Source organism: Aulonocara sp. 'chitande type north' Nkhata Bay, linkage group LG5, assembly GCF_057382095.1.
Source record: "Aulonocara sp. 'chitande type north' Nkhata Bay isolate Kocher_YH1m ecotype deep benthic linkage group LG5, A_spYH_male_GT1.1, whole genome shotgun sequence".
Lineage (NCBI taxonomy): Eukaryota > Metazoa > Chordata > Actinopteri > Cichliformes > Cichlidae > Aulonocara > Aulonocara sp. 'chitande type north' Nkhata Bay.
The window spans coordinates 43,695,440-43,839,618 of NC_141348.1; the positions used below are offsets into that span (position 1 = coordinate 43,695,440).

A 144,179-nucleotide genomic window follows, 5' to 3' on the forward strand; every position below is an offset into this window, starting at 1 on the left:
GAAGTGACCGAAGTTTACAGAACGTTTATGCCAGATGGAATCAGCAGGAAGGACTTTGCTCTGTGAATGTTTATTACCACAGAGCTCATAAAAGATGATCAGATTCCTGAAGGGAAATTCAGTAAAAGCACAAAATGTGGTAAAAATCCTCCTCCTTCCAGCTGCTCCCTCGTCACAAGAACCCTCTGCATGTCCTCCTTCACTGCATCCTTCTTCTCCTCTCGCCTGGCAGCTCCACTTTCATCCTCCCTTGTCCATCACATCCACCCTCCCTCCTCTGCACATGTCCAGACCCTCTCAGCCTCTCCTCTCTGTCCCTCTGATGGACTCTTTTGTGATCCATGCTGCTCAGTGAACATCTGAACATCTTCGGCCTCCCCCGTCTCCAAACCATCACAGCAGCTCTCGCCACCATCTTTAAACCTTCTCTTTCATTCTTGCTGCTCTCCTTCTGTCCCAAACCACCCCTGACACTCATCTCCACCCACTCCACCCTGCCTGCACTCTCTTCTTCTTCTGTCTGCGTTGAGCCCAGGAATTTAAACTCATCTACCTTCACTGTTTGCGTGTCTCTTTCACACACGTGTGTTTTGTCTTGCTTATATGGTAGTGATGGGACTTCCGGCTCTTTCGGCTCCAAACCAGCTCTTCAGGTTGTTTTGTTGCTTTAATAAATTTATTATTAACAATAATATAAAATTATGCACAAAAGGAATTACTAATGTAAAAAAAAGTGGTTTTATTTATATATATTTATATATAAATATATGTGGTGGATCCAAGAGACAAAGCACGTAAAAACTCTAGGGGCCACCGTAAATATACTTTTATTTATTCACTCCACATAAAATGTAATAAATAAATCATGTAATACAACAACCAACTAGTCACAGTTCAACTTTTAATTATTTAAACTTTCAGCTTTTTCCTTTTAAATAAATTAAAAATGAAACAACACAAAACACTGCAAACCACAACACAATTAAATATAAATTAAAATCTGAAAAGAATACCTGTTCTTCCCAGAGCATGCCTCCTCCTCTCCAGGTTCTCCTCCACCTGCTCCCTACTTTCACTACCAATCACAGTGTGGTCCACAGAGACTCCTGCCTGACATCACCTGTCCGTCACCATAAGAAGGAGCTCAGAGCAGATCCCTCAATTTTAACCCATCTGTCAGTCCCACCACACCGTTCACCACTGCCTCTCTGTCCTCATACCTGCACCACCCTCACATTCTTCTCTGCAGTACCACAGTTCCTCTCTTAGCAGCCAATCATCTGCTTCCTCTGATCCAAAGACACACTGAAGCTCCTTCTGACCTTCTCTAAACTTCCACCACACTCTCAAACATCTGTAGATGTGATGTTTGCTTCAACATTCTCAACATGAAGCTGCTCACTGATCATCAGCTCTCTTCTTCACCGAGCTTCAGCAGCTCTTTCTTTATCTTCAAAGTACGGCTCGTCAGATTTATCCCTCTGTGTTTACCGCAGCTGCACATCAGCCTCGCTCTTGATGTACTCTTCTCCATTCATCAGCTGTCATCTAACTCTCCAACACTGTGTTAATCTGGTTAAAAGTCCACTGCCATCTCCATACCTGCACAGGTATGTACTGTATGTCATTTGGACCAAAGCAGACATTAAACCTGCAGAAACTTGATTTTATCGGGTTTGACTGATTGAACTTAGCCTCTGTGCTAAATGTTTACTGCAATCGTGTTATTGTCTTTATGTGTTGCAGGTGTTTACTTTTGCTGATTTTAATTACAATATTTGACGCATAAAATATGATTTCACTGTTATATCTGTCATACCAATGAGGAGACTTTCCGCTGTGCATTAATCACTTGCTCATTAGCGTATGTTGAGAACATAATTTGATCACTTGTATGCTGACTTTGGTCGTAGTGTTTGGACTAAGGAAACTGTGAGCTGTAACATTCATATTTTAATTGTCTAGTATTTGTGTTCATGTGTGTATCGCTGCTATGTTGGTTAGCCTGAAGCAATTCTAACATCAGTTACAATTGAATGGGTTACCTGGAGAGGACCACACGTTTTCTGGATGTTAAATAATTGCAAATTGCAGTTATTGTTTAATTGTTGAACTTAAAATTCAGTTGTTATACAAGAAAGAATTGTATTGAGAGTGAGGTGACATCGTGTTTGTAGATACAGGTCAGGTCGAGCTAGAGCTCCGAGAAACTGCTCCAGACTTGTGACGTTGCCAACCCTGAGTTGGCTGACTCATCATTCCCTCATCTGATCTGTTCTGGGACTTACTGACCATCGACTCATAACTCTGAGAAAGAAGTTAAGGTTGAAACCTAATCAGATACCTTTTAACCCTTTACTCACCAAGTACCGTAGAGGCCGCGTGCACTAGTTTGGTCATTTTGGCTGTAAAAGTGTCAGAAATCACGCTCTGATCTGGACCGTCGTTCTACTGCATTTCAGCCATAACCCAGCTGGTCACCTTTTGCATTATGAACACAGAGTGACGAAGAAACATTTAATGCATCGTGGGAATCCTCCCAGAGTCTACTGCAGCATAACTAAGGGATGTTCCTGTAGCTGCACGGCTGTGTGACAATAACGTAATGCATTCACATTTCTGTGTTTACTGGAGTTCATTATTGGGGCAGATGAGCTCAGCGGGATCACATTTCTGTCTGTGGAGAATCGATGAGGTTGAAGTCCTGCCCCTTCCTGAAGCGCTCCTCTTTATTCTGTAAACTCGATGATTATTTCAAACCCGAGCAGCAAATCAGAGACGTGTCTCTCCGACTCATAAACACTTGTGTGTCACGCTCGTACAGTTTGCGTTCCTCTGGAGCGTTTTATCTGCCGTGGCGGTGTATTTTCTGCAGAGCGGGCCGGCTGCTGTTAAAACATCTGTATAGTTTCTCCTGGAGCTTCAGAAACTTCGCTGCTCAGTCAATTTATCTTTATTTGCTTTTTTGTTTTTACCTGGAGGTCAGTTGAGATCAAGTCTCTTACAAGACAGACCTGACCGAGGTATCAGCAGCCATCCAAACAAAGTAATGCAGTCTACACGACATGACGCACAACGACAGTAACAGCAGGAACACGGTAATCTCCAGACGCAGCGCATTGTTCAGGAAGAAGAAAAATGTGCTCCGGGGCCGGCAGGAGGAGGAAAAGCTGGAAGCAAAGACTCCTCATCCCTGGTAGCAGATTTTGAGTTTCATTACGGTGCTATGCAGTGGAGTGTGGTCAGGCTGACCGAGCCCATTAGCCTTTCTGAAACAGGAGCGTGAAGTCCTGCCAGAAGCAACAGAGCCAAGTAAGACCAGATGTAGAGAAAGTTATCTGCCAGAGCGCACTGCTGTCTACAGCAGGAGCTCCTGCAGCACGCTGCACACTTCTGCAGCTGATGTATATTAAAACACACAAACTAGGATCTGTTAATACTCTTGGGTTTGATTCCATTATGAGGCTGTCGTTTTTTTAAATTTTGATTTTATTTATGTTTTACTTTTATTTTTAGAGTTTTAATCACCGCTGTCCGGAAGTGTATTTGTTTTTGCATGTACATATTAGTGTTGGGGTGGCCGTGGGAGAGGTGGAGGTATGCACTAAGAAGAGAGGTGATGATTAGAGAACAGCAGTGTGGCTCTAAGACAGCATACATGTGTGTGAATGAGAGGTGGAAAGGCGAGCACGCGAGAAGTAGATGACTATCGATTGTGCACAAGAGAAGTTAAGGAGAGAGAGCAGGCAGGGTGGAGATGAAAGGGAAGGTTTAAAGATGGCGGTGAGAGCTGAGATGAGATGAGATAGCCTTTATTTGTCAGTTGCAGGTCTTTTGCCCACAACCGAGATGACAGACCTTGCCGACCGTACATACAATACAAACATCACATTGGGGAGACAGGTCAGGCTAGGTAGCGAGGAAAAAAACATTGAAATGTGCAACACAAAAGGATAATACAGGAATGCACAGATATCAACACACCACAGCACAATAAACACAGACAGCAACATGGGGAAGAGTTCCAGTGTGTACATCTGATCTGGGACCGCTGCAATCTTCGACTGCGCCTCCAACTGACCCGATGTCCACATCATGGGGGAGGTAAGCGTTGGAGGTGGCGTTGGATCCGGGGTAGGGAGGGTGATGCGTCAGTGAGTGCTTATCAGTATCAGTATATGTCTGTGTGTGCGTGTCCATAGTTCAGCTGAGACAGTGTCCTTCGCCCTGCCAGGCTAAGTAAACAGTCTTCCAGCCAACCCAGGTGGCCTTGCAGGGAATGGGAAGGAACAGACTCAACACAGTCGTCATCAGGGAGTTGTTGTTCGGCTCCAGCCTTGAGCTGGCGCCGAAGGGGTAGCCGGGTTATGATGGTAATTGAGAATTTTAAGCTGTTTTTTAACACTCCGACACTGGTCTCTCAGTCTCCCGTTAATAGCTGCGAGCTTCTCCGTGATGTTATTAGCCGTCGATTCTGTGGTCTTGTCACTCTTTTTGCTCACATAGCAGATTCTGAGACATCACGACCGCAGCCAACTGATCCGAGGTGTAATCCAGCTCCGCCCAGAGATGTTGTTCTGAGTTGATTCTTTCCTGATGTAATCCAACATACATACGCTCAAAGGTGTTATTCTGAGCATTCACTGCAGTCGTAAGCGCCTCCAAGCTCTTAACCATGCTGCCTTCAGTGAGCCCTTTCTGATCATGGACGTTCAGATGTTCCCCGTCAGAGGGACAGCGAGAGGGAGGGTGGATATGCTGGACAAATGATGATGAAGATGGAGCTGCCAGTCAGGAGGGGAAGAATGGATGTAGTGAAGGACATGCAGAGGGTTGGTGTGACGGAGGAGGATGCTGGGATAGGAGGAGGTGGAGGCTGATGATCTGCTGTGGCGAAGGAGCAGCTGGAAGAAGAACAATTAGTTTTTCATCTGAATTGGATAAAAAGTTTGTGGAAAATGGTGCCTGTGATTTGTTTCCTGTAACTAAGCGGCGCTACATGAATCACTGTTGTTTATTCCAAGCAGCGAGGAATCTAATCGCTGTTTGTGAACGCTGTGCAGTCTGTATTAAAGAACAGCGTCGGGGCGAGCGGTCGCTATAACAGTTAATCAGCATTTTGAGGTCTCGGCCATTTCCCCGTCTCTAAATGTATCTGCAGCTTTGGCCTTCCCCTGTTCGGCCTTTAATTCCTACCATCATTTTGCATCAATTGGCTCAGTAGATTGAGCAATTATGTGCTTGAAGATAAAAGCCTCTGCAGTACAGAGTGGTTCTTCTTTTTAACCCATCGCTGATGTAAACAAACAGAACACCTCTTTTTGTCTGAGCTGTCACGCGACGTGATTACCCAGCTCCTCTCTGTGAACTTACATGCAAAGCAGTAAGTCAAAACTAACAATCTGAGGATTTCTGAAATCCACAGGACATCAAAGAAACGCTGCAGCTGTGCAGAGATCTGTGTGGCTGTTGTTTAGCAGATGCGTTCCCGCGGCTCATAACGAGCATCAGAGCGGCGTAGTGAGGGTTAGAGTTAATGTAGCCGAGGCCTGATGCAGAATACAGAGTTTCCAGGATGATTTGAGTGGAACATGGAGGAACTGCGAGGGGATAGGGAGCGTGGGGGTGATGGTGCACAGCCTAGAGTTGACTTCAGGGGAAAGGGAGCTTGTTCCTGGTAAGCAACAGAGCACATCTAAGAAAGCGCAGCGTGTGTTTGCAGCGGTCTGTGTACATTGCCGAAATCTCTTCCTCTCCATCTCTGCCCCCGCTGGCCTCTGGACGTGCCGGCGTCTATCAAAGACGAACCGTCAAAGGCTTTGAAAGATTTTCCACTCTGTCTTTTTCTGCCCCCCTCCTTTTTGAATCAATGGGTGTCGTGTCTCAGAGACAGTCGGTCAACAAATGCAGATGATGTAAAGGGAGCGATGGGGCAGAAAAGCGAGAGAGTGCAGGTTTAAAAAGATTTGCAACATTTGGCAAGATGACTGAAACGAGGCCGTCTCATTGCCAGAAATATTAAATAAGATCAACTTTAAGTGGATTTTAATTCAGAGGATAAAGTGCAGACGTTCAACTTTGAGTCGCATGGCTTAACAGTAGTGCATGAACTTTTTTGTGTTTTTATACACTCCTTCCTTTTCAGAGGCCAAAAATGAATTCAGTTCAGTCTCCTGTAAGGTACAGTAGACCCCACAATGTTACAGAGGTTTGTTCCTCTGTTATTAGACGATACATGAAGCAGATCAAAGATGTGGAGCTGATTCCAAGAGGCGAACTTGGAAGAGCACAAGCAAAGGAGGCATAGTTAGGCTGGGAAACCACAATAAACCAACGAGTGATCAGAAACTTTGGAACGCAGCAGCTCAAAGCCCGAAAGACCGGAGAAGACAGCTGAAGTGCACGATGACAACGTTTGTACCGTGGTTCAGAAAAACAGCTTCACAAAGGAAACTGCAAACACGACTCAGCAGCTACTCGAGGCCCAGAAATGTGAGATGCAAGACAAAACTGACGGCAGACACCCAAAGCAAGCAGCAGCTGAAGGTGCTGCAGTAACGACCTGCAGAGCATCTCTGGGAGGAAACAGCATCTGTCCACGAGCTCCAGACTTCATCACGGACTGCAAAGGATTTTACTTTACTTTGTCCAATCATGTTTGAACCTCTGAAAATGGAAAAAAAGTGGAAAAATCCTCAAAGTGTGCATTTTAATCACATTTTGATTGATCTGAAATCCACTGTGTTGGTGTACAGAGGGAAAATTACCCCCAAAATGATTTTGGACCCAACTGTAGATGATTTTTTATGAAAAAAGATCGAACAACTACAAAAGCTGTGAGGTTTGAAGAGCAAAATAGAAGGTTTAGCGGGAGAAGGGGAATTTAATTGACCCAAAGGAGCCAAAGGTGCTGGACGGTGGTGAAAAGAACAGATGTGCGAGGCTGTAACATCATTTTCAGGCTCTGATTTTTAGTCCTGAGACGGCTGAGCTGAAGCTCCCCTCAGGCTTCAGCATCTTTTCATTTTAGGAATTCCCTTCCAGCAGTTGATACAATTTAACAAACATTTAACCAGGTTTTCTTTTCTAACCGCCTTCATTTCCAAATGAACCTTTAACTTTGCAGGTTAGCTGCATAAATTAATTGGACGTTAATCTCCTCTGCGTGCAGACGTCTCTGATCTGTGAGATTAAAGCAGAGATGATCTCTGAGGTTTGGGGCAGTCAATTTAACACAAACATTAAAACCACTGGCGTGAGAGCGAAATCATATCAAAATGGAAAATCTGAAGCTGATCAATGGATGTCGAGGTGTTTCTTCCTGGAAATTAGACGGGACATCAGGGAGAGTTTTTCCTGATCATTTTCCGTATTTGATCTTTAATCAGGAGAAAACGTGTGATCCTGGAAGTGTTCGAGGCCTCAAAGAAACGAGCAAAGAGCCCACGGCTCCGGATGCTTTGAATACTTTTTAAGCACCGCTTAATTATTTGTACTGGATATAGTACAGCTGTCCATTTTATACTCGGGTGTTGTAGACTAGTGGAAGTCTACAACATGTCAGAAATGGCTCTGACTGGACACTTTTGAGACAGACAACGGTTTGAAAATGTTCAGGAGAAAAAATCTGCCAGACTTTCAGAAAGGCTGAAGAGTTATTGCTCCAGAAACTGAGCAGAAAGTCATTAAATATAAAGACCTGGGGGGTGGCTCAAGACTTCTGCACACAGCAGCATAATAATTAGAAAAACAGAAACTAAATAAACTGAAATGAGCCATCCTGCTTTGGAAAGTAACATAAATAGTAATAGTAAATAGTCAACGGTGCAATAGACTCAATACTTGAAATGTGCAATTCACTTGTATTTTTATTTTTTATTCCTATTTATTCTATTTATCCCCTTGTATATTTTATTTATATTTGTCTCTGTATTTATATATATATATATATATATATATATATATATAACAATTCTGTAACTGTAACTTCTGTCGGTGCTGTGCTTTTTGGAAGTCGAATTTCCCAGAGGAACCCACCCGAGGGATTAATAAAGTTCTATCTTATCTTATCTTATCTTATCTAAATTAAACCGAGCTAAAAACAGAATCAGCAATTGTGAGTCATAACAGGAAATAAGATTTTACCTCCTCCCTGCTGGACGGTGAGCAGCCAACTGACCCGGGTTTGCATCATTTAGGACATCAAGTCTTACCCTCAGGTTCTTTTTCTGCTTCCTCTCTTACAATGGCAATAAAGTGCTATTCTATTCTATTTTATTCTATTCTATTTTATTCTATACTCCACTTGCTCCTTAGATTTTGGCACTGAAAAACTCACTCGCATCACAGCACCTTAGCTGTAAGTTAGCCACACCAGAGGGAAACACACAGTAACGTATGCATTGGGGGTGAGAATGAGCTGAAGCTGAACAGACTCCCAGGATCCGGACAATTACTGACATATAAACCAACACGGAGCAAACATCCAGTTTATTCTACTTCAGGAAAATCAGAGCAAAGAATGAAAGAAAGAAAAAACTGTGCACGCTAAGTTAACCGACATGTTAAACAGCAAACGCCGAGTTCACTTTAAAATTCTCCTGATGAATAATTCATTCGGCTCTCACCAGAAAGAGAGCTTCCTTCCTGTAAAGAGGTTGAATGCACTCAGATTCTGTATCGATATACTCTTTTGGTGCGCTTCATTGTGAATCAGCCTTTACATCAGCTTCTTATGCAACCACCTTTTGTGCTGCTCTATTAAACTCAGATGAACACATTTCCTCATCTTTTCTGCCAGTTCCTGTGTGTGTGTGTGTGTGTGTGTGTAATTAGTTTGGTATAGGGGTTATCAAACGGGCGCCTCCCAACACAGATGTTTCGTTAAATTAAACCCACGGCACCTCCACGAGAGCGGAGCAGTAAATTCTGATAAAAGCGCATCGCTGCCACTTAACTGCACTGAGACTGTGCAGCACTTGGACTCTCTGTGCGCTGTAGTGTCATTATGGTTCATTAGTCGTACTAAGGAGGAACTGCAGTGTTATGGTAAAGTAAGTGTTGTACAGCCTCGTTAACATTGCTCTGCTTTCACTAACTGTCCCCTGTATGAGCTTTATTATTATAGGATACTCATAAATATACATAGGATAGTGTCTTCCAACAAACAGATATATTCTCATAAACTTGTGTATTTTTAACGCATTAATAATAAGAGCAGGTTTGTGGTTTTTGGTAGCGACCATGTTCCCCCACCATATTTGAACAGAGTAGCATGTCCTCAGCCTCAGTATCACTGTCATCAGTCAGACGTGAGCTTCTCTGCTTCACTGACTTCTCTCAGACTCCTCCACAATAATGAAGGTGGGCACTCGTCACCCAGCTGAGGTAAACGGTGAACTGATAGCCCGAGCTGCAGCTGTTAAAGGGCCTCTAAATGTTTTTGATCTCAGTTGGCTGACTAAAACATGTTTGTCCCATAGCAGCCACCATAGGACCACACAAAGCAGCTGATTCCATTCTGCTGTAGCTGTAACATTAAAAGATGATTTGGTTCCATTTTTTCAAATTTTCTTGCTCTTCTGTGTTGATTGTCGCTTTCATGTATTATTGTTTCTATTCTTCCTCTGAGTATAATCCATGTCCCAGCTTTAATTTCAGTGCAGTACTGCGGATATTGCACACAATCGATTTGCTTTGACCTAAGAACAAACACCCAGAGACAATCCTTTAAAAATAACTGTTACCAGGTCAGAGACAGACTAGGAACCCTTAGAGGACCGGGCTCCAAATGAAACTCTAGGAAAACTACTTCATCCCCTCAGAACAGATTCAGGTGGAAGCTGTAAAGTCCCGGCAGCTGAACAGACACATCTTCAGCACAGACGCAAATTTAGCTGCCAGAAACACCCGAGAGGAGGAAACTGACGTCCACTGACGGTCGCTGCTGCTGCTGAGCAGGACCGCATTAGCACAGCTTGGCCTCCTGCAGTGATGCTGTAATGGAAACACATGTCATCGCGGCACGGCTCGGCACGGCTCAGTGTGGCGTGGCTAAATCAGACCGACCTGGGCAGGCTGGAAATCCTTTTTATGACAGCTGGTCAGCTGCTCGCTGCACGCCTAAATTTATTGTACAAGCATGAGAGTTGTTGATCTTCATATCTAACCTTTGATGAGAAAACAATTGAGTCTGTTCTCCTTTAAAACCAAAGTTTTCAGGTGTTCGAGGTCTGGTTTGTATATTTCAGTCATCAGAAATAATAGAGGAAAAAACACTTCCATCGTTCGATCTGGGATCAAGCTGATTATTTTAATAATCCAGTAATCTGATAAGAAATACCTTTGTCATATTAATCAGCAATAATAAATATTCAAAAGCAAACAAACACATCTTTCAAAACAAACTGCTCACTGGTTTCCATTTGAGAAACTGGTTCTACCTGCAAACAGCATCTGCTGAAAAAAAACGAAACTAAAACCTTTGATTGTATTTGAAAATTAGATCTTTTATATGTAACAATATATAAATAGTCTCGGGTCCAGTCAAAGGTCACAGTCAGTGTAGATTACGTATATATCTTATTTTATTTAAGGCATAAAAACTCCCTGACATTATTACGAGACCAGTTTTTGCACTGCTGAAAACATTAATTATTATTAATAATAATTTATTGTCCAAACCAACAACCCTCAGATTAGAGTGGCTCAGAGTTTATTGGCTTGTGAAAAAAACTTAATGCCGTTGAATTAAAACAATATTGATTTATTTGAAAGGATGGAATCAAATATTTAAACACGGGACGTCCAGAATTACATCCTCATGCTTTATGGACTGTGGTGTAGCTCCAAAGGCTACATTTTCCAAAATGTGACAGTGTTGAGTTTTCCCACCGTGACTGTGGAAAAACGACTGACGTGGAAGTGTTTGAGCTCCTGCATCCTCCGTCCTCATTCTTGTATTTTCAAAATAAACTGATAAACAGAAAATATGAAACCATATGTTTTTAATTTCTTGGGTCCATTTAATAACTGTAGCTGTAATGTGATTACTGAATTTAGTAACCTGACAGGTTACATTTCTGCATTTAAAAAAGGTGTGATTGCAATAATGTGTTACGTCCAACACTGATCCAGAGTTGTGCTCGAGTGGGAAAATGTGCCGACCTCAGCCGAGCAACCACGCGCCGACTGTCGTGGTGATTTTTCAGAAATGTCTCTGAAATAGGGTTGCCAACCGTCCCTTAAAATACGGAATCGTCCCGTATTTCGAAACAAAAGTACACGTCCCGTATTGAGCTAATAAGGGACGCACTTTGTCCCGTAATACAGTGAGAATCAAAAGTAGTCTATAAATGTTTATGGAATTAACACTTTGTTGGAAAACATAATTCCCAGCCCCTCTCCTGCTTTGTGACCAATGAGCTGACAGCACACTTATGACAATTCAGATTACCGCTCATCTCATTGGTCGAGGAAAGGTCGCTTACGGAGAAAATACCGGAAGACAACAGATGACCACAACAAGAAGCATGGCCAACAGGGAAACAAACGCCGACTCTCCGGTGCAAGTCTCGGACGACAGTACACCTAAAGCTGGGCAGACACTGTGCGATTTTTTCAGTCACGTTATTCAGCTCCTGCTCAAACTGCACGATTGACTCGCAGGGGTTAGAAGTTTGTAGGTCACGATGCAGGGTCTCACACTATACCGCCCGATGCTCTGATGCGACCTGAGTGCTCACACTGTGCCTCCATAACATGAAGGTTATAACAGAGAATCTGTCGCTCTCTCTCTCTGTCTTTCACTCACACAGACACACACCACCACCATCAACTTTGCTAAATTGCTAATGAAAAACATGATCAGGCAGCTGTGATTGAGCAGCAGTGTAGATCCAACTATTTTCACGGTTGTTGTGGTCGTGATAATTTTGTGAGGCCACATCGAAAAGGCTCGGATGAGCTTTCCAAAGTTCTACAAGTTGTGCCTCCATCGCTTGTGTCCAGATCACACGCTGCACAGCCGTGCTGCTCCGTCTTTTTCACAGCGTTTACGTGTTTGCAGTGTGAGCGGCTGTGGTGACACCCTCACGAGCGATTGATGATCGGGAGCTGGTCGTGAGGTGTTAATCACTTCTCGTTACCCCACGTATATTACACGACGCACGATGAAGGCCAAAATCGGTCCGATCACTCAAAAATCGTCTCAAAATGGGCCTAAAACCGCACAGTGTAAGCCCAGCATTAGAGCAGCAATGTTTGTTCCCCTCAGAGAAAGGGAAGAATGGGAAAAGGAAAACACCTGGCTGGAAAAAGTTAATATGGGCATGTGCAGTGAATATCAGCGCTATGTGGCCAGAAGTGTGATAATATAATTTATTTTGTGTAATAAACAACTGCAAGGATAGATGATTACAACAAATAGATGACTAATACATAAAAGTAATACATAGATGAATAATGATGATGAGTTATGATGCGTAATCATGGGAACAAGCGGGTTTACAAACAGGAGCAGCTGATTAGCATTAGAAAAGCTGAAATAATACCTCAACTGAAGCCAATTGTACTAAATGCACTAAATGTGCACTGTTACAAGAATATTTTTCTTTCTATTGTTTTCTATTATTTTAAGTTAAGCAGGACAGAGTTCTTTTAAAGAAAGATTTACTTATATTCTCAAAAGTTAAGCATGACAGAAGGAGACCTGTTTTATGTGTTAATGTTGTCATTTTGAGCTAAAAATAAATGGCTAAATGATCATTTGTTTCCCATGTGTTCATATCACAAAGAATACACATCTACTTAAATCAACTTCAAGTCAAATGGTTAAAAAAAATAATTTCACACACAAAAAAAGAGCTAGAAAATTCACCACACTGGGAAGGGTGAAGACAACTGGGTCGCCCGGCCCTGGCCACGAGGTGTCCCTTATTTATTTTTCAGGGAGTTGGCAACCCTACTCTGAAATGTCATTTTTCACCTCAGGTCTGCGGCGATGTCAGAAAAAAAGTTTAGAGAAATCAATGCTGCTTTTCCAGCAGCCAGCCTGCAACACGAGCATCAACTTTGGCAATTCACCTTGAAAAGCACACAGGTGTGTGTGTGTGTGTGTGTGTGTGTGTGTGTGTGTGTGTAGAAGGCTTGATGCCAAACAACAAAGCACCAGAGTGAGATTCAGGGTCAAAGAGACAGGACGGGTCCTGCTCTCCTCTGAGACTAAAGACAGAAAGCTGGACAGACAGATAGAGACGGACGGGGAGCAGGCGAGGTAACGGAGTTGGAGGCTGAACAGGCAAAAATGAGCAACCTATCTCCTCTGCAACAGCTGTCTAACATCTGCTGCGTGCCAATCAGAGCGCTGGGAACACGAGAGCTGTAGAGCAGACGAGGAGAAAGTGGGAGAGAAGAGAAGAAGAATGCTTGAATTTGTCTGATGGGAATGTGAGTGGGTTGGAGAGTCGGAGAGAGACGGGGGAGAAGCAGGATGCATGAGAGTGATGGCAGAGAAGTGAATGAGTGGAGGTGGAAGAGAAGGGATATTGTGAATGAGAAGAGAGAGGGAGAGCGAGAAATACATTATTGAGAGCGCTGCAAAGAGAGGGAGAAGACTCTGATGAGAGGATAAGTCTCCAGAGCAGTAAACTTAATTAAAGAGTTTCTTTTTTTTTCTGGCAGACTGACATTGAACACTGGTGGATGAGGCGAGAGGAGTGAAGTGAGGGGAAATGGGCAGGAGGCCTAGAAAGACTTAAAAAAGTGAAAGATACTGAGCCAAAAACAAAGTTTACCCTCACATGAAAGGTGCAGGTGAAAAATGGTCCTGGAAACATATCTGCACATCTCATGTTAGTCAGGAGGAGTTACAGAGAGGAGGGAGGGGTTACAGAGAGGAGGGAGGGGTTACAGACAGGAAGGAGGGGTTACAGACAGGAAGGAGGAGTTACAGACAGGAAGGAGGAGTTACAGAGAGGAAGGAGTCGACGTGTTGAACACGTGAACACAGCTTCACATCCTTCAGTTTCACCGCTGTGGAAAAAAGTCACATTAAATGAAATTTAATGGGGGGAAATTCAGATGTTTCCACATGCAGTGCTCGATGATGCACCTGTTCATCTGCTCCTCAGCACACATATCTAATCAGCCAATCACATGGCAGCAACAAGACACGGTCCAGACCCTCTGCTGAAATCAAATCGAGCATCAGACGGTGGAAGAAAGGCGGTTTAAGGTGACCCACCGAGCATCGTTTAAACGCCGCAGCCTCCCTGAGTATTGCTGCTGACCACTGTACTCAGATGACCTCTCAGCACATCTCAGTTCAGGATGTGGTGAAATAAGCCAATCACTTGATGTGATGTCATCATGTCAACATGAATGCTTCTTTTACTCGTGAACAAATCACATTTTTCTGAGCAGTGAAATCACTGTTTCATTCAGATCAGCGTTACGTTTTCTTGTTACGGGAACGCCGACTGTCGAACGCGGAGCTCAAGTCGATGTTTAGAGACGACAGTTTGTCTGACAGCAGATTCTGATATTTACTTCAGTTTGTTTTTCTAATTCTGAACAAACTGAAATTTAAAAACTGAATTTTATTTTATTTATGGAGCACCAAACTACAACGATAGTCCCCTGAAGGTGCTTTATATCAGAAGATGAAGATCCTACAATGGTAAATGGCCTGTATTTATATAGTGCTTTACTAGTCCCTAAGGACCCCAAAGCGCTTTACATATCCAGTCATCCACCCATTCACACACACATTCACACACTGATGATGGCAGCTACATTGTAGCCACAGCCACCCTGGGGCACACTGACAGAGGCTGCCGGACACTGGCGCCACCGGGCCCTCTGACCACCACCAGTAGGCAACGGGTGAAGTGTCTTGCCCAAGGACACAACGACCGAGACTGTCCGAGCCGGGGCTCGAACCGGCAACCTTCCGATTACAAGACGAACTCCCAACTCTTGAGCCACGATTGCCCCAATAATACAGAGAAAACCCAACAATCAAACGATCCCTATGAACAAGCCCAAAAAGGCAAAAGTGGGAAGGAAAAACTCTCTTTGAACAGTGTTGGGATTGAAATATAAACAGGAAGAAACCTCTGGCAGAACCGGACTCAGGAAGAGGTGAGGGGAGGAAGACAGGACAAAGACGCGCTGTGGACGAGAGCCAGAGATAAATAATAATTATGATTGAATGCAGAGAGGTGTATACACACATGCAGTTCAGGCAAAGCAGCTGTTTGTCTGCTAACAGCTGCCAGAAAAAACCTGTCAGATACATCAGGGTTCAACACGTCCTGTACTCGTCTGTACTGGCCGTCGTTCCTCTGACGCAACCAGGCCGCTAAAACAAAACTCTGTGTCCTTATAAGGACAGAGAGAAGTGTGGACATGTGGGAAACATAGTGTTATTTAATGTCCTGGAGTAACATGTAGTGTAAGGTAGAAAGAAATGCATTCATTTTTAAAAAGAGGACAGATTTCCTTTTTCCTCAGCACTGCCTGCTGCATCCCAGGAACGAGCTTCAGGTTGGAGGACAAGTTGTTTGATGCGCTGGAGATCAGGACGAAGCTGCCGATCACCATGAACCTACCTCTTATTTTAAAGCCCTGACGCTCTCAGAGGCGAAAGTTAAACGTGTGTACGAGGACAAACAGTATTTAAATGAGCGCTGTGATCTCTGTGGGTGATGCATAAACCAGGGGAAGAAAAATAAGCATGGCCTCCACCCTCACATACAGACGCCTCCGGTTTGCTCTTCGCTGAGCAAACACTCGGCGAAACGTAGAAACTGACGCGTGTTTTTTTGTCGTCCATATGAAAAGTGATAATCCCTTTAACTGTGACATGATCGCTATTTCCATAAAGATCACGAAACCTCTGCAAAGCAAGCAGTGCTGGAGATTTTTCCCCTTTTGGAGCATCTGGAGGCCAAAGTAAGACAAATGCAGGATGATTTTGCTGCCAGCACAGCGTCTCTCAGGGGTAACGCACCTGCCTGCTCAGTCAATATGGGCTCGGGTATTAAAGATCCAAATCTCCTGCACAATGATTTTCTTCGGCATGTCCAGAGTTTATGATTCATATTTGTGCTGGTTTTGTCATGACAGTGGAGCCTGCACGTTATGAGGCAGGATTAGTGATTTGTCGAGCAGTCTTGGGCTGCAGTCCACTCACCCTTAATAACCTCTGTTAAAGAAGCGAGCTCTGCCACGGTTACTGCTGAACTGACTGAAGACGCTGCTTTTAGTATAACACGTGAACGTTTCATCAGTTTGATAGAGTTTCTGTTGTTCCCAACACAATGTTCAACTGACGTGATGCTTTCACATCCACATCGACTCATCATAGCTCATAATAATTAAATGCAAGTCTGTTATGATAGATGACACTGCTGGGTTTATACACATAAACAAAATCCACCCAGGTTCCACTCAGCAGAAACTAAACATTCATTTTTTGCATCTTGTAGTTATCTGAATCATACAAAACATGTTCAAGATACACATTAGTCATATTAGCGCTGATCTCTAAAAGCTGTAAGCTTTCCGATGGCCAGCAGGGGGCGCCTCTGGTTGTAAAGAGGTGAGGCGTAACCATCCGTAACAAGGCGATTCTGATCCACCTTCATTTGTGACTATCGTCTTTATTAAAGTCCAGTAGAAAGTAGAAAGCTTTACCAAACTCAGCTTTCAGTTTCAATTTAATTTTATTTACATACCAACAAATCACATCAACAGCAGCTTTAAGGCGCTTTATATTGAGACCCTATATGCAGAGAAAAGCCCAACAACCGGTTGGGGTTGAGGGGAGAAAGACAGGACAAAGACGCTGCTGAAGAGAGCCAGAGATTGATAATTATTATTATAATAATTATTCATTCAAAAACAAAACTCAGATTTGTGTCACTCGGCATCAGAGCCAGGCTATGCTAAATTTATTTGGGGTCAGTGGCCGAGTTCCTCCACTAAATAAAAATCAAACTGGGAGGCAGCTCTGTCGCAGGGTGGAGGAATTCCAGCTCCATCAGGGAGGCACAAGTTTGCCACCGCTGTCTGGACCTGCTGCAGAACATGACCTGCAGGTGACTTGGGCCAAACTTAATGCAGCTCTGTTCATTGCAACGTTTGATCAGCATCATAAGCTATTTTTAGACAGATATTTCCTATTTAGTCTCTGTTTTGCTGGGTTTGTTTGTGTGTTTGTTTGTTTTCAGGTGCTTCTTCCATCTGCTTTTTTGATGAGGTCAGAGCTTTCGCAGCCTGAGGGTTGAAACGTGGGGTTTATGCAGGAAAATGAGTTTTTGAGTTACAGGCTGTAGTTTAAGTGTTCGGGGGCTTCATCCTGTCCCTGATCAGCCTTAGACTTTAGTGTCTTAGTGCTCCTGTTCAGTTTAGTAAACTGTTCTGTCCCAGATTGATGTGTTTTAGTGCTCAAACTGAAATCTATCAGAGTGACCCAACATTTTTAAACCGTGTCCTCACTGCTGCACAGCTGACACGTCTGCTGTTTGTGTGGAGCGGTACAGCTGAGAAAACTTCTCCTCCACCCTGTTGATCACTTTCTGTGAGTTTGGAAAATTAAAGAGGACCAATGGGAAGCCCGTCACTTCTCCGGTTTGAAATTACTCTCATTTAATCCACTTTTCTGAGAGATTTTACCTACATCAGCTTTTAATGAATATTTGAGAGGAAAAAGCGTTTCACTCAAAATCTAATAACCTAAATGAAGCCATAAATCTGAATAACCGTTTTGGTGACTCTGGGGGCCTCACAGTTGCTAGACTGGCACATTGTTCCTTTTAATTGGAGTAACTCCAGATTTTAATTAGCCAAAGTCTTGCTAGGTTTGCACAATGTCTCTCACCTATGAGTCTAATTACACCATGTCTCGCTCCAGGCAGTGTTCAACTTAAATACAGAACACGGTGGGGGGGTTAACAAATAGTTCCCACATCGTTTTGGCATAAAACTCTGAAAAAACTGTGTTGAAGTCATCTGTGACTGCAGGAGTGATGCAGTCTGATCGCACACAAAAAACTCCTCGGAGCAAAGGGAGCAGGAGCCGATGAGCGATGGGAAGGTTCGGCACCGGAGGTTTGCTCCTGAAATGCTTGAATGTCAAATAATTTATCATAAGAATAATAATGGTAATAACATTAACAGAATGGGCACGGAGTCACTTTAATTAAAGGTCAGAAAATAGAGCAAGTACAATCATATAAACATCTTGTCACCATAATCAATGAAAAACTGAACTTTGATCAAAATTGCAAATCAGTTTGTAAAAAGTGTCACCAGCACCTTTATCGTCTTAGGAAACTCGCTCATTTCCACATTGACCAAAAAATTGTAACTTTGTTTTCTCGTTCTTTTATTGAGTCTGTTTTATCCTTTTGTTTGGTGGCATGGTTCGGTCAGACTTCTGCCACAGAGAAAAACTAAATCAGATAGTGAGATGGTCCAGTCGTCCGATAGGTGAGCCACAGTCTTGTTTAGCCTCCCTGTACTCTGAGCAGGTACAGAGGATGGCTTTATCAATCCTTAAAAATGGTTCCCATCCTCTAAGGGGTGGATTTCAGCTTCTTCCCTCAGGACGGAGGCTTCTATTTCCGAGATGTAGGACAAAGCGTTATAGAAATAGCTTTGTCCCCGTTGCTGTCACTGAATTAAATAAGAATTGTTTTTGATTCGAAATATTAAAATTAATATATATGTGCCACAGTGAGGTTTACATCTTTACTAGGTATGTGTGTTTTTAAAGGGATGCCAAATGCTGTCATTTTTTCTGTAAAGCAAATTTACCTTGCCTTTGGGTATAAATAAAGTTACCTTGACCTTGTGTATCCATAAAATCAAGGCAACAAAAGGATAACAAATGTAGTTTAAAAGTAAAAACAAAAAAAACATTTATGTTTTGCTGCCTCAGGACGATGCCCACATGCTGCAGTCAGAAAACTGCATCTCCTGGTTATATAAAGCAGTGAGCTGTGGTAACACGGCCTGTGACACAGACAAAGATGGAGCGAGTGTGTGGTGGCAACCCCGAATCCCAGCAGAAAACCAGTCACACTGAAAACACAGCAGCTTAGCTGGGTGATGCAGTATTATGGTGTAAATGATTCTCAAATATTATCATTTGCCAAAGTTTCCTTCAGTACTTGTTAAAAGAACTTTGTGGGCACCAACAGTCGTTGATCCCGAGACCAGAATCAGAAGGTTTTGGGCAGCTCGGCTGTAACCGGCGACTGTTGAGCTGTCTGGATTCATCTGTCTCATTAGTCCGAGCCGGGGACGATGGGCTGCTTTCCAGTGTCATCACGTGACTGTCCCACATGGCGTGTCCGCACCTACAGCAGCATAAAGCCATCATACGGAGGCTTCTCTGAAACATTAGGTATAAATACACGTTTCTGGCCGTGACGTAGCGTCCTCGTCACTCATTTTAAGTTCTGCCAGTGCATATGTTCACAAAAGTATAAATTACTGTTGTTCAGCGTTTTTTAGAGCCAACATCCTCTCAACCAGCTGAGCTCCGTCAACTCTGAATACACAAGCAACACAGAGCCGAACACACAATGGCAGTCCGACCCAAAGAGTGTGTTGGTAATTACAAAGTGATACAGACTTGTAAAAAATGTCCGATAAGGTGAGTTTTATCACATCTGTTATTAATTGGATTTTATTTGAGCATAAAAGCTCTGTCTGTAACCTTGAGCACTTTCATTTCAGTCTTATTTGAGTGGAAGTGACAGAAAATGTAAACGTTATCAAATGTTTCCATAAAATAAAAGTGTGAAAAATAACTATAGATGCTATCAGTTACACTAGTCAAAAATCTGAATAAGACAAAGTAAAGAAATCGTAGTCGGTAGAGCAAGCTGCAGTCGCTCTCTCTCTGATGATGAGACTTACAGTGGCCGAGCTTATTTCCTCAGGTACATGGATCCAGCATCTCAGAGCTCTGACTGCAGATCCTTCAGTTTTCCTCTGCTACCCTGCTATGGCTGCTCTGTCGATCAAACCCACATTCTTTGCAGCCGGCTGGGTACGATCCAAAGGGAAACTGGCTGATGGAATCTGTGGCGTGGGTGTGGTCTCTGGCCGGCTGCAGAGGAGGGGTGACGCAGCGAGCTCCCGGGGCGGCGCAGGGGCGGGGCGAACAGGTGTGCTGGGATGTGAATGTGACTCTTTATATGTTCACAGTGACAGTGGGAGTGGAGGAGAGCGGACGTGACAGTCTGTGTCCCATTGTGAAACCACAGTAAAACCAGTAAAACCGAATGTCAAAATAAAGAAGTGCCGTCACCACGTCCAACTCCACAGAATCCAACAACAAGCATCTCAGTCCCTCGCTCTTTCTGTGAGACATATGATGCACAGTCTTTATTCATGACCTGCACCATTCAACAGATTTGCCTCGGATCATTTGGACACTTGAGGAGGTCCCAGTCACACGGACCCAGAGACTGGTCAGCAACCATCTGGAAACCACTGGTCGCTGTGGGAAAAGGAGTGTTATGCAGCTGCAGGCCACTGGTGGACATTGTTGGCAGTTATTAGTCGTTTCGCGGTGGAAGAGTGGGAGACCACTCACCTTCAAACTAAAAGCTGTTCCTTTTGCTTGTAGCAGTAAGAACAACTTTTACTTTGAAGGTGAATGTTTTTCATTTCCATACAGTTTTAAAGTTTTACTCAGCTCAGAGCATGTAAACTGTGGGTGACCATGGCAACCTGCTAGCAATCAAAGCAATAACAAGGTTTGTGGTGCAGCACAATCTTTGCAACTAATTTCACCCAGCAACAATTCGCCTGCTGGTCCGGGAGTACACATTTCCTTAGCGATGGGTGGTTGCCAGGGGTCATCAGCTGGTCTCCGGGCCTGTAACTGAGGCCAAAACCTTTACTGAGGGATTTTATAAAAGCAGTCAAGCTGAGAGCGCCCCACAGGTGCACGAGGAGATGACTTTGAAGTAAAGATCAGTGAAATTTATGGTTTTAGGCGAGGTTCAGGGGACTTTTTCATGTGACTCAGTTGAATCTATATCAGCCTGATGGTTTTTAAATACTTACTTATTAATGCTCAGTTAAAAAAAGTCAATGCATGAGCTGCAGTTTGTGGTCGAGTCAGCGAAAATGCGGGTAAACATGGACACGGTATTTTTGTTTTTTTCTTAGCCTCGCTGACCTTTAAATGCCATAAACATTTGGAAAGTCTTCACACTACCTGGTGATATATAACCACCCCATAAATATTGTCTTGCTGTAACCAATATCACATTCTGCCCCCCAGAGATATATCCAGTGTACGCTGCAGCAAACAGAGCTACGAAATCCTTATTTACAGCCTCGTCTTAAACTCTATTTCATTATTGCTGTCACAGATATTTAGATTGTGAAGCAGACATATTTATGGACCACAACCACAAAACTAAGCGTGGAAACAATCTGTGGAATTGCTATTCGGAGCACATTTGCAGATGTACTCGATTATCCGACCGCAGAGAACGTTGTTCTAAAAGCTGCCTCCCCTCCCTGCGATTGCCTCGTATTTGGCGTGACTGTTGAGCTGGGTAGTGATAACCTTTGCATTACTAAGTGGCTACTTCCTGAAAGTAGTTCCACGTGTATTTGAGCCTTGGGGACACATTCAGACAGCATTCATACCAATGAGCTCCTCCTCATTTCAATCAAGGTCATCGAGGCCAAAGACTAAACCGCGCTGTCCCTGAAGTTTCCTCCAACTGTTGTCGAGTTCTTGCAGGGCTGGGGGCATTCGGGGAGTTTTTCGACGACACGCCAGCCTCTCTTGATGCCGTGCCAGCATCGCTTAGACCCAGCCTGGCTGTGACATTCCTCCTGGCAGAGAGACTGTGACTCGGGCAAGATTTTCAAACATTTTTCAAAGCCCCAATGAGCAAAATTATGGCTAATTAGTCACCAGGCTGCCATGGTTTATTAGGAGTGACAATGGCACATCTATAGCTGACAGCACATGTCTCTCGCCCTCCATCTCTCTGTACATCTCTTGCTTGCGGCCGTCAGCGGTGTCGTTACAGGAATGGAAGACATTATTGAAATAAATAATTCAGCATCACATCTGTTATCTATTCACAGTAAACATTTCTGTCATCAGCACTGAGACGTGTGTGGCTCATCTGTCAGCACCTTTGACAGTCTCATAATTTTGTGCTGAGTGTACAGCGGCGCCAGCCACTGCTGTGAGTACGTTTCTCTGCATTCCCGCTCTACAGAGCTTGTTTAGCTCACTGCGTTCAGCCGCGCTTGATGGGCCAAAGCGACGATGACTCTCAGAAAGTTCTCAACAACTCAAAAAGTGAACAGGAATGAGGTCCGGTGTATCTCTGCCAGGTAAAGCTACCATCTGATAAATTAACTACGGCTATGCAGAGGCATGTGAGAGCAGTTTGGGGCTGTAGTTTAATGGCTCACCGTAAAAATCAAAGTGTATTTTTGGTTTAAACGCCCTTTTCTAGCTCTTATTTCCATCGATTTTGATGCTCGGACTTTATTTCAAAGAATTCCATGTTTTACGTGGCCCGTCAGGATGTGCACTTCCTTTGTCTCCCTCACTCCTCTGTGCCTCTCTTATCCCTCACTATCCTTCTCCAGGCCCTTATAAAAACCATATTAGCTGGATGTCAGCAGCAGCACCAGCCTTTGGCGGCACGCACGGGGCTAAGGGACCTTAATTAAGAGACCCATTTATGGCTCCTCATGCCGGAATGGCAAAGCTGCAGCTTTCAGTTTTGACACAGCTCTGCCTGTCTGTTTGAGTGGCTGCCTGTCTCTCCCCATCTGTCTTCTCTTGCCATATTGTTCTTGAGGGCCTGCCTGACCTTATGAGAGGCTGTAATGAGGAGGAGAGCGAGGCTTACACTGAATGATATACTGTGGCAGGATAAGAGTCGTACTGAGCTTTGAAAGAGAAACTCTCATGCCAGTAAAACTGTGGCAGCGTGAATAGTTATGATGTGAAAATGGCGTCGGTGACTGCAGGAAACTGTTTAGCATAAACTCGGCGTGGTGGCACGTTGACTGAAGGAAGGCTCACTAAGTCAGCGGTCCCCAACCTTTTTTGCGCCACGGACCGGTTTATGCCCGACAATATTTTCACGGACCGGCCTTTAAGGTGTCGCGGATAAATAAAACAAAATAAAACTAGTACCAAAAAAAGAAGATTTATTCATAACACACGTGAAAAGACCCAGGAAAACCAAGTTAACGATAAAAACGATAACAAAATAACGCTGAAAACCGATAAAAACCCTGAAAACCAGACATTTCACACCCGAGCCTCAACTCTCGCGGCCCGGTACCAAACGACTCACGGACTGGTACCGGTCCGAGGCCCGGGGGTTGGGGACCGCTGCACTAAGACATGACGTGTCGGTTATCACGTATCACCAGTTAAACAAATAGAGCTTACATCAGGTCACAAGGCCTCAGTCTTCGAGGCCTAAAGACGGGTCAGCAGTCATCTGGCGACTGGAGGTTGACGTGTCTGAAAACTCACTAAGTGGTAGTGAACTGGGTTTTTAGCCAAAAACAAAAAAACATAAATTATTAAAAGTATTAAAATATTTTCCATAAAATACATTTGAAGTAATATTTGATTGTTATTATAATTAGGCCTTTAGATGGACCAAAGATTGGCACCAACATTAATTTTGATACATTACTATTTTTTGCAGAAGCACACTAAATGTAATATAGTGCTATATCAGGTTTATCATGTTTTGCTTACACCAAATGCTTATTACCGTGTTTTGTTATAAAATAAAAATTAAAAAATGATCTAAATAACAAGACAAGATCACTTTGAACCAGAAAAGGATGAACATGAACGTGTCTGTGAAGGTTCTCAGTCGTCCAGGTCATCGTAGTCAAAGGAGCTTGGAAATAAAAGCGTCTGGACTTCTTTAAGTTGCTTGAAGATGTTTCACCTCTCATCCGAGAAGCTTCTTCAGTTCTGAACATGAACATTTATGTTGCTGGGAATTGGGGAAAGTTGTGTGTCCGGCCGCCGCCGCCAGCGGCTCCAACGGCCACTGCCAGTAGCTCCAGCGATGGGATAGTGTTTGGGTCCCGGTGTCAGTGTCCCCAGCACAACACGTCCGATATCGCGTGAAAACAAATATATAATTTTCAGTTGTAGCCCTTAAACTGAATGATAATGTAACGATACTAGTTTTTCACTCTTTTTTTTCTTCAGAAAACAAAGACACAACTTCGCGCATAACCCCAATCCAGTGGAAACATGTTCCATCTACTTTGGCACGACAGGTCACATAACACGATAGCACGTGTGAACAATAAGATTCAAGATTCTTTTTTTTGTCACACGCATAGTTATAGAAGTACAACACGCACTGAAATGTATCAAAAAAGGTCCGAACGCCAGCGCGTTTCACCCGGCGCATCTTGCGCCTCGAATGAGCAGCCTGTCTAGGCCTGCCTAACATCTCAGTCGGCCTGGTCAGGTTTAAAGGTGTCCAAGATTACATATGCAACCTTGTCACCGACGTTAAGAAGTGATCTGCTGTCTTAGACTATAAAACTAGAGGATTTGGGGATGTAAAACAGAGCAAAAAATAAGTAAACAACTAAAACGGCGCATAGACAGGGAGGAAGTCGTCGTGACGTCACCAGGCTATCTTAAACTTAGATGAAATATAATTTTCTGTTGTAACCCTCAAACTGAATGGTAATTAACGATACTTATTTTCCACTTTTTCACACTTTCTGGGTACTCTCCACAGCGGGAGCCGGGTGTTTATTTATGGGAGTGCGCACTTTGTCACACGGCAAGTCCTACCTTTGCGCTGCTAGTAGGCTACAATTTGCAGATAGTTTGTGTCGCTACTTTGTGTCGACTTTGGGATCTGAAGCAGAGTTTGGACCCGGAAACAGTTAATGACGTCAGCCTTAAAGGCCAGATAGGTGTTCACTATGGCAAAGTCGTTTAGGTTTCTTGATGAAATTATCTCTATTGTCTCTTAAGCTCGGAAACAGGAAATAAAACAGGAGTGTGTTCACTGCGAGCGGACCATCAAAGGGGAACTTCTCTTTCATCCCCATACGCAGAGTTTCACATATGGAGTCATAGCATTTGATCTCTACATTATTTATTCCTTTAGTTCAGGTGTAAATGATCAAAGACTGCAGCCTCGTATGTAAGGTGACAAATAATACATGAGCTACAAAAGAGGTAAGTCACATCATTTTTTCCATCATCATCATTTTATATATAAAAACACCCAGCACGCCCCTGCGGGCGGTTTATCCTTCAAGCTCGGGTCCTCTACCAGAGGCCTGGGAGCTTGAGGGTCCTGCGCAGTATCTTAGCTGTTCCCAGGACTGCGCTCTTCTGGACAGAGATCTCCGATGTTGTTCCCGGGATCTGCTGGAGCCACTCGCCTAGCTTGGGAGTCACCGCACCTAGTGCTCCGATTACCACGGGGACCACCGTTACCTTCACCCTCCACATCCTCTCGAGCTCTTCTCTGAGCCCTTGGTATTTCTCCAGCTTCTCGTGTTCCTTCTTCCTGATATTGCTGTCATTCGGAACCGCTACATCGATCACTACGGCCGTCTTCTTCTGTTTGTCTACCACCACTATGTCCGGTTGGTTAGCCACCACCATTTTGTCCGTCTGTATCTGGAAGTCCCACAGGATCTTAGCTCGGTCATTCTCCACCACCCTTGGGGGCGTCTCCCATTTTGACCTCGGGACTTCCAGGTTATACTCGGCACAGATGTTCCTGTACACTATGCCTGTACCTATGTGTATATATATAGGTGTGTATATATATATATACACATATATATATATATATATATATATATATATATATATATATATACATAGGAAGCAGAGGCACTGGGGCGTCTCGTGCTATATTGGCATTCATTTATGAATACAAATCATCACGTGTCACGTTTTGATTCATGGGGTGAAAACTGTGCACAGGCGGCAACGATGCAAACTACCCAAACATGCACACACGCCCGAGGACGTGATGTGCAGTCTATGAATTATACAAATACCATAAAGTCAGAAACATTTGAATAATCGAGCGTGCCGGATATCCTTTTGTGGACCCGTGTGAGCAGGTAACAGTGAGCAGAATCTATGATATGGATCATAAAATGTTACCATCACCGGTTTTAATAACGCACTGTCTGACATTTAATTATGATGCTGAAATGAGTTATGTGGTGTGGAGCACGCGCTGCGGAGCGTCTTCTTCGTCTTCCAGTGCTCGAGAGCCGGACCGAGCTGCACGACAACAGCAGGACGTTCAGATAACCACACTTCCAGTTTGTTTCCTGACATTATTAAATCTGCCACTATTCCATAGGAACGCGCCCAGCAGTCGGCATCGCTGCTGTCTCATATCCTTAAATGAATTCTACATCAGTGTAATTGAAACTCGGGAGCACGCGTGGCGGTAACGCTCGGCACACCCAAGGCTGGCTTGGATTTTTATCAGGGAACAAACACTGCACTTACTCACAGTCAGAAGCGGGCAGGGACAAGGTGGGCAAGTTTAGGAAAACAAATTAGCGCGGAATTACAAATGCACTTAAAGAGGAATTTCACTGAATTTCAACATCCGCATGTTTTATTCAGCATGCCTTGGGGCAGTTTAGCTTGTTTATGTGAGCATGTATTATATTAATGCACCCCATAGGAGCAGATAATGATAAGGAACAGAAGAGCTGTGGAATTACAAAGTGTGGTAAGGAAGCCCTGACTACACGATGACTAATGCTCAAGTCGAGGGAATCCGTAAAGAAAACGAGCGTAGACCTGTTACCAGGTCCCTGGTTGGTGTTTGAAGTTTCATATCAGATTATAAAAACACTTGATGTCACGTACTGTTTAGCCCTCTGTAGCGGGGAGCGTGTACCAGCACGCTTTTATACTAAAGGTACAACCCAGTTTCCTCGACTGCACCGCATCTCCTCCATCCCGCCCTCTGACAGTTCGCTCCTTATCACCTCCTCTTTCTTTGCCGCACTTTTCCAGTCTTTCATATGTGAAGCAAACTACAACTAAATTTCAGATGTGGCAAACATGCCATCACAGCGCCTTCATCTCCCTGATAATATGTAATTTGGTCTATTTTCTGTAAATACAGGCGGGCCTTGAAAGTTGGCTTCCTCGTTGGTGTGTCCACAAAACGTTTGGACATTGCTGATCTGTTTCATTTTGTTGTTTCCCACAGATTTAGTTTGTATTTGTGCCGAGGGAGGGGTGCATGTGCATGTAAATGCTTTCCAGAATGAATAATTAAGTATTAAAATATTGATTTATTGTGATTAACAACAGAGCAATAAAGAAGCTGTTTACAGGAGCTCTTGTGAAGCGATCCTCGCTCTCTCTGCAGCCTTGGTAGTTTTGGATATGCGTGTTTGTCTGTGCATAGTAGAGGTCTGTGAAGGTTTATTGTTTATGACTATACACTTCCTTTTTGCGTGGGTTCATTTCTGCACTGCTCTCATTAGAATCAGAATCAGAATCTGAATCAGAATGGGTTTATTGCCAGATGTTGAGGTTTACAACATTAGGAAATTGCTGCGGTGCTTCAGTGCAAACAATAAGAATTAAAGTGCTATGTAGAAAGAAAGATATGTGCATGAGATATACATGAGAATGAGAATTATGAGTGCTACGTAGAAAGATATATACATGAGTGCAGGTGGTGATCAGTGCCAGACATGAAATGATGCAGTGAACACAGCGTAGGGTCATGTGTCAGTGGCGGGGACAGTCATGTGGTTATTGTTCATGTGTCCAACAGCAGAGGGGAAGAAACTGTTCTTATGGCGAGAGGTTCTGGTGCGAATGGACCGGAGCCTCCTGCCTGAGGGGAGCAGGTCAAACAGACTGTGTCCAGGGTGAGAAGGGTCAGCTGAGATCCGGGCTGCACGCCGCAGTGTCCTGGAGGTGTACAGGTCCTGCAGAGATGGGAGTCTGCAGCCAATCACCTTCTCAGCAGAGCGCACAACACGCTGCAGTCTCTGTTTGTCCCTGATAGTGGCTCCAGCGTACCACACGGTGATGGAGGAGGTGAGGATGGACTCGATGATTGCAGTGTAGAACTGCATCATCGTCCGTGTTGGCAGGTTGAATTTCTTCAGCTGCCTCAGGAAGTACATCCTCTGCTGGGCTTTCTTGATGACGGAGGTGATGGTGGGCTCCCACTTCAGGTCCTGGGTGATGGTGGTACCCAGGAAGCGGAATGAGTCCACAGAGGTGATGGGGGTGTCAGTCAGGATGATGGGGGGGAGTGGGGCTGTGTGCTTCCTGAAGTCCACAATAATCTCCACTGTCTTCTGGGCATTCAGCACCAGGTTGTTGTGGCTGCACCAAGACACCAGACGTTCAACCTCCCTCCTGTAGGCAGACTCATCCCCGTCCGAGATGAGCCCAATAACGGTGGTGTCATCTGCGAACTTGATTAGCTTGACAGACTGGTGGGTGGAGGTGCAGCAGTTGGTGTACAGGGAGAAGAGCAGAGGAGAAAGAACACAGCCCTGAGGGGAGCCGGTGCTGATGGTCCGAGAGTCCGAGACATTCTTTCCCAGCCTCACGTGCTGCTTCCTGTCCGTCAGGAAGTCAGTGATCCACCGGCAGATGGGATCAGGCACATTCATCTGGGAAAGCTTGCCTCGGAGATGGTCTGGAAGGATGGTGTTGAAGGCAGAGCTGAAGTCCACAAACAGGATCCTGGCGTAGGTTCCTGGGGAGTCCAGATGCTGCAGGATGAAGTGTAGGGCCATGTTGATGGCGTCGTCTACAGACCTGTTGGCTCTGTATGCAAACTGCAGGGGGTCCAGGAGGGGGGCCGTGAGGGCCCACAACAGGTGGGCAGCTCTGCAGGATTTGGCCATTTGGTCTTTGCAAATGGAAATAATGCACAGGTTTATTAGCATATCGAGCAGTTAAGCGAGACCCAACAAGCGGTCACTCGAGACAGATGTTAATGCCAGGACATGAGACCTGATGAAGACTGCAGTATGTCTTTAAAGCAGGCAGCAGCCTGAGCGCACAGAGCAATAAAACGAGCAGCAAATTTTATCCTTAATTTCGGGCAGTGGAAATACGGGTTTGCATTAAATATTTAACATGTTGGTTTAGAATCAGATGTTTATAAATTTGTAAATGTGCTGTGTTGTTAGTGTTTAGTTTTAGGAACATTTTTGTTTTTTAGCAGATTTTATCTTTTTTGAGGGTTAAACAGGATTTATAACAGAAGATGATGTCCACAGCGGTGTGCTCTTTTTCTGCTAAAAGGTTGGGCATTATTCAATCAAAGGGGTCCAGCACAGGAAAGCTAACAAACCAGGCTCTTCTCATAAAGAAGCGCCAGCTGAGACAAGCTGAGTAAAGACCCCCGACTCCAAGAGACACCTTATGCATGATAGCATTCGGTAGTGAAAAACCACACCAGGGCCTACCCAGAGATCTCTTGCCACAGTTAAGGTCCGACAAGGACTCGCATGTCTTGCAGTGAAACCGAGCTGCAACCTGCAGGACTGAAAAGTGCAGCCGACACTGAAAACTGCAGTTCTTCTGACGTCCAGCAGAGGCTCCAGCAGTGAGTCAGTCCCCACAGACTCCCATATTAAAATGTCAGACAGCAACTCACCTTTTTAAATTAGTAGTGAGCCTTAAAGTTTGCATTTTAAGGTGTGGCCTCTTTAACTGACAGGTGGGAGGAGGTGGCTGTAGCTGCACTGAGCCCCTGAACTGCTTGTTGTGTTAGAGCCTTTTCAAAGCCATTATCTGACCCATAATGTGTTTGCTGTGAGCTTCAACTGTCAGAGACGTCTGAGTTTCTTGCATAGTGAAATTTAAGGATTTTGATTTGATGCAGCAAAAACGCTAATTAGACTAGAAAATAAGAGTTTAATAGCAGTGGGTGACATAATCCTTTATAAAGCACGAGTCTTTATTAACACAGACATGCACATACACAGTTGGTACTCACTTCTCACCTGGAGACTAACGGCTCTTTATTTTATGATTAAGACTTTTTTAAATCAAATAAATATCCTCACAAGTTCCTTGAGAGAGAGAGAGAGAGAGAGTGTGTGTGTGTGTGTGTGTGTGTGTGTGTGTGTGTGTGTGTGTGAGAGAGTGAGACAGAGACCGATAATAATGAGGAGGCCCTGTGCATGCTGCTCTCCAGTTTCAGACATTCATCAATAAGCCATTTTTCTCACCTCCAGTGTCGTTTGTCTGGACGTCAGAAACCAATAGGAATCCATTATATTGAGCACCACCCTGATTTCAGTTGGACAGTCGCCTCTGACAGTGACCAATTGAGCTCCGAGATACAGTCTCTGCGGTCCAATACAGTTCAAGGAGAACGGAGGGAGATCAGGATTCTAGATCACTAATAAACTCTTTAGCAGATCCTCTTCTGCATCCTCCCCGTGGAGTCTCTCTCAGACCTACTTTATACTTTATATCAAGATAAGTGTGACGTTTAGTCTGTCTGTAGTTCCATGCTACTGATGGTCCTGCTCGTAGGGTACCCCATAAAAACTACGGAGAGATTTTCTGGATATGTGTCGTTATGCCCGTTTCAGTCTGTCTTCCAGTGTGACTGGTTTTATTTAGAAACGTAAATAATTTGGCCTAATGTTATTTCCCCCCATAAGTGTGAATCATCCAGATCCCAAAGGTTTTTTCAGGACTGGGCTTCTCTTTACCTTTCCTGCAGAGTCACCTGTCAGAACCAGCCGTGAGGAGGGTTAGGCGACTTGCTCCATCGTCCAATCATCTGATCGTTCCCCTGTGGCATTGCCAATGACTGATGGCATCACCGCTGGGTGGCAGAGAAAGCTGACGCGCCCCCATTATGGCAGCGCTGTCCACCTTCTTTAATGCAGAATGTGGTTCCAACGCAAAAAAAATAATGGTTTTAGGTCAAAACATTCATTGGCTCTTTAGTTTGGTAAAACTTTGACCTATAATTCTACTATATTCTACTCAATTTCATAATTCTGAGTGTCAGTTTTGTGTGGAGGTGCGACATAAAAGTAGAGCAAAGAAGATTCAGTTTATTATGAACCTCAAAATAATGATGTCAAAATCTGCGTTGATTAGAGACGTGTCCTCAGTAACTTTGACATCACTGTCCATGAGCACAACCCGAGTCATGAGGAACTCGCATCTCGATTTCTCTAGTCCTGATGGACCATCGTCGCCACGACAACAAAAACTAGGAGGTCGGTTTGTGGTTCGGGTGAATCGGGTGTCAGCCTCTCTTTGGTTTGTAAAAAGGCAAAAGGCCCAACGTCCGACGTTTGTGGATACAGACTGTAGACGTTATGGTACAGCTGTGTTTAACACATAGTCCAAAAAACAAAAAGGCAAAACCAGCGTCCTCGAGAAGTAATCGTACAGAGAACTCGTGGAGGAAGATGTAAGATACACTGGAAAGCAACGTGGGACGACTCAACCAAGGACAACAGGAGACTGAGGCTATAAATATCAAACGTAATGCAGCTAGAGGAAACGGGCGGGGAACACAGAGGGAACAAATCAGAACAGGAAACAACCAAATGCCAAAATAAAACGGGAAGTAACTAAGGGATACAACAGAATCAATCAAATTCACACACCAAAGTCTGCTCCCTGTGACCTATGACCTCAGTGAACACTCTCCTGAAGCGTTTATGGTCTCAGCTGCTGATTTCAAGTCTCATTGAAGAAAGGCCGAGGTCTATTTTGCAGTAACGTCATTAAATACTTGATCTAAGTTTGTGTAGCATCCAAAGAAAGAGGTTTTAAAAAGTTAAACACACATTTATTGCACTTCCAGTAACATAATGATAATGATTTCTCCACTCAACCTCATCATCACTCCATCTGCCGCTCTGTTGCTCCTGTCCGCTCTATGAACAGAAACCAAGCAAAAGCTGTGAAGGGCCTCGGTAAAAGTAAGCAGCCAGACCGTCCATGTCCTGTTGGCAAATGTCAGACTGCACAGAGACGCATAAAATAAGGAATTGAAAATAGCGCAGCACAAACATTTTTCTCAGACTGTGTCACATTTTTCTGTTGAGTTTTTGTCGTCCCGTCTTTTTCATCATAGCTGTGTTTGGATCCTGGAATATGAACATTTTCATTATTATGCGGCTGACTTTGGAAACCTGGTTTTCCGGAGTCAGCACAACATGTTCTTCCATCAGCATTAAAATCTGAAATATTTTAATTACACTTAAAAAACAAATACTGACTAATTTTTCTTTAAAATACAACTAAACAGACGACAGCACGTTTTGTTAAACTTGTGGCTTGGTCATTAAAAACACACTGAAATATTTATAAAACTACTCCAACAGCTGCAGTTTCTCACTACAAGTAAAAATCAAAGTGTAGCTCAGCAACAAGCTTGCCACACTCATTCTGTTATTCCATTAAGCTGCACAGTTCAGCTGCCCTAAAAAACCAATATCACCACAGGAAACTGACACGAACAGAAATAAAATACCTCCAACAGGATATAATCTGCATATAATAATAATAATGGATACTTTATTGATCCCCATGGGGAAATTACTTGTTTTTCTCTGCATTTGACCCATTCACTCAGTGAAGCAGTGGGCAGCCCACTAAGCAGGCGCCCGGGGAGCAGTGTGTAGGGACGGTACCTTGCTCAGGGGTACCTCAGGGTAGCCGTTAAGTGGATTCGAACCGCCGACCTTCCGATCATGGGGCGACCACTTTACCTACTGAGCTATCCCTGCCCCCAAATATAATCGACGTAAAAGTGTTAAAACACACAAAATCTTTGATCTGAGCTTTAATTTTACTGCCCTGCGGGCGACACAGGTCACGTGATTCAGACATGACATGTGATCAGGATAAAATCATCACGTGACTGCAGGGACTTACACTCTGCAGTCACTATTTGTTTCCTGGCTACTGAAAAATGTTTCATGTATGAAGCTGAGAGACTTCACCTGGTTGCACAGATGTGTCAGATGGCTCAACAAAGCTGAAAACAGACCTCCCACAGGAGAGGTGCACCATGTGACTCCCTCCCCCAGGACAGGGTCCAGGGCAGGTATCATGGTCTGTTGGTCTGTCCAGCCTAGAGATCGTCAGAACTATGCTTAGTCTGGGTCATCACCCTTCCAGCTCTTGATATCATGATCCACTTGCACCTCCTTAAGGCAGTGATTCTTGGTGGAGCTCAGAGCTTCACAAGGAGATAACTGTGACTACAACACCTCCTGGACCTCCGCAGCATGTCCAACTAGGTGGAGGCTGTCTCTGGATACCCTGGAGAGATTACATCTTCAAGCTTGTCTGGGATCACCTCGGTGTCCCACCAGAAGCCCCCCGGGGGGAAATGTAGCTGGGGGAGTGGGGGTCTGGGCACTCTGTATAGAGTCCTTCCCCTGTGGCCTGGACCAGGATGAGCGTCTAATGATGGATGGATGAATCGTTAGATCAATCTTTTTAAAGCACCCAGGCTTCCTTTGAAGAACAGTTTGCTTTATTAGCCGTTGACAGGCTGCCGATGACTACGTGGGTCATTGCATATGGTAAACATATTTAATCTAACACTTCAAATGTCCTTTAGAAAAATTACTTTAAGGAGGAATGCCTTTGGATTGAGGTTTCTGCTTTTTACATCCAGGTACAGAAGCACCTTAAATGTGATGGTTGTTTGTGGGCAGACCAAACATTTGTTGAAAGGGAAGCTTCACGTGGCAGCTGCAGAAAGCTGGTCTGTTCCCTCTCTACCTTCAGGTTATTTCAGCCGAGGAGCTATCTGAGCACCTCTTCAGCGACGCGTCCTTTACAGCGCTCTTGATGAAAATGAATGGGGCTGCTTTATTTGTGAAGAGCTGTTGTCGGATCTGCTGAAGCCCACACAGCAGTTCTAACTAATGAGTGAAGTCAGGCCCACCGGAGCCTGTAAGCGCTCCCCAGGCTTCTGTGCTCGTATGTAATTTGCGCTGTAAACATCTCCACATTTCTGTTGACCTTTAACACTCCAGCTGGGCTAAGAAAAGTCCTGCCAAGGAAAAACCATCATCCTGCCAGCTAAATTCTGCCTTTCAAATATCTGAACGAGTTCTCTGAAACGATATTTTCAGTTGCTTGAATTGCTAAGTGAGGGAACTGCAGTGTTAAATCATAAATATGTTTTTATCTCACATATTTAACAGAGAACTTATGTATACAGAGAGGTTTTGTATAAGATTTCTAAAAACAGATTTAACTTCAGTTGATAAATGGTAGATTTATTCTTTAGCCTCTTCATTTTAATATCTTTACCAAACATGTCGAAAGGTCAACGTTGTTCTTCAGAGGGATAAACTAAACATGAGACGATGTAGATGAGTCCTTCTTTCACTCATGGACAGGATATTAACAAACCAGCAGCTGTGAAGTCACGCGAGGCCTGCAGGTTTTTCTTCATCATGTTTGTTTGGTTGTTTTGTCATCGAACCCAGTTTCTTTTCACTCAGGTCTGATAGAAACTTTACAGCGGCCACGTTTTATCGTCCGTTTTACTCAAAAATGAAACAATAATTTAAACGGTGAACATTTGATAGACTAAACAGGACTTCAGACTGGTGACTGGGAACAGAGAGTTGTTAAGAACCACGATCGTTTTTTCACAGATGTGTCAGGAATCTCGTAGCTGGATGATCATGTCCGATGGAGGACCTTTTTTTCTGCCTTTTTCTTTTGAGTCGTGTTTTTGTTTTTGAGTGCAGGCCCAGAACTGCTGCACAAACACTGGTTGCACAGATTGAATCTGAACAAACGTGATGAAACAGCGGAGGCAGACAGAGCTGAGAGCACGGCGCTGTATAAAGAGAAGAGTGCAGCGATGATGGAGTTTGGTGCTGAATGAGGTAACATGTTGACATTGTAATACATTTTTCTGATGCTGGTTTTCTCTTTTGACAGATATTGTTTCTTGACTGTGCTATTTTACACCCCCTCCCTCGGGTGCAGCCTTTTCCATTTCTTCCTCTCCACCCCTCCTTTCCTCCGCCCCTCCTCTGCCATCTCTTAACCCATGGGAGGGAAGGACGAATGAAAGACTTGGAAAGAGTAAAAAGCAGCTCAACTTTCTTTTGTTCCACAGCTGGGATCCACTGCAATTGTTGCTCCTCTAACTCTGCTTTCCAGTACATTTGGCTCTGCTCTTCCTCCCCCCCTCTTCCTCCTCCTCCTCTCATCTGCCCTGCTGCAATATGGCAAATCTTTTCCCTCTAAAATAATTTTCCTCACCTCCTATCCTTCCTCCTCTGCTCCCCTTCCTGTCTCATTTTGCCTCTTTCTGGTTCGACCCCTCTGATCCCGAACCCGCAGGGGGCTAACGCAACCTTTGATAACGGCTCCTCTCTGTTTGACACGACTCCTCGGGGGAACGAATGTACCCAGATGGAGGAAGAGCGAGCAGATGAAGAAGAAGAGGGGGGACAGTTGGATTCCACTGATACTTTAAACGCCACTGTCTTTGAAACAGATGACTTGGTCTGTATATCTCGCTGCCCCAGGCAAGAAATGCAGCAACATGAGACATAGGTCACGCTGCTGTAAGTGGCGGTATGTGCTCAGAGGACACGAACACAGAAAAGCTTGCCATATGAGAGAGAAGATGGACTGTTTTTCTTGCCTTCACAATTTACCTCACATCGGGGCCTTAATATTAAACCAGCATTTCCATGCAAAAGTCACGTACAGCTCTAAGAAGCTTTACTGAACGGGTGCATTTGTAGCTTACGCTTTGGCCTCAGCAGGACTTGTAAAGGTGATCTGGCATGTCAGATTTAAGATGTGAAGTCATAAGAGTTTCCTGGAATAATGTGATGTCCGCAGTGGAAACATTTACAGGAACACATTTCTATTTTTTTTTTGTTGTCAGACGGACACGGCGTGATCAGATTATTCTCAGAGCAGATCCATAGAAATCAAATCGTACTTAAAGAAGGTCATCTTCTCGTGCACCTCTGGATCATTTTCAACACAGGTGCTTTCTTAGAGTCTTTAAAGCTGTTGCTGGGTCACCACTTTGCACTTCAGGAGGTGCTTAGAGCCATGCAGGTGGAGCATTAAAGCTGTGATCGAAAAGGTCCTGAGTGCTCCTGTAAAAGTCTAAAATGTGGCTCCTCTCACACATATTCATCTTCTCGTGCACCTCTGGACAGTTGTCATCGCGACTTCTGTTGTTTGAGTCCCGTCCTCTCCCCTCCTCCTTGCAGGGAATCAGATCTGCTGAACATATCAGCAGCTGAAAGATTGTGTTTGCGTAGCCAGGAAACTCCTGTGTTTTCACTGCATGTTGAATATTTCAACATTAATGGTGCCCAGCTCCTAAGGCCACGTCCTGCAGGATAACAGGCTTGGCTGGAACGATGCTCTGTAAACACTCCTATAGAATAACTGAAAGAGCGCAGAGAGATGACCAACATCAAATGGGACAAAACACTAACTATCAGAAGGAAAACAAAAGTTTGACATGCTGTAGAGAAACATACACACAGCCGGAGTGAAAGGACAGACAGGAAGGAGAAACAGTACATCATGGGAATCCACCTATTGCAGCATAACTAAGGGAGGATTCAGGGTCACCTGGTCCAGCCCTAACTATATGCTTTAGCAAAAAGGAAAGTTTGAAGCCTAATCTTGAAAGTAGAGATAGTGTCTGTCTCCTGAATCCAAACTGGAAGCTGGTTCCACAGAAGAGGGGCCTGAAAACTGAAGGCTCTGCCTCCCATTCTACTTTTAAATACTCTAGGAACAACAAGTAGGCCTGCAGAGCGAGAGCGAAGAGCTCTAATAGGGTGATATGGTACTACAAGGTCATTAAGATAAGATGGGGCCTGATTATTTAAGACCTTGTATGTGAGGAGCAGGATTTTGAATTCTGGATTTAACAGGAAGCCAAAACAGGAGAAATATGCTCTCTCTTTCTAGTCCCTGTCAGGACTCTTGCTGCAGCATTTTGGATCAGCTGAAGGCTTTTCAGGGAGTTTTTAGGACTTCCTGATAATAATGAATTACAGTCGTCCAGCCTGGAAGTAATAAATGCATGAACTAGTTCTTCAGCGTCACTCTGAGACAGGATATTTCTAACTTTAGAGATGTTGATCAGATGACCTGTCCTGATCATTTCCTGTTAAAAAATAACTGCAAGGTTCTTCGCAGTTTAAAAAGTCTACATCTTAAAGGCTAACTGCAAACTGCTTCCTTTCTGCTTTCCGCTTATGTTCCGTTTGCGAATCCCACACAGATGTGACATCATGAAGGGTAAAAATAAACACCAGAGCTACAGGAACACTGGATCGTCTCTTAGCTCATTGCTATTCTGCCACTAAAATCCTCAACAGCCTCTTATCCTTTCGAGCATCTATAGGCTGCCACGGATGCCAAAGTGAATCCAGCTTTAAGCAGAGACACAATAATACTGAGTGTTTGATGGATGTCTGAAATATCGCAGCACTTTAACTCAAGAGTGCTGTTGCATGACAGACCATCAGTCAGTGCTTTTAGCATGAACACGTGAAGAAACTCTGAGAAGCCAGTGCGATGCATTTTACTCTGCTGGACGAGAAGTTAGAGGCTTCAGATGAATTACAAACAGGACACGTTTCTAAAGGTCAGCATTGCCAGATAACACAATTACTTTCATGACGCCAGCCAGCAAACTGACCTCAGGTCAGTGTTGGACTAGCACTCCTGTCCTGTCCTTGAAACATAACTTTTTTATCTCATGCAGTGTTGCTGTGTGGAAAGGAAGCACGAAGAGCTTGTTTGCATCGATGCACAGGACCCGTACGTCTGAGAGTCGAGGCTAAACTGGACAAGGAAAAGTTTTAAGCTCGCAGGTAGGATAGGATTCTATCTGGATCGGTCACAGAGGATATTTATGGCCTTTATATGTAACAGTGAGTCACTTAATGACAGCTGTGCTCACTCAAACAGCTGGTTCAAAAACAGTCAAAGATGACTGTTAAGAAGGAAACAGAATGCAACGTTCTTCAGATCTTTTAAATGCTTAATTTGTTGAAAACTATCAGCTCAGTTTTAATTTGATGCCAGCGGCATGTTTCAAGAAAGCTGGGCATGTTTCCCACCGAGTGCATCACCTCTTCTTTTAACAGCGCGCTGTAAGAACTGAAGAGGATGATTGCTGTAGTTTTAAAAGCTTCAGGCGCTCCTTTGGCATATTTTTTTCTTCATAATGGCACAAATCTTTTTAATGGGTGACAGGTCTGGATTGCTGTGAGGTCAGTTTGACATCTCGACTCTTCTACGAAACAGCCGAGCTGTCAGAATATGTGCTGAACGTACTTTGTCTTGTGAGACCTCCCCTGAAAAGAACATCGAGGTCTGATTTCATTTTGACCCATTCCACATTCATGACCATTTTTTCTGTGCACTTCTGGACCCTTTTTCATCTCTGTGTCCATTTCTGGATTTCTCTACTTGTACTGGCCTAGAAACTGTTGGGTGACTCCCTGGAAATCACTGCTCATTGGGGAAAAATATCTGTGTATTTGTAGAGTGATGGATTTTTTTTCTGAAAAAGTCGGCATCTTCCATGCAAACTGTTTGTAATACCCTCTTTGAGATTTTGGAGAATTCATCCAGTCAGCCAATACACATTTTAGGCCTGTGTGGCCGAGGCGTCATGCTCTGTGATGTGTGTCAAAGTGATGTCAAATTGGCTGATGACTCGTTCTTTTCCTTTTTTCGGACAAAATGTCTCCCATGAATGATTTACTGGCAGATAACCCCCCCCCCCACCCCACCCCCACTCTTATAATAATAATAATTCAATAATTACTTCCTCCAAACCATCAACGTGTCTTTTAGACCCCATTCCTACAAAACTGCAAGAAGTCCTGCCATTAATTAATTCTTCGATCTTAAATATGATCAACCTATCTCTAATGATCAGCTATGTACCACAGGCCTTCAAGCTGGCTGTAGTTAAACCTTTACTCAAAAAGCATCTCTAGACCCAGCAGTCTTAGCTAATTATAGGCCAATCTCCAACCTTCCTTTATATCAAACATCCTTGAAAGAGTAGTTGTCAAACAGCTAACAGATCATCTGCAGAGGTTTATTTGAAGAGTTTCAGTCAGGTTTCAGAGCTCATCACAGCACAGAAACAGCTTTAGTGAAGGTTACAAATGATCTTCTTATGGCCTCTGACAGTGGACTCATCTCTGTGCTTGTCCTGCTAGACCTCAGTGCAGCGTTCGATACTGTCGACCATAATATCCTATTAGAGCGATTAGAACATGCTGTAGGTATTACAGGTACTGTGCTGCAGTGGTTTGTATCATATCTATCTAATAGACTCCAGTTTGTGCATGTAAATGGAGAGTCCTCTTCACACACTGAGGTTAATTATGGAGTTCCACAGGGTTCAGTGCTAGGACCAATTCTGTTTACATTATACATGCTTCCCTTAGGCAGCATCATTAGAAGACATAGCATACATTTACACTGCTATGCAGATGACACCCAGCTCTATCTGTCCATGAAGCCAGATAACACACACCAATGAGTTAAACTGCAGGAATGTCTTAAAGACATAAAGACCTGGATGGCCGCTAACTTTCTGCTTCTTAATTCAGATCAAACTGAGGTTATTGTACTCGGCCCTGACAATCTTAGAAATATGGTATCTAACCAGATTCTTACTCTGGATGGCATTACCTTGGCCTCCAGTAACGCTGTGAGGAACCTTGGAGTCATTTTTGACCAGGACATGTCCTTCAATGCACATATTAAACAAATATGTAAGACTGCTTTCTTCCATTTGTGCAACATCTCTAAAGTTAGAAACATCCTGTCTCAGAGTGACGCTGAAAAACTAGTTCATGCATTTATTACTTCCAGGCTGGACGACTGTAATTCATTATTATCAGGAAGTCCTAAAAACTCCCTGAAAAGCCTTCAGCTGATCCAAAATGCTGCAGCAAGAGTCCTGACAGGGACACGAACACTGATGTCTCAAGCTCTCTCAGCGTGGGTATGTTGGTTCCTGTTGGCTTGTGGGCTGCAAAATTTAAACGTCTCCACCAGCGTCCCTCCCTCTGTGACACGTGTGGTACAGCAAGCGCTCAGTTTGAAAGGCCAGACTCATCTTATTATCTGAGGATTTAATTCCAATCAGACATGATCATTACTGTTGTCTTGGTTTCTCCCACACCTCGTGGGACTGGGAGGAAGTGTACACACAGATTCAAGGGTGTACACACACACACGCACACACACACACAAGTTCAGGGGTCTTGACTGGCACATGCAGCAAAAACAGTTAATGTCTCACACACACATTTGGCTGAGGAAACGCACACTTTCACCCGACTGGCAGAGAAATGTGTTGCTTGGCATTCTGCAAATGTCAGAAGGACAGTGTTCACAAATGCAGCCAGGCACCTGGGAGATTACATTTTATCAACATACAAATGAGCACTGCTTCATAGTAAACCGGGCACGGTGACAGAATACTAACCATGGCTGAGATGATAGTAAAATGGCTGTGACATTGAATTGTGGTTCCCCTGTGTGGAGTGTGTGTGTGTGTGTCCATGCACCTTGCTGTGTGTGTTTGCCTTTGTGATTCCCTCTGCAGCGTTGTGTGCACTGTGTGTGTGTGTGTGTGTGTGTGTGTGTGGTGGACGTTTGTCGCCTGCAGTGTTGCTGAATTTGAAAGGAGAATAATCAAATATGGAGACACTGACGCTCACTTGTATTTATTTTATCTGCAGACCAGAGACTTGAGATTAAGCTCAAATGGCTGCAGGACAAAACATGTTATTAACCTAATCTGAAAATGCAGCAGCGTAGCATAACTAGCCAGCATCAGCACAGCCAGGGCGGTCCTACTGCAGAGTGTGCAGAGGTAATCATCTGAAGCACCCAAAATTTATGTTAAATATATTCCAGATTATTTCTAAGAAATTTATGTTGTTTTTTTACAGATAAATAGTGATTTTGCATGAATCATTTCTGAGCATCTGTCCTGGAGACTCTATTAAGTACGCCTGTGAAATCTGATGCAATCCCTTTGTCACAGCAGTCTGGCGAGGAAGGAGCGGCTAGCAGGTCCAGCGAGCGTGTGGCGTGGAGGTTAGCCGGAAAACTCAAACCCAGTCAGTTAAATCAAACAACAGACCTTTATTCGTCGTCAGCAAAATAAGACCATACGAGCCAGGTCTCCACGGCTCTACTCTGTCCGTACATACATGTGCAGGGATCTGTAGTCGCCGGCGCCAGCCCGTTACAACGGTAAGGTTTCTCCTGAGAACATAACATGAGCTGCCGCTATACTCACACACCCACTAGGAGACTCCCCCCAACTACTACAATAGTAGGGCAACCACCCCCTAGTGGTGCTATAACACAATAAGGGTTGTTACACATTACAACAGCTCTATCTTCTGATTTTATGAACCTTCCACATTTTCTGTTTGCAAATCACATTACGGTACTGAATTTTTTAGACCAGTAACAGCACTTGGTGATCATAAAATCTAAGATTTGAATGATATATTTTTTTCTTTCAGACACATGAAACATCAAGAGATTCCCTAAAAGTTGTCAGCAGGGAGAGAGCGGGCCCAGAATACAGGCCTCTGCAGGCAGAACTAAACCCAGTCTCAGCTTTAGTTATGATGGAAAAAGACTGACTTCCACAGGAGACGCTGATGAAGAGACTGTGCATGAAAAGGAACTAACATAATCAAACACAAACCAAGAACTAGAAATTAATAATAAAAAAAGCCCAGACTCCAGAGTGCCCTCTGCTCGACAAACTATGCAATGTCCACATTCATAACTGGGTTAAAGGGGGTTTCCCTGTCGTTTTGTTACTTTGCCATTCATCAGTGTTTTAAATGCAGATAAAGAGCTCATATTTACTGATATACTGGTCTCATCAGTGTGTTGGTGGGGCTCTAATCTACTAACCATTAACATAAAAAACATGGATAACCTTTGATGTCTAAACTCTGCACCTGCCATTGCTTTATTGTTTTTGGAGCGAGAACTGACCGTATTTAGACAAGACAGAGGAGTGTTAATTCATCAGCTAATTCCAGCTAGCTTTATTAGCAAGCTATGTCTAAAGACTGTAAGGGAGCCTCACACAGACATTCAGAGAGCAACGTGCTCTATCTGACCTTTAAGTCTGATGTCATTAGCCGTTTCTGGGTCCAAACTCTGCTTCAGGTCCCAAACGAACACTGCGGCATCACTCAGAGTTACAAATTCTTTCATGTTTAATAAAATGATCAGTGTTGCTGCTTTACCAGGTGTAACAATTAAATTTAACATCCAGGCATCCATCAAAAAATAATTTATGAAGTGTAATGAAGTTAGAAGTTAGCAGAAAGTTAGCTCGCTAGTTTCCACCTAAACAGGATATAGCATGTTCTGACTGAGAGATTTCTGAAGCATTCAAACGTACAGCTCTGCTGTCACTTCCAACATAAATGAAGACAGAAAACTAAACAGCAGTGACGTTTGTAGGGTTACTGAAGTTGGGCTAGCTGCTATATAATGATGTGCTACGTGATCGCTAGCGACACAGCTGTGTTAGCATAAACACAGAGAAGCTGGAGGATGAACGCTAACTTTTTTCCACTCGATAAAAGTTAACGTGAGGGTTCCCGATGGTTAGGGACAAATGTAATCGCATGGCAGGATGCTGTAAACGGACCAAAGTTCAGTCAGGAGAACAACTGAGATAATCCATCCACAATACCAGGTTAGTCATTCATATACTGCTGCATGGGCTGGCCAGCAGGCCAACTAATCCGGTCTTTAAGTGATGTCACATAAAGACCAGACGGGGTGTGATTATTCAAGACCTCGTATGTGAGGAGAAGGATTTTGAATTTAATTCTGGATTTAACAAAGAGCCAAAGAAGAGAAGGGAGTACTCAAGAGTCTCTGAGGATTGTGTACTGCTGGACGATGAATTCTCCTCCTCTTTGAGGGGTTCACCAAAAACTTCTTTATGCAAGTGAAATCCTGCCTTCAAGTTTTAATTTTCATTATTGCACTTGATTAAATGGATCAGTATGTTTAATTCTGTAAGATGAGTTTAGACCAGTTATCAGTCTGAAATACTGGATTTTTCAGTGGTAGATGCTAAATGAATGAACATTAACATTAATCAAGGTAGCGTAATTGATTTTCTCAACCTGCAGATCCATCCTGAGACCGACACAGGGAGCAGGAGATATGAAATGTTGATGGCTGATTGATTCTGATTGTTCTGACACTGAAAGTTTAGACTTTTTCATAAACTCGTTGATCCAAACGGACTCCTATGTCAGAGCTCTCAGCTTAATGGACTCCAGGTATTGATTTGAAGTCGAAAACGTTGACCTCTGTATTTAAGGTCTCCACTCTGGTGGTTGTACAATGAAGTTAGAGGTTGATTGGCCTTTCACTGACTTTAACTTTCTCAGAGTGCAGTCAGGATACTTGGAGAGAGCAATGAGCATACTAAAGCGTCTGATCTCGTGTACTGCTGCTGATGGTGTTCAGTTCAGTGAACTAACATCATGTTAATCGTGACTCTTTCCTTGTGAAAGTCACGGCGTCCCCATTGTAATCAGTTACTTTATAACTCTTAGGGAACCGGGCTTTGATTGGTGATTGTATCACAGAGTGTAAAAGTTGGACATTACTGTCATGACGTTGGCCGTCCTGTTATGAATCCTCAAGCACGGCCTTTTCCCGGTTCGATGAGAGGTGAAACATCAGCGATGCTTAAGGCTACCACGACCTTGGTACCATGAGAGGATGAAAATAAGGACCAAGAACATTTCTACTAAAGACCAGCTGGTCACGAGAAGAAGGCCAAACAGAAGTTGAAAGAATGAGGTAGGAAGCAGTGAGGAAGATTTAATAATAATAATAATATTTACCCAGTGAATATCAGAGGATATGAAAACGTATTGATGTCTGTAGTGATGATTGTAGCATGTGATCTCAGAGGGTTTTTTGTTGTGAGCCACAACATCAGCTTAAATCTCCACACAGCTCATGAATCAGATGAGATATTGATGTTGAAATATGCCTGAGCTATTTCACAGGTATCAATATGAGATTTATTCATTTCTATTGTACACTTGAGATATCTATCTGTATGTATGCGCTATTTTCCCATCAATATGCTAAGGATTATGGCTGCATATAGTGCTGTCTAATCATTTGATTTCAAAGAAGAGCAGCTTATACAACCGAGGACAGAGAGAGAGGCGCAGAGGAGTTCCTTCATCTTAAATCCACTTTCTTTACCTCCTGTATGATATATATGATGCATGGCCACCACAGAGTCACAGAGAGCGAGGGGAGCATCATGGATGGATGGTTGGATGTAGCTGCGGGTTCTTTTTCAGCACTAAACAAACATTTTACCTTGTCAAGTGTGGAGAAAAGGCTTATCTCTGTTTCTACACAGACTGTATCACATACTTTGTCAGTTTATTAGGTACACGGCTAAACCAGGAGCAGCCTGAGGCTACAAGTTTGAAGAACTCCACCCCATCCCTGAAATGAGTCCTTGGGTCCGAAAGGATATCTGAATCTGACTTAGTCTGAAATATCTTTTGAGTCTTTTGAACAGCTATCGAGTATCAAAGCAGGGTGTTCTCCGTTTTCTTTTTAAATTGATATATTTGTGAAAGTATGAAACTAAACGCCCTGTCTTTTAAAGAATCCTTCCAAACATCCCAGACGTTTTGTGGGAGAAACGTTTCGTCATCATCAGGTGACTTCTTCAGTCTCAGCTGACTGCAGGTTTCAATTTTATAAACAGTACATTTGCATATGACTGAAACCAGCCCACTGAAGGAACAATGGGCTGGGAGGTCAGTTCCTTGCATAATTAAGATTAAGGAACTGATCTCCCTAAGATTGGGGAAACCTACAGTCAGCTGAGACTGAAGAAGTCACGTTTCTCCCACAAAACGCTACGTCCAGATGAACAGAATCAACTTTTTGGACATATTCTGTTAAGTTACTCAATGTGAGTAACGTATTCTGAATACCTTGGATTACTTGATATATTGTCATGCCTTTTAAAACGATATGAATGTACTATTGCTGTGAGATTTATTACTATTACTGAAGGTTACTCACCACCGAGCTAACTGGCATTAGCTGAGGTTAGTTCATTGACTGCTTTCAGAGCTGCACATGATTATTTGCAGCTAGCAGGTTGTTAATGCTATCCATCAAGTCTAACAGTCTGCAGTCTATGAACTAACCTCAGCTAATGCCAGCCAGTGTTGCCAACTCCTCAGTAATGAAATTCGCTATTGGCTGTCCTAAAAGTCGCTAAATGACATCATCACCTAATTTGCATAATTGGTCATGCTAATGTAATTGTAACCTATGTTGTTGGAGACAGAAATATCATCATAGAAGAGACATAAAGTGAGTAAAAAACGTGACTTCAACTGGTTGGCAGGTAAGAAGAAAACATTTGCCAGTGAAATGATGATGATGTTTTAATATTATTGATGGTTAGAAACAAATAAATACAATTGATAGATAACATATATAAATAAAACCATAATCATTAACTTTGTTTGGAGTGTATATACACAAACATGCAATTTCTATACACTATTTTACAAATTCAAACAGTTCATATACTTAGTATAAGGATGGATAAATACATAATAAATAAACTATACTTGTATTGTTTAAATGCTATACAACGTTATAAACATATATAATACATTTTTTCCATTTATTTACCATGTGCCACTAGGACTCAGGTCAACTTCTCATCTCTATTGGCAGGTTAAACATCTCTATGTATTTGTATTTATTTATTTATTGTCATTGTCAAGAACAATGAAATTGTGTTTGGGGCTTCCATACAACCCAAAAAAAAGAAGAAAATAATAAATACCCCTTAAAACCCAAGTGTACATATTTAACCCAGTGTGACTCCAATGCAATAAGACAATCCTTAGCAATAATGTTCGTAGAAATTCAGACAAAGACCTGAGAAACATGACAAAATACAACAATGCAACCCATTCAATATTATTGTACTGTGAGATATGATATCAGATATGATAGTTATCTATTTAAGAAAGAGGGGGGGAGGGGGCAGGAGGGGGAAGAGAATAAAGATATGATGCACCAATGCAGACCAGTTCATTGCTATTAAGAAGTTGGATATGGTTATTGTCCGTGAGAGGGGGGCAGAGAGTTCAGGAGCCTCACAGCCTGTGGATACAGGCTGTTGGCCAGTCTGGATGTTCTGGCCTGTATAGACCTGTACCTTCTCCCTGAGGGCAGCAGATGGAAAAGGTGGCGCGCAGGGTGATGTTGGTCCCGCAGGATACTGTGCACCCTCCTCAGACAGCGAGTGGGGAAGATATTACTGATCTCTGGCAGACTTGTTCCAATAATTCTGCCAGCTTCTTTCACCACCCGCTGGAGTGCTTGCTGATCGGCCTTGGTGCAGCTGGGGAACCACACTAGAAATCCATACGTCAGAACGCTGCTGATGGCACAGTTGTAGAAGTTCAACATCAGAGATCTGGGAATGGATGGATGAGCTTTATGAAGAGGGTGTCACTTAGGGCTGGGTATCGTCACTGATTTCTAGAATCGATTCAATTCCGATTCACAAGGTCCCAAATCGATTCGATCCACAATTCGATTTAATCCGATTTAATTCGATTCGATTCGATTAAAATCTGGGAAATTTTGACAGTCAGAAATATTATAATTCAGATCAGTACATTTACATATTTTTGTATCAATAAAAAGGAAGCTGACACACACAAGACTTTATCACAGGTGTAAGCGTCACAGCAGAGGCCTTTGTGTCAAAGTAGCTGAAGATAAAACACAGAAACACATGAAGGTTTTCCTGGCCTGGGATTTTATAAAAATATTCTGCAGTACATCAAAAACAAAAGAAAACCATTAATCAACATATGAACATCACCTCTGAAGTTACAGCGGTTTTATTAGAGACACAGCGTTTTGCATTTTGCATAATTTTAAAAAGTTTAAATTTGTTCAGTATTGAACGGCAGAAATTAGGTTTTCTCTTTGGAAGAATGTAAAAGGGAAAAAAACAGCGGCCGACAGCCTGTAAGCAACAGTAGACTGGTGCGTAACAAGCAAGCGAATAATGAAGAAAGGGAAACTGTTCTTGAAGTACAGAGAGAGAGAGAGAGAGAGGGGGGGGGGGAGAGAGAGAGGGAGGGAGAGAGAGAGGGAGGGAGAGAGAGAGAGAGGGGGGGGAGAGAGGGGGGGGGAGAGAGAGAGGGAGGGAGAGAGAGAGAGAGGGGGAGGGAGAGAGAGAGAGGGGGGAGAGAGAGGGGGAGGGAGAGAGAGAGAGGGGGGAGAGAGAGGGGGAGGGAGAGAGAGAGAGGGAGGGGGGGAGAGAGAGAGGGAGAGGGAGAGAGAGAGAGAGGGAGGGAGAGAGAGAGAGGGAGGGAGAGAGAGGGGGAGGGAGAGAGAGAGAGGGAGGGAGAGAGAGAGAGAGGGGGGGAGAGAGAGAGGGAGGGGGAGAGAGAGAGGGAGGGAGGGAGAGAGAGAGAGGGGGGGGGGGAGAGAGCTGTGCATCCTGGTGGAAGCAAAACAGTGGAAGTCAGAGTGAATTCATGACGATGTTTATGTGAAGCGTAGTTTGGATCTTCTTTTGCTGCTGGTTCGGTCAATATTGTTTGGAGAGACATCAAACTAACAGCTTTAGAATCAGCGCATAAAGGGCGTGAACACAAAGCTCGACCCGCTGACAGATCAGAATCAGCGAGCTGTCGGCTTTCAGCCCCGACCGTGAGAAAGGCGACATCTCACTGATTCTGATCCGCGGGTCGCGCTGTGTGTTTAAGTCTTTGTGCAGAAGCCGTGTTCCTGCTCTCATTTACTGTCTTAGCTGTTTGGTGGTTCTTGAAATTTTGTGAGGTTTCACCAGAGATTCTGGCATTTCGGGCAAAATAAATTTATATTAAAAAAATCGATTCAGGATTTTAATGAATCGATTTTACGTTATCCAAGCCAGAATCGATTTTAATCGATGAATCGATTATAAAAACCCACCCCTAGTGTCACTGCAACCAGCCTTCTGGAGCACCTCAGCAAAGAACATCAGGAGAAGGAAAAGCAGCAGTCCAAGGGAACAGCAGGTGACCTCCCCGATATCCAGGCTGTTGTATCCTTTGTACTCAGCATCCCATCTTCCACTGGGTTTGAGGAGAGGATTTTCTCTCTTATGAAGAATAAGTGGACTGATGTGCGCAACAAATGTTCTACTGAATTAATTAGGAGTGAGCTCATTGTCAGTCTAGCTTATGATATGTCTTGCTCAGAGTTTTACTCTGCAGTACTGAACGACAAACAACGCCTAACTGCAGCAAGAGCTAAAAATATACAAATGGAAAAACGAGTCTGTTTCCACCTAATGTGGCTTTGAGCTTTTGAGCTCCTGAGTTTGTTCTTTTTTTACTTCAACTTCCGGCTACAGTCGAGGCCTTTGAGGCACAAATATTGTGTTTACAGGTGTTCCACAGACTTTCTGTTTGCACTTTTCTAATTGCACTAAATGTGCACTGTTACAAGAATGTTGTTCTTTCTATTGTTTTCTATTAATTTATATAATTTGAAGTTAAGCAGGACAGAGTTCTTTTGGTATAACTGTGTGTTTATTGAGTTTTAAACTTTACACTGACACCAAGATTAAACAAACAAACAACCAAAACAACAACAAAAAACAAACAAACAAAAAACAAACAACAACATAGCAGAACAAAACAAAACAGACAAAACAAAACAAACAGGCAACCCGGCTCATGAACACAAAGAAATAAGTGGAAAATCCAGACATTTTGATTATGAGATACGATTAACAGTACATATATGTAAAATAGCAGTGACCTGCTTGCATCATACCAAGGCCCGTGAGAAAACAGCAGAAATATCCAAACCGACACACGCCATAAATGGGTCCCATATTTTATGAAACTTTTTGTCCCTACTATGTAGCCTGCATGTTAGGAAATCTGGTGACACATATTCCAATACCGTCCGGTGCCATTGAGTCTTAGATGGGGCCGTGTCCGTGATCCAGTTCAAGAGGACACATTTCCTTGCACAGAATGTTAACAGTGCATAGTGCTGCTTTCCAAACTTCCCCCTAATTTTGTCGTTTGCCACTCCAAGTAGCATACACAGTGGATTGCATTCAGTGTCAGTGGTGAAGATCTTATCCAGTTCACACTTTATCAGGAACCAGAATTGTTGTGTTTTCCGGCAGGACCATAGACAGTGCGTGAGGTTGCCCACCTCTATTTTACATTTAGGGCAGAGCGGAGAAAGGTCTGAATTGTATTTATGGCGTTGAGAAGGTGATATGTGAGCTCTGTGTAGGATTTTAATTTGGATTGCCTTTACTTTATTACGCTCAGAGATTTAGCATTCTCCCAAACTTTGTGCCATACCTCGTCACTGATCTCTATATTTAATTCCTTTTCCCAAAAAAAGGAAAGAGTTCTTTTAAAGAAAGATTTACTTATATTCTCAAAAGTTAAGCATGACAGGCTTCTGTTTAAGAAAGAGACCTGTTTTATTGTGTTAATGTTTTCATTTTGAGCTAAAAATAAATGGCTAAATGATCATTTGTTTCACATGTGTTCATATCACAAAGAATATGCAGCTGCTTAAATCAACTTCAAGTCAAATGGTTAAAAAATAATTTCACACACAAAAAAAGGACCTAAAAAATTCACCACACTGGGAAGGGTGAAGACGATCGGGTCGCCCAGCCCTGTCCACGAGGTGTCCCTTATTTATTTTTCAGGGAGTTGGCAACCCTAGTTGGCACCTCGACCACTACCCAGCAGCGGTAAAAACAAGAGATGTGAGATCAATTTTGTTTTAATGCTAAATGAGGTCGAGCCACACTCTGAAACAGCTGGGCTACGCTGTGAAGGAAAGCCGCGGGATGAGCCAAATTCTAAATCTAAACTTTTCATTTTATTATTCAGCAGCGATATGGTGGGAAACACGGCCAACGCAACTGAAGAGGTCATGGTGAGGAGGAGGAGGATGAAGGTCCGGCTGAACAAACTAAAGATGACATCTCCAGGACAATCACTGCCATCACCTAAAATATAATAATTAAAATATAATAAAATATAATCATTATACTTGTCTTCTGTAAGTCACCACCTTATCGTGGTGGAGGGGTTTGTGTGTCGTTTGCTGTTTGTGTGGGATGATGATGTCAAAGGGGTTTTGCCCCCTCCCAAGCCAAACAGATTCAGACAGCCCATCAAAGGAGATGTTTCCTCTGTATTGTTGTAGGATTTTAACCTTACACTATGAAGCACGTTGAGGCAACGACTGTTGTACCTGATTGGAGACACTTGAAACACATCACTTAGGAGGTGTCAGAGGTTGACGTGCCTCCTTTTGATGTGGAGGAGGAGCAGCTGTCCGCTCGTAACAAAGTCTCTAAAGATCAGATTTAAAATGAGTTATTAGTTGTCTGTAATGTGCAGACTGAGGACTGGTTCATCCTTCATAGGTCAGACTGAAGTGCTTCAACAAGCAAAACGTTATAAATGTGTTTAAAGGGGCTGCTAAACTAAACAGCTATGTTATTATAATAACTTTATTTTAATTTGAATATGTTCAAAGAGCAAAGAAGAAATGTGCAAACATGGTTCAGGCTGTAAGTTAGAAGGACACAGTCACTTATGATGTAAAATATTTTAGCAGCAGCACAAACTGCAGCCTCCAGAGAGGCGTCCACACGGAGCCAGCAGCTCTCTAAACGTCGGCATTCATTTTAGCGAGGAGCGCCAAAAAAACTGGCAACTGAGAGTATGCTCCTGATGTGTTGTGGAAAAGTGGTGCAAAGAAAAGACACATTTTCCTTGTCAACCAAAACATATCACGTCTTCTATAGTTATGTGTAATTCTCAAAATGGGTCATACACACACACACACACACACACACACACACACACACACACACACACACACACACACACACACACACACACACACACACACACTCAGAATGATGGGTTTGAAGAGGACGGGGAGGAACTTGTCAGCAGTGCAGCATTTCAGAGCAAAAAAAAATGGTGGAAAGAAGAAAACAGCAGACAGGAGCTCATTATGTGATTTACCAAAGCAATGGAGGGGTGGTGGGGGGCCGCAGCATAGGAAGGAGGGCGGGGGGGTTCTATTCACACCCTTCTGTTGGATGATGCAAGGTCAAGAACACTCAGCGTGACAAGACGCGTGAATGGAAAGGAGTTTAAAGCAGAATGTGTTCCATTAGAATAGCTGGGAACGAGGCGAGCGCGGCGCCTCCGAGAGCGTCTGTCCACACATCACACGGAGATGGACAGATCTGGATCACTGGGCAGACAAACAGCCACAGGTACAGCTCAGTAATGAGGAAAACTGTCTCTAAATGTAATCCGTTCCCTGCACTGTCTGCTGTATGATCAGCACACAGCTGCACAGCTTCCAAACAAACACGAGGGTGTGAGAGCCTCATTGAACCAGAATCTTCTGACGAAGCTTATGAATACATTCAGTAAGGAATATTCAGGCGAGAGACACGTGTCTGTCTGCATTCTTGTCCTCTCTCATCATGACTACCCAGAGATCTTCACCCAACTCTCCACCTACTTCATCTCCACCACCAGCAGTGGTGTCTAGTGGATGCGTCCTGCCTGTGGCCATCTCCCTGTACAACGCATCCACTTAACACACTGTTTGCTGCTACAGCTACACATGTTTCTTTTCCAAATATTTATTTATAAGTGACTTATGTATGTATGTATGTATATATATGTATATATTGTACTATTCTTAGTTAGCGTATTGTCTGTCTTGTCTTAATGTTGGTTTAAAATGGAGCACTGTAACAAAAAATAATTTCCCCCAGGGATCAATAAAGTATTCTGATTCTGATTCTGATAGACTCTGCTTTACTTCCTGTTAATGCTGGCGCTCCTCTCTGCTATGTAGTTTCATCTGAATCTGATCAGCAGGTCACTACTCAAACACTCTGCTTCAATAAGTGATGTTCAGTTCTTCCACGTGAGCTCTGCTTAATGAAATGCAGCTGGTTAAGCAACTCTAGAGGACCAGTTCTAGCCACCATGCCACTCGCTGTGCATGAAAGATGGATGAACTCTGAGACTGCAGTGCCTCACTTCCTTATCCACTGCTGTCATCAAACTGACTTTATCCTATGACTCTGAGACTGAACGGGTCAAGCTGGCTGTTTGTGATAAACCAGCAAAAATCGCAAATCCTTTGCTTCCTAACATTAAGAGTCCAGCTCTGAAACAGAAATTCCTCCACAGACAGTGAGGCAAGCAGGACGATGGTGTTACTGCAAAATGACAAATGCACCTGAAAACCTTGGTTGATTGCAATATAACCAGAATACAAACATCCACCCATCCATCTTCTTCCACTTATCCAGGGCTGGGTCACAGGGGAAGCAGCCTAAGGAGAGAAGCCCAGACCTCCCTCTCCCCAGCCACCTCCTCAACTATCTGGGGGAACACCAAGGTGTTCCCAGGTCAGTCGAGAGATATAACCTCTCCAGCATCTCCTTGTTCTGCCCCGGGGTCTCCTCCTGGTGGGACATGCCTGAAACACCTCACCCAGGAGACATCAAACCACTTCAACTGGCTCCTTTTCATGTGGAGGAGCAGCTGCTCTACTCTGAGCCCCTCCCAGATGGCCAAACTCCTCACCCTATCTCTAAGGGAGAGCCCAGCCACCCTTCGGAGGAAGCTCATTTTTGCCTCGTTCTTTCGGTCACTACCCACAGCTCGCTCAGGATAGTGACATAGATCCCTACCCTGGTTATTAAATACAAATAGCTGAGCCAAATCCTCTGTAACCTGGCACATCATGGCCTGAACTCTCTGAGAAGAATGATGCAACACCCTGAAAGTGAGCTGCAGCACAGTGGTCAACAGCATCCAGCAGTTTAACAGGACAGGTTCCACTCAAACCTCGCTGTGAGCGACCCAAAAAGTTCAGTGCACATGCTCAGCGTCATATCCAGATGTTGTCTTTTGAAAGCAGATGCATGAGTGCCGGCAGCATTTCCGCAGAGGTTGAGGGGGGGTTAGCACTGCATCACATGGCTGTCGTCCCAGAAGGAAGCTTCTTCTAAAGATAATACACTACGGATATACATTACGTGTGGTCTGATGAGACCAACATAAACGTATTTGGTTCAGATGGTGTCAGGGGTGTGTGGTGGCAACCAGGTGAGGAGTACAAAGACAAGCATGTCTTGCCTACAGTCAAGCATGGTGGGGGGATGTCATTGTTTGGGGCTGCATGAGTGCTGCTGTCACTGGGGAGCTACAATTAACTTAGGGAACCATGAATGCCAACATGTACTGTGACATACAGACAGAGCATGATCCCCTTCACAAACCGGGCTACAGGACAGTATTCCAGCATGATAACAACCCCAAACACGCCTCCAAAAAGACCAGTGCCTTGTTAAATCTACTGAGGGTACGTGACTGCCCACGCATGTCTCCAGACTTAAACCCTATTGAGCATCTGTGGGGCATCCTCAAATGGAAGGTGTGCAGCACTTTCTGTCAGCTGTGGTTGTTTTAAAGAGCTTTATAAATAAAGGTGATGATGATGAGTGGAAGAGGATTCCAGTGGCACCCTGTGAAGCTCTGGTGAACTCTGTGCCCAACAGATTTAAGGCAGTGTTGGAAAATAATGGTGGCCACACAACTTACTGACACTCGGGCACAGTTGGGACATTTTCACTCAGGGGTGTACTCGCTTTTGTTGCCAGCAGTTTACACATTAATGGCTGTATGCTGAGTTATTTTGAGGTGGCAGCATATTTACACTGTTGTACAAGCTGCATACTCACTACTTTACACTGTATCAAAGTGTCATATCTTCAGTGTTGTCCCAGGAAAAGATATAACAAAATATTTACAAAAATGTGACGGGCGTACTCACTTTTGTGAGATACTGTATGTAAGCATCTTGGGTGTATTTAACACAATCGCCTCATGTTTGAATAACTTTAATAGTGTTAATTTAATCAGTTGTTAAAGTCGCTACCAGAGCAAATCATCTGTGTGTAACAATGTCCACTAATGAGTGCAATAAATCCAACATGTTCTTCTTCTCAGTGATTTTAGAATTCCCAGTTAACCTAAGCCCACATGAACTCTCATTCTGATTAGCTCGCCTGAGTTTTTCCTCGTGTTTTACCATCGACCTTACTGAATCTATACCACGTGCTGTCATTACTTGCTGTGGTTTAATTTGGCTTCATAACTCAGTGCAGTTAACAGGAAGAAACTCAGGAACAGAACCAGCGTTCTTACTCTACCTGTGTGGCTTCTCTCCAGGTACTCCAACTTCATCCCACAGTTCAACTACACGTGTGTAGGTTACCACTGGAACATAAACACTTGAAGTACATTTACAATTAGTACAATCAGCATTACTCTGGTTCAGTGGCATCTATGGGAGAAAATCAATGATGGCAATCAAGTTAAAGGGGGGACCAGTGCAGCATATGCCCCCGTCTCCCCACACAGATATATGTAAATGGCCTGTATTTATATAGCGCTTTTCTAGTCCTTAAGGACCCCAAAGCGCTTCACACTACATTCAGTCATCCACCCATTCACACACACATTCACCCACTGGTGATGGCAGCTACATTGTAGCCACCCTGGGGCGCACTGACAGAGGCGAGGCTGCCGGACACAGGCGCCACCGGGCCCTCTGACCACCACCAGTAGGCAAACATGGGGTTAGCATCTTGTCCATGTTTATCTGTTCAGTAAGATGCTTCGCAGGTCAGACTGTCTCTAAAGCTCACATGGTGCTACTATCTTCGTTTTAAATTATTCAAGTCGTTAATCCTTTCTTTTCCATTTCTAAAATAAACTTCACAAATAGAAGAAAAAATAACTTCCTCAATAAAAAGAAGAAACTGCTAAAAATACGATGGAGTGGTGCTGCTCTCGTATTTTTAGCAGTTTTTTATTCTAAGGCGTGATCCTTAGAACTCACCACCACTTTTATTCAGAACTAATTTGGTATTTATTTACTTGTCATGCATCTGAGAGAAAGACCATCCTAATTTATGAATATTTTCTTGCTCTTATTTTGAAAACCCCTGCTGACACATCTTCCTGGTTTGTTTCCATGACAGCTGGTTGACCGTCAGTGAAGTGGTGGTCCTCGACATCATCTGTTCTGGAGGATGGAGGTCCACTCCAACCAGAACCTGCAGCAGGTGGAGGCCTGGTTGACGAGCAGGGACCACGTTTGCTGTTCGCTGTCTGAGTTGGTGTGAAACCAGAGGACGAGGGACTCACCGGAGAAGAAGCAGAGCATTGCTTCATCGACTGAGGCTGCTCATGTTTGCACGGGATGACACTATACTGGTACCAGTGTGCACATTTAGCCGCTAACACACTAATGCAGCTCTGCAGTCGTATATTCAGCCTGCGTTAAGTATCTGTTTGTGGTTTGCACATCAGCGAATGACCTTGGGGACTCAAACGCTTCATGCTTACGCTGCTGAGCGGGTCAGGCTGTAATGAAGGAGCATGTCATCGTGGACAGTCCTCATGACCGCACGGGTAATAGCCAGGCTGCAGCAGACCAGCTGAATTGTTTTCTGAGTGACTTTTCCTGGGATTGATTGTCAATTTATTTCCAATTTAAAGTCCTGATCCTCAGCTGCACAGTTTCCACCCACCTATCAGACTCCATGCACCCCCACTCCCCCCACACACACCTTTAATAGAGACCCAGTGCACTCGACTGCATTCAGCTGTAGCCTGTGTGGCCAACGAGAGTTTTAATCAACCTTCCCTGCAAAAGAAGTGTGATAGTGAAGCCTTTGTGGCTATAATGTTTCCTCAAACAAAGCCCTGAAAAACTGTCAAAAGCTACAATCTTGTACCTTTTATGAGACCGTTCAATTACTGACAAAAAGAGATTCAGTCAGCTGAAATTACATCTCATAAAGTCTGTCACAACTCCAGAGAAAACTAATCATGTATCAGAAGGCTGACTCAAGCAAAAACGCGTTTCCCCTGCTCCATTCTGTCCGATCCAGTTTTACCTGCTGGGGAAATTTTCCCCGTGCTGTTAACGGTTTCTTGTCAAACCAGGGTGTGCTTTTTGTGATGTAGATGAAATCTGAAAATGATATAAAGGATACATCCTTCAGATCAGAATAGAGTGTTAAGAGAAACCTAAACTATGCACGTAAAAGAAATGAAAATCAGCCCCTTCGCTCGTGAATCTAAAACCAGAAACCAGGGAAAATCACAAGATGTGTTTAGGGAAAGTGACAGTAATGCACATGCTGATCTCAAAGCTGAGGAATGGGCCTTTAAATGCTTTCTGAATGGGTTCATGGTCCCTTCTTGCACGTTTACAGGTTTAGCTTCCTGTGTTTGTGAGCAGAGGGAGCTCGTAGTCTGCGTTTCCTCCTGAAGTCAGTCTGAGCTCCTCGACACGTAAAACTAAGAAGCATCGCGAGGGTGTGCCTCAGACGTTTCAGGTTTTCTGCCCTTCACCGTTTCTGTGTGACATCTGTCACGTCCGGCCATGCTGTGAATTTAATTAAAAGTGTCTCTAATTATAAAACCTGAGCACTGTTGCACTTCTTATCATAAATCCAGCTGCAGCTGAGCTGCAACAAAACTATTTATGACACAAATGACGTCGCTTTAAATGAAGGTGAGGATGTCTCTCTCTTTTTACCTGCTGCCTCGCCACCTCAGCTCAGGTAGGAGGTGCTAAGACATGAGGAAATGAGACAGGTGTTGTTGCGGCGGGATGACTGACGGTGCTTCTGGAGAGTCGTTTGTGTCGCTGAGCTTATGAAAGTCGATTAAATTAAAAGCACAACCCGCACAGTTCTGCTGATATGACAGTTCATTACATAAGTAAATGATCTGAATATTGTTGCTTTTCTCTTTAGCGTTACAGCTACAACACTGGACTAAATTCAGTGTGACTTTTTTCAGGGCCTCTGGCAGGAGTCACGGCAGTACCACAGATCAGTACCGTGCACCTGAACACGAAGTATTTCTTTAAATGACCTCCATTTTATAACGTACTGTAAACGTCACACTCTTGTTTCTCCTCCAATCAGAATCAGTATTAATGAGCAGCGTATGACCTATGCCGACGTCTTCAGAGGGGTGTAACTCCAAAGCGTAGAAGGAGAACAGGTGTGAGCACAGTTTTAAAGATGCTTTGCAGCAGGTTGGGATCAGTGAGCAGGTAAAACCAGGGGCACCTTTGTGGCACTTTAGCCCACTAACCTTGTAGTTGCACTCAGATGAATGTCTAAGGGTTATTTAGGTCCAGATCTTCCCCTTTGTGTAATTTTTACCTGTGTGAAATATCCAAATGGAAAGGCCAGCTTGCTAAGCTTGTTTAGCATGTTGCTAAGATGCAGTCTAACCCGTTTCTGAGACTGTGCTGGGCTACTTGAACTGAAGCCAGTAGCCTTTCACACTTCTTTGCTTGCCCAGTGAGGTCTGAGTCTTCACCTTGACCCCCATCCTCGGGGGCTGTCGTGAAACCTCTTCGCCGTCTCGTTGGTCATCAGAGATACTGCAGCTAAAGAGCCGTCAATTTCACCCTTTTTATGACCATGCTGCTCATTTTAATTCAAAGGTCGAGAGTCTTGTCATATATGCGCACACCGAGCCACCTCACGGGTTGCCTCAATCAAACCCAGATCAATCCCCCGTTAATCTCTGTCATCAGTACGACCCGTTTATCCATTTCAGCATCTACGGACGTCCCGGGAATACATCGATCATCGCTTCCCCTACCTCCAAATTAAACTCTGTCGTGAATTATCGCAGAGGGACAGCAGAGCTGGCAAATTGTTTACATCTAATCAATATTCCAAGTAATCAATGCAAATTATCTGTATGCAGCGTGTGGAAAGACAGAGTGAGCTGAGAGACTGTTTTCACAGCGTAGCCTTTTTAATGGGAAGAGCTTTCAAACGGAATTGTCCAACTAGTCATTCAATGGCAGAATAATTTAGTACAAAAAGGACAGCGGTACAACCGTTCCAGTGAGTCCAAAGACCGTAGATGGTTGCCAGGCAGCGAGCTGTCTAGGGAGGTAAAACCTCTTGTGGACTTCAGACGGATTGATTTATCAATTCAAGGCTAAGTGGAGCAGTAGAAAAGTGACGGTGACCAAAAATCTCATCCATAAACATCAGTCAGGGTGGGAGAAAATATTTTCCCGGCAGAAATGAGTTAAATCAGAATGAAGAAAGGGGTGATTTTGCTTTTGTTTAAGGTACCACTTGGTTTTATTATTACAATGCACACTCCAAAAGCAAAAAATAAAAGCCTTGGCATCTGCACACCCGACAACATCACGACCGTACGAGTCACTCGAGCCTGCGTCGACCCGTTGCTGGGTCGACCGCAGCGTACATTATTATTGCAAAGGGTCACTTTCAGTTGAACTCATCATCAAACAGAAGGACATAAAGAAATAAAAGTTGTGAATACATAAAATATGGATCATTCAATTCTTGAATAGTGGGAAATACACTTTAAATGCAAACACACACACAGAGTAAAATAAAACGTTAAAACATGTGACCCATGACAAAAAAATCAAAGTACATAACTGAACCAATAATTGAACTTCTAAGCTAAGATTTTACAAATCACAGAAGACTAATCTTGAATCATTTTCTCGTTTTAATCATTAATCGATTTGAGGCTGTATCAAAAACTCTTGTAAAAAGAAAATTAAAACGTGATCTTATTGTTTCGGTGACTAATCGCATCCGCGTCTCGGCCTCCGTCGTCTCCTCCGTGAAATCTAGAATGGGATTATCTGTACAGTCCCGCGTGGCGTTCCCCATCCGAGTGGAGAGAAGAACTGCCTCGTTACATAAAAAAATAATTCTCCCTGGTCCAAAATAAATTGCAGGGTTGTTCTTCCTGTTAGTATACAACGTGGAGGTGTGTACAAAAGGGCAAGAGTTGTGTTGCTACATTTAATAATTGATCTCCAAATCTCGTCAACCTGTCAACTAAATTTCTTTGTTGCTTCCACCTGATTGAGTCTGTCGGCTGTACTGAAGGGAGGAAGGTTCATGTTTGAATTGTGATATTAGTGTTTCATATATATAAACAAACAGGAATACAAAGCTCCTGCAGGTTATTTTAGTGAGGCAGTCCCTTTCTTCCACATTTCTTCGACCTCCAAAAAAATATAACAATCTATCATAACGTCTTCCAGATATACAGTGAAACCCAAAACCAATGAAACAAAAATTATTCTTCTTCTCTAAATCTTTTTAGGCTACCTTGTTATTCTCATCTTTACTACACATTGTGAATAAGGATAAAAACAGACAACTAGTGTTAAAAGGCAAACCGTATTGAATCTGAATAAACACGCCCGCTCATTCAAACACACACTCACGCACACACTTCGGCCTCCTATTGTCTTGTGTCGTCTGCAGGGCTGAATTGAGATCCTCGCGATAGCTTTTCTCATATTCGAAGGATCTGTCTCCCTTTATTAAAAATGCGAGCTGTCGCCTGCAGCGGTCTGATGACAGGACGCCGTCTTCTCGCATTATTTAAAAGCCAGGCAGAAGAAGAGTTAGGCAAACACTTCAGTCCAGAGGAAAAAGAAAAAAGAATCTTGGGCTAAAAAGGTGAAAAATAATCCAGTATCCAAACTCGGGAGAAAAGAAAATGCTGGGATGGGAGCGCACGTCTCCCAGTTGTTGCTTCAGACCAGCTGGTCGAACCAAAGCCAGTGTGATGAGAATTTGCTCGTCTTAGGCCACTGTAGTAGGTGGGCTACCACGAAAACAGTAGTCCCTCCCTGTGCACTGTAAAGCCCACCCAAATCATTGCGCCCCGACCCATCCCAAACCAAAGTCGCTTGAAGCCTTTTTGTACTATAGCACCTCTTGTCATCACTCCCTGCAAATGTCCAGACAGACGAACACCAGAAAGGAAACTGTCAGAGTTCCTCAGGCATCCTCACCCTCCTCCCTATCAGGGGAGGGTTAATCAAGTCTTAGGGCGGCACATAAGGAGGTGGAGATCTGTAGGGAGTTATGTTCTTCGGACGGGAGCCCTTGCCCTCCATAGGAGTGGTGAAGGGAGGAGGCGGTTGGTAGGGAGGCGCGTTGGGGTCGTCATCTTGCAGAGCCGTGTACTCCCCCAGCAGCTCCTGATTTAGGGGAGTGGTTTCTGGCGTGGCCATGTTGGGGTATTCAGGGGGTGGAAGTGGGGGCTTCTCTTCCTGGAGAATCAAGGGCATACTGGAGGATGGAGGTGGCTTGGAATCATCAAGTTCATCTGCAAAGATAATCGGCACACCTTTCTTAATGAAGGTGGCCTGGTCCTCGATGGTAAGCTTGCCCTTTCGTTTCTTTCTATAGCAGATCATTGCAATAATTCCTGCTATTAGCAATATTGCTGCCACCACCACAGCAGGAATGACCGTGTGGAGATAGACGTCATCTGCGCTATCCTTGCTTGATCCCACAGCTGGAGTGACAGCTGGAGGTTCTGGGATATCGATGTCTCCTGGTGGGATGAAGGAATACATTCGGCAGCTTGCCCTCCCCTTCACCTTGACGTCCAGTGGTTTGAATTCGGGGTCCATTATGTGCTTGAAGCTCTGTGAGGGTCTTCCGTCAGAATTGGCCAGCGTCCTGCTCATGACTAAGATCTGCTCCTTTGGACATGGATGCTGAGGCAGGCTGGTGTTCGTCCACTCCACCACAATGGACCCTTTGGTGATGTTCCTTAGACTCACCGTGCTGCTGTTGCGGTCCCCGAGGACATATGCCAGCTTTTTAACCAGGAGGATCTTCCTGTGGATGTTGTTCGTTACAGACCGTGGCTCACCCTCAAATCGTGCCGTAAATATAACGGGCGTTTTGTCATTGGTTGGCCAGCGGTTTACGCGTACCTCAAAAGCATCAATTGCATTGAGGTCACCTTTGTCAGCTGCCTGCATGAAGTATTCATGTTTTCCCACATGCTGGACATCAGGCAGTCCATACAGGAGTTGGCTGGTCGTGTTGAACTGGATCCAGGAGTCCTCTGGAACTATTTCATTATGGTTTTGTCGAAGGGTTAATCGCAGCTTATCTGTCGTTCCATCCTCTTTGTCAAAGAATGTATCAGATGGGATCTTGACTTCGAAATAAGTGCCGACCAATGCATTGACCTGGTCGATGGGGTTCCTTAACTCGGGCTTTTCGTTGAATGGATCTGGAACAGTGCGTGATGTGGTGGTCATAGGAGACTTTGTTGTGGGGGTCTTTGGCGTTCTGAATGCTGGTGTGGTTGTCTTCTGCTTCCTTCCTGGTTTCCTGGTAGGTTTTCTGGTGGATGTGGGTGTGGAGGCTGTGGCTGGTGTGGCGGTGGGTTGTACGTAGGTAGGCCTGGTCATGCTCGGCTGGATAGCAATGCTGCTGGTGGACTCCATGACCTTCGTTGGCTGGGAAGGTCCCGTAGTCGGAGTGTGAGCAATAGGGTCACGTACTCTAAAAGTAGGCTTTCCCGGAAGCGGGACGGGACCTCTCACGGGAGGGGCAGAGCTTTCAGTCGGTGCAGCAATAGAGGGAGAGGAGAGGGTTGGGATAATTCGCACTGGTGGCTCCACTGCAGTTGTTGGAGGAGGCACAACCAGAATAGGCGTCGGAGTGTTGTTTAGTTGTCGTCTCACTCGTTTGGGGACATGAGGTTTCTTGTTAGCGATGTGCCAGCCCACCACGGGGTAACCCAGCTTGGCTGACATTGTGCCTTCCTTTGCAGGACCCTGGACGCTGTTGATATCTGGGACTGTGCTCTGGTCCAGCGAGCAGCCGAGCTTCCAGGACAACAGAGCGCCGTTCTCCACCACCTGGAGAGACATCAGAAATGTTGATTAGATGTTTACCAGTTCAACCCATTGGTGACTATTAGAATTATTTATAAGTAGCTGCACAAGGTAACTAATTTTGTTCTATAAGAAGCCCTTCAAATTGACACAAACTGCTCAGTTCAGAAAAGAGCTTTGAGGGGTACTGCTAGTAGAGTGAAATGACTATTCACTCACCTTTTTGGCATTCCCAGGTCCAGCCATAAACGCAGACATGTCAAACAGCCTGTTGTTGACCACAGGGAGCATCTTCATGTACTGAAGCCCAACACCAGAGAAGCTCCTCATGTTATCCAGAAGCTCTACCCTCTGCTCTGAGCTCATCTTTGTCAAATCAGCATCCAGGATCACCGTCAGCACTGTGACCGGTTCCTCGTTCCCACACATGAACTGTTGGACGTCATTTTCAGTGGACGCCTGGTTAGACGTCAGCTGAGCTGAATCTGAATCCAGGCAATCTTCAGGGTGCACTGCGATGGAAAATACCTCTGAAGAAGACGAGGATTTAGTGTGGTTGGAGATGGACACGGTGATGTAGTGAACACCTTTATCCTCTTCCAAAGGTAGACCTTGCAAGATTCTGCTGCTGGCATCCCAGTGCAGCCATTCTGGGAGCGAGTCCTTACCCATCTCTGTAATCTGGAAGACAGAAGAGGGGGGGAAAAAAAGAGCCAGATAATTATATATATTAGCTAGCTTAACGGTTTTAGCATGTAGCTACAAAATATCCAAAAAACTGGGTTGGAAGGGGAGTTGGAGATGTACTATGATGTGGTTTGGTTTAGGCCAGGGGTGGGCAACATTTTAGATGTGTCCTTGATCCAACACAGCTGATTTAAATGGCTAAAAGTTCTCCAGAGGCCTGGTAATGAACTAATGATTTGATTCAAGTGTGTTGACCCAGGGTGAGATCTAAAACCTGCAGACCCTCGAGCCCTGGAGTTGGACACCCCAGGTTTAGGCTCTAATCAAACATGATTTCTGGTCAGCTTTGACAGTAGTCTAACAGTATCAGAAGACAGGTATGAAAGTTTTGGGACCTCTCTACTTCAATTTTGCAACGAACCCGATGTAAACGTAGCTTCTTTGTGTAAATCTGAAATGGCCCCTCGGTGCTCGTGCCGCTAGCAGTCAACCACAAATGTCGATGCTCAAATATAAATCATAGTTTGTCATCAGCGTCTGCATTAACATAACCCCTACGTCAACCATAAATCCAGTTTAAGCCTTCCTCCTTCAGCGCATATGGACACACTCAACAGAATTGTAATTTAAACCCGACTAAAATTAAAATAACTCGGCCAATTACACGGCTGGGGACGCCCACATGGCAGGAGGCTGATGGAGAGAAATGGATCGCAGGGGACTGACAATGCATCCGTGCACATAAATTCAAAAACAAGAGCGAATGCATCCTGCGCCGCCTCCCCGCCCCCGACCCTCCACCAGCCCCTACAAGTTAATTCTGCGGCTAATAAATCCTGGTTGATAAATTATGTAGAGGCAACGCTCCCTAGACACATCATTAATGCTCTAACCAGCACACACGCGTCGCCGGGGGAAAACACACACAAACACACAAACACACACAGCCATGCAAACAGAAGCCTATTTTCCATGAGAGGTGCAGCGCATGTGGCCACCTCAACAAAAATCAAAAGCATGCCAGCAGCTGGACTTCTACCAGTTACCCCCTCGTGGACAACAAGTCTCCTAAATACCCCCCTTCACGCCCCCTGCTGGATAAGCGCCCTCAAGCCTTCTCTGGCAAACTCTTGGATCTCGTCCTTTTTTCCAGAAGCAGAGCAAACAGCAAAGGGACATAGTGGAAATAAGTTGTTCCAGTCATTTTATTTATATCTTCCTGCCTTTTCTTTGTTGCCTCGCCTGCTTTTCTCATCCTCAGTTTCCCGTCAACTTCACTCTACTTCCCTTTCTTTCTGCATCGCCATGCTCTCCTCTTTAGTCCCGCCTTCCTTTTCCTTCTGTCATTTCAAAGTGTCACGATTAAAATCTGATGCTCCTTTTCCCCGCCGCCAGATAAAAGCTCATTTCTGGATGTCACGATTCAGCTCGAAAATTATTACTGCAGGAAAACAAATTATAGATACAGTTCTGTCCACATAATTATAGATTACAGAAAAGCAGACAGGGCCCATTATAACCGACACTTGAGCTTCATAACATAGGCTGTTTGAAACCAGCAGCCTTCTGCGATGCTGCGCGGCGAGCAGCAGAGACGGCAAAAATATCAGAACGGGTCAACGGCTGGAAATCAAGAAACAAAAATCTTCAGCTTCCTCGGCTGATTGAGTTTGTCACAAAGTGTTCTCCAAAGACAGAACTTCAAACCAAACGCCTTCTGACACGGCGCTGCAAATTAAATCACAAAGAGACGACGAAGGACAGGCGAACTGTCGGGCAGCGATCTCCTCCAACTCGTCTCTAATTGTTCGGTAAATTGCTTAATTTGTGTCCGAATAGCAGAAGGATGATCGCTTACTTAAGAGTTGCTAATTAAATATGAGTGTGAGGAAAAAACACGGGTGATCATTTCACTTATCGAGGCCTATATCAGGAAAAACTCACTGCTGTGCTGTGTTAGTACCGTACCGGAGCCCCAGTAACACCAAACTGGGCCCCAGGTCCAGACAAACACAAAGGAACCGTTGCACCCCAATAAACATATCACCCTTTATACAGACATTCAAACAAATAATATTCAGTAAACCTAATTTTAGTAATTACTATATTTTTATGATCTCATTTCTTATTCTGCAGGGATGTAACTCCCTGGTGGGCTGTGAAGGTACTGCAGGTTAAAAAAACTATTCAAAATCCTTAATTCTTATAAAGGTAAAAAAATGACAAAAGTTAAAAATTTAAATGACTTATTCCCTGAGGATTAAGCATAAAATCAAATTATAATCTTTGGTTTAATTCTTATATCAGGCAGTAGGACAGCATCCATTGGGACTCGTTCGTCTATTAAAATCTTCCTTTGGACTTCAGTTTTCAATTTTGAAAAGAAGTTAAAAGACTGAAGCACGAATGTGAAGTTTAAAAATGATTTATTCTTCATTTTGGGGGTGCGTTTGATCCCAAATTCACTGAAGAGACTTTAATTTGAAAAGTAAAGCTGCTGATGAATCAAATTCAAGAAATGAATGAAAGGAAACACAAAGGGAACAGTTCATTTTCCTCTCGTGTGATGATCAGAGCCGTGATTACAGGTTCGGGTCGGCTGCAGAACATTTTCATTCTTCACATGATCCCAACAAGCGTTAAGATATTAGCAAATAAAAATGGAGCGATTCACTGATTCGGCTGAGATGTGAATTGGACTTGTGTGTAGCTTTTTCTGGCAGTTTCCTGTTATTTTTGGACATTTCACAATTAAAAGGCGCTCGAGTAAATTCATCTCCACTTTAGTTTATTGTGGATCTCAGTTCTGAGGACTTCTCTTCCTATATGCATTTTTATATGCAGGAAAAATCCTGGTGAAATATAAAAAGCTCCTGCTGCTTGCTACCAGGCATCCACCACAGGGTGAAGACATGTCGGGAGAACGTGACGAGAGTGGAGCAGAAAATAAAAGATGACAATGAGAGGTGGTGCTGAATGATAAGCTGCAGGCCAGCTGTTCCCGTTAGCTGTGTGGATACAAACGGCAGATGAAGCTAGTCAAACCTGATGTTTTTTTTACTAAAAAACCCCAAAAACCCATCTTCCTGACCCGACTGACACTAAAACGGCAGCGGCACAGGCCCGACTCCAGCTGTGATTGGGTAAGCGCATCCCCTCCACAGCACATTCCCCAAAGCTGCTCTCCGAGGCAGCGTTCCTGGCTCGGCGTACGTTAAAACAGAACACAACAGCACCTTTTTAACTCCTGCATGAACCCAGCAGAGAGCGTGGAGTTTCCCGCTTCCCTAAAAGAACATGAAAAATACATCAAATCCTCTCAAAATGTCAAGAAAAATATTTCACATCTTTTCCCGGCACAAGTCTGCGGCGCAGAGGAGTTTGATGTTTGGCCCTAAAGGTTATCGTGCGCTCTCACGGGCTACTCTGGCTTCCCTTCTTCCTCCCATTTAGCAAGCACCTCTGGCGAGGTTACAGCCCAAGCTCCTCTGAACCAGCCGGGAAACTTTGGGAGGATTGGTCTGCAGAGGAGAATGGAGGGCGCTAAACCGCTTTGTGGGACATTATTAAAGGTGAAGGCGAGGGATGTACGGACGTACCGAAGCAGCGAGCAGGATGAGAACCTTTCAGAGCTTCGGTTAAATGCTCGAGGACTTTACAGCAGAGAGTTCCTTTGCATCCAAAAAGACTTAATGCTTAATGATGACGTTGGTGCTTTATGGCCGATTCAAAGACCGAATCACTGACATGCAGACAGAGGTGTGGATGCCCCCCCACCCCCCCACTTAAAAGACTTAATTAAAGCCAAATACGTGATAATCTCAAAGTTGGGACTTGTTTCATCGTCTTTGAAACAAGTCCCAACTTTGTGGCTGACACATGCGTCAGCCACAAAGCCACCATGACTATCAGCTGCAACAAACTAGGCAGAAAATGTATTTGAAGTCTGTGTGAGCGACAGCCATGAAACACGAGGAGACGTTATCGCATATCAGCAGCATCATCCTCGTTTTCCTGCGCGTCGCCGGGCTCGCTCGCTCTGCAGGCTCAGCTTCCTCATTCAGAGACGCAGCCTGGACAAAAAGTCAGAGACGGATCGCAGAGTATTCGCAGTGTGTCTGACGTGCAGAGGGCATGAGCTTTATTTTGACCTCTGGCACGTAGGCGTGGACACTAGCAGGCTCTTTAACGAAGCACTTCTAGTTCGAGCCCAGTGTTTGAGTTTTCATTCCATTAAAGTCATTTTTAAATGAAATGAAATTGAATATATTTTATAGAATTATATTTTTAATGTTGGCCGCGTTATATTATTTATGTTCTATGACCTACATTAGCTGTTGTAAACGGGCCGCAGCGTCTCTGCCTGAGAGTAAACAAAGGTTTTCATGTCCTCTCTGACCAAAAGGACCCTCGTTGATAGCATCACAGTCGCTACGCTACAGGAGCAGCGCTTTTATAGACCGTCCCACCCGGTTCTGGCTTGTGAAGGTGTGGCCTGCATTAGCCACGCCCTGGATTTGGACACAGGTAACACGTGTTAACGATCACAGGTGGTGTGACACATAATTAACTTCACTTCTGTCCTCACTCTCTTCACACCCAGCGCTCTAATGACCTGATAATATGGCACATAGATACACCGCCTTTATGAAACACTGGACACACACACACACACACACACACTTTTGTTACCTCGAGAAAAATGCAATCACAGAGCTCTTTCAAAGAAGTCCAAGAGTGGGAGCGAGCGCGAGGCAGATAGACTGAGATAGTGACAAAGACAGGAAGCAGGAATGAGTGAGAGAAAGAAAACGAGAGGTCAAGCAAGAATAATGAGAGAGAAAATGAGGGAGAGATCTCCTAAACATGGACATATTACGAGGAGGCGTCGAGTCTCGCAGCAGAAAGAAAGCAGCTCATTGTCGCAGCGAGAGGCGAACGCCGAGAAAGGAGTCCATTGTTACGGCGGACCTGGTGACAGCTCCACAGATAAGCCTCATATTTGGGAGGAGGACGAGGATGAGGAGGTGCAGCGGGAGCACAGTGATGCGATATGATGACTTGGGGCGAAATGAACCTCAGAGTGAGATGAAGGAGGACAGAGGGAGCGTGAAGGGAGGAAGAGAAGGAGGAATGATGGGGGGAGCAGAGGAGTGTAAGGAAATGCAAAGAGGGGAGAAGTAGAGCGAGGTGAGAGGCTCAGCGTGGGGCGAGTGAGAAAGGTTGCATTCAGAGAGCAGGCGGGTGGGGGGGTTGCAGGAAACCTGCAGAGGGAGAGAGGGCAAGATGGGAATGGCTGCCTGGCACAGTCGAAGGTTTCCAGTGGAAAATATGAAGACGGACGGACGAGCTATTGGGGGGGGCTTCAGCTGGCCAACAGGCAGGCGGATGTTTATGGGGGGAAATCCATCTTAGAGCCTATTTTCTGCTGTTAAAAATTCGAGGCCCCGTCCACAGCAGGCACACTCACACTCTCGCGGTGCAGTCAAGGAATTGGAAATATATGAGCAGCGAGGGCCGCGAGCTGTCCAACTCCCAAATGTCAGCTTGATCGCAAAAAACAACCAAGTTTTTAAAATGGAAAAGTTCTGAGATCGGAAAATGGGTTTAAAGGCAGTTCGATACGAACGCCGCTCTCCAAATTCACTATGGAGAACACTCAAGCCATTTTCACACAGGTCACTGTGGACTTTTTCCCCACAGTCGTCCTTCTGTCATGCGGCACAGGAAACACATTCTGCACTCCTGGAAATACTGTTTGTTATAGGTGACGGGGTCTGACGAGGCACCGCTCAGGAGCCACACGGGACTGAGCCAGGCTGAGCGCAGCATCTGCACAGCACCTCTGTCTGACACCTCAAAGGCTTCGGCCTCTACAGCAGCACGGCAGTAAAGACGTCCAACAACAGGAGGTCATCCTGGGAGCGAGGACTGAACCCTGGACTTTTACCCCGGAGGCAACAGCTTTGTATTTGGGACCGTTTACTTTAACTGGAATGACTCTAACACAGCTTCATACAACATGCCTCGTTCACCCATTCATACAAGCACTTGCATCTGTGCTCAAGTCCTTTCTATCCACCAATGACACGCATTCATACTCTGATGGATGCAACTTGGTGTTAGTAATATTGTCCAAGGACATTCGACATGTAGATGGGAGCAGCCGTGGATCAAACCACCAACCTGCTCTACCTCTGTGACTTATGCCGGGCAGTATTTTAGCAATAATTTGGTTTCCTGGAACCGTTTATTAAGTGTCAAGTCTGAGCCTCAGTTAAGCTTAGAACACCATCATCTTTGGCGTTTTTCATCAATGGAACTGCTTCTTCCTGGTAAAAGGAAGTTTTTCCTTCCCACTTTCGCCAAGTGCTTGATTGTAGGAGTTTTCCCTGTATGATTGTAGGATCCTTACCTTACAATAAACAGCGCCATGAGGCAACAGTTCTCGTGTTTTGTTGTTAGTTTTATATTTTACAATAAAGGCTATCTATATTCTATTATTATATTCTATATTATTATATTATATTCTATATTCTAGTAGAAATAACCGAACTGAACTGATTTTTTCTTTGTTCTGATTTTCTAAGCGCTCATTCACGGGACTGTTACCTGCACAAACATGTGATCAGTACTGCAGTTCCTGCTGGCGAATTCGGACGAACAATGAAAATCATACAGAACACACACGTGGAAAAAACACAGATTTACACACAGCTACAGAGGTAAGTTAGACACAGTGCTGGTTTGTAATCTGCTGAAAGCTTTAAGGTATCAAACAAGATTTTCCATTCTCAGTATAACTAAAAAGAGAAGTGTTAATGTCGGCATTTCTCCAATAACAGCTGCAATATGCAATTATTATAAATTATATATACCTGCATTATAAACCAAAATTGAATTAATACATCCTCAAATATAAAAATATACACCCAGAACTCTGCATGTTTGTGGAAGGTGGGTTTACTTCATGGTCATAAAGTCAAACAGGGGTGTAGATTCCCACAGATGAAACACGTTCCAGGAAAAATATACTCTTCCTATTAACAGGCTCTATTTCAGGATCAATGTGGGATCCACAGGAATCAGCGGCATCAGGAAGACATTATGGGCTGTGGGAGTTTAAGAAGTCATTAAAATGTTTGCGACTGCTGCGCACAAGTTTGCAGTTACACGCACACGTGTGTGCACGTCACACACACTCATAACCACACACACGCGCCTATTATAAAGTCGTTAAAGTATGACGATGAAGCGGCTCTGGGCTACAAAACCTGTGCTGAAGTATGCGCTCTTTATATCACACACACACACACACACACACACACACACACACACACACACACACACACACTGTGGAAAACCCGCCCGCCAAGGCCTGCGGCACGCTCACAAAGCTCTCCTCCTGTGTCTCTCTATCCCTCTCTCTCCGTTTTCTTGCCGTTACAATAACGAGCCAACAGAAGCCGGCCATTGTGGGACTCCAGCTGTGTGGGTGAGAGATTCAAAGGGAGGGAAGAGAAAGATGTGCGTGCATCAGCCGCTCCTGCAGGAGGAGAAAAGACGAGTGTGTGAAGCGGCCGAGAAAAAAGGTTGCAGGAGAGTGTGTGTCGTGTTATGACAAGGACGAGTGGAAGGCGAGCGAGGAGCCGAGCGCACAGCTTGCGGCCTTTGCAGAGACCGTCCGAGGAGCAGGCTCGACTTAGCAAACACGACGGAGCCGAGCTTCCTACCGCGCTACGCCGGACGCGCGAGCGAGGAAAATGAAACCGTGTAAACAAAGCCAGCCGAGACAGATGTGTGTGTGAGAGCAGAGAAGCTGAGCTGGAAGGGCAAAGAAAATGAAAGACTGCATATAATGTGCATGCACGTGTACTGTGTGCTAAAAACAATAAACGTGTGTGTTTGTTATCTTGTCTCAGCGTGTGGCTCGGTTTTCGCAGACTCTCACTTTCAGCTCTGACTAATGCTGCAGCCCCACCACACCACAATTACTCACCACACACACACACACACACACACACACACACACACACACACACACACACACACACACACACACACACTATCCTCAGCAGTAGAAAATGTTCCACTATCTCTTTACTCTCAGCCTCACGAGGAAGGCAGAGGACAGGAGTACACACACACCTACACACACACCCACATCTTCATCTTCCTCTGCAGCGCTCGAACACAAATACCTCAGAATAGAGACTGGCCTAAATATCTGTCAGCCGATGAAACAGATCTGCTCTCCAAAGCCGTCCTCTAAAATGACATGGTACCTCCGTCTCCACAATTCTCTCCATCTTCCATCTTTGTCTCTTAAATTTATTTTCTCCCTGTTATCTTTCCTGGAACCTCACCTTTCCTCACCTTGCATCTTGTAAACTCTTCCCGTTCATTACTGAACTCGAGCAGTCTTATTCTGTTTACTGATGACACAAAGTTATTCCATTTTTCACTGAAAAAAGTTGCCAAACACAAAGCAAACACCTGGGGTGGAGGTGGGTTGCAAAGTGGCTTGCAGGAGCACGCTGAAGCGGCTTAAATGGCGTGTCCTGCGTCAGCCGCAGATGACCACATGGCCTCGGTCACATTTGCTGAACGTGTACGCTCCTCTCGCCGTTGAATTATGTCAGCGGCTGGGATTTAAGGCATCAGCTGGAAAAATATGTCTAAAAAATGACATAAAATCTAAAAAGAGCAAAAGAGAAAACGGTGCTCACAGCATTACAGTCCTGAGTGAGCCGAGCGAGAGACTCAGCAGTGATTCACAGTAAAGAGTAAACTAAAGACAGCGCTGTGGGCCAAATAAGAACGCTGTTAAATCCTTTGTGACACGGCTACAATGGAGGGAAAAAAATGGACAATTAAGCACACGTCACACAAAGTTACGCTCCCATCATTTCTTCTGAGATGTGAATAAAAGGAGCTCAACCACAATTCGATTTGCTCTTCTGTTTGACGGACTCAGTTTCCCACCGGCCGTCTTCATCGGGAGACCTGACAGAGCGAGCGCGTCCTTAAAGACGACGGACTCGGCCGAGGCCTCGCTTGTCCCCAGGTCAGCAATTACGCCCTTTTTCTTTGCTGAATAAAACATTAGCCCTCTATATCCGGCTAACGAGCTTTAGTGCCGACACCAGCCATTAAATTTGAAACGCGGTGCTCGGGGATAATGAGAGACACGGTATAGAGCGTCCTTCTTTTGAAGCGGCGGTGACGCTGAATGCTGCAGCCTGAAGAGGAGACAGAAATAAGATCGGTTTGAGATGAGAGGAACGACACGGACGGCCTCCTTCCAAGTCGAGATTTCAGCCTGTTTATATTAACACCGTTGGAAGAGCGAGACCGAACAGAGCACACCGGGGTACTTGGGTACTGAAATCTAAGGCCATGTTTTTCTGGGGTATTTGTAGCCTTAACGATTGGCTGCCAAGTGTTTTCTGTGTGAGTGTGGAAAAAAAGTTGGCGTTCATCCTCCAGCTTCACTGTGCTAATGTTATGCTAACATAGCTGTGTCACTAGCAATCACGTAGCACATCATTATATACCAGCTAGCCCAACTTCAGTAACCCTAAAAACATCACTGCTGTTTAGTTTTCTGTCTTCATTTATGTTGGAAGTGGTAGCAGAGCTGTACGTTTGAATTAGTTTCAAAAATCTCTCAGTCAGAACATGCTATGAAATGTTTAGGTGGAAACTAGCGAGCAGATATTTTAGGCCATATCGCCCAGCCCTACGGTGCGCCTTAAAAAATATGATAACTTCTACCTTCTTTAGCTTTAACTTTTTGTGCGATGGTTAGCATCTTCCTACCGCAGATGCCTTTCATGGTACAAAACGTTTCGTTGACATTGTTGTTTGTTGGCGAGAAAACTTACAAACATACAGTGCAGCACTTCAGAGTCACACTGCTAGCATCGAAGATTTATGTAAATTTGACAAGCTGAACGCATTCTGGACTGTACACACAGCACGAGATCGATTGACAATGAGAAAAAAAGCGTGCAAAATTGCACCAAAAAAATCAGCGAAACAGCGAGGCCGTGAAAGGTGAACCGCGTTATAGCGAGGGACCACTGTAATATATGCACAGCCACCCATTGGTCAGTGACGTCTGGCGTTTGTTTCCAAATTGACCTTGATGTTGTTAAATGAGACATATTTCTACACCCTGCTCTAACATCCTGTACGGCTAAAGTACAGAGACAACTGTCTCTTATAGTCTTATGTGTAAATATGCTGGATATTTTTAATGGACTTTATACATTTCAGATTTAGATGTACTGATTTTTTTTACATTGTCAGTCTGACGGCCAGTAAATCCATTATGTTTGTCAGGTGCACTGACTGGTGTCAAGTGGCTTTTCTGTTCTATTCTATTGTATTCTATTAAAAGGAATAGTACACCGATTGGTTCTCTCTCACTGTGGATGGTTTGGGTTTAAACCTCAGGCCCAGCAGATCTGGTCTTCTAATCTAATTTGCGCTATTATTTCTTTTTTTCGGCAAAGCAGCCAAACCACAAAAGCCGACAGAGCCTGCATGTTGTGGAGGAAGCTGCCTGCTGACAGTGAATATGGGAGTGATTTCAGCTGATTGAAAAGGCTGATAGCGTGTCACGAGGACTCTCTCCTGATTGGGTTGCAGGCACCTCAGTGAGACTCTGCCCAACATTCGGGCCGATGCCGTACTTTTCGAACTTTGTGCACACAGTGAAGCATCACTACTGCTTTGACTTATTAAGGCAGTCAACACACAATCTAAGACCGCAGCGTCTAAAAATAAACTGCCACTGTAACTTTCACACACCAAATATGGCTCGGCTCACCGAGCCTGGCAAACCAATGAAAGCAGCCCACCACGCTCCAGCTCCACTCCCCCTTTGGGCGACAACCAAGCATGCAGGAGGATCCCGGCCAGTCCAGAAGCCGTGGTTGCCTGGCTACGGAGGCACACACCAAAACAACGTCGCCGGGAGGCATTTTTTCAGCAGCACGAGCAGTATTTACTTTCAGAAACGAAACCACTGAAATGAGCTCCATCTTTCTCTGCCGTGCTTTTCTTTGGGAGGTTAGGGAGTCAAACGGTGGCTGTTTGGCAGTAATTATATGTGCTAAAGGTCAAAGGGAAATCACGCCCTGAAACCCAACACTGACATGAAGGCATCAATGTGAGTAGCAGAGAAGCAGCTTGACACTATGAGCAGGAGAGTCCCAGAATGTGAAGCGCACAAACCCTCATTTTAAACTGAGAGCCATCAAATTGTGAATGAATTTGTGGGAGCATATAATTTGGAACATATGAATCAAGAAGCCTCGCCTGCTGTATGTTTAATTACATAGCAACATGGCCACCGCCGTCCCGGTGCCAGTAAACCCATCGCACCGTGCTAGCTTACAGCTAGGGTGACTCATATGTTCTGGTGTGTTTTTATCTTTGGGTCGCCTCCTCCCTCCTGCTCTCTTAATACCAGTTTTCCACTGCTATCCTGCCAGCTAACAGCTCCGGAGCTACAGGGGCTCACAATGTAAGCCTGTCTGTAAAAAAAGACTGCAGGACAAGCAGAGAGGCCCGCGACAAAGAGTGACAATGCTGCCATTATCAGAGGAGAGCCTCGAGAGCCAGAATGAAAAGTTTTTGTGAGTAAAGAGACGTGGAAGCAAATGGAAAGAAGGGGAAATAACAGAATGACGGCTGCGGTTTTAAAACCCATCGAAAAGAAAATGCAGAGGGAGTCTGGCAAAAAAGGAGAAAATTACAGAGAAGGGAAAGAAAGAAAAATAATTTTTGCTCGTGCTTGTGTTGCAAGCTAATCTGCAGTAGCTGAAATGGGAGACTGATTGCTGATGTGGAAGAAAAAAGATGAAGCACAGAAAAGAAAGGGAGTTCCCTTCAGTCGTGGGCAGAGAGCGGTGGAAATTTAACAAGAAAAAGAGACGGCGAATGATTTGGGGGGGGGGGGGGGGGGGGGGGGGGGCAGGAGGATGAGATCTAATTGAGAGGAGGGAAAAGGATACAGCGGGGAGGAGAAGAGAAAGTTAGTTTTCCCACCAAAATGCCCCCGAGGGAGCCGCCGTTAACAACAACAAGCCACTGTCTCCGTTCATCAGGAGGGGAGTGATCCAAACAGCGAGTCGATGTGTTCTGACAACCGCACGCACGCAGCCGCTTCCTCCCTGCGTGCAAACACACAGCAACACGCAGCCGCAAATATGCATGCATCTACAAGTGTGCGGCCACTTATTCTGCTGTATGTGTGCAGGAAACTTGAAGATTTGGCTGTTTAGATTTGGATCCACTAGTCCGTGTCATCGGGAAGAAGCGCACCCGACTCAAATTCAGCCTACAGCAGCACGGCGAGCCCAAGGAAGCGCCAAGAAGATGACGAGACAGGCCTAAAGAATCCCAGCTTTAACCTCCTTGGAGCTGGCGTACACATATGTGGACGTCACATTTTGGGTTATTTAGACCAAAATACTCAATTTTGCTCTATAAAGGGCCTGAATCCACTTACGAGGACGTTATACTGCTACTGTTCTATCGAAATTTTAAATGAATATCCTCATATGTGGCAGCACGGTGGTACGGTGGTTAGCACTGTTGCCGCACAGCAAGAAGGTCCCGAGTTCAATACCACCATCAGGCCGCGGTCTTTCTGTGTGGAGTTTGCACAGACATGCAGCTTGTGGGGATAGGTTAATTGATTAATTCAAATTGCCCACAGGTGTGAATGCGGGAGTGAACGTGAGTGCGAATGGTTGTCTGTCCCTGTGTGTTGGCCCTGCTACAGACTGGTGACCTGTCCAGGGTGTACTCCGCCTCTCGCCCTATGACAGCTGGGATAGGCTCCAGCACCCCCCGCAACCCTGAAGAGGATAAGCGGAAGCGAATGGATGGATGGATGAAAAAATATCTGGTAATTCTTCGTTTTTATATTCATCAATCACCCCAAACATCAAAGAGAAATTAAAAATGCATGCCGTGGAAGAGTTCCGGTTTTAGGAAGTTAACATCACTGCCTAAAATGGTGCTAAGAGGTCTACATTATCCTAACAGAGCACTTGGCTCTCGCTCTGCAGGCCTACTTGTTGTTCCTAGAGTATTTAAAAGTAGAATGGGAGGCAGAGCCTTCAGTTTTCAGGCCCCTCTTCTGTGGAACCAGCTTCCAGTTTGGTTTCAGGAGACAGACACTATCTCTACTTTCAAGATTAGGCTTCAAACTTTTGATAAAGGGCTGATCAGGTGATGCTGAATCAGCCACTGGCAACAAAAGACTCCCCCAAATCTTCCCACCGTTGCCAACTAACGGGATCTTTTTGGACACCAGCTCCACGCGGTAACAGCCGCTCCCTACAGTCTGCCAGCAGAGAACCATGTTGAGCCCATAACTGTGTCGTCTGTTGGAAACGTTGGTTCATGCTATAACAGTACGAAGTGTTAACATTATGGCACTTCAAATAATTTCGAGTCTCATATTAACCAAAATGCCATTTAATCATATAGTGTAGTATTAAGTGGACACGGCCCTGAAAAACAAAGGCATTAGACTCCGTGTCCTTCAGTGGTAGAAAGCTGTAGACTCTCGCCCACGAAAAAGTAGACAACAGGGGACCATCATTTACTGAGAAAGTTACTGAGACACTGTTGTTTAGAGTAGAATGGCGTAGCGGGTAATAAAACTGTTAAGCGTGCGTCACCATTTTGAGATCCGTGGCACCGTGTCATGCAGGACGCATCACCCTTCTAGAAGTATTGTGTAAGAGAATAAAAGTTGATGGTCTCCTGAGCAGTGGTTTGTCTTCCATCGGATGCCTCTGAGGAATCAAAAGAACTCGGTGAAGTGTTGATATTCAACAGAAGCTGTCCAAGCCCGACTGTTTGGTGTACAGTCTGCGTTTCCTTGGCAGCACAGTCAACAGCAGAACTATCAGGCGGTGCAGCGGCTGATATGAATGCACTGGCTTTCAGTGCAAACCATAACTTGGTGTGGTTTAAAAGCTGCTGCTGAAACCCTGACCATCAGCAGAAGGGACCAAAGGGGCTTCGGTGCTTTGATTGGGCAGCAGTCAAAGGTGCAGGAGGTGGACGGGGAAAGCAAGGTTGATGCATCTCTGCTTCGACTCCAGATCCAGATAAATGGTAGAAAAATACAGATAGACTTCTGACGAGGGTCACCTGCTAAACCATCCATCTGACTGAAGTAGTTCTAGTAACACTGAATAAGAGTTTCCCAACACTGTCCACACTGAGCATGTGTCGGAGTGATTCACTCTCTCTTTCTCCAGCTCACACCTCCTCCTCCTCTGGGTGTGAGCTCAGATCTTTCAAGCAGAGCAAGACCAGCGTTTTACCAAATAAACTGTTTGTTATCCAGAGTTTTGCTTTGAGGCGCTTTTACGTGGAGGACAAAGACGCAGGGAGTGGAGGCGTGTTGGAGGGAGGGTGGGGGTCCTTCCACAAAGTAATTATGAAAGGGTTAGCTGTGAGTATCTGTCTTTAATCTTCATGCACAATCACAACATTGAGATAACAGAGCAGTACGCAGCATCTGCTCACAGGCAAACAGATGAATACCCACATAGGCTTCTTTCGTTTTCCGTGAACTGAAGCACAAAAGAATTTTCAGCTAGCGTCAGTTATTTCCTGGAATAAAAAAAGGAAAAGCGGGTAAGCGTGCTTTGCCTGCCAGCGAGCCCATCAGCCAATCAGCTAATTACGCTGGTAATTGCAGTAATGAGGCAATGGAGAGTGCTCATCTGCTGGCCAGAAAGCCCAAACTTCCAGCCACTTCCATTAATAACAGCAGAGAGAACCACAGCAGGGTCGTCGAGTCCCAGCAGCACCTGCACGCAGACGCCACGATCGCAAAGGTTCTGGCTCTCCAGCCGCTCTGAATGATAACATCCAAAATAAGAAAAGTAAGACCTCCTCTTCCACCTCTGTTTGGGCGCTCTGCAGTTTGCACACATCGTCCAAACCTTTTCATCTATTCCAATAGGGCTGCTCAATTAATCGAATTTTAATCACGATTACGATCTGGGCTTTCAACGATCATTAAAAATGACTGAGCCGATTATTAGCCCCTCCCTCATTTATCCGCGACACCTTAAAGGCCGGTCCGTGAAAATATTGTCGGGCATAAACCGTCCGTGGCGCAAAAAAGGTTGGAGACCGCTGATTAAGAGGACCTGAGGGAAGCTCGGAAAGCTAAGCAGAAGTTATTTGGAGAGTGACTGCCGTTGGTTGAAAAGAGTTAAAAAAATAAAAAAAACTTCAGTGGTGTTGCACACTATTTTATATTATTTTTTTAAAGTCATTGTTAACCCTTTAAAGCCGGTCAGAGCAGCACGCTCCGTTTTGCGTAACTATTTTTAAATCCCTGTAGAACCGGAACCGTGTAAGCTAGCACAATAATTTGTTTTGCATATGAAACCGGAGGAGTTGTACTTACATCTGATGCCATCAGCTTGTCCTCGGTCACGGTTTCCTTCCACATATAGCTTTGCAAAAATTGCATAAAAAGCGCTTGCAGGAACAAAAACATAATATTCCAGAAACACGCTTTGCCGATCCATCAGCTGTTCGTAACACTTCCCACAGTGAAATGATGCACCTGCTGTTTTCTTTGCAAATTTGCATCATAGGATTGTTTTTTGTTTTTCCTGCAGTATATAAAAATTGCTGTATCTCCAAAATAAAACTATGAAGACACTCAAAATAAATTTCCTGTGGTGGGAAACTATTTTTTGCAACTTTATTGTATTTAAAGTTTTGAGGGATAAACCTCTTAAACTTCTCCAAGTAGAAATATATGTAAACAAAACAAAAGCGATTTTCAATTTTTTTTGTAGTTTATTGCACTTTTTTGCAATTTATGTAATTACTATGGACTTAATGCATACATATTATTAAAATATGGGCTATAACAGTTGTATTGATGTATAGCAACTTGAAATGCTCCCACAAATGGCACTACAGCATGTAAAAAAAAAAAAAATAATATAAGCTCTGGTGGACTTGGTTCTATAGTAGGTCTTAAAGGGTTAAATAAATATCGTCAAATAATCGTGATCTCAATTTCAGTGAAAATAATCGTGATTATCATTTTTGCCATAATCGAGCAGCCCTATATTCCAAAAGCTTTCAAATCGCTCCACTCTGACAAGGTTAACCTGCCACGAATCTGCCCGGAGTGGAGAGCTGAGCAGATGTCTGTCTACTTTCCTGAACTCATCTCAGGTACAAAAACATTTGTCTAATAACACGCCAACAACAGCTTCAGAGCCGCTCACTGCTGTGTGTTCACAAACAGGTAATCGGTGAAGACTGGACACGCGTTTCAACGCTGCCAGTGTCTGAATCTGAAGTTCTAGCAGCTTTCAGACCTCCCTGATGGTACAACCCGCTGGAGAGCTCCCCAACATGCCAGCTGGAAACCAGCATAGCAACAGATACAGCTGAAATAACAAGACTGACCATGTGCATTTGTTGCACGAGTTGGAAAAACAGTTTAGCACGGCAGCTGGTCCGAGGATGAGGAAGGGCAGCAATTTAATGATGTGCGTTCTTTAAAGCATGTTTGAGCTTCATACCTGCAGAGGCGGGATGAAGCTGTCTTAGGCTACGTTCACACTGCAGGCGAAAGCGCATCAAATCCGATTTTTTTGACCCTATGCGACCCATATCCCATCATGGTGTGACAGTGTGAACGGCACAAATCCGATCTGGGTCACTTTCGTATATGGTACTGAATCCGATACATATCTGATGTTTTAGAAAGCGACTGCTGTTTGATGGTCACGTCGCATTAAATCCGTCTTTTACGTCACCGACACAAGACAGACGCCAATTATCAGCGCCGGAGAAGACATCGTGAACGCTTCCTGGACATCCGGTGAAACTGCTGAGAGGACAATGTTGGAGAAACGTGAACATTTTATTTGTCCTGTATAATCTGCAGATTCTGACAGAAATCTGCAGCTATCCTTTGAAGCAGCGCTCCTCTAAAACAGCAACAAGGATCATTATTAGGTTATTTACATTATTATTACATTATCATTATTATGTCAATAACAAAATAACTTAAAGCAAAAATTGGGAAACGTAAAGTCCGAAGTTTTTATATTAAGGGCCATCAGTCAAACAATATTGTTGCTCTGGGTCTAAACAGAGCGCGTCGTGTGTGACGTCTTCTTTTGCGCATGCGGCCGCTTTGAGCGTTCACACTAGAGAGCGTTTGCTGTCGCATTTTATTTGTAGTGTGAACGAGCAGACAAAAAAATCTGATTTGATCAAAAAAATCAGAATTGAGCATCAAGACCTGCAGAGTGAACGCAGCCTTAGATGCTCCCCTATTCACACAATGGCAGATTTTAGCCCAAATGGTCCTCCAGACGCAACACCAAAGGGATCTGCATCTCTTCCTTGTTAGCTAACTGTGTACATCGCCTTCAATCATTTGTCAGTTTCCTAAATCAGCCATTAAAAATATAAGAACCTCTGCTCTAAATGAATCTTCAGAGAAAGCTTGTAAAGCTGCATTTTCTCTGTTTCATAATGACTCAGTGTAAGAAAGCGCATTGAAATCCATTAACCAATGCAGCCATCTGTCGGCCAATATCAGATCAGTACTGGCCCGTTCAGTTTATCACCTAATATCTCACCGCGACCCTTCGATGAAGAAACGGTGTCACATTAACCTCAAAAAGGATTCAGAAATGTGTTTAGGCAGCTGCAGCAGCACGGGGAAACGCTACGGCTCTCAGAGATATCACTCAATATAAATAACGTGCACTTGTAAAGGTTTATACTGTATTTCTTAAATCACCCTGCGACCTCTTTAAAACCTCCTCTGAGGCTGATGTCCTGCCCACCCGGCTGAGAACCCTCATCTCTACGCGGTATGAAAGGCTAAATGGCGATGCATTCACTGATGGGGCACCCACTGCTCAGCTAAAGGTGAATGAGCAGGCGAGGCTGTCACGGAGCTGGAGACCTCTCAAACTCTGGCAGATTTTCATAAGAAAAGGCCATTAGTATGAGTGCAACGGCAAGCACAAAAATTGATTTGGCCTTTCGCTCCACAACCTTCAGCGCCGACCTTCGAAATACCTGAGGGGGGGGCTAACATCTGAGGAGGAGGGGGTGGCGGGGAGAAAGTGTTGAAATTTGTAATTGAGGACAGAGCAGCAGCGGGGAAGGGATGTGCAGGGCTGAAATTAGAAATGGAGGAGGAGGTAAACAAACTTTGTTAGAGTCGTGGGGATTTCTTGGCTCGGCTAAAAGTCTGAGAGCGGCGCAGGACGAAGGTGCCGACTCCTTCACGAGGGCGCTTCGGCAGGCCGGCGTATCTCGTGCTCCACATCTAATCTGTGACCTTTTATTTGCAGAATTTTACAGAAGCTGCAGCTTCTAAGGTCAGGATGTCTTTTCTTCCTCTCCTCCCATCTCTCCGTTCTTCCTTGCTTATACTTCTTCCATTTTTTGGCTTATTTGCCCACGCTGTCTGCTCCTATTGGCTCTAATAGAGGCCCAAAGCTTCCAGTGTGACAGATATAATCAGGTTTGGAAGAACAGCTTTCGCCTGCGGGACAAATGGAGGGAGAAGGGGTGGGAGCGAGGAGACAGAAGAGCTGGAAATTGTGATGGGAAGTGTGAGAGGAAGATGAGTAGAATGATTTAAAAAAAGAAGGCATGTCAGAAGAAGACGAAGAGGAAGAAAAGGTGAGGCTGAAACGGAAAGCACCGACTCCCAAACTCACGTTAGATTAGAAGGAAAAAGCCAACCACATAAACCAGGGGACTGACCCAGCGGGTTTATTTCAGCTGTCACATGAAATCTGCGTCATATTCCCTTAAACTTCCAGACAGAACGCACGCGGCGCCCGGTTTCTTCAGAGAGCCACATCGAGTTCAGCAAACGGCCTAGATCGCTCATCCGTAAGCTGTAAAAGAACATTAACGCTAATGAAACACTAAACAGAAGCTCCCACCGAGTATGAAATAAACTGCTTGGAACTTCTGCGAATCATTCACATCGCTCCCAAAATTCACCTCTGACATTTTTGTGCCGCATGTGCAGGAAAACATCTTTCCAAAGTCGGATTGTGTGCAAATGTGCCGAGTTTTACTGAGGCGGTTTAAAGTAAATTAGCGTGCCGCTCGTTGCTGGGGGAGCTTGATTGATATGATCTGATGTGACTTGACAGGGGTGGAAGAAAGGAGAGGCTGACGGGGGAAGGATGTGCAGGGCAGAGATCGGACTTAAAAGCAATGGAGATACGAAGGCAGGGGGAGGGGGTAAGCAACAGGATATGAAAGGCTGGAAGGTGATAGGGAGAGGAGGGAAGTTTAAAAGTGATAATTAGGGAGAAGAAGAAAGATGGCGAGGGGCGGAGGAACAGCAGGAAGGTGACGAAGAGAAGAATGGACGGCATGAAGGAAATATAAAGATTTACCCCAGAGAGATGAGTGGATGACGAGGAGGGATGGAGGGATGGGAAGCTGAGGGTGATGACGTCAAGCGTGAGAGAGGGTGGAGGAGAGAAGGAGATGAAGAAGGAGGCAGGAGGTAAGGAAGATAAATGGAATTAAGGGAACAGAATGAATAACTGGGACAAGAAGAGGAAACAGAAAGAAAAGAGAGAGGAGGGCAACGCTGCACTCAGGTATGAGGCCATATATTATAGAAAATTGGCTATTGTGGAAAATGCGGTGCAATTAAAAAAAGGGTATTTTGCTGTGAATGGCCTCAGAAATGTGGCGCCTCCGGACAGGTTCTGAGCAACGGCGCACGCGTGCTTCATTTCCCGGACATATTTTTTAGTGATTGTTCTTTAGAGTTCATCTGCAGTTGGCCTATTTGCTCAGCACGAAGCATTTGTAACCAGCACCCACCCAGAGGCGGTCCGTTTTTTGTGTCTGCACATGCTGAAGGTTTGGGGCACTTTATTAAGAGTCTTAGCCATGGACCGGCATCATCAGAAGGGCGTGTGATGGGTCTCAACTCCCCCTGCAAAATGAGCCCAAACATCCAGACAGAGCCATAAAGAGGAAACGTCAGCCGCAAGAAGGCCAAGACGTCCTGCAACAGGTGCTCATGCCGTCACACTGCAGCTTTGACATTCCCCCACTCCCACTCACAGAAGGGATTTGAAACTGTGTTCAACTGTCCAGCTCGCTGAAGAGCAGTCCAGCCATCAGCAGAGTGGTTTTCACCTGTTCTCTCCCCTCCATTTGGGCTGTTGTCTTTTACACGTGAGAAGCAGCAACATCACACTATGTGAGGATCAGATCCTCCTGACACCATCCAGAGTCCACATGTGAAAACAGCCTGAGAGATGCCAAACCCACGAGGGATGATGCTGAAGAATCTCACTCAACAATCAGCACGAACGACTTCCTTCTCTCACCCCAACCAATCACAGCAGATGGCCCCGCCCCTCCCTGAGCCTGGTTCTGCCGGAGGTTTCTTCCTGTTCAAAGGGAGTTTTTCCTTCCCACTGTCACCAAAGTGCTGCTCAGGGGCTCATATGATTGTTGGGTTTTTCTCTGTATGTATTATTGTAGGGTCGACCTTACAGTATAAAGCACCTTGAGGCGACTGTTGTTGTGATTTGGCGCCGTATAAATGAAATTGAATTTCATTTCCTTTAAATGACTGAAGCTGATCCACTCCACTGTGTCCACATCACAGTATTGCTTCTTGTGAGGTTTTCCAGTGGAGTCTGATTTACTGCCGAACTACATTTAGTATTGACAGACGAGGTTAAGGGTGCACCTTTCAAAAAAAAATCTCCAAAACTTGGAAACTCTGTTAAATCACAACGTAAATGTGTTTATTTCCACGACGCGGTCACTTAAAAACGACAGCATGCCGGCGAAATAAGAGCTGGACTGAAACAGCCTCGTACTCCACTAAAACCTGGACATGGTCTTATTCATCTCATACTTCACTCACAGAAGTCATTCAAATTTGCAGCCTATAACCAGAAACCCTTCAGCAGCTACCCCCCTTTAAATCAGAGTCCCTCTGAGTCTTTGGATTTTTTAAACTCCCCAAAGCTTTTTGGCCTCTGATACTTGCTCTGTGGTGTGTGAGTGATGTTCTCCTGTGAGTGCAGTTTTGCTTTTTTTCCATGTATTCCTCTAGTTTGGACATACTTCTCCTGCTTGTTATTTATTCCCGCTGTCAGTTGGCATGAAGCATCCATGATTTCATGATACATGTGCAATGACAATGAAGCTATTCTATTCTATTCTGAGCTTCTACTTTAAACCTGCCGAACCAATCACAGCCGCAGCGTCACGTTACGCGACTTGTTACGTGACTTGTTACGTACAGCACAAGTGCCAAGCCACACATGTGTATTTGTTTGGGAAGCAGCCAGCCGCCGTGCCGCCCGGGTAATGGAGGAAAAGAGTGCGCCGACTAGAGAAAAATCAACCGAGAGCGTGACCGAAGAGAAAACAGATGATGGTTCCAACGCCGGAGAGATTGTCGAACGGAAGAGCCACAGAAGTTCCGTAGTGTGAAGGTATTTCTGCTATTTCAAGTCAAACAGAGTAGCGTTCACTGTAAATTGTGCCGAAAGCAAGTCTGGAAATACAATAAAGCGGTGCAGCTCAGTCTCTGACTGGAAGCGCTGATTCGTCATTCGGCTTTTGTCAGACTAAAGTAACTGTTAAAACTGTTTGAAAAGCTCAGCTATACAACAAGGAGAGATTGAGAATTTCCTTTTAGTTCTCAGTTTATTTGATATTGACAAAAGTTAGTCAGTTTTGTCTGTTCTTCTGTAAAACAAACTAAGATTTATTTTTAGAATTAATATTTTGTTTCTAAGTGGAATTGACAATTTAGTCTGTTTCGTTTGTTCTATTTTGAAACTTAAACGCTTTAGCGGCTGCCTTTTGTGTAGTTTGCAATATTTGCCTTTATTTATCTGAAAAAGTCTCGTGTTCCTTAAGTACATCTACCCTGTTGAACTTATTATGGGAAATAAATATTTAAATCAAAACAAGCTGCTGATTATTTCACATTTTACTTGTGAGCAACGGCACATTTAAATCTTACAAATATAGTTATTTGGCTTATATCGTGATAGATATCGTTATCGCCTGAAATGAAAAAAACATATCGTGATATGAAAAAATCTCATATCGCCCAGCTCTACCTGAACATAGGATTTTAATAAGCTCATAAGTAAGACCAGAATGTATTTAAAGTGAGACGTCTTGGCGTGTTTGATCAAACGTGGTGCGATTGTGTGACTCACCTTGACGATATCACCCAGGTAGACATCCTCCATCTTGTTTGGCACCTTCATCCGGAAAATCCGACCCACCACCGCTGAAGAGTCGGGGAAGGCTGTGGGCGTAGCTGCGTTTTGCTGATTTGCTGCCGTTTCGCCAACGTCCACCGCCGCGACGCCCTCTGTCACTTCCTGGAAGTCCTGCAAGAGCGAGGAGTGCATGGAGGCCTCGAGCTCGCCTCTGCCTCCGTCAAACCTCTCGCTTTCTCCGCCCGCTTCTATCAACACCATGCCGCCAAGCACGTCGATGTCCAGCTCCGCAGCCACGGCCACGGTGAGCAGCACGCCCAGCAGCACGACTCTAGTCCTGGGTAGTCTCACGTCGAGGCCGTTGCTCAGCCCGAGCCGGCCCAAACTTTGTTTATCGCGCATTCTTCACCTTTTGTCGAACCGTCACTGATGCAGATAATAAAATAAAAAGGAGGATGTCCGAGTGGGAGGGTGGGGGGCTCAGGGGGAGCATGCACCCCCGACAGACAGAGCAAATCCCTCTTTACAAATCTCCCTCCCTCTCCAGCACCAAGGAAGAATCTTCTCTTTCTTCTGTTCCTCCTCCTCTTCTTCACTCGGCTTTATTCCTGCTCCTCTCCGTCTTTTGTGCTCGCCCCTCAGAGGGTTACGAGTCCCATTGTGCCGAGCACCTTCGAGATCTGTGAGGAAACACAAGAAAGGCACAGTTAGACGAGCAGTTTGAACACAAGGGGCGAAAAACACTCAGCGCAACCCGAACAGGCCGAACTCAAAGCTCACACTCCATCAAAAGTCAATCTCACGACAAGTTCGGCACCTTAAACCGATTTGTGCGACCCAAATCTCATTGCTGATAGAAATCCATCATGGACTGCACGGAGGGTGTAAGGAGGAATAATATTATCAATGCTGGGGAGTAATCTGATTAGTTCTTACAGACACACACACACACTTGAATCACTCATTGCTGAGTTATCCAACGAGTCGAGTCAGGAGTATGAAAGCGCTGAGAGAAAGGAGGGAGAGGAGGCTGAGATGGATAAACCAAGAGGGGGAGGTGAAGGTGATATACGGTGGGACCTTGGATTAGCCAACAATGCCAAACCAGTCAAAGCCTTCTTGGAATTCCTAATGAATGCATGCCTTCTCTATTGTGTGCAGGGTCAGACTGAGTGTGTGTGTAGGTGTGTGTGTGTGTCCATTGTGAGCGTGGAGGGTGAACTCAGAGGTTGTTATTCATACAGCTCTTTCATGGCGGAGAGGATCCCCTCCTGAGCGTGTGTGTGTGTGTGTGTGTTTGTGACAACACAAATGATTTCTCCCGAGTGCTTTCATTAGACAGAAAGAGGGCGAGAATGAGAAAGAGGGACCCCCGCCGTGACTCCACTTTGCCCCGTAGCAGATGCCCGCTGGAGAGAGTGAAATCACCGCAGGACTTCCCCGGCAACAACAACACCCGGCCTCCCAGGTAGCTTTTCAACCAGCTCAAAGGACCCTTTGTTGTCGCCGCCTCGCCCTCGGCGTGCATCACCTTTGGAGAAAACTTTGTTTTTAATCAGGAGCGCCATGGTGTCGTTCCCCCCGCTGCTCAAGCTTTTCTACAACGAGTCAACATCCGGAGCGAGGGAAGGAAAAATCACTGGAATTTCGACATTTCCTTTGTCAAAGTCGAGTTGCTTTTTCTACTTTTAAATGTTTTCATTTCCACTGAAGCTCCTTGGAATTACTTCTGGTGCGTTAAAGTTTTACTGAGGCTTCTTGAAAGTAGTCCAAGATGGCCACCGTGGATAACCCCCCCCCCTCGCTTTCACATAGGGTCCCTTCAACTGCAGCGCCAGAGGCAACATCCCTCCCGCTTCCTCTTCCTCCTTATTGCTTTTCTGTGCTGTTCAATCTGTCATCGGTTTCTCTTCGTCTGATTGCCTTCGCTGCTTTTGTCTGTTTCAGGATGTTTTTTGTTTTACATTTTGTCCTCACACGCCTTTCTTCATCTCAAACACTTCCTGTCCTCCCTCCAGAGCATTAAGCTACGCCACGCCTTTTCTCACATCTCCAAAACCTTCAAGGCCATTTTTCTTCTTCTTCTTTTCCCTCCTGGCGCTCACTCACCTATCAAAAACACAGCCTTTCTATTCATCGCATGACAATGGGGCTGACGATGGCGGGGGAGCGTCGCTGTGAAAGCGCCGGCGAGCTGGATGAAGAGAAGCTGTCAGCGCACAGAAAGAGAGGCACGTAGACACGAAGGGCACAGAGAGAAGTCTTTGACTCTGAGCGGGACAGAAAGCTGCCATTACCTCAACACCTACAACACCGCCCCCCAAACATGCTCCACCCACCTCCCGGCATTGTAGCACAGGTGGGCAGGAAGGTGGGCAAAGACAGCCAAGAAGGGAAGGAAACGGCAGCTCTTGGTTTCAGCATCTCGGGTTTAAATCTGGATTCAGACTGAGAACCTGGTGCTTCCTGATTGGTCAAAACCATCAAAGAGAAGCCTCCCCTCCACATCATCTATATGTTGGGCAAATTGTTTTATTTACTCCAAATAACCATGTAACTTGAACCAGGGTTCATCGGGGTCGGACCGACTGAACCGGAGATGGTGTCGCTCCAGCGCTTGCTGCGTGCTTTCATAAATCAGAGTTCAACACGAAAGCCTTTCTGTCTTTATGTAAGCTGCTGATTTTCCTGAAAACAGAACAAAGAATCCTGAAGGTGAATTTATTTCCTTGTAAAACCACAGCAGCTGCAGGACGTAAAGAAATGAGGCAACACTGTGCAAAACCAGCCAAACTAATGCAAGCGTAATGACAGCCGGCTGCTGAGGAATGCGGGAGCATCTCTAAGAGGGATGTCAAAGTAAATCCACTTTTAAAAAGCAAACGTGGAACCGACACTACAAGCCCAAAGCCCAGACATTTATCCAGAAACATTTTGGGTTTTTCCTGCAGTCGATGAGGTTTTCGGTGTAATGTTTACCCAACGCACCGACCTGGAGGTCCGGAGACGATGATCAGAATATCAAAGCACAAGTTTTCTGCTTCTTTGGTCGTTTTTAAACTAACTGCAATAAAACAAACACTCATTTACCGAAACATAGCCCGACATCCGGCCCGCCGCTGCTCAGGGGCCAGAATAAGCATCCAGACCTGGCTCCATCTCCCGCTATTATAAATAAACGGCTAACCGGACACTTGCTGCTGCTCTTCTGAGCGGCAGTGACAGTCGTGGGGGCGGGGGTCACAGAGTAAGAGGGTGAGGACTGGTGAGGGGTGGGATGCAGAACTAAAAGCAGAGCGGGAGTGGGACGTTTGAGAGGTCTGGCAGATGATTCATCATCGGTTTGAGAACAAAATGTGAAATGCTGCCAGTAAAGTCTAAACTTGGAGAGCCCGACGTTAATAAAAAGGTGGGTGTCCCTCCCCGCTCTTCTTCCTCACGCGGGCTGCGTGAGGAAGAAGAGCGGGGAGGGACTCCATGGGCAGAGACGGCTTGAGTCTAACCACAAAATATCTGACGTCATCACCTCTTTACGAAGACATGGCTCCTGTGCTGCTCTGTCTGATAAACAGGGACGTCACTGAAACGAGCTGCCTTAAAACTCCTCGTCACTGATTACTGAACGTTTAAGGTCCAGATCAGGGAGAAGCTTTCATCTCTAAGAGGAGGTGGGGTAGTACTTTCAGTACCCAGCACCATTTGTACAACTCGACTCAGATTTAAAGCCTTGCTCTTACTACAGCTGACCTATTAGCTCCAAACAGAGCCTGCAGGTTCTCAGACAATCTGCCTTTGGAAACCAGGTCAGTCGAGTCCGGCGCTTCTTTCACATCAAACTTTTCGAGAAAGCAGTCCTGATTTCACCGGATCTTCACTTCCTGTAACTTTTATCAAAGCTTGTTTTATTTTGAAATTCAGATGAAGCACTTTGGAACGTGGATCTTGGAAAGTGCTTTCAAAATAAAGTCAGTGGCTCCTGTAACCACGGCTACACACACAGATGTGCTATTTTAGTCTTTCAGATTTACTTGAAGCTGTTCTTTGAGGTGTGGAGGGAACCTGGTGAGGATGTTATGTGGATTGCTTGATGCCGTTTGCGTCTCCGGGTCATGGCCCGGCTTTGGCGTGCCCATGGTAACAGCCGGAGGTCTCAAACAGCTTCTCAACAGGGCTGTCTTCTTTATTGGAATCCCGAAGCTTCCGTTTTGCACATTTTACGACATCTATTGTGTTTGAGTTTGTTTTCCCACCAGTGTCGGCGCCAGGATGATCGCAGTGTCATTGCATGTTAAGGTTATGGCTGGGTGGGAGGGTTAGGCAGTATTCAAATAAAAATGAAAGGAAGAACTGAAAACAAGAGCCACTAATTTGTATCAATCTGCTGTAAAAAGATGTGAACCTGCACCGGTTGTCTTCATACTGTCCTCATTAATAAAACCGACTGTGGCTCGTACTTTGAATCGCCTCCAAACATGAAGTCTTAACGTGGAGCAGCGCCTGTCTGAACCTGAGAGGACATTCCTTCGTTGAAAATCCTCGGAGCAACCAATGAGCACACAAAAACGCCACACAGGGGCCAATTAGAGGAAAGGCATCCCTCTGTGGCAGCTAATCGGAGAGCCGGGCGTCTTAGCTGCGGTGAAACATTAGCACTTCAGTGGCACTTTAAATTCTTCCCGTCTCTTCCTCATTCTATGTCCATTTGCCTCCCTCCCTCCTTCCCGTCACCTTTCAATCCCCCAAAGTCACAGCTGATGCCTCTATTATTAGCACAGACAGGACGAGAGCAGCGTGATAAACAGAACGAGAGGGAGAGCCTCTAAAAATGGTCACCTTCCTAAGGAAGCTCCCAGACTGACAGGTGACACTGACGCCATTGCGGGACGCAAATATTCCCACCATTCAACGCCCCCCACCTCCCTCCCCCCGCCTCTGCATCCCACTGATACAACAAACCGAGCGGCGGATAGAGCTCCCTCGGGACGAGACTACAGGTTATGTTTGCGCCCAGCGAAACTCGGGATTACAGCGTGGTTTACCTTTACAATGAGATTTGGATATTTAGCACGGAGATTAGGCACATTTCAGCTATTTAAGCGCTTCTTTCATCCAGCCTGATCTGCAGCGTGTAAACAGAGGCAGCTTATTCTTCCGGTGTGAGGATGTAAGGAGTCCACATTGTTCTGTTACAGCGTGGGGGAGAAAGAGAGGGGGGACGCGTGTGTCTTTGTGATAATTTAGGCCTCATTATTGGTGACTTATGGATGAGTTTCAAAAGCAGAAGCATCGAGAGCCAAACGGGGACCTCGGTGACTCAACAATCTGCACTTCCTCTAAAATCTGCTGTAAAAAGCATTCAAATTAATCCTCGTTCCCACTCGTAATTACATTTGTAATTAGCTTGGCTCCAACTGGAACAAGAGGAAGAAGCTCCAGCTACAGAATAATAGAAATGCAAATCCACCCTCCGAGCCGCTTCACCATTAGCTGCTGCTAAAGGCGAGCCGATGGGCCATCTGCGAGAACATAAGGCGGCGAGGAGTGCGTCTGTGTGCAGTGCCAACGCTGACCAGCTCGGCCTGAAAACTCTCCCAACAAACCCACAAAACCAACAGAAAGTGTGAGAAAACAAACTTCCACAGCAAGCCTGAAAAACTGCATTCAAAACTCCATCAGCAGGTGGTCGGGGTGGATGACGGGTGTACAAAACACAGCTGCAGAACCAGAGACTCGTAGCTACGTCCAAATCATGAAAAGCAAGAGGCCACCTGAACCCTCAGAATCACCTGAGTATCAATAACATTAGCATCTTTATTTAATTCACGGTATGTCAAAGTTCACACGTATTAATTTATCCAGCATTTTTACAGCCTCGTGACTTTTGAAGTAGTTTCAAACACTTTGATCTAAAGACCAGAGTTTGCTCGGCACAGTTTTGCTCGTGTGCTCGGTGGTGAGCGTCTGCATCACGGGGTCGGTCGATGTTTGAATATGCTCCACCCAGGAGAAGAAACCCACCGGGTTCCCCGGATCTTTGATCCATTTCTCATAATTCACTGGAGAAAACTTCACAAAAGTGCATTGTGGGTAAACCTTCATTAGCATGTGGTGAACAACTTACGAACAGATGAATGGTGCTCTGTAGGAGAAGATCCTGGTACAGCTGTGCTTAACTATCAAAACGCTCACGTACCGTAGTCATAATTTTTTGCATGATATTTTGGACTTGATCGATCCATTCAGGTCCTAAACTCAAGTTTTTAAAATCCCTCATACTTTAATGCTAAAGCAAAGAAATAACACAAAAAAAACTATGAAGGTGAAGCTTTGCATGGCTACATTAAAAAAAATTGAAGTTACTGTATGAAACAATCAGCTGATGGGGAAATTGTTCAGATTTCTATGGAATGACCCGAATGTCAAAGGTCAATGCTGCAAGCTAGAATAGACCTGCATTATTCCAAATGGCCAGCAGGGGGCGACACTGCTGGTTGCAAAAAGCTGTGATTGCATAAAAGTCTATGAGAAAAAGAGCCGAACTTTCCAAGTTTAACAACACTTTCCTGATGAGTTTACTGTCTCAGCTGAGAGCTTTGTATGGTGGTCCTGAGAGGCCAAATGGACTGCAACTTAAGAAAACACCAGAAATAAGAAAAACACCACAAAACACAACAGAAACAGGAAAAACTGATTTCCAAAAGCACAAGGTAAGTGTTTCTAGGGAGGCAATAACCGGACGGAGCAGTTGCAGGAACCAAAGTATGCTTGGTAAGTGTGTTTTAATGTCATGGTTCATGTAATACTGATGACAGATTTTTAGGCTAACAGTCAGGCTAACACACTGACCTCTCATGTTTGGTTTTTTTTGTTTGTTTGTTTTTTTTAGATAGATCCTCCACTTATTTTAAGTGACTCCCAGCGCAATTCAGTTCCTGCATATTTATTAAATATTACCATATTTTGGTTGTGCTTTTGGAAATCATTTTTTTCCTATTTCTGTTTTCTTTTTTCCTGTTTCCGTTGTGTTTTGTGTGCTTTTGCAGTGTTTTTCTTACTGCTGGTGTTTTCTTAAGTTTCAGTCCATTTGACCTCTCAGGGCCACTGTAGTTTTGGGTCTTTTGTTGAAACATGGAAGTCCCACTTAGAGTAAAAGAAAAAACGCTGAGTACAGACTTCAGTGTTCAGTAAAAAACCCCAAAATTCAGTTTAATGTGCCTGAAGACAAAGAAATGAGAAACATTCGAGTGTCTGCAGCTCTAATCCCACAGAGTTGGTTTCCTTTAAAAATCTTTTATGATGATTTCATTTTTTGTTGTTGTTGTTAAATGAGTTGTGTGTACAGAGTTTAAGAAAACAGATGTTAGAGGTTAAAAAGTACTTAAGAAATGATTATACATGATAAAGCAGCTTTACCAAAGATCCCCCAACTGCTCCACTGAGAGCTGCGAATGAATTAAACATATTAATTCCACAATAAATAAATAAGTTTGTGTCATGACACAGAGGAGATCAGAGCGGAGCTGTGGGAGTCAGAGCGCCGTTTCAACAAACAAACAAACGGATTTTTAAAAACACTGAATTCTGAGAAATGAGAAGAACAAGCACAAATCCAACCGACAGGAATAACAACTCCCCACGGCAATTTCCGGCCGCTCCTCGGCCACACCGGCTTTGATATGTGAGTCGCTGAATGTCCACGTGTGACAGACAGTTGGAAGCAGATGTGAACCTGCCTCATAAAACAAGAGTTCTGAGAGCGAGCGGGAACAACAGGACAGAAGGACAAGAAAACAGCAGGCGACGGGCGGGGCCAGACGCGAACGCCATCCAACCTGAAGCCAGCGCACTGGGCGCAGATGTCTGCACAGATGTGCATGCATATGTAAAAGAAACTGGAGCCGGTAACATGAAATCGATGTGTCGTTCGTGGGTGTAGTGGAAACTGCGGCTGAAGCAGAATTTACAGCTTCAACAGATTCGTGCCAACGTTCATGTCACGAAGGACGTCGTACAAAAAAACAGCACAGCCGAGGGAGGGGCCGCTTTTCCGGACCTCCCAGGTCTCCACAAACACACCCAGGGAACCTCTGGGGTTACGTGGGCGGGCAACCTGCAGCGTGCGGAGCGCCATTTATTATCTCCAACAACAAGATCCTCCTACATTGACGATAGGCGGTGGATGATCCTGTCGTGGAAAACAAGAGCATCCACCGCCTATCGTCAAAACATCTGCCTTCTGGTCTCATCAGAACAGAAATGAAACCTCAGCGTGACCTTCGCCCGGATGAAAGGACCACGCCGGCTTCCCGGGCTCTGAGAATCGGGTCCATATGATGCAGAGGGCCGACACCGCCCCCCCGCCCATCCCTCCGAGGTCTCAGCGTGCTTCAACTTTGTCAAAATGAGGATTTAATTTGAGGCGAAGCTGGAAATAAATAAATAACTGAGAAGGAACCCAGCGGGAAGAATCCTGGGAATTCTTTTGCGAACGCAGCCAAACACACGTCCACTTTGATTAGAGTCGTGTTTTTGCAACGCCGGAGCATCAGCGCTTTCGCTCGCCCGCTTACAAAGCTCATAGGCTTTGGACGGAGAGAGAGAGAGCGTGTGTGTGATGAGGCTAACGGCTCATAAAGGGAAGATGCGGCAATGCTTTGCACATCTCCGTAAACTAATTATAACATTGCAATGGCTGCAAAATGGAATATGAAAGAATTAACAATCAGTGAGAAAGACGGGCAGAGTGGGAAATATAATCATTGTTAAAGAATGTGTAGGACGAAGAGTAATTACATTTCACTCCCATTACACCTCTGGAGTTGTGTTTCCTCTCTTGTTATCATTCGGCCTGTTTCTGCTGCGATTCTGAAGCAGATCCATCCTGCTGTCCTGATTTCCTGTCATGCCTGCTCCTGCTGGATGTTCACATTTGACACCAACAAAGTTTCTAATAATTAACTTATGAACAGCCTAAAGGTGGATTTGAGCCATTTTCACACATAAACTTGCGTATTTTTCGGGAAACCGTCCGCGTCACGCTGCAGGAAACACTGCATGTGGTTCAGGTGAGGGAGCTACTTGGACAGAGCTCAGCTGGGTCGCTTTGGCAACACGGTCCAGCGTGAAGACCACCGAACATCTGATCAGACGTGTTCACGGCTCAAAGTTCAGCAGTGGCACAAATTTCAGTTTCAGATGTGAAGTGACAGAGTGAACCACAATCAGCAGCTGCATTTCAATGTTTTACGTGTTCGTACGACTTTTACAGACAAATAAATCGAAGAGTCGGGATCACTCCTGCAGATCTCGCCCTCCTGCCTGATGGATGGAGATTCACTGCTGCTGGATCAGAGCTGCGGGGTCATTCCAGTTTGTGGGCTTCTGCTCGCCTCCCTGCTTTTACACGTACCAACTAATCTGGATCTGGAGCGGCACCGACTGCGAAACCTAACTGTGAAAAGACTCAGGACTGCAGTGCAACATGTGATAACAGCTGTGGAGAAGGAAGCTCGACTGATCCACGAGGGGGAAACAAAATCTGATGCAGGTCAGACGGACCAGAAATCCTCGGAGAACATCAGAGAGATTTAATGACAAGCCCCAACGAGCCAGAGGATGAGGATCATTTTAACATCATTAAAGCTAAAACAGGAAATAAAACCTGAATGTTCAGGAGCTCGTGTGTGTGTGTGTGTGTGTGTGTGTGTGTGTGTGTGTGTGTGTGTGTGTGTGTGTGTGTTCGTTCCTGGTCATGCTGAGACCACCAGCAAAGAGCTGAGATACACCGACAGCTCTGTGTGTGTGAGACAGCTGGCTACTGTTGCTAGCTTGACTGAAAATGACAGCTGGGTAACACAAGACTTTATATATGCCACACACACACACACACACACACACACACACACACCCTGGCTAATCTGCACTCTTTAATCCGAGGGCGTGCTTCAATCCATGAACTTTCCCTCCCAGGTGCCATCCAGCTCCCTCCAAACGCGCTGGGCTTTCTTTCCCTTCAACAGCTCTGGCACGAGTAAACAAGCCAACGGCGACTATTTTTAGCTTTAAAGTGAGTCAGAGGTTAAAGGAAGCCGTGTGGAAGCTCTCCTTCTTCTTCTTCACTGTTAAACAAACTCCAGGAACAGCCGACTTTAAATACCGCTGCACTACCGTGGACCAGCTGTCTGACCTTCACTCGTCATTCAGAAAAACAATCCACTCAGCTATTTTAGTCGGATGAATAATCGCGTCACTTTATTTTTCTGAGATGAATCACGTTACAGGAGAAGGTTCTGGAACGCGCGCTCACAGATGAAACGGTGCGACTCGCACTCCCAGAAAGAGCTGTTATTTGTCGTACAGTCGTCGGATTAATGCGTCCAAAAGTCTGAGGAAAACTGATTTAAGAAGAGCTGTGAATTATGAATTTAGTGCAACCTTTAGAGGGAGTCATTCATCCAGGGCTGACTGTAAACGTCTCAGGCTGCTCTTCTACAAGAAAACAGAGGCAAACAGCACACGACCCAGCAGGTCTTAATTTGCTCTAATTTGCCAAACGATCTCTTTTTCAGAGGAATCATACAGATTGCACCATTAAAGTAATAACAAACAAACTTTCCTTCTGCACGCAGACTAAACAAAAGCACTCACTGGACGCACTACGCCTCCCGGAGGCGAGGCTTTTACTGCAGAGGGACGACAGCTCTGCAGGTCAGCAACAACAACCTCGTTTTCTTTGGTTTCTACGGATCAGACGTTAAACAGCTGACGTCATCTAACATCTATTTTCAATTCAAATCACAACACCACCACTTTATATTGTAAGGTAGACCCTACGATAATACATACAGAGAAAAACCCATCATATGACCCCCTATGAGCAAGCACTTTGGTGACAGTGGGAAGGAAAAACTCCCTTTTAACAGGAAGAAACCTCCGGCTGAGGGTCAGGATCTGCAGAGAAACGAGGCAACAAACAAAATGATTAAAAAACGTGTGATTGCACTGAAGTTTACTTTGAGAAAGTCAAAGAAATTAATTTGTGATCATTATTAATATTATTAATAAGATCTTCTTGCTCTTATTTTGAAAGTTCAGTGGCTGTCAGCTAGTCAAACCTGGTGACCAGCTAAAGGAGGTATTAACATATTTACCTGTAAACATACTTTGATGTACGAGGCTCTACTTTCTTTCTGGGTTAGTTAAAACGGGTCAGGTACACGGTGGACTCCCAAACTGACGAGCCCTCGGGTGCTTCACGCCTCTGACAGGCTCCATTTAGCTCCGCACTGCAAACACGTCTCCTTCCTCCTCCACAAACATAAAACGGGCCTAATCTGGGTCAGCTGTGAGCAGGTACACGTCTGACGATACAGCTCTCGTTTCCACACACACCGCAGTGACCTTCTTACTGCAGCAGCCATCGCGTTTCCTGTGTGTACGCCGTCGGTTTCCGCTCACACAGCATGTTTGTGTGGTTACCTGCATCAGTGTGCGATGAGTTTGCAGTGATAGGAATCTCCTCCCATCCCCAGCTGATGCAGGTCATCAATTCTCATCTCCGTGCCTGTCCTATCTGGCTTCCACTGCCGAGTTATAAATACACAGGCAGCAGCGCAGACAGCTAGCCTGCTGCATACACACTCATGTAAACCCCCGGGCTGTTCCCCTCCTCTCTCTTTATTTACACAAGTATTATTAGCCAAGCGTGCCGTGCATTGTTACTTACAGAACGAGCTGCACGTTTTTGCACCGAGAGACAATTTAAAAATCTGCTTTTATTACCACACAGACCTGCAAACGCAGGGAAAACATCTGCGTTTGACCAGCGAGCAGAGCGTGTCGCTTTATATCAACAGATCTTTGACACGCCTATTATTACTCTTCTGCACTTCCCATAATGCCTTAGGGCATGCACAGAGGCAGAATGATGTTTCTGCAGCTTAACTCCTCCCCTTTTCTTTGTCTGTGCGTGGTTACATTATGTTAAATTGGCAACAATAACAGTTTCTGCTAGCAGCTCCTGTTTGCAGACACAGTTGACGCCAGAGTTAAGGTCACTTGGACAGAGTTCTTTGCCAACAGCCACTGACAGGTGAAGGACAAAGCATCGGTTCTCTTGTTGCATTGCAGTACCTTTGTGGGATACACATAAATACCAGGACCATGTTACAGATACCTGCTCAGTAACATCCAAAAATATGAATTTTATTCACCAAAACTGGAGCTCAGATCCTGTTAGTACAGTGATCTCACAGCAGCCATATTATTGGTCAGATGATGTCATCAAAAATGCTCCAACAGCACAAACACAGACCAGAGGTCCAGTTCAGGCGAAGCTAGCAGACCACCTGTGTCACCGTCCACCTGTAGGCCCCTTGATGTGCAAACAAAAGATAAGCTGTTAATGATCAGAGTGATGGAGAAGAGCCAACATGCAGATGGCTTACCCAACAGAGCCTCCACCAAAGCTCGTGGGAATGAAGAGCTAAAATTATTACAAGAACTATTTGATTTGACTTGAATGTAAAATCCTCTTTTTCTTATTTTTAAAGCTGCAAGCCAGCTAGCACCAATCCTTCCCATCATGCTTCCCTATGTTCAGGTCACCGTTCGGTGCTCTCCTCAGTGCCATTCAGCTGTTTCAAGTCCAACTGCAGGACAAACTCCAGCTCCACCGTCTTGGACTGCAGTGGACAACATTAGTCCCGGTTCTGCCAAATCGAACCAGAGCCTCTAACAGGTGGAGACTTGTTTCTGCTAGGAGAAGTCACCAGCGCTCCCAGCAGCAGTCTAAGATGGTGGAGCTGGAGTTCATCCACTTATTCACAATATTTATTGGGAAACAAAGATAGCAAGCACATTTGTCCAACCACCCAACCCTCCTGCCTCTGCGGCCCAGCGGGTTGGAGCTCGTTCGGTTTCTAGACAACATGAAGGAGGTGGTTTTAATGTTTCAGTCCAAAAACAACAAGAAATCAATCGACTTTTCTGTCAATCAAAGGCAGCAGGTCGGTGATCAATAACATTTATTAATTTGTTCAATCTGCTGGAAGCAGTAACTCACTCCACCAGCCTGCCAGCGTGTTACTGAGTCACTCGCGAGTGCAGCTCGTTGTACTCTCAGCGATACGGCCAGAGCGCCGCTCGCTCGCCCGCTAACTCACATTTCTGCCAGCCGGTAATTTTTTTTTTTTTCCCAAAGGACATAATTCACTGCAGCCAGACCGTATCTTCGTCTACCTCCCTTCCCCTCGCTCCCTCCACGGTCACTGCAGACGTCTCGGCTTCGAGGCCCCATTCTTTATCTCTATGATAATAGCGGGCCACGGCTGATAGCCTTACAGCCCGAGCAATGTGACCTCCAACTGGCTGGCAGGGTTTTAAAGGCACCACGGTGTGGATTTTTATTTTTTTGCCAGGTTAAAGATGCCCCCCGTCTACTAAATGTATCTCAGCCCAATGGAGCGAGACGGCCAGCTGATATTTATCACTCCATTTTTGTTTTTCCTCTCAGTGGCGGATGTTACGGACGCTCCGCCGCAGACGGACTTAGGTAAATGTCACGAGGAATCAAACCTGAAATCCCTCTAAACTGTTGCAAATGAAAACATGTGAGAGAACACGGAGTCGCCGACAGCGTGGCTTATTTTTTACCGACGAGAACACGCCATCGGCGCTGATACAGCCGTGACTGCACGCCGCTAACAGGTTAGAGGAGGTGTGAGAGCACAGCTCATCTCTGAAAACGCCCGAAAAGAAAGACGGTCAGAGACTTGCAACACAAAGGCTCAAGACTCAAAACTCGGACGTGCAGGTAAAAACTAAAAAGAGACAATTCAAGGTTGGTAATTTGGTTATTCTGCTCTCCTGTCTCTACTTTGATCTTTGGATCACATCAACAACTTCGGCCTTTGTGCAGCTTCTGTGTGAAGTGGAAAAAAAGCCTCTTTGATGCTAATCAGTCAATTAAAATGTGATCTTCTCTGCAGACTTTCGGCGTGCTTTGATTTAAGAGCACTGTGCCGCAGAAGGTTCTGTGAAGGTGACGTTGCACTTGTGTTATCAAAAAAAGAAAAAGTAATAAGTGCCCACAAACAGGAGAAACTGATAACACTAAAGGGAAGGACGCGGAGAAGGCAGCGCCTGGCACTGACTGAAAGGTTGAAGGCTCGAGCCTGAACATCAGGAGATTTAGATGCTCCGCAGAAAAAAGGAGAAGGCAGAGTTTGTAATGGCAGCAGCTGAAGGCCTGACCGACTGACGTGGAGAAGATGGAATAACAGTAACAATAACACGAAGAAAGAGTCAAAACAAGAAACTCCAAAGAGCCGCAGAGTCTTGAAATTAAATCACTGCATCTCCTGCGTACCAAAGGAAGAACGTGGGAGCAGGTCTATCAACATCAGTGCTTTCACATTCATTACCGGGCAAGTTTCCCGTCACACACTGGGTTAATCTACTGTGACGTCCTGAGCTTCTTGAGGGAGAACAGCAGGAAATGACTGAACCGAGATGTGTGCCACAATCCATGTCGTTAGTTTTTTTGGCCACATTAAAACAATTGTAGCTCACCGGCCGCCCGACTCACCAGATCTGTCATTTCTGCCCAAAAGTAATGACCGAGTTGAAGGATCACACGCCCATTGCAGAGGCACAACAGGACTTTAAATGCTCCAGGTGCACGAGGACAGACTTTGAGACCAAAGGTTCGACTAACACTATGAATCCTCGTCTGTCTTTCGAATCAGGAAGAATCTCTTATTTCCCATTTAAAGACCCCGAGCTCAAGCTCACCTATTCTTTACCGCAGGTTGGAACCTTTGCTCGAGTTCAAGCTCAAACATGGCGGCGACGGCCGAGCAGCTGGGCTCTCGAACGATGACTTCCTCAGTTCAAAGACATACGAGCTGGAGCCAGCTGCAATTTGCAGTCATTTGACTTAATTTTTTGGGCGGTGCTCTTTCTTTTTAAGCTTTGAATGATAAGAGAAAGTTTGTTTTTACAGAGCAGAATTCAGGATGTGAATGATGCTCGGCATGTTTGCTGGCAGACTAAATGCAGAGGTCTACTCTCACATTTCAGACACACGAGGTCGTGTCAAATACCTGCTGCTCAAACACAGCCAGAGTTTCTAATAATCACGTCACCTTCAGACAGATTAGCAGTTTTTTTTCTACGATTGGCTCTGCATGATGTCATCAAGGATGGATATTTGCATGTTTACAAGGTCAGACAGAGGATGAACTGATTGGCTGAATGACCAGGACGGGATAAAGAAGGATTATGTTGAACTATGAATCATGCAAAGTTGCTCTAGAAGAGTCCAAGAAGAAAACATGGAGGTGGAAATGAGTAATTTTAAAATGTGCGGTCGGTGGGTTTGAAATCTGTGCCTTCATTTTGTTTGATCCCCCCCTCCCCTCGTGTATTTACTACAGGTGTTTGTGTTTGCAGATTGCCACGTGAGCAACAAAATGAAGCCTTTTTAAGTCCAATCCAACTGAGCTGTATGCGTCTCTTTTTAATAAAAGGAAAAACCTAATTTCACAAAGAGTTTCTTAACTGTAGGTGACGGCTGCCTGCAGCTTGAAGACAACAAGTCATAAAACTGCAGAGTGCTTCATAAAACAACGACGTTCACGCTGGCTTCATTCAAAGTCGGCAATTTGTGCCGTCTGCAAAGTTATTGGAGTGTAATTTGGGTTCAGTTACTTATAGTGTGACAGTTTGGAGGATCTGAGATATGGAGTCTTTGCAGCTCGGCTTTCTTTAAGTCCTCTGCACACACAAGGCACGTCTCGAGGATTTTACGCCAACCATTTGACTTTGTTTTATGCAAAATCCAGAAAATGAACATTTAGATAATGGCTAAATATATATGATTACCAGCGAAGGCACAAAAATAACAGTAAAACCTCCAAAAAACACACCAGCAATCACCTGAGACATTTCTGGAACCTTCAAAGTGCTTTAAGATCTCAGGAAAAAGTAAACTTGAAGGCGCTCTGCCGTCATCTGCTCTGCGTTTAAGTCCTGAGACATCAGGTGGATTTACGGCAGAGCTCCTATTTAAGTTCACCTCAAACCAGGTGTTGAGCCTCTGCAGAGCCGGGCCTGTAATCAGCACAGCTCGGCTGGAATGATATGAATTCTGTTTGAACATTCAGGATGAGCTCCACACCCCTCACGGCTGCACAGTGAAGCATGCAACCCCCCCTCAAAGAAACCACACAGACTTTCAAACGTTCTGCTTGTTTGTATGAACCCCTGCTTTTTGCTTGCCATACTTAGCAGATATGTATGCATGAATAAAGTTCTGGCACTTGGAGCAGATCTAATTTTACCAAGTGGAAAGAAAACTAATCAGCATCTGTTTTGCCCTCTTTAATTTAAAGGTAAAGACAAAGACGGGCTGCTCGGCTGCGCCGTGTTTGTTCATAGAGCAGGAAGAGACGGCGAGGATTTTCTCTGAAGTGCAGTAATTCAACCGGAGCGTCCTCTCTCGACTCGTTGTTATTCTGAGATGCTAACACCCTCACTAGCACGGCCAATACATCCATTGTTTGCTCTGTGCTATCGGGATGTACAGGACTGCACTTCAAGAGACCCACTTCAGCCGGCAGAGAGAGAGAGGGGGAGTCATTAGGGCAGGAGCGAGCAGCTATCTCTGCATGCAGCAGTACGTCTGCTGCCGGCAATCCCTCCACACAGACAGCCGATTGTTGGATGTACAACACTCGCTGCTTTACGTGACGCTAAATATCACCGTTATCCTGAGGTCTAAACAGACTCTCACACTCATGTTTCTCCTCACCAGTTTTATCGTTACCGGCTCCATCCCCCCAGCAACAGCTGTCGTTTACCTCAGTATAGGAATACCATCCCAGGATAATATTCCTGGGATGGTATGAGAGGGACTGTTTTGGGTTGTGAGTATCCACCACTGGTGACGCCAGGATACAAAAACATTGAGTCTGAACCTGACGCAGAAACGTGTCAGAAGCCGGATGGGACCGGTTCTGCTCATTTCCTGCTTCGCGTTTTTATTCTTGGACTCTCCTAGAGCAGCTTTGCTTGAGTCACCATTCAAAATAATCCTTCTTTGGTTTATACTGAGTGTCAGTGCAGGCGTTTTAGCTCCACCTCTTTCAGTCAACTTTCTTCTTGTAGGTGTGTAGAAGGAAACAGGTGAAATTTGAATTCATAAGTACAGATAACTCTTAAAATTCAGAGCAATCCTTTTATATACGACATCGTTAACGTGAGCAGTAAAGCATAAACAATGGACCAATAAATGTCGAGACATCTGTGTTCTGAGCAAACAGAGTATTTAGACTCTGAATGATTAATAAGTGCCACGATAACTTCACATACTTAAAGGGCTACACATGTTATCACCTAGAGTGGGACACTCCTTCCCAAATACGACTGGCTCAGTCTCCGATTCTCTGAACTGGAGGAAACCAAAAGGACGACGAGAAACATCTCATCCTGAACAAAGGTCGTGACTCCAGGCAATTAAAAACAAGTTGAGAAGATGCAGATTGACAGTAAAGGCACCATTTAACACCAAAATCACATCACATGATGGAGAACAGGTTTCATAAACCCAACCTTACAGACAAAGAGAGACCATAACCATCTACAAGCAGCTGGACCGCCCTCATTTCCTGTCGTCAGCAGAGATCATCGTCCTGAAGCTCACCTTTGTGCTAGGGGTTAGGGTATTTGAGTTTGAACTCCAGCAAAGGTTTCAGCCTCCAATAAAAGTCTTCAGATGATTCTTAGATCTGATAAACTGCTTTAAACTTTCTCTGAAAGTCGGCAGGCGGCGAGATTTTGTGGCGTCGATAAGACTCCGCCGCCACATCGCGAACAGCGGGGAGTTTGGGTGTGAGCTCCACCTGCAGTCTGTTTGCCCTTGAAGGCTATCGGCCAATCAGAGTGCAACGCTCTGAAGCGGCAGCGACGTCAACAATACCGTCCTCCTGAGGTCCGCAGCGCTGGAAGGATGCTCAAAGGCAATAATCTGCTCCCTCGTGTAATTTTCCTCGACTCACCCATCCTCCTGCTGTCACCACCTCCACCCATCCTCCACCTCTGTGCTCATTTTCTCTGCCGCTCTCACGCCACGGCTTTCTATTAACCCCATTTCTCTCCCTGTCTCACCCTCTGCCGTGCCTTTCTGCAGTCCTAATAAATCAGCTCATCCCATTACTACATCCACTGTCATTCCCAAATTCCTCCTCCATCCCCGCCGCCCGCCAACAAACACGCCGAGCGCATGCACCGCCACCGTGGCGTCTCCAGGACGTGAATCATCAGAGCGAGCTGGCAGACGGCAGCGCTCGTCCCCTGAATGACTGCCTGTCATAAAAGACAGATTGACGGATGAATGGGTGGAGAGAATAAACGGCTTGATGGGTGGATGAGTGTGTGGATAGATGGGAGGGTGGGTGGATGAAAAGGAGGGCGAATAACTGGATGAATGGGTGAGTCATGACATCCTGATCCGTTACACAAATCTGCAAATAGGCTCGGAGATGAGCATTCATCCGCCGTGACACATTTCATGTTTACTTCCTGCTGCAGAAATGCGAGCTCCTTTAACAGAGAGCTGGAAGCTTCTGGATGTATCTGAAACTCAATGTCTCTGCAGTCGTCGCCAAATTTATGTTTATCACACAAGTGGATTATCCAGGAAATATCAGGCTTTATTGCAGCGGTGGCGGCGTTCACTGACGGAGACGCGCAAAAGCAGATTGTAAAGAAATCGACGAACCTGATAAAGTTAAGACAATTTAGCCAAAAAATATTACTGATAAACTTTGAAGCCATTGATTCACTGGTTTCAGACCAACACCTGGTCATTCATCACAGGCTGCCGCCGTGTCACGCACATGTGACGGTGGAACTGCGATGGACGCCGATGTGCAACATTTCTATTCTTAAAGAGCGATGAGGGTTCGCCTTCCTGGTTAATCCATCCACAGGTCCTGAGTCTGCCCTCAGGGTCCCAGTCAGACATCCCCGAAACGACCCACCTGGGAGGTCCTGCTGACCCACCACAGCTGGATCTGTTTGATGTGGAGGAGGAGCCTCCTCACCTCAGAGGCCGAGCCCAGACGTCCTGCAGAGGAAGCTCATGCTTCTAACTTCGACCTTCTGCTTTTGGTGTCCACCCACAGCTCGTCACAGCTGACCAGTTCTTGTACCAGCTAAGAGAAATGACACTTTAACATCAGGCCGGCTGTGGCACCGTCGTGTACCTCTCATTGTTCAGATGCATATTTTAAAGCTTTTAGGGGCGCAGAGAGCCGACAGCAGCGTGGACACACCTGTTGGGGTGCAGACTGACACCACAGTCCAGATGTTTAATACAATCTGTGGAAACAGTAGGAATTACCCATCATGCCTGTGACGGGCTGAGCAGTCAGCCCGCGTGAGTTTACCGTCCTATCTTTTAGTTATAATCTTTTCTCAGTGTTTGATACCCATCAGTAGAAAAGCTGGTGGCTGATGCTGGTAACTGCCATCAGGTTTCCTCACATCAGCCTCATTTGTGAATATTAAAGATGTTTAATGCGCACTAATGACTGCAGCCTGCACTGCTGTTGTTTGCGCAGCCGAGCTGTGAGAGCTTTTGTTCTCTCTGAGTGTTTTTAACTCCGGTATTGTTGCCAAGAATAAATCTGACTTTGCTGTGATTGTTGATCAGAGAGAAGAAGCCATCATCAGGATCTCAGGCTCCGGGAGCTTAATCTGATTATCTGAGAGAAATAATTGAGTCTTAAGCATAATAACCATCAACTGCAGCACTAACGCACTAATAGCAATAATGCTGAAGTGATTATTAAGAACACAACCAGCAACAGATCTCATGAACAGCGAAAAAATGTTTTTTCAGTTTTCTCTGCTGAGAGTTTGTAGCCAATTAACTGACACGTTCATCCAAACGTCACTGGAACTGAAGAACTGATCGCCGAACACGCAAACGGACGTTTAAACGCTGCGTCTTTCTTCTCCTCCTGCAAGAATGCATCTCTGCAGTCTGGAGTCTTTACTCCTGTGTGTGTGCATGCATGTATGCAAGTGTGTACACATTTGAATTCACGCCAGTAAAGTCACCTACTCAGAAACCAACTGCACAACACACACACACACACACACACACACAGAGGGGCAGGTGTGAAGCTGGCCGGGTGGTGTTTGACTGTTAGATTTAACATGTCAGCTTCTCTCACGTCTCATTTCCTCGGCCGGCTGTATTTGTCTGTCGCTGATGCTTTAAAAGCTCCGGGCCAGGTGGAAGGGCCGAGCTGTCTGCCTGAGTCAACAACACACACACACACACACACACACACACACACACACACACACACACACACACACACACACACCTTTTAAACTAAAGCCAAAATTTGAGGTGTAATCAGACAAATTTAATTGAAGTCAGCGACCTCAATGAAGGAAAATAGTCGCGCTGAGAGTCGCGTTGTGTCATTAGCTCATCATTAATCATGCATCAGTGTGTAATCAGCATCTTACTGCTGTAACTCGCAGAGGTGGAGCTCATTTCTAAATCTTTATTCGGGGATGGAGCCAATGATCGTTTCCATTATGGATGACTCTCCTGGTTGTTTGATCAATGAATCCCTGATCGGTGTAGAGCAACACGTCACAGTCAGAGCTCGGCGTGACGCTGTGACGTTGTTTTTAAAATCAACCCCCCCCCAAAGAAAAAGAGAAATTGTGCGACCGTCCAATGACTGGACGTTTGTTTCCCCTCTCTGCTGATAAAAGCAGGCCATCTCCTTTTGTGTCCAAAATATTAATTTTGTGCAGCTTTCATATTAATACAAAAAAAAAATGCTCTGAGAGGGAGTGCAGCAGAAAAAAAATGAGCAGCAGAAGAAGCATAAATCCATCAGAGGAAATGTGTTTCCACCGCCGGAGACAAATGTGAAAAATGCTGCTTTTCCTCTTCATGTGTCATTTCTTTGGTTCCTCTTTCACACTTGCACCACACTCATTAATTTTTAATAATAAAGCATGCAAATCGTCTCCAAAGCAGCAGCAGCAGCACATGCCTGATAACAGTCTCTTTTTTAACACCACACACGAGATAAGCAAACAAGCGCTTATCTTTTTTTATTTCAGCGCGTTGCTATCACAGACATCGTCAACAAAGTAAAACTGAGTTCATGCAAACATTTGTGTCTGTTCTCCATGGCTGAAGCTGAATTCCTGAAGCAACATGTCCACACATGCGAGCCTGTTTCCAGCACCTCACTAAGATCTACTGCACGTCATGAAACAGCAGCCTGAGAATGGAAACCTGACCGATGCCGCTCCAAGAAACAGAAAATCTGAAGATCACCGGCAGAGAAGAAGGAGCCGAAACGAAGAAACGCTTTTACAATCAGGTTTTATTAAACTGAACTTTCATCGTTGGACAGCGGTGCTGGGGAAACATCCACCAGGTGGCGTCCCGCCCATGACTGGGTTGGGTTACAATCCCCTGTTTTCACTGATGTTTTCCAGCCTGAATGAGAAGCTTAAACTGATCCCCTGCGATCAGGGCGAGTGGACACAGACCACAAACTACGCTAAACTTCTCACGTTTCCCATGAAAGCGTTTCTGGTCTTCTAGTTTCTGAACACGTGGCGATTTAGCATGAGGCTAAAACCAGACCGAACACCTGCAGCGCAGGTTGGTGCTGGTTTAACGTCTGGAAGCTTCTGTTTGGACGAGCCGAACTGTAATCCCGACAGTAGGAGACTTTCACAGATTACATCTCAAACATTACACATAGTGGGTGTTAACCACAGGGTGCTGAGTTTATGAGTGTAGCATATATGAGTGTAGCCTGTATATAGTAAACATGTGTGGACTGTATAATGTCATATTCTGAATATTGATGTGTAAATACTGGAATATAAAATAAGGGGGTGGGAACAGAAAAAGTGTAAACTTCTGCTAAACATTGTGTATTTCATGAAAACTCGATGTTTTTAAGTTTTTCTTTTCTCGGGTTTTTTCACTTGTGTTGGAAATAAAATTATTCCATCCATCCTATGAAAGGATTGGACACTCCAGATGGGTCACCACTGAGGGAAAACAGGAGATGACCCACAAATATTCAATATCATATGAATTCTGAGTCCATGAGCATCTGTCCAGTTAATATTGAAGCATTAACCTTCGGCCTGTGTGGGCTAAAGGTCCGCATCTCCCACACTCTTCTTTCTTTATGGATTTAAAATCTGCTCAACATGAACACGCTGTGAAACTGTCCGGTATTTAAGTTGGTGTTTCCTGTTGACATCCAAGCCACCGAGGGCTTGTGTACGATTATCCTCCCAGCCTTTAAGACTTTTCATCAGTTTGGACCCAGAAAAACAGCAAATCTATCGTGTTTCAGACTTTATTTCACATCTAACATCTTCTGCTCTGTGAAACAAAAAGCAGCCCCAACCCCAGACGGGTCGACCTGATGGTTACAAAATGCTTGGCCCAGCAAATCAAACGGCACCACCCAGGCTCCGGTCCTATCGCTCTATCTGCTCGCTGCTGGAAGCATTTCAGTTAATCAGACTCCATCTCGGCGGTGAAAATCACGCAGCAGCGTGTGGCCGCTGTGTCGACACCGATTTCGAATCACAATTAGGTCCTCTCCCGGCACCGAGGGTTCTGGCACGGCGGAGGAATTCCTCCATGGTTGACCGGACAACTTGGAGCGCCATTTGGCTCCATGTCCAGAAGGCTAACCAGCCAAAACAGGGGGGCTAATAAAAGCGCCCACTGATAAGCAGTTAATGCTCCAGAACTAATTACTGAACTGCCACCCTGTTTTCTCTCCTCCCAAATCAGAAGTGTGACATGTGAGCACACACAGGGAGGAGGGGGGGGGGGGACTGGAATATCTGCTGCTGCCACGGCAACCGGGCAAACAGAAGGAAGTAACAAGGAGCTGATTCTGACCTCTGATGTTCATGAGGCACGTCGGCAACTGATCCAAACAAATATGAGCCACAGCAGCGCTCCACAGGTACGAGCGCCGAGGCGGCACTACAAGATCGACGTCCGCCCCCTGCTGAGCTCTAAAATGGATCCATATCAGCAACTACAGGCCCGAGCGCCGCGCCGAGCATCGCTCATTATGACCGGCTCTGCTTTCCGTCTCCCTCTGCAGCAGCCGATGTCAGATTTGCAAGAAGCTGCCACCGTGCATCCGCAGAGCCGCACGTGCACGTGACAAACAGGCTTCAGGGGACATTTTACTCACCTGTGGACGGCGCCGCTGCCACTCATTTACAAGTAAAGGTCTGAAAGATAAGGCTCATCGATTCCACGCTTTGCTCTGCATTTAGATCTCAGCTGTTTTCTGTAAATGTCTTTGAACTTAAACTGCAAATCGACCAAAAGCAAATAAGAAAAGCAGGAAATGAATGTGAGCTGTGGCAGGATCGTGGAGGGGGATGCAGGGCTTAAGTGAAGCGACTACAGTAACAGAAACAAGATCGTCACTGTGAATTTCCGCTGTAATCGAACTTAAAATTCACCCGTATGGTTTCCAGCCAAGTGTGACCTGACTACGATGTGAGGTAACACCTCCAAAGCCGAGGTGGTGGTTGTAGCGTGGGAGGAGGAGTGGCCGCCCCAAGTGAAGGACTTTAAGCATCTACAGCATCTCTGCTGTAGCAATGCGCCATGGCGAAGCGAGAGCAGAGTGCGAAGGCAGTCCTACGCTGATCTATGAGCACAAGCTTTGGGCAGCTCCTCCCCCTGAGGGGGGCGTCCTCCTTATTTAGGACGGTGGAGGATTCTTCCTGTTGCCGGGTCAACACGGCCCTCACTTCAAGCATGTGTGACATTAGTCAGCGAGCATCCGCACAGATGAGCTCGCCGTGGAAGGACAAACGAGTTCTCCTGCCACCATCGCCCCACTGCAGCTCCTCTCTGATGATATTAGTGGCATCAGGATCAATTAATCCTGCAAGCAGGAAATAAAATGCGCTGGGCCTGAAATGACTTCCAGCCTCTGAACTCCAGCAACTCCAGTGCTGATTATTTAAAGCTGACAGGTGTTGATTGGGGTGTTCTGGTGGTGTGGTGTGACTCCAAGCGAGCGTTCGGAAATATCCAAAAGTGTTAAGTCAACTCTAATGGCTGTAAACTTTTACAGTCACTGACACAGCACCGATTTCTCACTCTGCGACTGAAATTAACCACAATGATCTTCCGTCCGTGGGAAGAACAGCAGCTGAAGACGGAGGAAACTCCCCGTGAGCCCTGACAGACTGACGGGATCTGCATTGAACGCTGTAAGCCCGATGAAGCGCTTACGCCGGATGAAAGCTGCGACTGTTAATGATAAAGGAAGCAGCTAGAGACAAAGCAGCAGGCCTGTTGGGTTGCAGGCCGGTGTCTGAAACCAGCTTCGGCAGCACTCGCCCGCTTCGCACCCCTCAATCTGCTCGCCAACCAAAGCCCCGTTGTTATCTCAGGCTAAGAATAGCCCTCGCCGTCCCACGCCTCCTAAAGCCCGCGAGGCTCTTTAAACATCTCATGACCATTTTATTTTCGAGTTCTGACAAATGCGCATCGACAAGTGGTGTTCGAGTCGTGGCGAGAGCATGACTCACAGCGACAGAAGGGTAGTCAGCTGTGGGCACAGTAACACTCGGGATGCCTCATCCCCCTATTTTAGCCCACGAGAGCTCAGGAGGAGAGGAGGGAAAGCGCCTAAAGGATCTCAAGCTCATCTCCCGGCGTGATAAAGCGGGCTTATTCCACAGCACGTTTTCTTTACCTTCAACCCAAAGCTTCAAAAATAGAAAAAAATAACCCAATCTTCCCTTTCCTTCTCGTAACCCAAAAGTTTGAAAAGCAGGGAGCCAAAGATTAGACTCATCATCCTGTAAATGCACAAGGCTTTTCATAACACGAGAACTCGATCCTATTTTGGATGATATTGATTTCAGAGATGGGGACTCGCTCAGACAGAAGAAATGCTGCGAGAGAGGCGGGAAGAGGAGGAAGGGGAGTGTGACTGACTGTTTGGCTGAACCATTGCTGCTGTCAGATTTACAGAAACAAAGACAAAAAAATGAGCCTGCAAGGTTTATCTTTGCATAAACGCCCCGTGCACCGCCATGCCGGGCAGCTGCGACGCAGGAGGGGGTCGTAAAGCAGTCAGGAGCTCCTGCAGTGGACGACTTATAAATAAAAATAAGAGATGGCCCCACTCAGAGCTGTTATGAAGGAGAAGCTATCCAGAGAGGCTGAAGCAGGCTGTAAACATGTTTATTCCCCCTGTAAAGTCGGACGTTTTAACACGGGAGTCCACAGAGACTGGCTCGCTGCAGGAGAACATTAGTTTGCACACTGCCTTCATTTCTCTGCTCCAGAGGTTGCCCCTTGGTCTGAAGTTACTCAGCACATTACTGCTTATGTAAGCATGTAAGGGGGGGTAGAGCCCAAAACCCAAAGTGGAATTCCAGGGTTTCCTTTCCAAACCTCAAAGACGGGCCAGCAGGCTTTGTTTCAGTGGGCCAGCACACAGCAGGCCAAACACGAAGCCTGCACCACATCTATTAGGCTCATCATTGCAACGAGCAGCTCCGAGAGGTCATTCAAGCCCGAAGAGCGTCTCTAACAAAGGCTGGGGGGCATTTCAGAGGCGAGAGCAAACGCTCGCCCTTACAGGTCAGCGCAGAGACGCCTACTACAGGACAAGCAGAGAAAATGTGATGAGGAGCAGCCGGAGAGCAGGAAAAGGCATCTTTCCCCCGACGCAGACAGAGACGTCAAAACGTTTCTCACCTCGCCGTGCCGCTGCAGCTCTCCGACAAACCGATGACGGCTCAGAGTGCGCGTGGCGTCTCATCAGAAGAGGAGACCAGGTTATTTACTGCAGCTGCCGGCTGCACTGATCTGGTTTTTAGAGCTTTTCTCGCTCGGGGACAGTTGGGTGAACACGTTTGCCTTTTTTTCACATGTTCACATCTGACTGCGTTTGAAACAACTCAGCACCACAGGTCCACATCTGGACCTAACAAGCAGCAGGTCACTGGCAAAAATGGAGAAAAAAAGAAAGAAACCAGCATCTACGACCTCTTTTGAAGTTAAACCAAACCCGACAGCAGCAGAATCACTGATAACCCAACCCCAGCAACTGCCCTCCTACATGAGCAACACGGGCAGGCAGCCACACACACCCAAAGGAAAACTGCTGACATAAGCTTCATGCAGATAAACACGCCTGTGGAGCTCCTTGGAGCCAGGAGAAACAGTCTGGGGTGCAAATCCCAAACAACCAGAGCCCAGGACCAAAGCAACTACGTTACTCCCACAAAAACTGCATCGGGGTTTCACGGGCATCAGAGACACCCCGCCCTCCCTCAGCTCTCCTGGGGAGACACGGAGGCGTTCTCAGGCCAGAAACACAGGAACTCCACCCTTCGAAGGTGGAGAACCACGGCCAGCTTCTGCAACTATCTTCACAGATATGTCCACGTTTCTACACACTACTTCATCTTCATGTTTGAAAGAGGAAACAAATCAAGTATTAAACTGATGAAGTCATGACCCACAGCACAACCCTCTCGCTGTAGTGTTGCAGTGCTACAGAAATCCAACTGAAGCCTTTTCACAGAGGAAACGTTCAATATTCTGACTTTTCTTTGTCCAATACGATCGTGAGCAGGTGTTAAACTGCTAAACAAAACAAGACATTTAAAAATGTGACTGTGAGCTCGGTCAGCGTCTAACAGACACGTTTACAGGCTGAAAGTCTGCCGTCATCCACAGTCAGGCCCACCGCAGAACCCATCACCCACTCACATCAGGAAATGCATTTTGTTTACTAGCACGGCGACCTATCAGTGCATGCCTCATTTTTGTACATTGACTTCTGAAAAATTTATCTGATCATTGCCTAATAAAACGACTTTCATCCACAGTGTCCACAAAACGGCCTCACGTGGAAGGAAAGCAGCAAACGATGGGCACATACACACTTTCACAGCTGGACGTCAGAGTCAGCACACACACACACAGTGAACAAATTAACAGTCTGGTGTAGAAACACACACACTCATCGCCACCATGACGCTGATCAGCTCCGGCTCTCAGACGGAAACAAACATTGTTCTCAGTGTGAAGGATTAAAGTCGGCATGTGTACAAAACACACCAGCCCCATCAACATGACACACACACACACACACACACACACACACACACACACACACAGTGTGCTCAGCTGCAGCTCTGGCTGATTTGCGTCACTGAAGCCTCGACAGAATAGAAGAGAACAGAATCCATGGTGATGTACTGAGGAGGTATTGATCTACTTCCATTGGTGGTAATAGGAACACAGGTGGACCTCCAGGCCTGCTCCCGCTTCAGACAGAGAGTAATAGCACCCACGGGACCGCTCAAAACCCTCCAAATTACCCATTACTGAACAGCACAGCCCCTTAATTTATGTAGGGCCCGTGAAGCAGAGGGACCACATTACTCTGGACCAAAAAAAAAACCATGAAGAAAGCAAGCTGAGAGTGAAGAAGTTTAACAGATAACTGGAGCAGATCAGAGCTGAGGTCAGCCTGGATCAGCAGAGTGTCTGAAATAAACCCGCTGTGCACCGAGTGCAGAGCCCGCGCCGCTCGGGGTCCAGCAGCAGCGGACGCGTTCCTGCTCCGCTGGCGTGAAGCAGCCAATCACGTCCCGTGGTTAAAACCTCTGCACGCCTCACGCAATTCACGAAAACTGCAGCTACCGATCAGCTTGGACCAGAAGACCGTTCACCGGTGAGAAAATGACGTCATGGAAGCGCCACTTTTTAGATATAAAGCGAAAATATTCAGTTTTCAGGAGGACATTTCTGCTTTAAAAATGACCGAAATCAGGATTATTTCATAACGACGTGAATATTAACAGACTGATTGATGAGTCCAGCAACACCATCACTGAACCGGAGCAGTGTGTGAGCCCCCCTCACTCCCCCTCCCCCCGCCGTCCCCCGGTCAGAGGAGACGTCCCCGCGCCGCGGCAGACTGTCAAACGTCTCCATGGCGAAGAGGACGTGAGAGGAATGAAGAAGAGTCGGGCGAAAACACCCTGCGGTGCGCACCTTCCTCACCTCTCCCCCCGCTGCTCACCCCGCAGTCCCGAGGAGCTGCTGATGAGGTGGAGGTTTGCGTCCACGCCGCCCGGCACGTTTTCACGCGCCTGGTGCACTTCGGCCAACTTCCAGCCCAGCAGAGAGAGAGAGAGCCCGGGAAGGGTGCAGGGGAGCCGGCGGGTCAGCGAGCCGCTCAGCCTCCGTCCGAGTGTCCGAGGAACGCTGCCCCTGACTGCCGCGCTGTGTCCGCGTCAGGGGCAGAGTTCCACACATGACGCCTAAAATAAGCCCGACTGTGACCGAGAGGCGTTTTAGAAAGAGGCACCCCCCCAACCCCCGAATTAAAAAGCACCTGTTCGGTTCTGAAGCCCGAGCCGCGGACACGGAGGACAAGCAGGGCTCCGGGGCGTGCTGGAGCCGACGCGCTCCGAACGCACCGATATTCACACTTAAACACACCGGAAGCACCGGCGGGAAGCCGAGCCGCCGCGCGGTGACGCACAGAGCCGAGAACACACTGACCGTGAGCGCTGCTGTGGGTCCGGGTCCTCCCGACATTAATCCCGCTTCCCTCTCCGCTGCTGCCGCCGCGGTCACACCGGAGCTGGTGGCGGAGGAGGCGACGGGGAGCTCCGGTTACCTCCTTCCTGTTCACTCCGGAGTGCAGCGGACGAACCGGGCCGTGTGTCGATGTCAGATCTCCAAAGTTGCACACGAAGCAGAGGCGGATGTCCGTAAAGCTCCGAGTGGAACACCGCCGGAGCTGAGGGAGGCACGGCAGCTGGAAAAATCCGAGGAACCGAGAAGAGCTGAGAGCCACCGGAAAAGCACAAGACGGAAATCACGCCGCTGTGCGCGGAGCTCAGAAGCCGCAGAACACCAAACCCGGCGGTAGAACTTCTGCTGCCACCGCGGGTCTCCGAGTCTCCGCGTCCCGCACTCCCGACGTCCTCTTCACAAATGTCCGCTACCCAGCCTGAAGGATGAATTTCCACCCGGAGGAGGAGGAGTGAAGAGAGAGGGAGGGAGGGCAGTGTCTCGCATTCTCTGAATTACTCCACCCTCCAAGCTGCCCCCACCCTCCCCTCAGCGCCGCCACCTCTCCACCAGTGGCCTGCGCGCGGGGGCAGCACTTATTATTATTATTCTGTGTTTTATAATTAGTTCTTTAGTTTTCAAGCCAAATGTGTGTGTAACACAAATCTACCAGACAAATACACCAGATAGGAACTGGATTTCAAAATAAAATACAAAATATAAAAGTTTGTTTGCATTTCATTTTTCAAACAGTTATTAATCAGTAAAATTACAAATCAGTCAAAGGATGAAGTACAACATCCAAATAAGATTAAGATCTGCGACTCCAAATTCTAGTGAACTTAATTCAAACATCCAAAAGTTAAAAACGTGGAAACATATCAAATATAGGACAGAACAAGAAAAAATAGAAATGTACAACAAATAAAGCCACAGTCTGATGTGAGGTGTTCAGGAAGTTCGTTTCACACCGCAAAGATCTACAAGCTGATTCTGGTTCTCAGCGTGGGAGCGCAAACTGAGCCTGCGGAAATGTGCGAGCGCATCTGAAACGTAACTTGGTCTGCTCGTGCTTTTTAAACCAGTGAAAGGATTTTCAAGTCTGTCCTTTGAAACACAGCAAGGCGACACAGCTTTGTGAATGTGCGCGTTGCTGTGGTTGAACCTGCTGAACGCCAACACGTGAGCGAGTTTTCCTCCGTCTAAACGAAACTCAGACGCGCAACTATTCCAGGATTTCGGTCCTGATTTGGAGATTCTGGTTTTCAGGTGGACTTCAGTCTTTTGTTGCAGCGGATTTAGGCACTGATAAGTACACCTGTGTGTCATCAGCAAACATATAAACAGTATCTGAAATCTGAGCAGGAGCGAATCAGACGCTGAGGTTTGGTTTGTTCAGATTCATCACTGCAGTCCAGTTTCGCTCCAGCTGGTCTCCGGAGCAGATTTTGCTGATTTTACATTAGTTTTCATTAGTTCATTCATTTTAATTATTATCACACAGAGGTTGTTTGTCAGAGGCTAATATTAAAAAATGCATCTTCACCTTTCCTACTTCTCACTTTCTGCCTACAATCATCACTGTTCTTCCACGCACTCTTCTTTCTTTCAGTCATCCTTCAAACTGTCGCCCTTTTGATGGCCTATCTCATAATTATTGAAACGCACCGTTATGCATCAGTTCCCACACACAGGCGTGTTGTGGGCCTCCCTTCTTGTTGTTTTGCGTTGAGAGATCTCGTTTTTCTTCGACATGAACGCTGGAGTCTCTGCGGGAGTCTCAGTCGTGTTGGTCTGTAAGAGCGACGCCACACGTCCACCACAATCCCAACATGACAATAACTGAAACGATTACGATGTTACATAAAGAACATGAAGGGCTTTCTGTTGGTGTTGCAGAAACGATCCTTACTCAGAAAAACCAAGAACAAATTATTAAAACATGTATGTAAAAATATCCTCCGTGATGTGGATGAAAAGGCCATAAGTCAATATTAGCAAGTAAACTACACACACTTGCATATATGAAGTTAAATGTAAATGATGTGGAGATGCTGTTTGCATCAAAATATACTAAAAGCGCCTAAAGTAAAAGTATATATTATTTAGAATCATGTGCATATTGTTGCCTTATAATTATTCATGAATTCATTAAGCTGTTCATCATTTCAATGTTGCAGCTGGAAATAAATACATGTATGATAAACTGTAGTTTTATTTACAGCACTGGATTTAAACTTTGAAACGTGCTGATTGATGAGTGACAGTTTTAAACTAACTGAGAGTCCTGCTCGATCTCTGGCTGGCTCCCTCCTGTTGCAGCGCAGCCTCAGGTGAGCTTCCACACTGTTCTCTGTCTTTATCTGTGAAGCGTTCACCCTCTAATCATGAGCAAATAATCAATTTGTTGACTCAACGCCTCCTCCGGTGAGCTGAGACGCTTATGACATTGATCCAGGATGTGAATAATCATCGTGCAGGGCTTGTCGATATCTGTGCACGCAGTTAAGTCTTAACAGCTCATAATGAACAAGATAATATCTGACATTTAACTTTGACCAAATCCTCTCATATTTTGAATTCAGCTTCTTTTATTTTTCTATTGTATGACAGATCCAGACAATACCCACCTGTCTGATGTTTGTTAACCATTTCTCGTCTCCATTTCCCAAATAAGTCAAACTCTGAGGCACCAAAGAGAGCTAAAAACGCTCCAAGTCCCACTCCAGGAAAATGATCTGATCAGAAATAAATCACACACTCCGCCAACACTTTGGGCGTAAACAAAGACAGAAAACTGAAGAGCAGGTGGGAGAACCCTGACCTCAGCTGACGTAAAGTGATGAGGTAGCTGGTGGCTAGCTGCAGAGCTATGGCCAGGCTAATAGAAAAGATCCAAAGTTTAAGACCACTTGAAAAATGGCAACTAAAAAAAATCATATTTTGCATGGTTGGATCTTAACAAGGTTCCGAGTAGAGCTTCAACATGCAACAAGAAGAAATGGGAGTGACACAAAACATCTTTTTGAGCATGCAGTTTATTGAAAACAACTGAAGCACATTAGCAGAGGGAAGCTGGAGGATGAGGAGTCAACTGTTCCCAGTAAAAGTTCATGTTGAGGGTCTCTGAAGGGCAGAGACAATCTCAGTCAGCCTGAGAGAGACTCTTTACTGAAGCGATGGGCACACTGGGAGCTCCTGGGCTGCACCCTGAGACTTTAACTCAACAATTTGCTGCACATGAGCAGAGCTGACAAAAAGATGCAGAGGCTGAGAATGATGGCTGAACAGTCAAAGAAGCTCATCCAATGTTTGAACCAGAGACAGAGTCGATATATTAGAACTTAACGAGAGATTTGTGTATAAGAAGAACCTGGTGAGAGTGAGGAGGAAGAACTCTCTTTTAACAGGAAGCAACATGCAGCAGATCCAGGCTCTGCTGGTCGGTCGGGGCGAAGAAATGAGAATAAAGCAGCCCTGTGATTTCAGAGCTTCTCTGCAGCATAAATATTATCTGTGCAGATGTTTTCAGAGAGGAAGCTGAGCTGCTTTTCAAAAAAAAACCCTTTAAACTGCGTCTGCGTGGGGCCGGAGGCTTTGTCTCCATGCCTGCATTGCTTGTGTTGGCTGTATGGACAGAGTGAAGGCACCTGCAGAGGTTTTATGCGTGTGCCTGCATTTCAGCACTGCGTGAAATGAGGCTGATTGGATATAAAAGCTCAGCTAAGTGTTTTATGAGATCATAAAATCATTTTTTATCCGTAGTAAAAGCCTCGTGTTTCTAGGAGAGGGTCTGAACTGTAACCTCGCACGATGGGACCGAGGCTTAAAAAACAGACTTTTGCTTGGAGACGTGTAAATGCTAACGCCTTAACGTCTTTAACCCATTGTTTGTCGCATGGCGTTGAGTGCTATCCCGCTAAAGGTGCCGTTAACGAAGCAGAGCTCTGATTGGAAGGTCACTCTCCAAAATCTGAGCCAGCGATGAGGAGAGAAGCGAACACAGCGCTGCTCAGGGAGCATAGGGTACGTAATGATGTGAGCGTGAAGCAGGGTGGTGATAAATGGACTGCGTGTATACTGTGCCTTTATCTCAAGAGCACTTCAGAGCACTCTCGATGTCTCGCATTGTTCTGACGGCACAAACGGCGTTTCATACATCACACGAGGCGCCGAGCGGCGGGAGTAGGCCGAGGCTCACAGCAGCTTCAGCTTGGCCAGTTTACTACTCGTTTCATGGAAACTAAGACGTTAACACATAAGAACTGAGGAGTAGTTTGTGTCATTCTGAGAATATTCGTTTATCCAGCTCTCCATTTTCTCCTTATCTGATTCTGATTCAGATTCAGACGTGTCAGGAGTCTTCGTAATCAAGTCATAAAATTACTGACGCATCAGCGGTTGATGCATCAGCGGTAGAGAGGACGGTCGTCATTTAAACATCTGCAGCTTCTGGATACGGAGTCTGTGAGGAAGGCGATGGCAGCCAGAGTCCTGCATGCACTGCAGCCCCAAACCTTTCTACACGTTACGCATGAAGCATTACATCTGAGGCCATAAAGTCAGACTTTAACCTGTCAGCTCGCATGTACAAAGTCCATGTGATGCAAAACAGAACAGAGCAGGTGATCGACTGGTCTGAGACTCTGAACCAAACAGACGGTGATTTTCCAAAAACCCTCCAGCGAGTGTTTGGTGTGGAAACGGCTCATTTGTGCCACTTTGGTCCTCAGTCTCAATCTTTCTGTCAGCTCCCACAGCTCGTAGACAGAAATGATGGTAGATACATACGTCCTGTCTCTCTTCAACACCACAGACCTGTAGAAGTGACTCCTATGTCTGTGACTCGGACCTGGAAAAACAGAAATGGATGGAAGAACGAACCGACTGCGCTGACATCGAGATCAAATCAATGGCTAATTCTTGATTTGATCTCGATGGCACTGCACCAGTTCTCCATCTCTTGAAGGAAATTCCACATTCACATCAGTCTGGAACGCAAATGTGTTTTCTCCTGTAAAGTTGAGGGAAAGTTTTCTCTCTGCAGTGTTTAAAAAGAAAGCTCTTTGATGGCGTACTGTGGTGTACTGATCTGAGCGCAAGAGTCTGTTGTTGTGCTGGTCTTCTGCACCTGCACAGATGTTATCTTTGTGTCGGTGTTAAGTGGCTGTCTGTCCTTTAGAAAATTGCTTTCATTTAATACGGCTTTGTTCTGTCATTAAATCCGCAGTACGAGATGAGCGTAGGTGTCACTTTTAAGTAATGCATGTTTCATTTCAGAGTGAGTGAGATGTGAAACTTCAATCTGCTCATTAAACGCGCTTCATTTCATTCGTGTTTAATTGGGAGTTACGTTTTCTCAGATCGGCGAGTAGGAGTGCAAGGCTGAAACTCACACTGTCTGCCCTGTGATGACTCAGCGATCACATACGAAAGTCTGGAGGTGAAAGAAAAGTTGAGTACGGTGTGTACTTAGCTTCGACGGTGCTCGGGACATCTCCGGACATGAAAGCGTCCACTGAAGTGGAGCTGCCAGAACCAGCGGAGGCAGTTATGAGTGAGGGGGCCGAGGGATGAAACGAATCTGGAAAATTGTTGGTATTTTGTCCGAGAACTAGGCCATCTTTGAGAGCGTTATTATAACTGACAGCAGACATTGTCCCAATTGTGCAGAGACAAAAAATTGTTCCGTGCCTCTCAGGCTCCGTCAGATAACTGGAAATGTATTGTTAAATGCCGCAAACAAGAGAGGCGAAATTGAACAATTGACCAATTCATCGTCAGAAGCAGAAGTTTCTGTGTCACTTGAAGGTCTCCGTAGGACTTCAGGAGTCACGTGGGGGCAGATGAGTCAGTAAAATACTCACCGATGCAACGAAAAGTAAAAGCACAAAGTGAAAGAATTTTAAGTGGCTATAAAAAGCCTCCTCATTCAGCAAAACACAACTTTACTGCTCGTGGAGTAAAATTGCTGTACTGAGAGCTTTAGGCAGAGGCCAGCCGACTTCACGTGGTCGAGGACTGCAGGAGCAGGTCCAGGGAGGCTGATCTCACTGTCTTTGGAGTCCTGAGGAAGATGGAGCTGAGGTGATGCTGAGTATCTGCAAGATGACAGAAAAGCAAAGGAAAGAGGCGGGCAACTGTTAAAGGAAGTTAGAGGAATATTCGGGCTTTGCTGCTCGGCCGTGGTCAGCATGCTGCTGCTAGCTTTGTGTTAGCATCACAGACTGTGCACAGAGGAGGTTAGGAGCCCCGTCCACACAGAAGCATTCGTTTTGACCAAGTTCACCTTCACCTTATTACCCCCTCCCTCTTGTTCCTGCATCATCTTTGTGTCTCCGGTTGGCTCGTGCGAATCTGGTTTGCTCTTATTCTCCTGACTGTCTGAACTCCGGCTGTACCTAATAAATGGACCGCCAGCCTGCTCGTGCTGAGTGCACAGAGCAAACACTCGCCCCTGGAAGAGGTATTCATTGCTGCTAACGTCGGGAGACAGGCCATCTTTACCGAGGGGGGTGGTGTTTCAATATTCATGATGGTACATGACAGAAGTGTGGATGAGAGGAGAAGTAGGAGTAAACCAACACCGCGGAGGCACAAAGTGGAGTCGAGAGAGCCGGGGAGGGCTGGGGAGAGCACTATAAAGGATATCGAGTCTGACAAAGACAGAGAGCGTATAAGAGCCGGAGCGCGAGGCACCGAGAAAGAAGAAGATCATAGCGAGACCTGCCACAAGTATAAAGAATGAGAGGAGACAGCAGTAAATTGTATTATATTTATACTGCATAGAATAATTATCCTTATCTTCAAAAGGAACCTTCTGCTTTTCTTTACTTCCCTTCTTAATGCTGGCTGTTCAGATTAAACGTTGTCTCCAATAATGTGGGCGGTACTTTCTACTCCTGGATCAGGATGATGTCAGAAAGAGCTTAAATTCCAAACCCACCTGCTGCCCAAGCTTCCTGTTTAGGAGGGGCAACCAAACAGCAGAAGGTTGGCTTGAAGGGGGAGGAGCTAAAACAGCCAGTTTCACACAGAGGGAGACAAAGAAGGATTATTTTGAATTGAGAATCAAGCAAAGCTGCTCTACAGATTTGTTTGTAGCTGTGCATAATCATAACCACCTCACTACAGTACAGAGCGCACTATTTTCTGGAAATTTCCAGGAATGCTCAGCTTCTGAAGCCATCTTCAGAAATCCACAAATGACAGCTCGGCAACATCTGAAGCTCGGTGATTGGACGTTTCTTAACGAGTGACTGAACATGTTTATACTTAAAGGAGCTGCTCTTTCTAATGAAGCTGCTCACGTCCGGAGGATTCAGCCAGGAGATTTTGTGCTCGCCCACCAGTGAACATTGTCTACACACAAAATAAATAACTTGCGTTTTTAGGGAGCTGGCTGTCCACCGTGACGTCCCCTCGTTTCCAGCTCTGCAGATTGAAGACAAAAAAGCAGGTTGTCCACAAAGAAACTGAGCCGGGGGGAAAGAGGTGGGACACGTGGCTCTAAAATCGCACAAACACACTGGAGGGGAGAAGAAGGCAAATCTCTGCAGATGCTCAGCTCTCCGTCTCAGACTATGAATGCAGGGAAGGCGTCAGGCGAGCCGGGGCCTCGTCCGTGCCGCTGTATCTAATGAAAAGTGACAACTCCCTTCTCCCGGAAAGCCCTCCTGTTTTGCTAGGCTTCAAATCCGATTTGCTTGCCCTGCCGCCACCAGCAGCACCACCGCCACTTCCCACACCGTCAGCAGTGCTCCTCATCTCTTTCCTCTCAGCCTTCTAATAAAGTGCTCCCCAATTTTGCTGCCAATATATACTTATTATATTTTAAATATTGTAATTGTCCTGCAGGGAAAGGGGGGAGACGGCTGGCTTTAAACGTGTAATAATGTGAGAAACTGTAGGCGGTGTGTTGCTGCTGAGCAGCAGATGTTTGGGGAGAAAAGCCGGCGAGGCAGAGGAACGCTGCGACGTTGTCATTTGAGAGATAGCAAGTAAATTGATTATTGAATGGCAGGTATTCAGAGCGTGTCAGATTATCTGATGAGCATGTGATAGGAAAACTTCACAGTGCACTCAATCAATCTACAAGAAAGATAAAGTCTCCATCCTCGGTGGGCGTCTGTAGGTCGATGAGGCGAAGCAGCTTTGGTGTCGGCGTATCCTGCGGCTTACAGACGCGCCGCATACTTTGTTTTTGTTTCATTAATACTCCAGCGTGTTCGTGCCGCAGCCACATTTATGGAAAACCTTCTTTTTAGACTGGGTGCTGGCTGGTTTTGTGTTTTCTTATTGAGGATTTGGATAAATGTGGGCTGTCCTGTGACTAAATAAAAGCAAGGCAATGTCCTCTGTGTGTGTGAGTGTGTATTCATATCTTTGTGGGGACCAAATGTTGGAAGTTTACTGCAGTTGTGGGGACCAGAATCCTGGTATGGCAGTTTTGGTTTTAGTGTCAGGGTTACAATTGGGCTATGGTTAGGGTTAGGTATTCATTTTTCATGGTTAGGGGGAGCATTATGTCAATTAGATGTCCCCACAACACATGAATACGTGTGTGTGTTTTCCGCTTGTGTGCCTTGTAAAGCAGCGAGTCAAACTGGCAGTGCAGGATACAGTATGTGGGTTAGGGTGCCGTCCTCCTCGTTAATATTTCATCTCAGGCCTGACAGAATGAAACGGGGCAGAGAAACACAGAAGGCCTAATGTGACGGAGACTCTGCGTAACACGGCGGGATGTGTGTGTCTGTGTGCAGTTTTGTTTATGTTTTATTGATTTCAGATTGTATTGTTGTGCCTGGTTTTTGAAGCTAATGCCTTTGTGTGTGTGTGTGATGGTACACGTACACAGGAACGTACGCTTCAGGTTTCGTCAGCAGGTCTGTCGTGTGCAGGTAACATAAACAGATCCCAGCGCACTAAATGAGGGACAGACAGGGTGTCTGGGTGGGAGACGTCGGGACACAGTGTGAACTTGAACATTTGTGATGTACAGACCACATATGTTACATTTCAGTAAAAGCAATAAGGATAAAAGGAAGCTTCAGTTTGTCTTACAGTCTCAAACAACAGCCTCTATATGCGCCTGTATTCTCTTAGGTTTCACTCTTATTTCAGCACTTTTTGTGTTTCAGTTTGTATCCATAGACTGGTGTACCTTTTTGGAGCCATTATCCATGACAATTTTAGCAATTTTTACCCAATTATGGCACACATCTCCTGTGCCACTGCACACCATATTCCCCCTGTGCAACTCTGAAAGCAAAAACTATTTCTGAGTCCTGCTGCTTCATTTTCTTTGTGTGCTTCTCTGATAATCAGTGAAATCTGCTACGCTTGTGACTTTTTAGTGACTTGTAACTTTCCCAGATGAACATGACACAAACTAACCTTCTTCTGATTATAATAAAGGTTTTCCTTCACTGGAAACTAGTCTTCATATGGGACGTTGGGACCCTGGTTTCACAGGAGCTGAAGATGAGAGAAGAGGTTCATCAAAGAAAACGTGTTTCTCAGTGTAAGAAACTTTAAACATTCATCTAAAAAACATAAACTCATCTGTGGAACTGAGGCCACGGCCTCCTGCCTTTCTAACAATCCTCTAATTATTTGGATTAAGCTAACCGATATTCTTCGTTATGGGGAGAAACATTCAGCAATTACAAAGAGTTGGAGATGCAAATCCTAAAATCAATCAACAAAAAGGAGACTCAGACTCTAATCTGACTCCAGATCTGTTCTTCGCACCATGAACGAGCAATTAAGTCGAGAGAAACTGGACCATAAGTCACTCTCCCTGCAGCTGACCTTACAAACGACATGATGTCTCAAAAATATACGGAGTATGAATTTTAAAGGGCCGTAGGTGGAAGCCTTTTGCACAGCAGTGTTTGGCGGCACATCTCAGCCAAACCACTTCATCTATTCATTTATTCTTTCAGTGACTGGGCTGCAGGAATCTCCTTCGGCTGCTCACTGTGCTGCGGCCTGTTAAAGATTCAAGGATGAAGCTGTTCAGCAAGAGCTGCAAAAACAGAGCAAACTATCTATTAAACCAGGCGAGAAACTGTGTTCATTCCCACTGTTTGGAGGTGATAATTGCAGTAATCAGTGCAAACAGTCACGATTTGGGTGTTTGGATGGTTGGAAAATCACTGCGATAAAATTATGACTGATTTTAAGTTGAATATGAAGAAGAGGAAATTGAAATTCGGCTGTAAACACAAGATCTGAGGCATTAGGCTGCTGCGGTAACTGAGGCCAGAGCATCCTGGCAATATTACAGTGACCAGAGAATTACCATGTAAGAGAGAGCAGCGCTTTAAAGGGAAAGGAGAGAAATGAAAGCCGAGCTGAGAGGCAGAAACGATTCTGTTAAGTTGGAGATAAGAACATATTGTAGCCAGCAGAGGGAGGGAGATACGGGAGAGGGGATATGATTCTGATGCACTTCTCCAACAGATGAGTTTTCAGCCTGTGCTGGAAGATAAGTGATGCTGGAGCTGGCCTGGAGGTGTCACAGCGCAGCTCAGATGCTCTGAAACGCTACAGTGGAAACAAAATCGGGGGATTTTCTACCGCAAGATAAAAGGTCGTTACTCCCGGCAGCTGATTGACGATTTGTCAAGTTACACAGGTCATCGATAATCCCGGGGCGCGGACTCGTCAGCTATCGTGACCCTTCATCAGCACGCCACGCAAACAAAGATGAAGCTCGCAGAGATTTGTCTCAGTTCGTTAAAACGTTAAATAATGTCGCGTCATTTTTGGTTGATGGTGGCGACTAACGAGCGAATAACTCACGACACAATCGGCTTCAAAGAGAAGCTTCTTACAGACGCAATAAAATCCTGAAACTAATGTCACAAGATCGAGCTCCAGCAAATGTCCTTAAAGCTGCAGTGGACAGCACAAGTCACCCTTTCCTCCTCAGTGTCTCAGCTGATTGTTGCGACTGCTGCAATAAAACTGCTCAGACACAAACAACCAAAACAAATCAATTCAATGTTATGAAGTCTAAAAATATTCACTCGTTTTCAAGAATATCTAATAAACAGTTCAGTTCTGGCACAACTCCACCTACTTCCTCCACCTCCTGTATCTCCTGCACCCGTGTATAGTGAAAGCGTTCTATTCTATTCTATTCTATTCTATTCTATTCTATTCTATGGTGCACGGAGTGACACTTAAAACAGTCTCAGACATTTGGTATTTTCTTATTGAATCTTTACAAAACAAAGCAAAGCACACTTCCTGTTTCCTGCTGAGACTCTTATTTTGGTGAAGCTCTTCAGTTACATCTTTGTTTTTTTATGATTTTGTCTTTTAATAAAACTGACGGACATTTTATTTGGTGTTTTTGGAGTTTTTCGGAGACATTTTCTCGCCCAAGAAAGCACAAAATTATTTTCTAATAAAACTGGTCAGATTTTGAGCTGGTCTCTGTCAGCTGGTCTCTGTCAGCTGGTCTCTGTCCCAGTTTGCTCTGTCAGGTCCGCCTGGTGTCAAATTTTGAAGCAGTTTAGCTTCATTTTTCAGTTTGCAGGTTATAGCTGCAGAAAAGAAAAGAAAACTAAAAGAAAAAACAAAGAAAAGGTAGGATTTTTTTAAATATGCATTACTGAAAGTCCTCCTCCTCCTGCCACTGAGACAAAATCTCCGAGGAGTGTTTAAAGCACCTTGTTGAATCTAAGTCAGGAAGACTGAAGGCACCTCTGCAGGCAAACGAGGGTCCAACCCACACCTATATGTGTGCCTAATAAAGTGTCTGGGGACTGCACACACCATAATACTTACTATATGGTCATTTTTTATGCTGATGCGCTGTGTTGGTAAACAAGAACGTGCACGTGTGTGTACATGTTGTGCGTACGCACCAGTGATCAAGCAGAAAAATTATGGCTCTCATGAGCTTCAGTCCAAACACACATTTATGATTTACTGCATGTGAGACATTTGTCCCGTTTGCACGGCTGTTGCATCACAGATCTGGGGAACGGCGAGCTGAGAGATCTGCAGCCATCACCAAGGACACGGCCGCGTCGTTAAACGGCTCATATTAAGACTCGGATCAATAAAAGTGTGTCTGCTGTTGTGTTTTTATATTTGCTTCATTTAGATGTTCCCTGCTCAGGATGTACATGCATGTACACACATGCTAGCTGTAGTTTCACAGCTTGTAACTTTGTAATAAAACGATCTCGTTCTGCGTCTCCAAAGTTTGTCTTTTTGCATATTTTTTGCATTCAGTGACAGACTGCAAGTAATTGCAGTAACCGACTGTTTGCCCAGATGCTTGCCATGCAACACCACTGACCTCCGGGCGACCGCTTTCAAAGCGCTCGTGTCTATAAATAAAATATTAAACGAGAAATACAGATACAGCTGATACAGACATTTATCAAAGCAATGATCCCACTTCATGGTTTAAGAACACAAAAACTGACTTTTGTAAGCAAAAGATCCAAGTTTGGATTAAAAGGAAAAGCCTAAAAATATCCTCTTAAAGAGGTTTGGATCTATAGCAAGAACAAACAACAGGAACATGTTCACAGACCTCTGTTAAGTAACGCTGGCTCTTTGCTTTAGCTACACGCAGACCCCCCAACAAAGGCTGGAAATACCCAGATTAAATCATCTATTCTCTGCTGGGACTCCTGTTGCGGCATGTTGGACGAACTGAAAGCTTTTCTGGAAGCTTTTAGGACAACCTGATAATAAGGAATTATAACAACCCGCTCTGAACTGCCTCTGACATTCCAGAGTTAAACTGAGGGATCACGCCCACCACCACAGCTGTGCTTGTCCTTACCTGTCTTCATATCAGCATCCACAACACAAATACCTGCCTGCAGGTTTAAAATGGCTTTGAGAACAAACATGTGAATTCAGAGACTCTCTCTCCTCCAGGACTTCTGTCTTTGCCGAGAGCTGAAGGAATGCCAGCATGTGCCGAGGAGCGACTGATTTCCAGCTGGGGTGTGAGCAGCGTGCCAGGCTGTCTGGGAATTATCTTGTAAAAGTGATGAGTATCTAACAGGGGTCTTTGGAAACAAACAGGGGTCTCGTGGCCTAATTAGCAAATTAAAGAGCCAGAGATCAAGCAGGGCTTTGACGGATGACGCCGCGGCTGTAGATGTCACCAGCTAATGCCCCCGTCTTGGCCCTCAGCTCCCAGCAGGCTCAAACACACACACACACACACACACACACACACACACACACACACACACACACACACACACACACACACACAGTCTCTGAGGTAACTCTGCACTCATGCAAACACACCGAGGCATTCGAGTGCCATCCATCCATCCATCCATCTTCAACCGCTTATCCGAGGCCGGGTCGCGGGGGCAGCAGCCTAAGCATTCGAGTGCCAGGGATCCATAAATAGAAGGAATCCTGAACACCAGCGAGCGAGCACACACACACACACACATTCCTTCAGCACCTGTTGCAGGATCAATAACTATCTGTAGATACAATTGGCTCCTAGCTCCTAACCTAATCACTGCCCTCACAGAGACTGATGCAGCTCGTGCACAACCACACTGCCAACTTTATCCTTCCCACCAACACGTTGAAGAAAACTCTTGTGATTTCTTGAGTTTGCATGTTTTAAGATTTAGGACTCATGAACTGGTCATAAAAATACTCTTGACATGAATGTGCAGGTTTCGTGGTCGCTGTCAGGACAGGTTTGTGTCAAAGTATGTAACCTGACCACGAGACTGCACCCGTGCGCTCCTGACACCCTCCCTTTGTCCTCAGGCCACACAGGCCAGGTCAGTGAAGTCATCCAATTACAGATGAACGTGCAAAGTCACGCCATTGATCCACTCTTCCCACCGAGGAGGGGTCCTATCTAAAATCAGCCCCTCGGGCAACGTTGGCTGCAGGAATGTGAAAACAGAAGACGTCTGCTGTGGAACTTCAGGGCGCACATTGATCAGCCCGATGGAGAGGGACACGTCGGCGGGAGAGTAACAGTGACGCAGGCGACATCATTGACCCGCTCCGTCATTAAGTTAATGAGGTGAGATTGTTGCGAGGACGTGGTAAGAGTGCCGGTGCAGCTTTCACCACACACCTCCACGGTTTCAAGCAGAGCTGCTCTTTAAACATCTGTGAGTAAAAGGAAAATCCAGTTCTGTCTTTGCTCCCGACAACGTGAACGTGAGGAGGCGTTTGAATCTTTAATGTTGATCTGATCTGCAAACAGCTTCCAAACCTGCAGCTTAGACCACACGACCCCGACGCCACCTCATTTCACTCTGCTCAGGTGTTTGTGACAGTTTATGCCTGAGTGTGAAGATTAATGTGGCTTCCAGTGCAGTTACTCGTTACTCACGCTGATCCGCCCTGTGACAAAGTGGGCGAGAACACACTCTGTCCATATTTGCAGCTCGCTTTTCTTAGTTAACGTTCCTGTTTTGAACTTGGCCACACAGTACTTTTATCCTGTAGTTTGCAAACATTAATTATCCCGTGTTTGTTCATGTTTTGCACTTTTACAGATTGTGTAACATCTTGGTTAAAATCAACTCTGACAAGTTTGTTAAGTTAACATGTTATTTGTTTTAACTGTTAGTTGTCTACTTCGTTGAATTCACCTTACTTGCCTGTGTTTCAGGAGCTAAAGGAGGAAGTGCAGCTTCACTTCCTGTATTTATAGCTTCCTGTTTAGTCTGAGGTCACAGGAAGGCACCGGGGGCAGAAGGGGGAGAATTTAATAAAGTCAGTTTTAGCATTGTTTGTTGAGAAATGGATGTTTTGTTGTGATATTTATCGACTACACCTTGGAATGTTTGTATTGCTCATAAAGTTCAGCATCATAAGTTGTTGATAAGAGAAGAAATAGCTGAGCGCACGTCACCTTCATTTTTGTTGGTTTAAGTTCAGTTTTGTGTATTTGCACCGAGTTAACTTTGGAGTTGAGTTTTTTGATTTTTGCAAATATTTTTTGGTAAATAAATCGTTGTGCAGTGGACAGCATCTGTCTCACACACCCTGATGTGTGAAGTCGTACTGACGACACAGTCGGAAAAGAATTTGAGAGTTTTTGAATGCATCGCATTAACGTTAAACAGGTGCACAACTTACTGATGCAGTCCTTCCAAACAAAGTGTGAGGCTCACGCAGGTCGCAGGAGTCTGCTGCGAGGTCACCGGGAGAGCGTTGGTTGTAAAGTCTGTGAGAAACGGGACTGAAGGCCGGTGTGTGTTTGAGTTTTACAGTCGTCACCAACATCAGGTACATCATCGTGTATCCGTTGTTGTGAAATGTCTGTCACACGGTTTAACACAGACATGCACGGATGCTACTGCACACGCCGCGCTGAGGTCATAGTGTCGCACTGCTGAGCTGCATGTTGCCATCAGTCAAGATCAAAATCCAAGGAAGTTTAAAGCAGCAGCGAGCGCTCTGCTAATGCAGTTTTTCTCTCATTATGAGTCATCGCATCAGGTTTCGCTGGTTTGCAGGTGAATGTGGTTCTTGTGTTGCTCCTCTGATGGTAACAACACAGCAAATGAGACGAGACGAGGGAGCGATGGCTTGGAAAACCTCGCGCTGTCTCAGTGGCCTCACAGAGCCTAAAGCAGGGGGTTCATGTAGAAAGTAATATCTGGTGACCCAGTTACAATGAAGACAGACAATAACAAAGTCTGCTCTGAGATTCTTCGCTGTGGGCAAAGGAAACATCCATTCATGTGACTTTGTCGCGTGCATCATTCGCCGCGTCATTAATCCTCGTGCAGTCGGCGTGCTAATCAGCCCTTTCTCCCCAGTTTTAATAGACTCTTAGGCTAATGTGTCACACTGCGACATCCACGTCTGTGACCTGAAGTCTTCCACTTTCTCTCACCTGTTCTCACTGCAAGCGGCAACGTGTGAAATTACCTAATTCACTTTTAAAGCCGAATGTCTCCTTTTATGGATCCTCTCATTACACAGCATTTTCCAGAGGGGCATTTAAACGAGCCGCAGGACCGTGTGCGTGTGTGTGTGCGTGCGCTGTAGGTCACGGGGTTGTGTTTACTCTGCACATGTGCATGCAGATTAAACACTCCGTCTTCCTTCCATCTGTGGCAGAGAAGCAGAAGAAGGAGAAATCTGAACCGTGGAGGCTGCGGCAACGGCGACGACCATCGTTGCATTAATGCAAATAATATTTACACGCAGTGCATCAGTACGAGAGCAAGGAAGGAAAGGATTTTAATAGCTAAAAGTATTCAATTTAATGCTCCACAGAATGCAGTGAATGAATGGATTATTTGCACACATGCGCCGAGTGTGAGTCGACTCCTACAAAGGGACTTTCCAGAGTCACGGAGGAGGCTGAATGAAGCATTCTCACCCGGGGGAAGTAAACAGAGGCTGAGCTGGCTTCATGATCCAACCTGCCCTGCTGAGAGTGAGGCAACGCCGTTGCCAGCCACCCCCCGGTGCACCTCCTCACGTATGAGTGCTTTCCTGTTTATCATGCCACTTATGCCAGTACATTTATCTTTGGGGGATTCTTACGCTCGCTACACCGAGAACACGGGTAGTTTGAGAGAAAAACCAAGATGACCATCTACATCCAACTGGAGCACTCAGGCCCCGCTCACACTTCGACCAGGCTCACCTGATGGTGGCTTGGCTTAATGACTCACATGATAAGGGGGTGGGGGTCAGCGGCTCTCAGACCCGCCCGCAGAGCGGTCGGCAGCTTTATCGTGTCAGCGCGTTCGTTCCTCAGAACAAAAACAGAGGCCGGCGTTTTCTCTGGCACTTCAGCTATTAGATTCCTCAGCTGTCAGTAACTCATCAGCATTTCTCTCTGTTTCCTTTCAGCAAACCAAAGAATCAACCGGCCAACCGAGAAAACACTTCAAAACTTCCTACTGTTATCAAACTCATAGCTGAAGAGTCATTTATTGATACAATACAATCCCGATCAGAAGTTTAAGACCACTTGAAAAATGACAAAAAATCCTATTTTGCATGGTTGGATCTTAACAAGGCTCCAAGTAGAGTTTCAACATGCAACAAGAAGAAATGGGAGAGAGACAAAACACAGCTGATCAAAAGTTTAGGAGCGCACCTCCGAAAACACCCGTAAACCCCCAAATCAGAAATCAAAGATCCAGACATGAACGCTGGAAACCATCAGGACCATCAAGGTCACATTTGTTCTCATCAGAGAATAAAACTTTCTTCCATGTCCGGTCATTTCTGTGGCATTCACGGAGACGAGGCCTTTGAAGGCTTGTTACATATTTTAGGGCACGCTTTGGAAATCACAGAAAGGTCATTAATGGGTAGGTCATCGGGTATCTCCAACACTGAGCTCAAATCAGTTCTCTCTAGATGACTAATAAAAGGTCTGAAATACTCCGAGAAATTCACGGTTGGAGGTCTATCTGTGAATCCCACAGAAATGTGACCCCGGGAACATGATAAGCTGTGACACACAGAGGATGGACGTCTCGAAATGAGCAGGTGCTGATTTTTGTCAGGTGTAGGTACGGCGCTGCGTCTCGTCCGAGTGTCCTTTGTTTACAGGAGCTGCAGCGAGACAGAAGCTCAAAGCTTAAATGCATCTCTGAAAACAGGAGTCGATAACATGTTGTTTAGACCTGTTTGAGAATCGATTTGTGTAACCTTTCACTGGATGTGAGCAGCAGTCAGTAGCCCTCCTCTGCACTCACATCATTCTCCACGCCGCCCTCTTCGCTTTCAGAGCCTCCATTTATTTGTTTCTTTATGCAGCCTTTCCCTGGATCGTCCACGGAGTCTTTAACGTTAAAACTCATGCATGCACGGAGCAAACGGGGTCACCCTGTGCATGCATATTTCTCTGTATAAAATGTTATTGGTGTTTTTATTGAAGACGGTGGGTGATGACTCTGTGTGGAGCTGAAAATCAATGCACGCGTGATGAATACTCGGCTGCTGCTTCACTGAATCGTTAAGCGGCCCCATCGCATTAGCCACACTGACACTTTATGGATCCACATGTCATTTTAATAACACCACTAATGTCTGTATCATGAGGCCAGTCTTCTTACTTTGGATAGCACTCGCTGCTTGATGTCACTCAGCAGTTTCTGATCAAGCAGTGAGTGAAGTACCGATGACACAGGCCGTCCGCGAGGCTGCTGCTCATGTTTCAGACGGTAAAGAATCACTCAGGATCTGCTGCAACAGAAACCACGTGCATGCGCGTCAGAGAGTGAGGTTTCAAGACTGTATAAAAGGGATGGACACAGCTTCCAGGTCTGAAAACACACACAAAGGGTCTTAAACCTGCATTTGCTCTAATGTCCAGCTGGGGGCGACTCCTCTGCTTGTGAAAAGAAGTCGGACTGTTGTCTATGAGAAAACGAGCCTTCTGTGCAGCTGACCTCAGTGAACGCTGTCCTGATGAGTTTATGGCCTCAGTCTTATTATGATTTAATAAACATAATCCAGGACGTGCTCATTGGCTGAAGAGTGTCTCTCTCTGTTTATTGGTCAGATCTGCTCTGTCCTGTTTCAGCATACCAAGGCTGGGACTGCAGCTACTTCCATCTTTATATACAGTTCATATAATTATGTATGAGCGCTCTGCAAGATCAGATATTGTCATGAACCGAAGTTCCGAGCGCAGGCAGGACCCAGTAGCAGAACACACACACTAGGGTAGGAGCGAATAAAGAAAGTAATTTTTATTGCAACTAAAGGTGTCCCGTGAGGGTAGCCTGAAAAACAACGTATGGAAACCGAGGGACCGCGCAGGGAACGCCGAGAGCGGGGCTGTGAGAGGCTGTAAAACAAAAAGAGAGACAGATTACTGGGGTGCGGAAAAAAGGCAGCATACGAGGGAAGGTGGAGTGTGCGTCTCACGGTGATAGCCGGGCCGAGTGAACCAGAGGGGGGTGGAGCTCCAAAAAGGGGTCGAGACGGCGAAGCTGAATGTGAACCAAATCTCAGGCGGACAGGTGGACAGGCAGGTGGCTCGAAAACAAAAACACGCCGAGTTGTGATCTGGGTACACAGGGAAAAAACAGTGTTAGGTCCGATGGAGAGTTTGTCATACGAGTTCTTTTCCGCAGGCGTACGTTACCGCTGAGAGGCGACTACGGACTGGCGTGGAGCAGCAGGTAGGGCAGGATTAAATAGTCCACCTGGTGATCGCCTGGGATGGGATGCAGGTGTGGGGTTAGCAGCCACGCTCGTGGGCGTGGACATCCCAGCAGCACCCCGGACGCCGGGCCGCGGACCATGACAGATATTCTGTGATTCTGAAACCTTCTCAGACCTTTTTTCCACTAAAAGTGAAACCATCCGATCAAAACTCTGGACTGTGGACAGACAGATGACTAGCTGGGATAATAACCTGATTTAAAACAAAGAACCTCCAGAGATTATTAACCCATCTTTTAAATTTCCAACCCAGCTGATGGAAAATCATAAAGAGCATCATAACGACTGCACAGACGGTCCACAACAACACACACTCACACTATAACCGAGCAAAATATAAGCACCGGTCAGCATTTTGAAGGCGAACATGACCTTAGTTCATATTTAATACACTCAGGGTTTCAGCCTCAGGTGGCAAAACTCTACCTAATGATGGATCCATCTCCCCACACCTGCAGGCACAGCTCACATTACAGTGAAAGGAGAGAGTCAGCGATCGCCATGACACCCACCATCTCTCTGTCCTGGAAAAAAGGAAAAGCTACCAGACAGATGCTGCTCGGCCGGCTTTCTGCAGCTTTCTGAATCTCCCTCGATTCCCAAAGCGAACAAATCCTAGAGGCACCGCTGAGAGTTCAAAACATTCTCGGTTGTGTTGGTTTCAGTGGGAAGACGTGACTTTTAATTTGAAGGCGAACGCTCTGTTTCAGGTTTGTGTTGTAACTTCTAGTTCGGAGCGTAAAGTGTGTTTGCAGACAAGCTGGCGTCGTCCTTACAAAATACATCATCAACTCATTTCCCGTGACCCTGTTTAATGACATCACGCATCGTCTTGATGTTTTCAAACAGGAAGTGATGAGTGAGGATGGGCTGGACTGCGTAATCCTCCCAGAATGACTAAAATAGAGAAAATGAACTCAAGTGTCAGGAGCTGAACCCAAAAATGTTCCCCTCACTGCCATTTTCCCAGAAAGTCTTTTCTGGAGCCACAGATATCGCCCCCTGGTGGCAGTGCAGGTTTTAGGCTTTCATGACCTTGTGTTCTGATCCGCGATGTTCCCTCGCTCATTCTGGCTCAGTCCTGTCTGATCGTTTGGTCGTGTCTGCTGAACAACAGCCAGCTTTGCCACACTGGTTTCATGATGAACTGGTAAGTGCATACTGGTTTTTGTCACCATTATATGCCACGCTTGCTGATTTATGGGTAACTGATTATACACGTGGAGCTTGAACGCTGCATATCGCTGCTCCTTTGCCTGGTGGATCAGAAGAATCACAGCTCACAAGCCCAAACACCTTTTGCAGATGTAAGGGCTGCAGTGGATTACCCATCATTCTTAGCGTGTGAGCCTGTGTGGTTCAGTCGAAGCTAACAACACAGTTTTCTTCTAGTTAGCGACGAATGATCCTGCTGTGAGGAAAAACTACGGTAAATAAAGACTAAAGTATTGTCCTCTGAGTCTCACTTTTATCCAGGCTAAATACAATCTGGCATATATCTGGCACTTTATCAGGTTTCTAATTAGACCGTAAGGTGTGTAATTAGGGTAGGGACTGTGCTGCTTTTTTCTGATAAAGAATGATTTATTTCTAGTTTTTTCTAATGCGAAATAAATGCACAGCTTATTTCCATAAAGTACAGCGTGACCCACAACTGTAATCAGCCAAAATGAAGCCAGTTTAAAGCAGACATGGCTCAGCTTGGTGGAGTAGCTCACAGAGCCCTGAAACGTGAGGATGGCATCCAGCTCCACCCGGCTCTCTGTGCGAGGTCACGGGACGAAAAGCCTCGGAGCAGCTGGTTTCATCTTTGACAATGCCTGCCATTTTTAAGCTCATTATATTACATTTAAGGTAAACTCTCAAAGTGACAGTGACTGCAGTTATTCGCTCAGCTCAGCTGCAGTTAGCATGAAGCTGCCTTTTCTCTGCCTGTCACGTCCATTTATTTGTCTTTCTGCCCGTCTCTGTTTGTGTATCTCTATTGTCTCTCCTCTCCGACACACACACCACCTTCCCTGCAGGCTGGGCTGGGCGGATCAATGCTGCAAACCCACACTGTGTGTGTGTGTGTGTGTGTGTACACGGCACTGATCAATGGTGATTACCTGCAGCCCTCTGCTCTTTGTAATTGGGGAGTGAGGAATGATTGGCACTGTGCCACGGGCCACTGCCATTAGGAATACACACACACACACACACACACACACACACACACACACACATCAATATCGAGCTTACCTGATATAAAATGATTGTTGCTCCTAGAAACTGGAGGTGCAGAATCTGGACTTCCTCGTTACCTAAAACGTTGTTTTTACTGCATTTAGTCATTTTTATTTTTATGTATGTTTTCTACGCTGATTTGTTGCATTTGAATTTGTTACATCAGGAACAGACAGAAGCTGCTGTGTGGCAGATTTTCAAAATAAAAGTCCACAGTTTCTTAATAGCAGAGTGATACTCTTTAAAAAAATTAAATAAATAAAAGCTCTCTGTTCTTTTTCTGAGAGGGGATCATCTCCTCCTATCCCAGCTTCCTCCTCCATCACACCAGCCCTCTGCATGTCCTCCTTCACTACATCCATCTTCATCACCCTCCCTCCTCTGCACATGTCCAAACCCTCAGCCTCTCCTCTCTGTCCCTCTGATGGACTCATTTCTGATCCATGCTGCTCAGTGAACATCTGAACATCTTCAGCTCCACCATCTTTTGCTGCTGTCCCTCTCTTAGTTGTAGGAATTCATCAGCATGCTTCAAGATTTTATTCTTTTCAGTATAAAATACAAACTATTGTCTGTTTTCGGTGGTTTTAACCAAAGTTTTTAGCAGCAGCAGCTTCTTATTGCTTTTAACAGAGCGTGTCCGACCAGCCTGATCCTGGCTGCTGTCCCGCGGCTCTCACTGGGATTCAGAATTCATTTGAATCCTTCACTGCTCACTAACCCTGGTTACATGTGCTGATGCTGTCATAGCTGAGACTGAAACACAAAGACGACCGTACTTTGAGACCTTCAGTTCAGCTTCCTGTGTTTATTCATCAGATCTGCATCGACTGTGAAGAGTAGAGTGTGCGCGTCATGTCATCCAGCACCATCTTTTTATTTTACCAGCACGTTGTCCTCCCTCCCAGACGGCCTCTCATTATGAACCATGTGGCAGCTGCAGCACTGTGTGGAGTTACAGACCAAAGGCAGCGATCTGAGGTCACTTACAGCCAATCCTCTTACACTTCCCTCCAATCCCTGTTTAACAACTCGACCGCTTAAGCCTGGGCTACTTAGCGTGAGCGTTCCCTGCCAGTGGACAATGCCACCGACGCTTTTTCCTCCGCAGCGTTGCCTTAATTTGATGACTAATGATGGTGTTTGCTTCAGCTTTCACTTAACTACGCTGCTCAGGCTGCTCAAGCGAGCAGTCTTTCTGGTCAGCAAAAAGATTCAAATTCAGCAACTAAACAAAAATCGGCCTTTGTTAAACTTTTATGTTTTAAAGTGAAACTTTTCATTAAAAAATAAAAGCTGTGAACAGTTTGACATCTGGGGTAAAAGAGAAAGAAATCAGGAAGCTCACACCAGTTTGTGTCGGTTCCTTTTAAGTGAGTTTAATCTGTAACCTTTAAAAAAATGAGTGTGTTTGAAGGTGAGCATCACATCAGGGTGACAGCTGAGCCCGACATAAGAAGCGCTTTATCTAAAACACGTCTTTCAGATCGAGTACGTGGGGATTTGAAGGCCTGGGCAGGTTTTCTAACCACATTAACCTTATTTAGTGTTTTTTAACTTCCATCTGGTCACACATCTAGTGTCAGGGTTCAGTCAACGTACGCCAAACAGAAAAGCTTATGACCAAAGAACTAGGAGACCAAAATGGACAGTAAATGTGCTGTGAGAGTCAGAAAACATACAACACAAGCAAACCACAGCTCTAACCCTACACGGTCACCTGGCAGATGTTGGGTTTAATTAATAGATATTAAAGATTAAGATATTAAACCCAACATCCTGAGAGCTGATCCAGCTGAGGTGCTGTGAGAGCATCCTCATCCTCATTTGGAGAAGGAATGACGAGTGAAGCCAGTGTTGGGTTGGAGAGCTGCACAATCTCACACATCTTCATTCATTTAGTTACTTTTTGCACAGTGCTCCGTCTTTTGTCATTGTTGCACTTTTCTGTTGTCTTTCTTTTGTTTGTTGTTGCAGTTTTTGCACACTTGCAGTCCTGTGTGTGTCATATGTAGCACCGTGGTCTTAGAGACACACTGTACTGTACCGCTGCACGTGGTTGGAATGACAATAAAGCCACTTGACTTGACTTGACTTGAGATTTATTAAAGTAGTCAAACGATTTATGCTTATCTGTGGAACACAGCTGGTGAATGCAGGACTTTACCAACACAAATACTTGTCTTAGTACCAAATCTCACAGTTACAGTAACTCTACCATCTGTTGGACAGGAGTGACTACAGCTGCCTGTCGGTCGAAGAGGCCGCTGAGTGCGAGTGTGGGCATCGTGAGTTAAGCTCCTCACGCCTTTGGACACCTTTGGGCTGACGCTTCAGACTCATTTCCCAGACTCTGTCAGGAGCTTTTGCCGATCCGTGGCCCGGAGCGCTTCTTCCCGCAGGGTGAAAGGTAACTGCATCCAATGTGAGGACATGAGGTGTTTAAAAGTGGCTCTTTAATAAAGCTCCTCCAAAGCAAATTAAATACAGCTAAACTGAGGTAAGCAAGTCTGCATCGTGCCACCAGTTGCTAAATCTGAGTCACACAGAGCGAGAGAGAGACTACAGTTAATCTGGATAACTGCAATCCCTTTTAAGTCCTCTTGTTTATAGGAGAGAGGAGTCACAGCTCCCACAGGCAGCAGTGCTGGCAAGGTTACGCTCAGAATGTAATCTGGCCCAGACGACTGTTTATCTGCCTCAAACTGCAGTCAGAAATGTGATCTATGGGATTACTCTGTGCAAATACGCTCACGAAATCACTTCTTCGCTCGCTCCAAGGTCACTGCTAAGATTCTTACGAGTGCAGTCGACAACATGCAACATTTATCTGGAATAAAAAGGGAGGAGGAGAAAGGCAGATAACATCTCATCTCCCCAGGTGAAGCGGCTGGGCGGAGCTGACCTGCTGGACTCGACAGATCAAACGTGGCTCCTCTTAGATTAATAATAATGTGAACTAATATTGTGAACTTGTGTTGCTCGTGCTTAGGTTAGCGAGGACTTGCTCAGTAATCAGCAGCTTATTGCTGTCAGCACTGCTTGTTTTTCTCCAGTTCTCTTTGAGCCAGCGGCACTGACAACATGCTAAAAAGCCTTTGGCCAGCCCCCAGTAGATCATGTGCTTTGAGATTCAGAGCAGGAAGCAGATTCCCAGTGATGGTGCTGAGTCAAGTAAAGCAAAGACCACTGTCGCGATTCCGGAGAGAAAAATGTCCAAGACTTAACGCTAAAGAGCGAATATTAATCTGTGATGTTAACTACATCCAGGTCCACACACCGAAGCACCACCGAGAATCGAAAACAGTCGTCCTCAAGGCGTTATAATAAAGTTCAACATCCAGGTGTCCATGAAGAAGCAGATGAGGTTTAGCTGAGTTAGAAGTCAGCAGGAAGTGAGTTTACTGGTTCCCAGTAGGACATGACAGCTCTGACTGAAGTCTTATTAATAGCTGTGCTGTAACTTTGGACCCAGACAGACAGAGTGAGCGCTGCAGCTGTATGGATGCTTCTAAACGCAGAGTTTCTGTTATTGGTATTTCAACAATTAAAAAAAGTAACAAAACACCTTTTATAACTGAGAATCAAAATCCAGTTTGACTGTACGAGCACCAGTAAAAGCTGGTTTCCAGTCCTCCCAGCAGCTCTCTACGGTGGCGCCTAGAGACAAAGCATGTACAAAACACAACAGAAGTGCTCCAGGACGCTAGGGGCAGTGTTGAGCTTGATTTGCAAAATAAACAGCAAGTTTGTTGCAAACACCTGGAGTTGGATACCAGCGGGAAACATCTGCAAGGACAGAACAACCACGCTTTATAAGAAAGTTAATGTGCAAACTGTTGTTTGTTTGATTTGTTTTTCATTACTATGAACGCTTGGTGTATGGTGGAGTCAAAACTGACATTAGCTGACAGTCAGTGTGCTTTGCTCAGAGAGAAGCTCAACACTGCCCCTAGTGTCCTGGAGCACTTCCGTTGTGTTTTGGAGTTTGTACGTGTTTTGTCTCTAGGGGCCACCGACCGTAGCTCTCTGATGAGCAGATGATAAAACGATGAACTTTCTATAGCAGTGCCTTAAAATCATTATAGATTCTGTAGTCTGAAGAGTCAAAGGAGCTTGCAAAGAAAAGCATCTGGACTTCTTTAAGTTACTTGAAGACGTTTCATCTCTCATCCGAGAAGCTTCTTCAGAAGATAATAATAATCAGAGATAATAATAATCACTGCAAACATGACTGTGGGATCAAAAAGCTAAAACATGCCTGTGTGTCACATGATATGAGACATCCTCTCACGGTGCAGACGTGACTGATGGATCGATTCATTCGCTCAGTAAATAACATCAGCTAATCAATACAGGCTAACTAATGGAATAATCTGGCTCTGCCACTGATCTATGTTATATGTATCTTTGACTAAAACATCACCGTCATGACAAATTAAATGTGTGATCATCAATCAGTGCTCATTAAATTCAACATGTGTGCGAGGCCAGTTGTCATCAGCCGCTCACCCACACGATCGATAACACGAGGACGTCGGTGAATGTGAGCTGTGATGTGCATCGATTCATGTGTCAGTAATGTCACCTGTCAGTGTCATTACATTGAAATGATGAGATAAATATAAATTCCACATCTTTAATTCAATTCCCTACGTTCCAGCTTTGGTTCGATATTTTCTGATTTTCAATCAGAAAGTTTCATGTTTAGATTTATGAAATATGTGAAATCCAGACGTGTTTGAATAAGTGGAATGAAAATCAGATTATGTGTGAAACTACGTTTCTTCCTTAAATTCAAAAGTCATCTATAGGACTATAATCAAGTCCTTTAACATCCTGGTAACTCATATGATTCAAACATGAATGAAGCCAGGCTGTAGCCAAAGGGCTTACGATTGACTATGATAGGTTTAAATCCCACCATCGGTTCTTATCAAATACAAAAGCTACATTAAAACATCTTCTGCGACACAAAACAACCTTTAATAATGGGATGGAAATCTGCTTGAATCAAATGAAAAGCTGATCTTTAGTAAACCTAACCCAGATTTTTGAATTTCTCCTGTAAATGAAGGTCACGCACAAACTACACTAACATTCATAACATCCACAAGAATTTAGATCAAAAGCTGAAGATAAAAAACTCTCAGAAGAGAAAAAATAAAGAAAGACAAACTGTTGGCTCCCTAAAGGCCAACAAAGGAAGGAGATGAAGATAGATGGAGACGTTTCTCTGACAAGTTCAGCTTTGTTGGCTCTTTTCAAACTGGATCTCAGAGCCAGAGTAGAGCTCCAGTGATATTTTACAACCGCTGTGAGACATCTGGAGACTCTTCTCTCCTCTCTGTGTTACTTTCCCGTGTCCTTGAAAATCTTGCATAAATCCTAAGTGACCACAGACTCGAGTATTTCTCCTTTAACGGCTTTTGTTGCTGATCTTTTTATATCTGAGCTCAAGTTTAGAAACAAGCTTGATTATTTTAAGTTAATTATTTGTGAAATCGTTTGCAGGCGTGCAAATCAAACAAGTGCGGAGTTCAAATACCTCGGCTCTCTGGTGCAACAAAAGAAAGTGGCATCAGCAGCGGAAATACATTCAAGAATTGGTCAAGCAGCGGCGACTTTCACCTCCCTCCGATGGTGCATCTGGAAGAAGACAAACCTCACCCTCACCACCAAAATCCGCCTGTACCGTACACTGGTGTTGCCCATTCTTCTCTATGAGTCGGAGACCTGGGTTATCCTCAAACACGACCTCTTCCAAATGCACTGTTTACATCAGATTCTCCGAGTGTCCCTCCGTGATCGTCTCAGCAACAGCGTGATACGTAGTCAATGTCACCAGCAGCCGTCAACGCAAGAGCTGGTTAGGAAGCAACGACCGCATCTGCCACATGAGCAGCCATCGCCTGTCATATCGCCTCTTGAAGCAGCAGCACCCCACCACTGGAGAATCAAGTGTGATGCACCCAAGAAGACTTGGATCAAGCAAACTGAAGATGATCTTAAACAACGACGTCTAACCCTCGAGCAAGCAAAGGTGAAGGCAAGAGACCACGAGGCCCGGACGTGCATCGTTGATCAAGATGGAAACCCTGCGGCACCCACAGCGACGTATTGGCTTCGTGCAAAACCTCCCTGCCGAGCGCCAGCGAGGGACAAAAGAAGAAGAAGAAGGTTTGTGAAATCAAATCATAGCCTAAGTGCTTTTGATTGGAGCCGTTTTCACACATCTACTTCCTCCTGAACTTTTAGTCTGTCTTTAACCTGACAGCGCTCTAATGAAAACATCTGCAGACACTCCTGTTGGTTTTATTAAGCCTGAGTTTTTAGAAGTGCAACACTTTTTCATGCAAAACATTTTTATTACCAGTGTCAAAAGAGATTATATGGTCCGTAAATACATTTTAAAAAGCACGCATCCTTTCTTCACTCTGATTTATTTATGACAGATTCAGCACAAACTTTCCAGTAACATCCACAGGAGGTGACATTTATGAAGGTTTTTCCTGTATTAAAATATTTTTATTGGCAATGTAACTTCAGAGATCTTCCCAGATGATGTCCAACAACTCGTGGAAGGACGTCCATGTGAAGGATTTAATTCCCACCTCAGAGACTTTATATTGTAAGGAAAAGCCAACAATCAACAGTCCTCTCTGAGCGAGCACTTGGCTGGGAGCTCCGGGATGGAGACAGGACAAAGATGTGGAAGAGAGTCAGAGATTAACAATAACTCATGATTAAAGGATGAAGTGATGGTTCCTGATCCAAGTATCTTAATGTTTTCATGGCTTTAGGGTATAAATACATTTTTTTAAAATTGTATTTGTTAATACTGGTCATTCAAGCGTGCTGCTATTGTACAAATTACACTGAATTAAGTAAACGAATAAAGAAAAGCTCCTAAAAGCTGAAAGAGCAGAAAGGAACTGGTGACAGGAGGACGTGTGAGGCGAGCCGGATACATTTTCTTCATGCAGATTAAGAAGCTGAAAGGGGAGCTGCTCTACAAAGATGTGTTTGCAGTCGCACCTTTGAAGAAGCAACAGATGTGCGCTGGCGCAGACCCTGAGGCATCGCGGAGCGGTGGGCCAGCAGCACTGAAAGCCCTGTCATCCATGGAGGCGAGCCGCTGGGAGGAGGGGAGAGCAGATGGGTAGGGCTGTGCGGGGACGGAGGAGAGTGGATATGAAGGGAGGGGGCCGTACTGTGCAGGGATTTCAAGGCGAGGAGAAGAACTTTGTAGTGTGTGCTGCACCGAAGGCAGAGGCAGGTGCTGCAGGGAAGAGGAGGTGTGCCGCCGGGCTCCCGTGTGATGCCGAAAAATGGAAATCAGTCCGAGCTCTGGAATTCAGCTGATGATAAAACTGCATATTGGCACTGAACAACCGGCAACGATGGAAGAGTGATTAAAAGATACACTTTATGTAAGCAGAGTTTGGGCCGGGGCTCTCGAACCTGCCCAGCTCCTGTGGCTCCTCGTGATTTTCAGAAAAACCCAGATTGATAGAAATGTGAAAAGCAAACCTGTTTTTATGTTTTGTTTTTCATTTTAAACTTTAAAGTTAATTGGTATGAGCCGATGCAACCAGCTGAGCATCCGAACTTGGCCTCTCGCGGCGTGACTAAACATGTCAGTTTGCCAAAAGCAAAGCAGAACTGGCACAGTCTCAAGAAAAGGACTGGAAAGCTTACAACTTACAATAAAAAAGGCAGATTTTCATAAAAAGTGGTAAATTGATAACTTGCAACTTTAGAAGAAAAATCTAGTGCATCGTGCCGCAGTTGCTAAACCTGAGTCACACAGAGCGAGAGAGAGACTACAGTTGATCTGGATCACTGCAGTCCCATTTAAGTCCTCTTGTTTATAGGAGAGAGGAGTCACAGCTGCCACAGGCAGCAGTGCTGGCAAGGTTACGCTGGTGGGTTAGCAAAGTTAGATTTTAAAATACCAAAATTGACAAGAAGAAACTGGCAAATTTATATTAAAAAAACTGGTAAATGGACTAAAAAAAAAAAAAAAAATTGTCAATCTTACATGAAAAAGAAAGGAAAAGTAAATAAGACATGAAAGAAACAAACACCACAAATTTACCAGAAAACAGTCGAGCCAATAAAACAGTGAAAATCCCGCCGGAGGCTTTGATGAAGCAGCTTGATTGTGCATAATTTGAATATATTATCTAAAATGAACGCGGTGAACATCTATTCATGCTACACAGCTTCAGCATTTCTGGCTGTGCAGCTCAAACTCTTCAGACTTGGTTTGAACGCATGGCGACAGGAAGTGACGTTCTGCATGCAGACGCAGCTAAAGAAAGCAGGAATCTGCTGCTGAGAAAACAAACGTGAGATTTGTTCATTTTATACCAACAGCAGGAGAATTTTACACCGAAAGACTAAAAATCCAAGCGCTGAACCACAACATGTTTCCATATGATAGAGCAAAGCATGCTGGCATAAATACTGTGAATAATACAGTGCTGTCCATAGATCACAAAGTAATGGTGCGGTTTGATGAGCTTCTACTGAAATGCAGAGAAATGTGAACAGTGAGATAATTAGAGTCTGTGTTCACAGGCGAAACGCCAAAGCTGAAATGTATTTATAGGAAACGTTCGCTGTATGAAGGATCAACAGAAGAACTGAATTATACATCACGGCGCTCACGTCTCATCAGCATGTATGTGTTTATATCTCATCTTTATGCACTCCCTGTATATAATAATGGCTCTATTTTACCCTTAATTATATTTCTTAATTACACCACTGTGAAGAAAAGTTTTCAGGTACTTTTTTAAAGCCATTATACCCTCGAGCGTGGTCTCCACTGTGATTACCGGCACCTCCGTGATGTAGCTAGATGCAAAGCGCAGCCTAATCAGTGATGAATGCCCTCCTGGTAGTTATTGCCGTGCATGAGCACATGCCTCTCCAATCACCTGTGCTCTCATTAAGCAGCCATTGTGGCGAGGCCGGGTTCAGGAGGTGCTGCGATAATTAACAACAGTTCAGGCTGGATTAAAAACTAAAGAGAGAATGGGACCTGATTATTGTGGCCTCCTCACCATCTTGTAACCTGCAGCACCATTAAGTCTCCATTCATGTC

General features: G+C 45.2%; 1 protein-coding gene and 1 pseudogene across 1 annotated transcript; one reads left to right on the forward strand and one right to left on the reverse strand.

The window, feature by feature from the left end:
* Nucleotides 1-3,065: 3,065 nt before the first annotated feature.
* On the forward strand, nucleotides 3,066-48,711 carry LOC147331437 (uncharacterized; annotated as a pseudogene).
* Nucleotides 48,712-58,418: 9,707 nt separating this feature from the next.
* Nucleotides 58,419-114,094, reverse strand: dag1 (dystroglycan 1). Its single transcript, XM_086293751.1, has 4 exons — nucleotides 113,642-114,094; nucleotides 84,982-85,667; nucleotides 62,231-62,692; nucleotides 58,419-62,035 (listed from the first exon to the last, which is right to left on the reverse strand). The coding sequence occupies exons 2-4, from the start codon at nucleotides 85,387-85,389 to the stop codon at nucleotides 60,194-60,196; spliced, it is 2,712 nt and encodes a 903-aa protein (XP_086149877.1). The 5' UTR covers nucleotides 85,390-85,667; nucleotides 113,642-114,094; the 3' UTR covers nucleotides 58,419-60,193.
* Nucleotides 114,095-144,179: the final 30,085 nt, after the last annotated feature.

Coding starts and splice junctions, on each gene's coding strand:
- dag1 (XM_086293751.1), bottom strand. CDS start 85,389: ATGCGCGATAAACAAAGTTTGGGCCGGCTCGGGCTGAGCAACGGCCTC. Junction 62,693..84,981: donor ACCTGGGTGATATCGTCAAG/GTGAGTCACACA, acceptor TCTGTCTTCCAG/ATTACAGAGATGGGTAAGGA. Junction 62,036..62,230: donor GACCTGGGAATGCCAAAAAG/GTGAGTGAATAG, acceptor ATGTCTCTCCAG/GTGGTGGAGAACGGCGCTCT.